Consider the following 144,179-nt stretch of genomic DNA (forward strand, 5'->3'; position numbering starts at 1 on the left):
GCAGAGCTCTCTGTATGATGTAGAGTAGGGCACTAACATGGAAAAGCACAAATTCTAGGTTCAGCTGGGTCAGTGATTAGATGATGGTCACTCACATATTCTCCCAGAGCCTGGGCAGAATGAGGCCACTGGGCTGAATTTGCTCTGATGCCTTTCTGCTCCCTGGCTCCACTGGCTTTAGGCCTCCTTGGATTTGAGTCCATTCACTACTGCTTGCCCTTGAAGTGCAACTGTTGGTCATAGCTCTACCCTTCAGGGAAACCTGTTCCCCATACCAATGCTAATCTGGTTCCACTGGGCAGAACTGAAGCGCTTGTTGGGGGTGGGGCATGTGTGTGGCCATGAACTTACAAGGGAGGTGGGGTAAAGGACAGGCCACCAAAGATTGCTTCTTGGCGTTTCTTTATTTCCTTCATTTAACTTTATTGGGGGAAGGGATCATTGTTTCTTCTCCCTTTGAAACAGAAGACTGCAGAGTAGAATCCAGTATTTGCCTCCAGATTCAGGATAACAATTGTTTTACAATCCCTTGGGGGCGGTGGCAGAAGAAAACTGGGGCCACAGGTCACTGATGGGTTCTAAAGTCAAGGAAAACCATTTAGAAAATTTGCCGTTTATGTGCTAATAATTGAACGCTGACAACTGTGGAGGAAGCTTCCTAATTGTTTCATCTTAAAACTGGATTTTGACTATATATTGAAGAGAGAGGTTCGTGTATTTATAGTATCCCAGGACTTTTCATTGTAGCTGATGACGCAAAGGAATAGCTACCGATAGACTTTACTAAAGAGAGTGGGTAAAACAGACCCAGGACTTCCCTTTAAATTAAATGCATCATGCAAATGTACAGCCCTCTCTAGGGATCCCGTTTGGCCCCAGGGGCTCTGGATTAGCCAGGGGCCTGGGTGTGGTGGGCAGCGCCTGTCCAAAGGGACACTTCAGCCCCACAGCGGGTACCACCAGCTAGTCAAATCCCCGAGCCCAACTCTGTCAGATGGCAGCGCGGTCAAGCCTTTCCAGGACTCATTGACTGATTGGTCCATTCATTCACTCGGCAGGTATTCCTGAGAGCCTACCCTCTACCCAGCGCCGCGTCGGTGTTAGAAACTGAGCAGCGAGCAAATCAGGCAGGGCCCGTGTTTTCCTGAAGCTCTGCGTGCCGGTGGGGGAGGAGAAAATACCTTAACAACAGCAGTCCCCGCCGGCGTTTCTGGGGCACCCACCCTGTGCCAGGCGGTGTTCTAAGTGCTTTTACACGAATTAACTCATCTGACCCCGCGCACCGCCCCGAGGCGGGCGCGCTGTAGTGATCCCGGCAGGCGGGAGGAAACTGAGGCCGAGGGGCAGCCCAGTAGGGCGCAGCTCGCAGTTTAGAGCCGCCCCGGGCGCGGGGCGGCTGGGCGGCGGGGACCGCAGGCCCGGCTGGGACCGCGCTGGGACCGCGGCGCTCCCGCCCTCCGCCGGCGCCGGGCGGCCGCCCCACGTGACGGGAAGCAGCGGCGGCGGCGGCGGCGGCGGGGCCGGGCCAGCCCAGGAGCGGCGGGCCGGGAGCCGGCGGCGGGCGGCGCGGGGCCCCAGGCCGCAGGGTCGGCGCGGGAGCGCGGAGGCCGGCGGGCGCCGCGCAGGTGAGTGCCGAGGGCGGTGGCCCGGCTGGGCCTGGCGCCGGCTGCTGGGGGCTGCGAGCGGAGGGGGTGGGGCGGGGGGCGGTGAGGAGGGGGTGCTTAGGGGGGTGGGGGCGGGGCGCGAGCCGGCAGGTGTGTGTGAGCGGGGAGGGGGACAGGTGTGTAGGCATGGGGGGGCGGGGGCTTGTTGGGGTGAGCCAGGGTGCACGTGCGTGTGGGCTGGGGCAGGTGTGCCGGGGTTTAGGGTCCGCGGGTGTGGATGATGTGGGGGGTGTGTGTCTTTAGGCGGGTTAAGATCCAAGAAGACCCAGTCCGGGGTTTGGGGTAGGCTTTTGGTTTTCTGGCGGGGAGGAGCCGAGGACTCCACCCCTGCGCCCCTAGCCCCGCCACCCCGTGTAAGGAATGGTTTTGTCGCTTTAATTGATGTTTCCTGGAGCTCTTGGGATTTCAGAGTTCAAATTCCGGGTCACGTTCGGGCCTGAATTGTTGCCCCTGAACTGGCAAACTGGGCAGGGGTGTGCCGGGGAGAAGGGAAGAGACCTCAAGGGCTGGAAGCTGCCACCCCTATGGGATTTTTTCCTTTCCATTGCCTTCTGGAGGTGCAGATGGAAGTTGGGTTCTCCGCTTGCCTCTTGTGGGTTATATGGGTACGACTTTAAAGACAGGAGCTGTGGTCTCCATTTGTGTGCCCGTCATTGCTTCTTCCCAGGGGATGTTGGGTGATCCTCGGAAAGTCCCCCCCACCCCCACCGCAGCCTGATTTTCCTGGGGATTCTATCTGGTGCTGGAAATTGGGGTTCACACAGCTTCTTATTGCTAATGGACTGTATCGGGCGGGCACTGGGGTCAAAACCTGTCGGAGCACCCTTGATGAAGTGCTTGTGGTTAGCCTCCTGTTCATCCAGAGTGAGGGCAGGCGGCTGCTGGTGTGATTTTAGTGACCCGTGAAGGAAATGACAGGTGTGTGAGGAGGGTCCTAGGGCGGTGTGAATGGCGACCCGAGTCAGAACTGAGGTCGTGCGTGGGGCTGCCTGTGCCCACTGCTCCCTCCTGATGGGGACTTTCATCCCTCTGTGGGTCAGCAGGAAGCTCACAGAGATATGGTCAGATAGGAACTTCTGGCTGGCTACTTCCCTTGCTTTTTCCTTCAATTTCTGCTAGCCGGGCAGATTCAGCAGTCGTCCAAGTGGCCTCTTTGATGTGTGGCACCGGAAAGAGTACTGACCAGAATCCCTTGGAACTGTCTGCAATGAGCCTTCCTTGGGCTCCAGTTCCTCTACAAAACGGGGACAGTGCTGCTCCACGGTGGTGATGAGCATGGAGCTTTGGGTTCATACCCTGTCCCTGCTGCTTCCTAACTGTGAGCCTTGGGCAATTGACGGAAAGTTCTGCATCTCGATTTCCTCAATCAAAACAGTAGTCATGGGGCGCCTGGGTGGCTCAGTGAGTTAAAGCCTCTGCCTTCGGCTCAGGTCATGATCCCAGGGTCCTGCCTCTCTGCCTGCTTGTGATCTCTGTCAAATAAATAAATCTTAAAAAAAAAAAACACAACAAAAAACCCCCGGTAGTCATATTGGAAAGATGCATGTGCTCTAATAAGAAACTGCATTTGGCACAGGGCCTGGCACTTAGTAGGTGCTCGATAAATTATTAATAAATGTAAATGAGGCTATAAAGCTGTATCCCAGCTCTGAAAATCAGTAGTTTTATGCTCTGAGAAGTTGTTTAAAAGAACATAAAATAAAAGAAGAATAAAAGATATTTTTTAAAGATATTATTTATTTATTTGTCAGAGTGCGATCGGGTGAGCATAGGCAGGGGGAGCGGAAGGTGGAGGGAGAAGCAGACTCCCCGCTGAGCAAGGAACCCAATGTGGAACTCATCCTGGGGTCCTGGGATCATGACCTGAGCCGAAGGCACACCCTTAACCGGCTGAGCCACCTGGGAGTCCCTGCTCTGAGAAATTGTTAACCCAATGAATACTTTAATCTGGAGTTAGACCTGTAGTGGGTTCTGAATTCCAATTTGCTGTACACATTCACAGCATACATTTTACGAAGATTTCAGGTGAAAGGTGTGGCAGTGCCCCCTCACTTTCAGGTCCTCTGCCTTTCCTCCTGCACTCATGCCTGGGAACAGCAGCCCTTGGTCCAAAGGCCTGTGGAGAGCTTATCCACCACCAAGGGGTGGGGAGATGGGGTGGGGGAGCGCTTCCTCCAGCCTCACCCAACCCTCCAACGACAGCAGTTTGTAAGAGGGCCTCTTCCTCTGGTGGACCAGTTTTAAAAGCCCAGAGCTCCCTATTTTAAAAATGCTTTTTCTAGGCCCGATTTGCAGCTAGCATCTCTGTTTAGGGAGGAGGAAAGAAAAAGTAGTTGTTACGGTTTCTTCCTTCACACCAATATTAAAAATGTGCGATCCTTGAAGAAAGCGTGAGGACATTTTTCTTACTGCGTTAAGCCTCTTCATCTTGGTCTGAATCCAGTCCTCATTAGAAATACATTAAAGGAATCCTTTGTGGTGGCCAGATGTTTGGATACTGCTGGAATAATTTGGCCGGGACTCTACAACTCATCTCCTCTGTGGCCCACCTGACCCGTTTGGCTTTATTAAAAAACATGTAACTTCTAAATGAACGCAGAAGTAACAAGTCAGTTCGGGGCCACCCCAAACGAGCTTGAGTGTTTGGTGCAAAAGAACAGGAGCACTCGTGGAGCATGTTGTGCAATCTTGCAGATGATTCAAGAGCCAGATCTTTTCTCTATTCTCGAGAGTCAAGTAACTGACATTTTGCGTAAATGAAAGACTCAAGAAAATACTGAATGTAAAAGAGGACAATGGCCGAGCTTCCAGCAGGCACTCCGCAATTCTCTGTGGCTCTTTGAAGGTCCAGTATTGAGGAGATGCGCTAAAAGAGATGCCCTTGAGACCCAGTCCCCCCACTTCTGTCCTCTCCTTCCCTTCCCAAATCCCTTCAGTTGTAACTGCTGACAGTATATATAGGATGTATATGAAATACACATACATAGACATACTGTGTATATGCATATGGGGTGTGTGTGTGTGTGTGTGTGTTTGTATACGTACATAGTGTATACATACTTGCGGACACCTGCATATTATACGTATGCATATGGAGTGTGTGTATGTATAATATGCATAAATAGTGTATTTGTGTGTGTCCATTTACATATGTATATTTATATGTACTTGCCAAGGAAAATGATACCAGCTATAAATAATTACATAAACGTATGAGCCATGCTACTATCAGGATGACAAAGGGGACGTTAGACATGAGCTGTGTTTTCTTCTTCTTCTTTAAGATGCTCTTTCGGCTCACTGGAGCAGATTCGTTGTGTGATAGCTAGTCTTAACACTATTTCTCTCACATGAGGGCAAAGATAACATGAAGCACTTCTCCAGTCGGGTCCTTATCAAAAGAGGGAAATGTTGTCCGTGGGACAAGTCAATACTTTTGCTGTTGATTCCTGGCAAATTTAAGATTGAGTCACGAAGGAGACGGCTGTGAGAAAGCAGAGAACACGGGACGGGAGCCAGCCTGGGGTACCGTTCCATAAGACTTTAAGTCACACAAGCATATATCCTGTTTTGATAAAATTACTAGGTCAGTGGGGCAAAGTGGGAGCATATATATCATTTCTGTGTCTGAAATTTGGTATGGTGGTGCTGACACTGCACCCCGTTTGGTAAGAGACATTTATTTGTGACTAAAGTAGCTGAGGGGGCCATGGTGCCGGGGGTAAGCTGTTTGGCAGCAAGAGGGTAAACTGAAGGATGATAAGAGGGTTCCTCTTCTGGACTCAGCATGGGAAAGTGAGGGCCCTGCTGGGAACAAGCGTCCCTGAGTGGGAGCTATGACAGGACATCATCTGAAGGCCTCGTACCGTGGTGGCCTCATGCTTAGAATTGCCACTTCCTTCAGGAGGACTGAATTCTCAAAGAGGATCTGAGATCAGCTTTCCCCTTCGGTCCTTAGAGTGGGAAGAATAGGGCCATGAAATCAGAAACAGGAACTGGGGTTGAAGCCGGTTTCCTCCCATTGTAGCTGTGTAACCTTGAACAAGCCACTGAAAAATGTCTTCACATCCATAATAGTATCCACCTCTCAGAGAACTGTGGGAGTGGAAGAAAATCATTTACATCACAGTGTGTGGTATCCAAACCCAGGGCTTTAGGGGCTCTCAGGGGGTGGACGTAGGGGCATCTGCTGGGGCTGTCTTTGGTTGGTGCCCCTCCTCAGTCCACACTTGGAGCAGTCTTTACCCCCAGGCAGGCTGTGTGTGCAGTGCTTAAGGGGGTGGGTGCTTGAGTCAAGCTACCTGGGTGGGAATCCAGCTTTCCATGGTCATTTTGCTTTTCTGATCTGTTTCTTCCTCTGCAGAATGGAATAATGATAGTACTCACCTATAGGCTCCTTGTGAGCCTGGAGATACCACTTAACAGAGAATCTGGCACACAGTGAGTCTTCTAGAAGTCTTTGCTCCCCTATGGTACTGTTATTAACTACCCTTCCTCCAGAGGAGCTAGAGAGGAGTATAGGGGAAGTCTATAGTCCAGTCCAAATTTCTGTTTTACAAGGAGGCAACAGGTGCAGAGGCTTGAAGTGACTTGGCCAAGTTCATGAGCAGGTGTCCAAGCTGTGGAGCGCAGGATCCCCAGACTGATGTTGAGAATGCCTGCTTTGGACCATTCCTGCTTGACCACAGTTCTCTGGGTTAACTCTGGGGCCTGAATCCTTACCTTGGAAGCCTTCATCTCTGTTCTTTTCCAGCTCTGCTGACCCAAAACCCTACTGTTCTCCCTCAGAGCCCTTTGCCTGCCTGCTTCTCCTGAAGCTCATAGTATATCAGATTTTGGACCCAGTGGAATCAGCTCACATTTGCCCCAGTTCAGTCTGAAGTTGTCAGTGGGAAGAAACACCTCAAATGAGCAAAAGTCCTAAGCTCTCCTCTTTGAAATGCATTCTCAGGAGGTAAAAACAAAACAAAACCAACAAACTCAATTTGTAGGTATTACTGATACCTGTCACTTTAAGCTAGGACACCAAACTTGAGAAAAAATCGCCTCCAAAAGTAACTCAATAAAGCAGCAAGTAGAATCGCCTCAGCATAGCCTGAGGCTCTAGGGAGGTTCTCCTGGATGGCTAGTCACTGCGTGCTCTCCTCTGTCCTTGTGGGTTAGTGACACCCAGATCATTCTGAGCGTCTCTTCTCCTGTTAACAAAGGAGATTCTTGGAGCTCCTTTTTCTCTGTCCAATTACTCGAAGGCAAGATAATAAATTGATAAACTGTGATTACAGTTATCTTTTTAACTTTCTATTTTGAAGTGCCTGTGGGCTTACGGAAGAGTTGGGGAAGAGTACAGAGCTCACGTATGTCCTTCCCCAGCTTCCCCTTTTGTGACCAAGTGTGGTACAGTGATCAAAACTAATACATTAACATCAGCGTTATTAACCAAATTTATATACTTTATTCGTTTTCAGCGGGTTTTCCACTGACCTCTGTTTTCTGTTCCCTAATCCTGCTTCTGATCCAGTTTCCCCACATTGCATGGGGTTGTCCTGTGTCCTTGGCCTCTGACCTATGACACTTGCTCAGTCCTCGCTCTTCATGACCTTAGTGACTTGTGAGGAGAGTCAGGGATTTTGTAGTCTGTCCCTCAGCTGGGGTCAGCTGGTGTTTTCTCATGATTAGGTTGCAGTGATCGATTTTTGTCTAAAATACCCCAGCAGCGACATGCCTCAGTTCCATTTTATTTATTTATTTATTTATTTATTTATTTTAAAAGATTTTATTTATATATTAGAGAGAGAGAGAGCACAAGTAGGCAGAGAGGCAGGCAGAGAGAGAGGGGGGAAGCAGGCTCCCCACTGAGCAGAGAGCCCGATGCGGGGCTCTATCCCAGGACCCTGAGATCATGACCTGAGCTGAAGGCAGAGGCTTAACCCACTGAGCCACTCAGGCGCTCCCTCAGTTACATTTTAATTTAAGGTTGGGATGTAGTCCATGGCCGTGCCTTCCACCCCCGAAACAGCAGGGGCAACTGTGCTGAAACTTTGCTGGGTCCCTAGCACTCTGCCTGAGCCCCAGTATTCAATTCCTCTGGCCATGCCTGTGCTGAGCCGGAACAGAACTTTCTTCTTTTTCCGCATCATGTCTCTTCTTGCTTCCATGTGCCCAGTCCCCTAAGTACACTGGTATATTCCCTCGAGAATTTAGGGGAGATCTGTTAGAGGACCCAGTTGCATTTTAAGAAACAAAAATATCAAGCTTTCTTATCATTGGAAAAATTGTGACTACTGAGTCTTTAAATCCTACCAAGTCTCATCTGATTTTTGAGTGGTTACTAAGATAAATTCTCTATTTTTTCCTTTGGATTTTTAAAAAAGATTTTATGTATTTATTTGACACAAAGAGAGAGGGAGAGAGAGTTCTTTCTGCAGACTGAAGGCCATTGTGAGCGCCCATAGGAAGTAGGGATGTTTAGCACTTAGTTTTTTGGTTCTTTTGTTTGTTTGTTTGTTTTGCCAGAACATGTTCTGCCTTTATTATTTTTTTTATTAACATATAATGTATTATTTGCCCCAGGGGTACAGGTCTGTGAATCATCAGGCTTACACATTTCACAACACTCACCATAGCACATACCCTCCCCCATGTACATCACCCAGCCACCCTATCCCTACTTCCCTACCTGCCAGCAGCCCTCAGTTTGTTTCCTGAGATTAAGAGTCTCTTATGGTTTGTCTCCCTCCCTATCTCATCTTGTTTCATTTTTCCCTCCCTAGCCCCAATGACCCCCCCGCCCCACCTCTCAAATTCCTCATATCAGAGAGATCATATGGTAATTTTCTTTCTCTGATTGACTTATTTTGCTCAGCATAATACTCTTTTGTTCTATCCACATCATTGCAAGTGCAAGATTTTGGGGGGTTTTTTAATGGCTGCATAGTATTCCAGCGTGTGTGTGTGTGTGTGTGTGTGTGTGTGTGTGTGTACACACACCACCTCTTATTTATCCATTCATCTGTTGATGGACATTTACGCTCTTTCAATAGTTTGGCTGTTGCGGACATTACTGCTATAAACATTCGGGTGCACGTGCCCCTTCGGATCACTAGACATATCTTTAGGGTAAATACCCAGTAGTAGCACTTTGTTTTTAGTAGGGACTTTGATTACCATTTTATTTTGCTAATTTAGCACAAAGCAAGCATCTGAAGGTAGTTTGCAGTGGAAGAATTTTTGCTAGCAAGATTTTCCTCTTTCCACCCAAGAGCGAGTTTTGAGTCTGTGACTTGGGTGTTCATTCAGTCAAGAACATAGCATAGGAAATAGAGGTTTCCAGATCAAAGGAAAATGAGTGTCCAGTCCCACCTACCTGCTCTGTTGATGCCCACAATGAGCATGTGGTGGGAGGGAGGAGGACAGGCAGGTCAGAACCCAGGACCCCCAGGTACAAAGATGGTGGCTGGACATCGGGTGGTAGCTCATAAGCCACTGCCCACACTGTTTCTGCTTTCTGTAGTAAGCTGACCTGAGCTGGGCTGATACCAACTAGCCAAGCCCATCTCCCGACGTTTCTGGCTGGCCCAGTGCCAGCGTGGGTAAGCCTCCATGGCTAAGATCACAGAAAATGGGCCCCCTCACTGGTTTCTAACTTTTCCCATCCAAAATGTCTCTCAGGACCAGCCTGAACCTGCATGGCAGTCAGCAGAATGTTGTTCTGTGTTGTGGGGCCCTCCTTTCTGGATCCTTCTTCCCCTCAGTGATGTGCTATCAGCTCTGCCCTCTGCATTTCTCCTGCCCCACCTGATCACAGGGGACCATGTAATAACCCGTTGACATGGAGCCAAAAACAGCTGATGGAGCCCAGGAGGCTCTGTGTTCCCTCCCAGCCCTTTCCAAGAGCACGAGGACGGATGACGGCTTTGCTTAACTCCCTTCTAGGTTTGGTTTTTAGAGCTGGTGTTTTCAGTTTTCATGAAGATTTTCCCCTGTAATGGATATTGGTATCTGTTTATGGATTCATAGTAAGTATATTTACCCAGAGTAAGTGAGAAACTCCTTAAGAAACATTTTTTTTCCATAAAAGGCAAGTCCTTTATTGAAATGGCAAAATGCAAACTTTTTAAAAGTCCTTGTTTTGTATAGAAATACTGTAGGTCACAGGAACATTCAGGAAAGCAGGCACATTTCTACCTAATGCCTGATTTCCTGTGATCAGCCAGTGTGGGGTTATGGGTAAAATCTGCAGTCCCCCCATGCCCACCTCCGAGCCCAGCTTTGACCCTCACACATTACCTCTTTCCATATGTACAAATGACTACAGTTGGCAGATGGGAGTGAGGCAGTGTTTTTTACTTTAGGGATTGCTGTGCTGTTAAATTCAAACAAACCATTGTGGTTAATGGTACCTCTTTCCTGACTCATGGTTTCAGACCCTTGAAAAGGTGCTCAGAGAGTGGTTTTGGCTTAGGATCCCTCTTCACAACTGGTCAGTTTGTAGAGTTGCTTGGATACTCGCAGACTTAGATCTTGGCACTTTCCAACTCAAGCAACTAGCAGACTCAAGAATTTGGAATTGAATGTAGCCGGGTAATCAGGAAACAGGGTCCACCGGGGACTGATGTGAAGAAGTCAGTAGCTGTAACTCGTCTTTATACTAGGAGCAGAAAGGTTGCCTGAGGTTGGGTTTTTGAGGGCTGCCTATCTTATGCTGAGTTTGGAGTTTATCTGTGAGGCAGCAGCATACTTTCCGAAACATTTTAAGGACGGTGACAACATGATGCTGTTTTAGGCATGAGGTCCGTGTTCCTGCCCGTCCTCCTGTATGGCTTTGAACCTGGCCTGACTTCGGCCCAGACATTGGGATGACTGTTTGATCTCTGTTCACTTATGATGGATTGTCAAGAAACTCAAAAGAAATTAATGTAAATTGAGAAAAATAGCAAATCTGACTTTTGACAGAGTGTCCTTTTTAAAATGTAGCTGAAGAATGAATCTTTAGCTTGTTACAGGAAGGCACCTGCTGTAATAGGGCTGTCCTACCCATTGGTGAGTTTTTGAGTTTTAACCCTCTGACGTGATCTCTGGCGCACATAGAGCTGACAGGGCTCTGAAGTGGTGGTTTCATTTCATTTTATTTTTTTAAGATTTATTTATTTATTTATTTTACAGAGAGAGAGAGAGAGAGAGAGAGCGAGCACAAGCAGGGGGAACTGCAGAGGGAGGGAGAAGCAGGCTGCCCACTGAGCAGGGAGCCTGATGGGGGGCTGGGTCCCAGGACCCCAGGATCATGACACAAGCTGAAGGCAGACACTTAACCGACTGACACACCCAGGCACCCCGAGTTTGTTTCATTTTCAAGTGTTGCTGTAATTCTCCAGTGGGAGATTTTTTTGCAGACACATGGGACACCTTGTCCATCATGAGGTTGCTTTCATATTCTATGCACGTTCTGTGACAGCAGCTAGCAGAGTGTCATTCTTTTAGTTCAAGAATAATAATGAGTGGTAAAGATCTCATCTTAATCAATGTCACTTTATCATAGCGTTCTTATAGCAGAATGTATTTATTTCTGTCTCAGATCAGGGGTCCATGTATGTGTTTTTTACCTATGTAAACACACACACAACACACACAGATGTATTTTTTTTTCTTTAATCTTATAATGTTGCACTATAAGCCTGTTTCTACATGGAGATAATCTCTTTCAAACATTGTCTTAGTCCATGTTTATTCTTTCTGTGTGACTTTTTTAAATGAGTCCTGGCCTTGGTGGGATTTAGTACAGAGAAAATGAAGAGGGAGCTAGGTACTTTGTAATTCCAATCTTGAACTGGTTGAGATATAAGAATGGAGATACAGTTGACCCTTGAAAAACATGGGTTTGAACTGCATGGGTCCACTTATACTTGGATTTTTTTAATAGAAATACAGTACTGAAATTTTTTTTCTATAAATGCAGTACTATAAATTTTTTCTATATATACAGTATTCTTCCTTATGATTTTCTTAATAATATTTTCTCTAGCCTACTTCATTGTAAGGATACAGTATGTAATACATATAACATACAAATGTGTGTTAATCCACTGCTTATGTTATCAGTAAGGCTTCTGTTTAACAGTAGGCAACTAGAAAGTTAAGCTTTCGGGGGAATCAAAAGCTACACGTGGATTTTGAATTGTGCTGGGGGTTGCTCAAGGGTCAGCTGTGCTTATGTGGAAGGTGAATTGAAGCTGGGGAGAGGTCCAGGGGCGAAGAAGCTGGCCTCCTGGGAGCTGAGACCCCAGAGGATGTGTTTACCTTCTTGGGCATCCCATCATGTGTTAGTATTTTCCTCTGTCTTTAAGAATCTAGGGGGATTTGTGGGAATCACTGATAGACTGACCTATATTGGACTTTGTAAATATGGGTACAATGTAAAGTAAGCACTGGATTTAGATGAACTGAGAAATTAGAAGTAAACCGTTTATGTCTATGATAAATATTTTCATTCGGTGAAATTTTATTTTTTTAAACTATTTTTTTAAAGATTTTATTTATTTATTTATTTGACAGAGAGAGAGAGAGAGATCACAAGTAGGCAGAGAGGTAGGCAGAGAGAGAAGAAGGGAAGCAGGCTCCCTGCTGAGCAGAGAGCCCAATGCAGGGCTCAGTCCCAGGACCCTGAGATCACAACCTGAGCCGAAGGCAGAGGCTTAACCCTCTGAGCCACACAGATGCCCCCATTCAGTGAAATTTTAGACAAGGAATGTGCATTTTGTGAATCTTAGCAAGTTCATTAGGCTGAGCTTCTAGGTCTGTTTCCACAGTAGGCTGGTTTGGGGAAATGAGTAGATTTTTAGTGTGTGTGTATGCACACATATAATTTAATTACTGTTCAGTACACTTAAAGGAGTATTTATAGGAGTATTTATAGTCTGAATTAAGTATTTAAAGGAGTATTTATAGTCTGAATTTAAGATATAAGAAATAATAATAAAAGCAACCTCAGTTTGGGGCACCTGGGTGGCTCAATTAGTCAAGCGTCCAACTCTCAGTTTTGACTCAGATCATGATCTCAGGGTTTGGGATCGAGCCCTGCATTAGGCTCCATGGTGAACAGGGTTTCTGCTTCAGGATTCTCTCTCTCTCCCCCTGCCCCTCTCCTCCAATAAATAAATAAATCTTAAAAAATAAAATAAAGCAACCTCTGCTTAGGAAGCAGAATATTACTAATACTTTTGAAATCTAGCCTATCCTTATTCTCTATCCTGCCTCCCTCAATTTGTGTTTATCATTCCCTTACTTTGCTTTATGATCTTAGTATATATGGCTGAAACCCTAAACAGTGTATTAGAGGGACTGTCATATTTTTGAGTCTTACAGAGCTTTGCATATCATTCAGTGTAGAGTACTCTGCAGTTTACCCCTTAGCTGGAGATCCGTCCTTGTTGGTAGCTGCAGCTCTTTCTCTCCTGCCGTTCAGCGCTGTGTCCTGTCCACGGATCGTGAGCTGCTCCCAGTGTCCCTGTCTCAAACAAGATTGCAGCCAATGATGTTCTTGCTTATCGCCTGGTGAACATAAATTCTGTAGGCCACGGGCCTAGAAGTGGGATCGCTGGCTTACACTTAATGTCAAGGTCTTCTCCATAGTGCCAGAATGGTCTTGCCAGTTTAGAAGATTCTACCAGCTCCGTAGAGAGCTCTCATTGCTCCCATGTTCTTGTAAGCAGCTGATATCATCGGACTTCAAATGTCTTGTCGGTTTCACGGTATAAAATGAAGTCGCATGGTCGTTAAAATTTGCAATTGCAGATGATGAATCAGGTTGAGCATTCTTTCATGTCTGTTGGCTGTTCATGCTTCTTCTGAGAGACACCTGCTCACAGATTTTGCCCATTCATCTATGAGATCGTTGTTACTTTCTTTCTGCAGGAGTTCCCTGTATCATCCAGGGATTTTTTTTTGTTGTTGTTACTTTCTTCACAATGTCTTTTGAAGAACAGAGGTTTTACATTTTAGCATGAACAAAGTTAATCTTTTTTCCTGGTCTTTGTACTTTTTTTTGCACCTTATTTTGGAAATTCTTCCCTACCTGAAGGTCATAAATATATTTTTTCCATATTTTCCTCTCAAAGTTTTAAAGTTATACCTCTCATTCTTAAGGATCTTAATCCATCTGGAGTAATTATGATCCATGGTAGAAAGTAGGAATTGAGTTTCTTTTTTTCCTTCTATGCAGGTATCCAGTTGTCCTGCACTGATGATTGTTGTTTTTTATTAACATATAATATATTATTTGCTTCAGGGGTACAGGTCTGTGATTCATCAGACTTACACAATTCACAACACTCACCATAGCACATACCCTCCCCAGTGTCCATCACCCAGCCACCCTATCCCTCCCCCTTACCCCCAGCAACCTTCAGTTTGTTTCCTGAGATTAAGAGTCTTATAGTTTGTCTCCCTCCCTCGTCTCATCTTATTTCATTTTTTCCCCTCCCTTGTCCCCACCCCCTGCTCTGCGTCTCAAATTCCTCATATCAGAGAGATCATATGATAATTGTCTTTCTCTGATTGACTTATTTCGCTCAGCATAATACCTTCTAGTTCCATCCACGTCGTTGCAAATGGCAAGATTTGGGGGGTGGTTTTGATGGCTGTATAGTATTCCATTGTATATATGTACCACATCTTTATCCATTCATCTGTTGATGGACATCTAGGTTTTTTCCATAGTTTGGCTATTATGGACATTGCTGCTATAAACATTCGGGTGCATGTGCCCCTTTGGATCACTACATTTGTATCTTTGGGGTAAATACCCAGTAGTGCGATTGCTGGGTCGTAGGGTAGCTCTATTTTCAACTTTTTGAGGAACCTCCATGCTGTTTTCCAGAGTGGCTGCACCAGCTTGCATTACCACCAACAGTGTATGAGGGTTCCCCTTTCTCCACATCCTCGCCAACACGTGTCATTTCCTGACTTGTTAATTTTAGCCATTCTGACTGGTGCGAGGTGGTATCTCACTGTGGTTTTGATTTGTATTTCCCTGATGCCAAGTGATGTTGAGCACTTTTTCATGTGTCTGTTGGCCATGTGGATGTCTTCTTTGCAGAAATGTCTGTTCATGTCTTCTGCCCATTTCTTGATTGGATTATTTGTTCTTTGGGTGTTGAGTTTGATAAGTTCTTTCTAGATTTTTGGATACTAGCCCTTTACCTGATATGTCATTTGCAAATATCTTCTCCCATTCTGTCAGTTGTCTTTCAGTTTTGTTGACTGTTTCCTTTGCTGTCCTGCACTGATTATTGAATATGAAAGATTCTGGATACAGCCCATGATATACAGTGCAGCTTTTGTCACAGTGGGAGGTTCCAGGTGCACACATCTGTTCCTGGGAGCCTGGATATGTTTTCTTGGGTTCACTTCGTACCAGTACCCCATTATCGTAATAACCATAGCTTTATGTCACACTTTATCTTTTGAGTCAAGTCTCCTTACCTTATCTTTTCCAGAAGTGTCTTGCTTTCTTTGAAAGGCTCTTCTCTGCCAAATGACTTTTATAATCTGGAAGTTGAGTTACACACACATTTACCAGTGAGGATTTTTACTGAAATTGCGTATATAGACCCTAAGTGCGTAGCCCAGTGAATTTTGACAAATCTATGCACCTGTGTAAGCAATACCGAAAACAAAATCTGGAATATTTCTGTCATCCCAGAAAGTTTCCTTGTGTCCCTTTCCATTTGGTCCCCCTTTGTCTCCAAGGTAAACACTGTTTTGATTTATGTTGCTAGAGAGGAGAGTTGCCTACTTTTGAACTTCATATAAATGAACATATACCGAATGTGTCTCGTTTCTTTCATTTGGTGTTTTTGATTTCATTCATATTGTTGCTTAGCAGTAGTTTATTCCTTTTTACTTCCAAGTTATGTGAATACCCCACTCTGAAATGGATACAAATGAGTAAAACTGAGCTGTTTCCTATTTGGGGCTATTATGAATAAGGCTGCCGTGCATGTTCTGGTAAAAGTCTTTTTGCAGATATTGATTATATACTCAAGAGAACTGGAAACATTCAGAGTGAAATTATGGAATAACAGCATAAATGCATGTTTAACTTTATTAAAAAATCATATTTCTGCAGTGATGACACCATTTTGTTTAATTGAAATGTAGTTGACATACAGTATTATTAGTTTTAGGTAATAACGTAATGATTTCACAATTCTATACATTACTCGTTGCTCACCATGACAGGTGTAGTGACCATTTTTTGCCATACAGTGTTACTACAATATTATTTTTTTTTAAGATTGTATTTATTTATTTGAGTGGGAGAGAGAGAGGAGGAGGAGCAGAAAGGGAAGGAGAGGGACAAGTGACCTCCGTGCTCAGCAAGGAGCCCAGCATGGAGCTCGATCCCAGGACCCTGAGATCATGACTTGAGCTGAAGGTGGACGCTTAACCGACTGAGCCACCTAGGTGCCCCTACAATATTATTGACTATATTCCCTATGTTGTACCTTTCATCCCTGTGACTAGTTTATTTCATAACTGTAGATTTGTACTTCTTAATCCCTTCACCTATTTCACCCGTCATTCCAATCCCTTCCCCCAGGGAAACTCCAGTTTATTTTGTGGTTCTATCTCTCTCTCTTTTTTTTTTTTTTTTGTTTTTGGGGGGTTGTTTTTTGTTCTTAGGTTTTGTTTTTTTGATTCCATGTGTAAGTGAAATCATATGGTATTTGTCTTTCTCTGTCTCGCTTACTTAAATTAGCATAATACTCTCTGGCTCCATCTGTGTTGCCATAAGGTATTTTTTATGGCTGAGTAATATTGTAGTATGTATATTTTATATAGATATATACACACATATATGTAACATATATACATATCATGTCTTCTTTATCCATTCATCTATCAGTGGGTGCTTGATTGCTTCCATATCTTGGCTATTGTACATATGCTGCAGTAAACATAAGGGTGCATATATCTTTTTGAATTAGTGTTTTCATTTTCTTTGGGTAAATACCCAGTAATGGAATTACTAGATTGCATGGCATTTTTATTTTTAATTTTTTGAGGAACCTTCATACTGTTTCTCATAGTAGTTGCATCAGTGTACATTCCTACCAACGATCCATGAGGGTTCCCTTTTCCGCACATCCTCACCAACATTTGTTATTTCTTGTTTTGATACTAGCCGTTCTGACAAGTGTAAGGTGACATCTCATGGCACCATGATTAGTGATGTTGAGCATCTTGTCATGTGTCTGTTAGCCATCTGTACTACTTTGGAAAAATGTCTGTTCAGGTCTTCTCATTTTTCAACCATATTATTTGTTATTTTGGTGTTAAATTGTATAAGTTCTTAATGTATTTTGGATATTAACCCTTTACTGGATATATCATTACAAATATCTTCTCCCATTCAGTAGATTGCCTTTTCATTTTGTTGATGGTTTCCTTCACTGTAAGAGCTTTTTATTTGGCACAGTCCCAATAGCTTATTTTTGCTTTCATTTCTCTTGCCTGAGGAGACCTATCTAGAAAAATGTTGCTAAGGCTGATGTCCAAGAGATTACTATCTATTTTTTCTTATAGGAGTTTTATGGTTTCAGGTCTCACATTTAGGTCCTTAATCCATTTTGAATTAATTTTTTTGTATGGGTATAAGGAAGTGGTCCAATTTCTGTTCTTTTGCATGTAGCTGTCCAGTTTTCCCAACACTATTTATTGAAGAGACTGTCTTTCCCCCATTGTATATTTTGCCTCTTTTGGCCATGTAAGTGTGGTTTTATTTCTGGGGTCTCTGTCCTGTTCTATTGATCTATGTGTCTCTTCTTGTGCCAATGTCATACTGTTTTGATTACTACAGCTTTGTGATATATTTTGAAGTCTGGCATTGTGATATGTCCAGCTTTGTTCTTCTTCCTCAGGATTGCTTTGGCTATTCAAGGTCTTTTGTGGTTCCATACAAATTTTAGGATTATTATAGTTCTATGGAAAATAGTTGGTATTTTGATAGGGATTGCAATGAATCTGTAGATTGCTTAAAAGTATGGACATTTTAACAATATTAATTATTCCAATCCGTGAGCATGGTATGTCTTTCATTTGTGTTATCTTCAGTGTGTTCCATCAGTGTTTTATAGATTTCAGAGTGTAAGTCTTTTACCTCCTTGGTTAAATTTATTTTTCAGTATTTTATTTACAATGCAATTGTAAATTATGTATTTTTAAAAATTTCTCTTTCTGCTACTTCATTATTAATGTATAGAAATACAACAGATTTCTGTGTGTTAATTTTGTACCCTATAACTTTACAGAATTTATTTATCCTAATGTTTTGTTTTGGTGGAGTCTTCAGGGTTTTCTGTTTATAGTATCATGTCATCTGCAAACACTGACAGTTTTACTTCTTCCTTATCAATCTGGATGATTTTTATTTCTTTTTCTTGTCTGATTGCTGCAGCTAGGTCTTCCAATACTGTGTTGAATAGAAGTGGCAAGAGTGGACATCCTTGTTTTAGTCTTAAAGGAAAAGCTTTCAGTTTTTTCACCATTGACTATGATGTCAGCTGTGGGGGTGGTACATTTTATACAGCTTCCAACAATGTATGAAATTTTTAGTTGTTCTGCATTCTCATTATCATGTAGTGTTGCCAGTCTTTTTAATTGTAACCAGTCTAATAGGTGTGAAATGTTATTTTATTATGGCTTAAGATAAATTTTTCTGATGACTAATGGTGGTGAACATCTTTTCATGCTTTTATTGGTCACTCATATACCCTCTTTTTTTCTTTTAAGTTTATTTTAGGTAATCCCTACACTCAACATGGGGCTTGAACTCATAACCCCAAGATCAAGAGTCACATACTCCTCCAACCGAGCCAGCCTAGAGCCCCTCATATACCTTCTTTTTTGAATTAAAAAAAAAAAAAAAGAAGTTTGTCTCTTTATTGATGGTTTGTAGAAGTTTTTATATATTCTAGATATGAGCCCTTTGCTGGCTATATGTATTACAAATTTTCTCCCAGTCTGGGGCTTGCCTGTTCATTTCTTTAATGGCATCTTTTAGTGGACACAAGTTTTTACCTTTTATGAAATCCAGTTTATCAACTTTTTTTTTAATGGTTAGTGCTTTTTACATCCTAAGAAATCTTTATGTACCCCAAGGTCTCAAAGATATTCTTCTGTGTTTTCTTCGAGAAGCCTACAGTTTTAGCTTTTACTTGTAAAAATAATTTGATGCAGCTCAAATTAATTTCTGTATATGGTGTGAGGTAGGAATATTTAAGGTAAATTTTTTCCCTCGTAAGGTTATCCAGTTGTTCCAGCACCATTTATCGAAATGACTTTTGGTATTTGGTACTGGTGCCTTTGTCAAAAGCTAATTGAATGTGTATGTGTAGCTCTAATTTTGGGCTTGATCTTCTGTTCCATTGATCTGTTTGTCTTTCCTAATATCTTAATTAATGCAATTTTATAGCAGTTTCTGAAATCAGTTAATGTAGGTCTTTCAGGTTTCTTCTTCATTTTCAAGATTGTTTTGATGATATGGGTCCTTTAATAGCCATTTCAATTTTTAAAACCAGCTTGTCAATTTTTGCAGAAAAGTCTGCTGCGGTTATTACTTAGTCTTTCTTAACATCGGACAATAAGATTTTGTTTTTCTCCATAAAGATCTTATACATCTATGTTAGATAATTCCCTCATACTTAATTTTTTAATATTATTATAAATATATTTTCTGGAAGATTAAGTTGCCTAATTGTAGATGGAAATGCAGATTAGTTCGATATGTTGATTTTTAAAAATTAAACAAAATTTCTAAAATTTTAGTTATTCTAATAGATTATTTGTGAGTTTCCATATAAACAGTAATAGCATCTGTAAATAATTACAGTTTTATGTCTTTGTTTACAGGTTTTTATAACTGTTCCTTAACTGGCAGAAACTCCCAGTACAATGTTGAATAGAGATGGTACATTAGTTTGCTAGGGCTGCCATAAAAAAATACTATAAACTGAGTGACTTAAACAACATAAATTTAAAAAATAAAAAAATAAATAAATAAACAACATTTAAGTTTATTGCCTCACAGTTCTGAAGGGTAGAAGTCTCAGTTCAGGGTGTCCCCTGAGTTAGCTGCTTCTGAGGGACTCTGAGGGACTCTCTTTTGTAGGTCCCTTGGCCAGCCTTCCTGTAGCCTCAGGAGATCCTTGGTTTGTCAGTGGTTATCTGCCTGTGTTTTGACTTCTTTCTGCTATGTTTGTCTTGCCTTGTAATCAAATTTTCCCTGTTATGTAGTGACACCTGTTATATTGGATTATACCTCTCGCCAATGACCTCATCTTAACTTGATCATCTTCAGTGACCTGGTTTCCCAATAAGGTCCTATTCACAAGTAGTGGAATTTAGGACTTTAATGTATTTGGGGGCTATAATCTACACATAACAGATGGTAATAGTCTTGTTCCTTGTTTTATGCTTTTTCTCTTTTATTTTGTAAATGTGAATTAAACCAACAGATTTTATTACCTTAAGCCAATATCACTTGCCAGCTTATTCATACTGTGTCTGTGTGTGTTCAGTTGTGCTAATAGTTAATCCTTTGCATGTTGATTTATAAGTAAGAATGATTAGGATTTTCTTTTTTCTGTATCCTTATCAGGTTTGGATAGTGAAGTTATACTTTATACTAGCTTTATAAAATGAAGTGGGACATGTGCCTCTCCTATTTTTTTTTTTAAATTCTCCAGAATATTTATTACTTCAAGTTGGTATTATCTGATTCCTAATTGGTAGAACTTATTAGGAGGGCCGTGTGGACATGATACTTGCTTTCTGGGACAGCGTCCACAAAAACAGGATATATAGCTGGTGTTGCATTGCTTATAATCTCATCTGAATCAGCTCTCCTGGGCTTCTGGGAGCCTCTGGAACTGTTGTAACTAATCTTAAGTCAAGAACATGGAAAAACATTTTTGAAGGTCACGGTTAACCTCAAAATTGCTGCTGCCCCACTCGGTGTGTAGCAGAAAGAATGGGACTGCCATTTTTTGAGCTGAGATTTAAGAAACGTAGAGAATAGGAGGGAAGATGCCAGAGCATCAAGAGACTTTCACAGGGGCTGCAGGCGTGGATGGAAAGCTAATGTTTCTGTGTATGCCTGCAAAAGAAAATTCAGATTTTCTCATTAGCATTTTCAAAGACATTCACTTAGATTCTAATGTCACCAGTGGGGGTGTGTAGGCTCTCAAGGTGTTAGAAAGTCATTACTAATATTTTAACTTGGTCCTTAGTACATACTGTTTTACACTGTTACTTGCTTATTTTTCTAGTCCTTCTTCCTTAATGAGATTGGGATACTCCCGGGAAATGGAACAGTGCCCTTTATTTTTCACACATAGAAGTGCTTGTTGCATATGTAACGTCATCCTTATTTAAATTGCTCTCTGTGTACTAATATTTTTCAGTCTCTTTCCCTCACCAGGTCTGTATTTTGCAGTTTTGAGAAAAATACTAAAATGTTGCACTTTCAAATGACCATACTTTTAAGGGGATGTTCTATCAAAAAGTGTAAATTTCAGATCAGTTTGAGATCACATAATAGAGTATGAATTGTACATCTTGGAGAAATTTTCGATTTTATTACCATGTTAAAACCTCTCTGACTTCAGACCCCACTAAGTTGGACTTAATGATAACACAGAGAGGCATGGCCTACAGTCTATCTTTTTATGATTCATATTGTCTCTAAGTGAGTTTATCCTGTGAATTAGATCATGGCGAAAACTTCCCTGCTGCTTAAAGGAATAAACCACTTTGAAGTACCAGAATATTATTTTGTCAGCTTCCAGTTACCCCTGTGTGATTCTGTTTTAGCAACTGTGAAGTTTGTAATACATTGCTGATAATTGGGAGGCTGTGCGTTAGCACCCCAGGACTTATTTATCCCCTAGTTCCAAGTTGGTACCCTACACAACATCTCCCCAGTTGCCCTCTACCCCGCAGCCTCTGCTAAGCACCACTGAACTCTATTTTTATGAGTTTAACTTTTTAAGATACCACATGTAAGTGAGATCATGCTGTGTTTGTCTTCCTCTGTCTGACTTATCTCACTAGCAGAATGCCCTCTAAACCCACCCACGTTGTCGCAAATGGCAGCATTTCTTTCTTTCTCAGAGCTGAATAATATTCCATTGTATATACACACCACACCTTCTTTATCTATTCCTCAGGGGAAAGATTCTCCTGGCCTGTGAGGGAAAAATGCAGAATTTCTGGATAGCCTAATGGGATTCCTTTGAAGTTTACAATGTTCCTCCCTCCCCCACACACCCCGTCTGCTTTTAGAATTCATTCTTTATCCTTGATTTCTAACAGTTTTTTGTTTGTTTGTTTGTTTTTGCATTGAGATAATAGGGTGATCTGTTAGCTTTGTGAACTTGGATGTTCAATTCTCTCCCCAGGTTTGGGAAACTCTCAGCTATTATTTCTTTAGATAATTTTCTGCTCCCTTCTCTCCTTCAGAAACTCCAGGCATTCCAGCATTTGTGCTTTTGATGGAATCCTATTGATCGCTTTGGCTTCCTTCAGTCTTCATTCTCTTCTCTTTGTCCTCCCCAAACTGGGTTGTTTCAAAATGCCCATCCTCTCACCACTTATGCTGTCCTCCAGACACTTTACTCTCCCGCAGATGCTCTATTGCATTTTTCATTTTACTCATTGAGTTCTTCAGCCTCAGAATTTCAGCTGGGTTCTTTTTTTATGATTTCTTTATCTTTGGTAAAAATCTTGTTTGCTCATGTATTTTTTTTTCAAGGTTTCATTGAATTGGCCGAGTTTTCTCGTGGCTCACTGAGTTTCTTCAGAGCAGCTACTTTGAAATTTTTATCAGCTAGATCACACATTTTCATGCCTTTGAACTCAGTTTTAGGGGAGTTCTTACTCTCCTTGTGATGGCACGTTTCCTTAGTTTGTCACGTTCCTTGTAGCTTTGCGTTGCCACGTTCACATTTGTGATAGTGGCAGCTCCTTAAATCTGTACGAGTTGCCTGGAGATGGGTGTTCTGGGCCACCGCGGTGGTACGTGAGTTCTTGGTCTCTTGGCATGGAAGCGTCCACTCTGCTCCCTTGCTCCCTCTTGTGGTGGGATTCTGAAGCTTTTATGTCTCCTCCGGTTCTTACAACTCACCAGCCGGCTCCTGGAAACCTCTCCTTTGTTTTCCTGAAGGTGGCGCTGTGGCTCGTTTGTGGTTTCTCCCTGGCCGGCGATGTAGGCCTGCTGTCTGAGGGGCTCTGGGTCTACTGGGCTCTCTTCCATGCTGCACATGCGCAGGAGCTGCTGCACAGTGGGTGGAGGTGTGGGTCTAGTGCTCAGGCGTTGGGGGAGCCTGGAGACGCACTGGTGAACTCCCTGGGTGTGGTGCTCCCACCGGCTGGTGGTGGACTTTCTGCTGCACACCGTCTCCTTACTGCCCTTGGAAATTCCCATTGGCCTCTCTCCCAATCTCCTTCTTTCCCGCAGTCACAGACATCCAGCCTCAGTACTGTGGGTCCTGCTGGAGAGCAATGGGAGTCCGCCGCCGCATCCCACACCGCTGGGGTGGCCCGCGCTGCCGCACCCCTGTCCTACCCACTGCGGCAGAGACTGCCCCAGTCTGACAGATCAGTCCCCTGCAGTGTTTCCTTGCCAAGCACAGCCCTGGGAAGGTTTCTCTTAATGCCTCCTCTGCTGCGACTGATTGGTCAGTCTGCTCAGATTGTTGTGTGGCGTTGTGTGGTGTTTGCTGCAGTAGCATGCTGGAAGCTTCCCCTGGGGAAGGCTGGACTTGTGCACAGTCTGCCCCTTGTGTGCATAGCCACGCCCATCAGCATTCTGCAGGTTTCTCCCCAGCTGCAGGGACAGGGGTCTGGCAGGGTTGGTGGCCGTTTGGTGGCTCCACTGGTTCCACAGCCCACGCTGAGTTCTGCCTGCCTGTTGCCAGTGTGCGAGTGGGTGAGGCTCCCCTGGGTCCCATGGTGTGCGGTACTAGATCCTAGCACCCAGCCTGGGGCTTTGGTCTGTGGATGGATGTCTAATTCCTTGTGAAAAGGCAGGATAAAAAGGAGGAACATCTTAGCCACCGTGATGCTGACATCAGTCTCCTTCAGTTTCTCATAAACCACATTTTTTTTTCAAGGCCTATAGCGGGGAACTTTAGCAAGACTTGAGTAGTTGTAGTTATCAGAGAGTAAAACATTTCTTCTTAAACACTCATACTACAGAACTTTTAAGGAAACCAGATGCTTGTCTTACAGCTCTAGCTCTCCTCTCCCTCGTCCTCTGTCCACCCCGTCCTTAGACTAAATACGCTGTGTTTGCATATGTTCACCACAAATGTGTCTGGTTCATCTCTTGTGTGAAGCGAAGACACCACACCTCTGAAGAGTTAAGTAGGAATTTGCTTATGAGTGCCCACAGCCTGTCTCTCTGTTCCTTCTGCAAAGGGAAGGGTACAACTGACCCTTTGAACAGCAGAGTCACTCTGTCATGCAATTCTAAAAGACAGCCATTATTGATCGAGCAGGGAAGGCAGCAGTATTTCATAACCCCTTGCTTTCACAGACTTAGGATGTCTCAATGTCTACATCTCAATACCTGTGTTTTACACTTTGGCACTGAAATGGGGGGAAAAAAACATCATCTAGGTTAGGTTTTGTGGTTCTGTTTGGTCATGACAAATAGATGGTAGTCTTTAAAAACATTTGGCATCAGACTCTGAAGCTTACTTTTCCCCCAACCCTGGCTTTCCCCAGGACCCTGCAAGATCCTGTGGCCCCAGATAGATGGACAGGATTCCTTCCTCTGTGATGCCTTCCGAGTCTCATGCCCCACTTTCTTGCCTCTTTTCTATAGTCTCTGTGAGGGCAGCTCATGTAAATGAGTATGACAGTGCCTGGGACAGGGGAGGCTGTGTGTGAGTGCGTATCTGGCTTACATTTCAGTCTGTCCTTCAGCGTCAACAAGGTGGACACTGGTTCCCAACTAAGGGCAGAAGACAGCATTGTTTCATCTCTCAGTACCCAGCTTGGGAAATAAAAACCGAAAGTGGGCTGGGGCTTTGAGTCAGATGTATCGAAGATTATTAGATCATAAACTTTTATTGGGTCCTTGTTATGTCCTCAGATATTAAGTATTTTATGTGAGCTCACTTACTTAACCCTCAAAATATCGTTATGAGGTAGCTGCCCTTATTACACTCACCTTACAAATGAGGAAACTGAGGCATGGAGAACCCAGGTGACTTTCCAAGTCACATAGCCAGTAAGCGACAGGAAGGAACTCTGATGGTGTCCGACAGAAATGCTTCATCCCCAGACCTGAGATACTCTCCTTCCTGGGGATTTTATTGACGGGAGACTGGAGTTCTCCTTGTGTAGCTGTGGCTGCCCCAATAGACAGGGGAATATAAGAAATGATAGCATTCTACATTCTTTCTTGAATATTTCAAAGAGGTCTTCTAGCTTTGACTAGAATGCCTGAAAGGATTAAGGAATTTAGTCTCTCTAGAGGCGACCCTGCTTCTGGACAGCTCAAAGTGACGGAAGAGTCCAGTGGGCCTCCCCTAACTTCCATGAACCTTCTGCAGACCTCTGTGGAGCTCCTTCTCCCTCCTGCTTCCATGGAGCGGAGAGCCTGTGTGATTGCCTTCCTGCGGGCTGAGAAGTCAGGGAAAGGCCATCTTGCTCATTTCTGCTGCCTCTGACTTGGTGGTGTTTGAAACCAGAGTTCTCTTAGAGGTTGGGGCAGTCGGTCTTCTAGTGGGAAGCATCCCTTAACTGACATGTCATTGACCTTCTCACAGGTCTCTAGCTCTCTCCTCCCCTGGCGGACGTAGAGATTTGAGGCACATCTTTACCACTCTGCATGAACACCTCTCCTCGGAGAGCCAAATACGGTGCTGGGAAGAACACCACGTTCCAGGTGCGGCCCCTGCCTCAGTGTTTCTGACAAGATCTGTGGGGCATGGTTTAACCAGCTGAGGCAGCTGCATCCCACTGTTCACTAAAACACTCAGCCAAGTGGCCAGAAAAGCTCAGGGGGAAGATCAGTGAGGACCCTTTTTGCCTTTTTCCAAATAGTTTCTGTTACATTGTCTCAGGGCGGATCTGTGTGCTGGTCTTCTGCAGCACACAGAAGCTCTTGGTCCTCCCCCAAGAGCAACCTAAGGAAACTCCATAGACTTCTTGGCTCCACTGAGAATGGGCAGGATGGCCTTTGTCAGGAGCCCACGCATGTGCTCTCCTGCTGCGGTCTCTCGTTGCCTGGTGGAAGGAGACCCAGAGGGAGAGCTTTTCACCGCGGTACTGTTTCTTAACAGTGTCGAATAGTTTCTTTCCACTGAAATCATAACTGAGGAAGGAGGTATATCCATTGTGACCTGACATGGTTCTGCTTGGTGTTCGTTCCCCTGAATTAACGTCCCGGTCCCTCTCCCCGCAGGTCACCAGCAGACATGATGAGCACCAAGGCCTTCGCGCTGGTCTCTGCCGTGGAATGGGAGCTGCTGGCGGGCGACAAGGAGCGGGTGCACATAGAATGTGTGGAGTGCTGCGGGAAGAACCTTTACGTGGGCACCAGTGACTGTGTCATCTACCACTTCCTATTGGAGGAGCGGGCGCTGCCCACCGGGACGGCCACCTTCTCTGCCACCAAGCAGCTGCACCGACACCTGGGCTTCCGGAAGCCAGTGAATGAGCTGCGAGCGGCCTCGGCCCTCAACAGGCTGCTGGTGCTCTGTGACAACTCCATCACCCTGGTCAACATGATGAGCCTGGAGCCCGTGCCCTCGGGGGCGCGCATCAAAGGGGCCGCGGCGCTGGCCTTGAATGAGAACCCCGTGAGCGGGGACCCATTCTGTGTGGAAGTCTGCATCATCTCGGTCAAGCGCAGGACCATCCAGCTGTTCCTGGTGTACGAGGACCGGGTTCAGATCGTCAGGGAGGTGTCCACGCCGGAGCAGCCCCTGGCCGTGGCCGTGGATGGCCACTTCCTGTGCCTGGCTCTGACCACACAGTACATCATACTGAACTACAACACGGGCTTCTCCCAGGACCTGTTTCCTTACTGCAGCGAGGAGAAGCGCCCCATCGTCAAGAGGATCGGGAGACAGGAGTTCCTCCTGGCAGGTCCCGGAGGACTGGGTGAGCCTTCACCAAACTCTACCTCTCATCTGTCCATTCCTTTTGCCTTACCTCCGTGAGCCTGTGCACAGACCCTAGCTGTGAGAGAACCTAGCTTTGAAAATAGGTACTCGTGAGGAGTATTCGCCAACACTAGGGATGCGTGGCGAAATATAAACAGAATTCCGAACCAGTGTGCACTCTAATGTTTCCTTAGATTGTCCAGGGAACGTAGGGTCCATGGAACAAAACTAGGCCAGTCACAAGGTAGAGCCAGCTTTCTTCTGTGCTAGCAGAGCCTCGAGATGACTTGGGGAGAAAATTTCTTTAAGTAAATGACTACAAAATAAAAATCCGTAAGCCTTCTGTATAAGATTTTTTCCACGTGGGTAGGTTTGTCAGATTGTTTGTATTCTTTGTTATGGAAAGGAGTGGAGCTCACTTAGACATAATTTCAGATGTGACACCCATTACTGAACTGCTGCAGTTTCATCCCATCGCACTGTCTTGTCACCAGGCCCCGAAAGGGCTTTGGCTCTGTCGTTTGGCCTCGCGAATTCCCTGTGCTGCCTTCTCGAAATTCAGGCTCAGAGCTGTTCATGGTGTGGGTGACTTGTATTTTCTTTCAGTCATGGATGGCTCATTTTAGGGCTCGTGTGTGTCTGTGACACACAGTGGGTCCTGGGGAGGGTGAGCATCCCCATCACTCCCGGTGCTCATTAACGGCATCTCATTTCAGGTGAGGGATACAAACATATTTTCTGGTTACAACAAAAGTTGAGTCGCAAACTCTAGTCAGTGAACACTTACAGATTTTTACTTTTTTAAATCAGTTTTATTTTTTTGATCCATTTTGGGTTCACAGCAGGATTGAGTGGAAAGTGCAGATTTCCCCTATACCCGCTACCCCCAGACACGCACATCCTGCTGCACCGTCTGCATCTCCCCACCAGAGGGCCACATTTATGATAATGGACATATCTACAGGGAGACATTATAACCTCCTAAAGTCTGTAGTTTACGTCAGGGTTCACGCTTGGAGTTGTACGTTCTTTGGGTTTGGACAGATGTATAATGACACGTATCCATCATCGTGGTACCATAGAGAGTATGTTCACTGATTCTCGGTGTTCAAAATTCTTGTCTTCTACCTGTTTATCCCCTATAACCCCAACCTCTGGCAACTGCTGATCTTTCCAGAGTGCCGTGTAGTTGAACTCATACAGTACGTTACCTTTTCACATTGATGTCTTTCACTTAGTAATATGCATTTAAGGTTCCTCTGTGTCTCTTCGTGGCTCAATAGCTAAGATTTAAATATATATATATATGTATATATATATATATATAAAATTTGTTTATTTATTTATTTGAGAGAGAGAGCACACAAGCAATCAGAGTGACAGGCAGAGGAAGGAGGTGAAGGAGGCAGAGGGAGGAGCAGGCTTCCCACCGAGCAGGGAGCCTGACATGGGGCTCAATCCCAGGCCCCCGGGATCATGACCTGAGCCAAAGGCAGATGCTTCACCGGCTGAGGCACCCAGGTGCCCCACAATAAGTTCAGATTTTTACTTTTTAGAAAAAATATTCTTTACCCCAGCCACCTTTTTTTCTTAACAAAAATTCCCAATTTTAATAAAAATTTGTGTTATGGAAAACATAAGTAAAGAGGATATTATAAAGAGCTCAAATGTACCCATCACTCAGCTCCAGCTGTTATGAATTCCTTGCCAGTTGTTTGATTAATACACCTCCCCGTTTCCCCTGCTCGATTATCATAGCGTCATGGGCCTGATAGCACTTCTCCTAGAAACCATTCAGTGTGTAGTTCTAAGTTCCTTAAAAAAAAAGAAAGAGAGGGGCGCCTGGGTGGCTCGGTTGGTTGAGCGACTGCCTTCGGCTCAGGTCATGATCCCGGACTTCCAGGATCGAGTCCCACATCGGGCTCCCAGTTCCCTGGGGAGTCTGCTTCTCCCTCTGACCTCTCCTCTCTCATGCTCTCACTCATTCATTCTCTCTCAAAAAAATAAATAAAATCTTTAAAAAAAAAAAAAAAAAAAAAAAAAAAAAAAAAAGAAAGAGAAAAGGAAAGAAAACCACAATACCATTGCATACCTAAAAAAAATTTAACAGCAATTCCTTAATATCCCCAAACATCAAGGCATGCCATGTTTCTCCTACTATCACACATATACAAAGAGACATATGTAAATACTTACCTACATAAATTTGTGTGTAAGGATATGTATGTTTTCCAGTTTGAGTCAGATCCCTCATGAGGCCTGTACATTGATCTGTTAAGCGTCTCTCTGTCTTTTAAGTTCTCTTACGGTTCCTCTCCTTCTCTTTTTATTTTTCCCTAACTTTTTGTTGAAGAGGTTGGATCATTTCACCTGTAGCCTCACACAGCCTGAATTTTGATGATTTTTATCCCCTTGTTATTGTTTACTATGTCAAGTTGACCTTTGCGTTTCCTGCCAGCTGATAATTAGGATGCCAGGTGTTGTCAGATTCAAGTGTGGGATGTTTGGGGATTTTTTATTGTTTTGTTGTTGTTGTTGTTTTTGGTTGTTTCGGGGAGAGGCCAGACTTCGTCATCGTCATCGGGGTGGAGGCCTTGCATCAGGTTGTGTAGTTTCTTTCTCTCTCTGCATTGTCAGTAGCTGTTGATGAGTGATGCGTACAGCCTTTCAGTCTTGGGGCTGCCAAGTGGCACTGTCCTCTTTCTGTCCCTTCCTCCTCCATGTGTTAACTGGACTACTTCAGTGGAGAGGAACTTACTGTATTTGGTTGCCCCCAGGTGCATTGTTAAGAAAGACAGAACGAGGAGGTTCTCAATAAGGTGATCCCTTCTGTCTTCCAGAAGTGACTTTTTAAAAGATATCATGACGCATCATGGATTCAGACACATATGGTGCATTTCCATCTATTTGTGCTTGGGTGGGGCTTGTCCACGTTGACTGCCAAGCGCCTTTCACATGACCCTAGAACTCGGCTGGCTTCCTTGCCTTCTGGTGTGGAAGGTGTTCCAGGTTCATTGTGCGCCTTTCCTGCCCCAGATCTGGTTTCAGCCATTTCTCCAAGGACCCCTGATGCTTAGAGACCACAGGATGGTGCTAGATCTGCTCATTGCACATTGTGTTTAGGCTTCGTCATTGAACAGAGTTGGGAAAGAGGTGTTTCTGTAAAGGTAAAATCCATGGTAAGGCTCTACTGATAGAAACAATTCACGGCTCCCAGGTGTTGACCTCATCTGTCTCTATGTTCTGTCTGCTTTCAGCCACATTGAGGGTCTTAGTAAACCACTGCCAACATCATTGTTCTTTTGATTAGTCCCACAGTACGCAGAACAACAATACTAACACCACTGTTCCCACAATGTAATGACCGAAAACAGTTTGTTTATGGTTCTTTTTGTCTTGAGAGTAGGGTGTATATAAAACCCACCAGGAACTGACCAGTCACATTACTGTGTTCTGAAGTCACTTGGAATTCCGAGTCCCCCTCTGTTTGGTTATGCCACCACCTGGATACATAGTTAATTCGTCTTATTTTACTTTTGATTTTTAGGAATTGCTTTATTTTATTTTATTTTATATTTTCACTGTGTAAGTACGTATGGTGTTCCAAGTCATGTGGGCTGCAGCAAGGTATACCCCAAGAGCTGATTCCTGTCTTCTTCCCCCTTAGGCAACCTTTATTTTTATGGTATTTTATGGTTTATCCTCTCATTTTTGAATAAAAAAATACAAATAAAAATTAAATATTAGCATCTCTTTCTCAGCATTTTTTTTTTTAGCCTAACAATATACTATGGAGACACCTTTGTAATATAATCCAGAGATTTCACAGCGACGTGCTACTCCGTTGTGTGGAGGTGGTGTGGTGTTTTATTGTATTTTTTAATTTTATTTACTTATTTGACAGAGAGAGAGAGAGATCACAAGTAGGCAGAGAGGCAGGCAGAGAGAGGGGGAAGCAGGCTCCCCGCTGAGCAGAGAGCCCGATGCGGGGCTCGATCCCAGGACCCTGGGATCATAACCAGAGCCGAAGGCAGAGGCTTAACCCACTGAGCCACCCAGGTGCCTGTGGTGTGGTGTTTTTAATCAGGCCCCTTTTAGTGGGCAGGTGGGTTTTTCCAGTTTTACTAGGACCTTGTTTTTTTTGTACTTTCCCGGTGGATCTATGGAAAAGCTTTGTAGGTGAGATTGTTGAGTCCAAGTACAAATGCATGTGAGTTTTGCTAGGTATTGCTGTATTCCCTCGATAAAGGTGTGCATTTTCTGTTCTCCCCAGCAACATATGACAATGCCCATTTCCCCTTAGCTTTGCCAAAAGAGTAGAGTATGTTGCTGAGCTTCCTTCTGTTTTGTCCCCAGTCCTGTACATGAGAAGCGGAATCTCAGCGTAGTTAATTGCATTTCTCCTGTGATGAGCAAGAGTGAACATTTTTTAAAAAGATTTATTTATTTATTTCGCGGTGTGGGGGGGAGGGGCGCAGAGGGAGAGGGAGAGAAAATCTTAAGCAGACTCCTCTTAGAGCCCGAAGTGGGGCTCGATCTCACAACCCTGAGATCATGACCTGAGCCAAAACCAAGAGTCGGTTGATTAACCGATTACACCACGCAGGTGCCCCAAGAGGGGACATTTTTTCCATACATTTAGGAGCCATTGCATTTCTTTTGATGAGGATTGCCTTTTCTCTTGCCATTTCTTTTAGTGTCCTTTCTGTGTTTGAGATATCAGTTTGTTGCCTGGTATAGGTTTCAAATATTTATTTCCAGTTTTTACCATGAAAAGCTTTTCTTCAATGTTCCTATATAATCAAATGTATTAACCTTTTTACTTTATTAAGTCTTGATTTTGAATCACAGTTAGGCGAGAAGTCTACCACTGAACCATGCACATGATTTCAAGTCATCATTAGGGTCGTTTCCCTCTCTTCCAGTTATAGACAAAAATCACCCATGTTTTCTGCTGGTACTTTTGTGGTTTCATTTTTCACAATGCGGAGTATAAGGAACAGATTTAGTTTATCCTTTTCTTTATGGCTGTCCATTATCCCAGCCATCCTACTACAGAGCCCATCCTCTGTCACTGATATAGGCAGCCACCTTTAACACACACCGAATTATCTTATGCCTTTGGGTCTATCTCTGGATTTTCTGTTCTGTCCCATCAGTGTGTTCGTCTGCTTATGAGCCCGTACCTTACTGTTTCAGTTATAAAGGCTTTATAGGGAAAACATTTGACCGCAATCACTTGTAAGCTCTCTTATACATTACCTATATACAGGTTCTGTATGCAACATAGTAATCAGCAGCTTTATTACATGGCTTCAGAATTAAGTTCAGATACGGATGCCTGGGTGGCTCAGTCGGTTAGGTGTCCGCCTTCAGCTCGTGATCCTGGGATCCTGGGATGGAGTCCCACCCCCAGCATCCATGTCGCTCAGCAGGGAGTCTGCTTCTCCTTCTGTTCCTCTCCCTCCCCTACTTGTGCTCTTTCTCTCTCCCTCTCTCTCTCAAATACATAAATAAAATCTTTATTTAAAAAGAGTTAAGTTCAAATAAATACTCTAATGAATGCAAATGCACCTTTAAGCATATGAAAGCTATGTATTTTCATTTTGCTTCTCTTTCTCCCTGAAGATTATTTCTCCTGTGTCATGAGAAACCACTCCTAGCCTTTTGCCTTAGTTTAGATTTTCCTGTTCTCAGCAATATTTTGTTGAAATTTTCATAATGTGATTGAGTCTTGTGACTTTAAACTCTGTCCTTTGATACCACTTCTTGAAAAATATAGATAATTAAGCCTCTCCTGACTCCACATGGCCCCCTGGCTGCCTGGCCCCCTCCCCTTCTCCCAGCTCAGATAAGGGGACCTCTGATATTTAAAGGGTTTACCGTTGAAAATAATGCTTTTTAAAAATGTACCATGTACACATTTGTTACATTTGCACGTTGACAGCACTTGACGCCAACAATATGGAAACAATAGTATTTGTCACCTGTTCTGCAGGCATGTAATTAATTGGGGGGTGTTAATAACAGTACCTCCGTGCCTAAGTGGTTCTGGGCACCTTCTAGTGCCCGACCTGGGCCCATTAGCTGCCAGTGACCACTCTGCTCTTTTATTCCAGTGTCATCTTCTGCTTTTTGGGTAAACAGAAGCCTTTGTTCTGGACCTCTGGTTTCTGCCCATTCCGTTACAAGAACATTCATGTCAGAGCCTCTGCACCGCACATCTCCCGGGCTGGGTGGTACCCAGCCTTACATGGGTAAAGGCAGTCACCCGGATTTAATTCCAGGAGGAGGCTGGACAGCATCTTACAGTCCACGCTCCTGGGAGAGTGTGCTATACATGGTTATTTGACCCGAAATTTGGCAGCGTCGTTGGGCTTACGGTTTACGATTTGCCAGGTGCCCTGGGGGAGCGGCGTGCCTTCAGGTTATTCCAGCCGGCTGGCTCTAAACGCACAGAAGGGTCAAGAGAGTGCTAACTGAACTTCCTCCTCCAAAGCTCAGTCCTCCTTCCAGAGTCTTAATGCTTCCCAGAGCCTTGGACCTCACTTTCTCCCCACGTTTTTAATGCTGCCTGAACACCTGGGCAGTGCTGTTGGTAGGCTAGTTCCGATGGTAATGATGTCCTCTCTGGTACGGGAAAACACTGGCAATGCCAAACCCAGGGCCTTGGGTCCCAGGCGTTGTCTGACCTCAGCGACAGAACCAGCCTACCCTCTTTATTTTGCCCCACCAGCCTCGGCAGCAGTCCTCCCTTAGACTCTGCAGATGACGGCCCCTCTCGGGACATCCTGTACTCTGCTGTGGCTTCTGGTGTGCTCTGTGGAAGCATGGTGTGTCCCCCTGCCCCGCCTTCAGGAAGCATGCTACCACCACCCCCTGAGAAAGCCCTGGAACCCCAGGCTTGCGTCTCTCCAAAGTCTGTGACCTCCAGTTCCAGAAAGTGCCAACACTACCTCTCAACCAGCTCTGCATCCTGGGCCCTGTTTCGTTTCCGACTCCGCAGTCTGTTCGATCCCGAGGCTGACTCCCGCATGGTGGCCCTTGACTCACCTTTTCTCTTGCTCCTACTGAGTCTCTGGCCGGGTTCCCCGATTCATCCCCAGAAGTGGCTGCCCCCTCTGTTGTGCCCCAGTCCTGGCCTGGTCCAGCCCGCCTCCGTGGTGGCAGGCAGCCATCCGGCCCTCCCCTGTGTAGCTCCTTGCACACGCCCTTCACACTCCTGCCCAGCTGGCCTTCAGAAGCCCCTGCGATCTGTAACAAGTGCAGGCCGCACTCCTCAGCCCGCCCAGGGGCCAGCGCTGCCCATTCCAATGCCAACTTGACTTTCAAACAGGGTTTGTCTTGTTCTGGGGACACATACCCGCCCCACTGCTGCCCCCTGCATGTGTCCTCTTCCCTGTGCAGGCTGGGGTCTGATCACTCAGCTCTGGACTTGACCTCCAGCGGCACTCCATCTGCACTCGGAAAGTTTTTTGCACCTTTCTGTGCCCTGGTCTCCATCTCTTGTGTGGTCATTGTTTAGGCATTTCCCTTAACCCCTTCACCACCTGGAGCCCTTGAATCCATTGTCCGTCTCTTGGTAGCGAACTCCGTGCTCCACACAGTGAAAGTTCACTGAACTGAAATCACTGCTCAGCACCTCATTTGTTCTTTTTGTCTGTACTCATTTAAGAGAGAGAATTCTTTTCTGTTCGTGGTGCGTTCACCCGAGCCACATCATCTTTTAATGTATTATACTTAATTTTATACTGTTACTAAAAATATCACAGAGACCACCCTTGTACTTATCGGTTGGCAATAGATTTAAAAGTAGAATCAATTAAATTCAGTTTGGGTAGATGATACCCAAATTATTCTTCAAAAAATATTTCCTTACACCATACCAATACTTGTCTTTATCGGTCTATCACATTTGGCCAATCTGCTGAGTAGAAGTTGTTTTTACTGTTTTTCATTTAAACATGTGCCCTTAGTTGTTGATGAATATGAGGCTCTCTTCATATATTTATTAGCCATTTGCATTTTGTCTTTTGTGATTTACTCATTTATAGCCTCTCTTTCTGTATTGAGTTGTTGGTCTTTTTCCTAATGATGTTTGGAGACTCCAAAGGGCCAAAGGGAAATGCTCCAGATCAGAATGGTTTATGTAAGGCAGTCGTGACTCCTTAGTAGACGACATGTACACACACACACACACACACTCTCTCTCTCTCTCTCTCTCTCTCTAGGCTTATTGTGCTGTCATCTTTTTTTTTTTTTTTTTAAATTCAAGGTAGCTAACATATAGTGTGGTTTCAGGAGTAGAATTTGGTGATTTATCAGTTGCATATAACACCCAACGCCCATCACAGCAAGTGCCCTTCTTCATGCCCATCACCCATGTAGCCCATCCCACCCCTCCCCCCAGCAACCCTCAGTTTGGGAGTTCCAGCTGTGGCTCGCACATGCCGAGAACCCATATGTAACTTGTTAAGGAGGGCGTAACAGTGCTCTGAGCACAGCGTTGTTCTTCAGGGAGGGCCTCGCTTGTGTTCTGCAAGAGCAGGGTGAGTACGCATGCATGAGGTCCCACGTGCTACCCAGTTTCAGGAACGGCCTAATTTAGAGGAAAAGAGCTATGTTTGTAATTAATTGATTAACTGTAGTGTATTTTAGTCTTTGTAACTACAGAAAATTTCAGTGCGTTGATGATTTCACAGTTTAGGAATTTTGCTCATATGCTACAGTTGAGATAACCTTCCCTTCTTTAAATCTTGAAGTTCTTTGCGTACCTCTGTGTCTCCCCTCCCTGTTCTCCATCCTGTACAGCAGAGACCAGGTGTCATGATGGTTTGTAGGCAACAACACGCTGTTTCTAAAGGTGTTCTACGTCAACTCATTTGAAAACTAAGTTATAATGGACTGACTTTACTTTGCAAATGTATTAATTTTGGTAAACCCCAGTATCTGCAGACTATGTAGCTCATTGAGAAATGGCTGGTTTGGTGCTTCATGTACAAGACAGATAAGCTGTCATTTGTTATGGAAGTTGACAAACACTCAACAGCAGTGTGTCTTGCAGTGCAAAATTGTTTTTGTCCCTGCGTTCAAGGGTGAGTGTGTCCAGTATTAGACTGCAGCTCCGAGCAGGGGCAGTTCCTGATAGGACGCCTTGCGCAGTGCCTGGCACATTGTAGGAGCTCAGTAAATGTTTGAGGGAATGTATTCAATATTCATTCAACAAGGAAGGGCCATAACTTAGGCACGCTAACCAGCTGGAGGACTGGATGTGGGAAAGACCTTGCAGAGCTGCTTAAATTGCTGGGAAGTAACTTTTTCCACACAGCTGAGGACATGTGCTTTATATACCTTCCGGGGAGTACATGTAAACCTTTTTTTAAGCTCATTTTTAACTGGAAGTAAATGAAAGGTACACATTCAGGGCGAGGTAGTTCTCGTCCTGATAAAGTCATGTAGGCTTCTTCACACCTGCAGCATATTCTTTTTTTTTTTTTTTTAAAGATTTTATTTATTTATTTGACAGACAGAGATCACAAGTAGGCAGAGTGGTAGGCAGAGAGAGAGGAGGAAGCAGGCTTCCTGCTGAGCAGAGAGCCCAATGCGGGGCTCGATCCCAGGACCCTGAGATCATTACCTGAGCCGAAGGCAGAGGCTTTAACCCACTGAGCCACCCAGGCGCCCCTCTGCAGCATATTCTGTCATGTTTCTGATCTTAAAACAGAAGGAAGAAGGGGATGGCATTTTGCCCCCAGACCCATCTACAGGAAGGAAAAATGCCACAGGTCTTCGGAGGCGCACCTGACTCCTCCCGTTTTTACAGGCATGTTCGCCACAGTTGCTGGTATATCTCAGCGGGCCCCTGTGCGCTGGTCGGAGAACGTGATCGGTGCAGCCATTTGCTTCCCGTATGTCATAGCGCTTGATGATGAATTCATCACGGTGCACAGCATGTTGGACCAGCAGCAGAAGCAGACCCTGCCCTTTAAGGAAGGCCACATTCTACAGGATTTTGAAGGTACTACTTTGTACAGAAATCTCAATGAAATTGAGTTATCAATCCGTTTGTGATGTTCAGTAGATGTTAGTAAGGATCCATTCGGAGCTGGACCTCAGGCTAACCTTCAAAGCTACACAGGTGCTGGTAATGCAGTCTCTGGGCTCCAGGGCCTCCAAGGGCAAAGGGGAGATAGACGTTTGGACAGAGAGCTGTAGCAGTGGAAGAGCTTGATAGGCATGAAACAAGGCCAATTGGGAGAGTAGAGGAGGAAGTATTTCTTGGAAATATCAGGGAGGGCTTCCTAAAGGAGATGGTATTTTAGCCAAATCTGTAAGGATGAGTAGGAGTCAGCCAAGCAGATCTGGTGTGAAAGAACGCCAGGTAGAGGGAAGGTGCCTGCAGATCTGCGCAAGAGGGAGCCCTGAGCTTTGGGCCACGTGAGCAATTAAGGATGACTATAGCACGTCATGTGTGAGGGGGGCTGGCCTGAGATGAGGCTGCAGCAGACCGCGGCTGTCCAGACAGACCTCCCCTTGCGTGCACCAGTGAGCCAGGCAAGGGATTTCTTTCACTTTTCCTAAATTTTATTATGAACATTTTCAAATGTACTGAAGTCAAAACGAAAACAAATTGAAGCACCATAGACCGTTCAGCTAGACTCAACACTTGTAAACATTTTGCCAAGCCATTCAAAAGTAAGAAAAAGACATCATGACAGTTAATCTGAAGTACTTCAACATGCATCTCTTAAGAATGAGAGCATTTTCCTATGTAACTGCCAAGCCCTTGCACCCCTTAGAAAATGAACTCTAATATCCTGTCCATGTTCAGGTTTTCCCAGTTGTTCAAAGAAGATCTTTTATGATATTTTCCTCAAACTGGGAACGAATCTAGATTTATACATTGCATTTGCCACTTAAGGATTTTAGCTCACCAAACATTGCCCTTCCTGTTCGAGATGCGACAGATATCACTTACTAAGACTTTCGGCCCCCACATTAAGCGTGTCACACTTCAGTCGGAGGCCCCGACACACACATCAGAAGAGCATGTCTCATAACAATATCCTGGTGCCATGGACGAGTGGTAGAGGTGGGCATGGGGTCATGGGCACATAGAGGCTGCTGATGTAACCTCCCCTGCCCCTGGTGCAAACAAGGGGAGGCTTCCCAGGAAAAGGGACACCCATGTAGAGAAGGGACAGAATTTCATCTGAGTATGAGAAAATGACTTCGCTTGTGATATGGAAGACACGTAATGTGGGCAAGAGAGCAGAGTGGGAAGACTATAAGGAAGATGTCCAGGAAGGAAAGATGAGGCCTTCCGTGACACCAGACAGTGGGGCTGGAGTGGAATGATGGGTTCCTAGGAGAGAAGAGTGGAGGATCTGGGAAGACTTGGCTGACCCTGAGTCATCCTTCAGACAGGAAGGAAGTATCATCTCATTGCTTCCTGTGCACAGGTGATAGTTTTCTTAAGAATGTGTCTGGAAGGGAGCAGAGCCCAAAGCTTCATAGCAGGAGTGTGCCTTGGATTAGAGCTCCAGTTCTGTGGACTATCTGCACAAGGTCTCACAAATCCCATGAGGGTGATGGCCACGGGTCAGGTGACCTCACAGGGCTGTGGGGAAGTGATAAGGTCAGACCAAGTCTTGGTTATTTGGATGGTAGGTGAATATGAAATACCTCATGGTTCAGAGTGTAGTATTATAATCTTAGTTTCCTATAAACTAACATGGAAAGAAAAGAATTCTTAAAAAATTTTACAGGAAGTATAGCATAATTCTCATAGATCGCCATAATTGATCTCTACAACTTCTTTGGACCGTATGTTATGTATCTACTCAACTGATTTTATTTTATTTTATTAAGAATTTAGTTATTTATTTGAGAGAGAGACAGAGCATGAGCAGAGGGAGAGGGAGAAGCAGACTCCCTGCTGAGGGCCAAGCCCAACACGGGCTCAATCCCAGGACCCTGGGATCATGACCTAAGGTGAAGTCAGATGCTTAACCAACTGAGCCAACCAGGTTCCCCACTACTCAGCTGATTTTAAATTAATCAGCACTTTTTTTTTTTTTAAGATTTTATTTATTTGAGAGAGTGAGAGAGCATGAAAAGGGGGCGGGTCAGAGGGAGAAGCAGACTCCCCACAGAGCTGGGAGCCCAATGTGGGACTTGATCCCGGGACTCCAGGATCATGACCTGAGCAGTCGCTTAACCAACTGAGCCACCTAGGCACCCAGCATTTTCAAATAAACGGCAGAAAAGCATATTTTTTACTTTGGAAATGTGGTATATCATCCACCCTTTTCCTGACAGTTAACAATATGGGAGGAAGAAAAGAAAAACATTGCAATGTATAATTTCTTTTGGAATTTTGTGTTGGGAGAATTACAATGAAATCAGCCATCAGATTGGATGACAAGCCCGTTTTGGGCGAGCAGTGTGTGTCTGTGCAATATGTTCTTTCTCTTTCCAACACTGTTGAATTTTTTCCCAGGAAGAGTGATTGTCGCCACCAGTAAAGGAGTTTACATCTTGGTTCCATTACCCCTGGAAAAGCAAATACAGGATCTTCTAGCAAGTCATAGAGTGGAAGAGGCTTTGGTTTTAGCAAAAGGAGCCCGGAGGAACATTCCAAAAGAAAAATTTCAGGTTTGTAATTAAGTTGGTCCCAAGAACGCGTGCCGCCAAGCCACCAGCTAGCGAACATTCAGATCTCACTAACATACGTTGGCCCTTTCTGTGCGCCACGACCTTGCAGATCGCTTTTGGGTCTGGTGTTTTGTTTTCACAGCCTGTCCACGTCACACGGGCACGGAGGCTGTTTGCAGAGCAGTCTGGGACAGCTGGACTGAGGTCTCACTCCCCACCGAGCCCAAGTCAGACTATGAACCTCTGGTTTGATTCCGGGGTCTCATATACATACCAAGTAGTATTTCTAATCGACTCTCTTCTTCAGTGGGCCTTCAGAGAAGAGTCAGGAGCATAGTTCTCATAAACCAACAGAGTAACCGTATCAGCAAATCACAGTTAAATATTCAGAATTGGTAAATACAATAGAGAGGATTACTTTAAAATATCAGGAAGAAGTAAAGACAAATTTAGACCTTGGATCAAAAGAGATAAAGTCTACTTGACTTTCAAATAGGGAGGTGGTAGAAACTCATTCATTCAGTCGTTTTGTTTGTTTGTTTGTTTGTTTGTTTTTAAGATTTTATTTATTTGACAGAGAGAGACACAGAGAGAAGGGGAACACAAGCAGGGGGAGTGGGAGAAGAGGAAGCAGGCTTCCCACCGAGCAGGGAGCCCGACGTGAGCCTCAATCCCAGGACCCTGGGATCATGACCTGAGCCGAAATGCCCTAAAATGGGGCTGGATATCTTTAATTTCTATGATTATATAAAAAAGAGTGGACTTTACAGATAATGCTATAGAAGCCAACATTAGTAAGAAAAAATCCCAGCTGGTTCCTGTGGAATTATAAATATGTGAAACTACAATAAACTTCTTGTTCAAATTAGAAAAAAAATTTTTTTAAATTCTAAATTAGAATTTGTTTCCTGATTTAGAATTTGTATTTGTTGGGATGGGTTTGAGTGTTTAAAGTTTAGACTTCTAGTATCTATAGGAAAAGCTTTGTTAGCCATACTGATAAATGGCCCAATACTGCAGGAATCCATCTAATTATTTCTGGAGGAGAAAACTTTTAATGCACTCGAGACAGCAACTTTAATGTAGTTGGGGTGATAAATAAAACTGATCCCTCTCTCTCTCTCTGCCTGCCTCTCTGCCTGCTTGTGATCGCTATCTGTTAAATAAATAAATAAAATCTTAAAAAAAAAAAACTGATCTAAGAATCACAAGTTATTTTTATGTCCAATGAAATCAGGTTCCCTAAAAATTGCTGCTTGATCGGTTGTTAGTTATATCATGTTACTCTAGTTAGTTATGTTACATTATGTTACTCTATGTATTTGAAAGTAATGAGACATCCTGTGGGTGTGTGTATGCTCTACTGAATATTGAAACTGATCATGCAAAGTTCTGTGATGTAATCATGATCCCTTGACAGTTACCAATCAGTCTGATTTCCACACGACTCACTGATTGTTGTGGAATGAAGTAATGCCTTCTGACCTCAGTTGCTTTCTGCTGCCAAGTGAAAGAAGACCAGACATGTAATTTATGGTTATGGGTATGAAAGTGGGCATCTTTTTTGGTCATTTTTTTCTTTTTTTGTATAGTTGACACACGATGTTACATTAATTTCAGGTGTACAGCATAGGGATTCAATGTCTATACGTTATGCTATGCTCACTGCAAGTGAAGAGGGTGTCTTTTCTGTACTTAAAGATTGATAAAAGTGTTCCTTTTTGTTCTGGATTTTTTAAGATGAGACTTATCTATTTGCGTTCAGCAGGGGGCAGCAGAGGCAAAAAGAAGAGCTGTTCTGGGGCCTTGCTAAGCTGAGCGCACTTCCTCCGCAGCCTGTAGATCAAAGCCAGGTGGGGTGGCCATGCCTTCCATAGGGTCTGAGGTCTGTCATTGCCCTTTTTGCTCTCTACCCCATAAGCCTCCTGTGGACATGTTGGATGTTTAGGTGGGCCACATGTTGGGGCGCCCCCTCCTTGCATACATGCTTTAAGTGTGCAGCGTTTTCTTACAGAAACCTCCAGTGTTCCTTGTCTGATCTTCGCCCCCTCCCCTCTCCTTTTGCTGAGTAGCTATGTGCTGTCAGTATGGGATCTTATTAGTTGTCCTCTTGCTCGGACATCATCTGAGTGTCATCTTGGTATCTTTTCCTTTCCTTCATGCTCCCTGCCTTCTCTCATTTGCTGCAAACTACTATATCCAGACCTGGAAATACACCCTCAGAATGATCTTGAATTCAGCCTTCATTCCCCGTGCCCATTGCTATTGCTGTGCAGACCCTTCTATTTTGCCTGAGTTATTATTTTAACAACCTCCTTGTTTGTGTGTGTGTGTGTGTATGTGTATAGTCCCTCCTCCATGCCACTGTGGGAATGTTCTTTCTGACTTACAGATGGACTCCTTTGCTTAGAGTACTGCGGATTTCCAACCCCCTCGTGGTCTGGCCCCACCCACTTCCATGACCCACCTGCTGCCTCAAAGGCTAGAGGGCAAAGGAGCCAACAACAACTCCTGAGCCTTGCAAGGTGCCTGGGCTCTGCTGGGCCTTTCAAAATAGTTTTAATCCTCAGAACGATTTAGAAGTAACCAGCAATACTGTCCGAAGATGGGAAGGCAGGACAGCTGAGCTGGTTTCATGCATGGACACCTCTCCAGTTGCATGGGTGCCAGCCCTCAGAAGCAACATGTGCCCCACCCCCTGACCCCCCCACCCCCGCCCCCATCCCCGCCCCGTGTCTTGCCTCCCAGTTAGCAGAAGGAGCCCTGGACTTTCACACCCCTCTCCGCCCTCCCCTTTGCCTGAGTCCTAATATATGCAGGTTTCAGTTACTGGGGTGTGCTTCCAGACTGGACAGTGGTTTCCTCTCATCTGAGTCCTCCCCGTCCCCCCAGGCAGAACCGATCCCTTCCCTGCATTTCTGCGGTTTGTGTGTCAATACTCAACACAGGAGTTTGCACTTGGCTCAGGCCTTGCCTGCCCGAGTTCCTAGGTGGACTCTGCCCTCTTTGTCCCCGGGCACCCTGGTCCGGACTGGGCAGAAACTCACTGCTCTAAAAACAGAGCCGGTATATAATGGATTGTGGAGCAGGCGGTTTGTGTTAAAAATAGAACTGTAAGGGAAAAATAATATTGACAGCAAAGGAGAGAATTTTCCTGAACGTGTATGTGTTTTTGAGGATGAGACGTGACTCTTGTGATAATGAGGTGCATTACTTATTTTAGCTTTTGGGTGCTTCTGACCAAATGCTGGACCCTGGCTTAGAGAAGCTCGAAAAGGAGAGGAAAAGGGACCACAGTCCAGTGGACGCCTTGTCCCTCTCCTCCCACCTTCATTTAAAGCAAGTATCTGTTTTGTGTCACTGACTCCTGAACTAGGGAGGGCTTTATCAAGAAGTTTAATTCTGGGACTGGGATTAAAGGACTAGTGCTTCCAGAGATCCCAGAGGGCCAGAGAGTTTAGATCTTTAAGAAAGCTGGGCTTGCATTATGTTAAGGTGTAAGATGTCATAAAGAAAGCCACAGTAAGGAGACCTCTTGCATTAACAAAGACTTGTGTCAGGAAGTTCTCCTGATTTTTGTTGTGTACCATGGGAAGTATTCATATTTAAGCTTGAACTCTGGTACCTGTGGGGTACTTCTTCTATTTCACCTAAAACTATTTGAATATGTATCTTTAAAAGGCAAGATTCCTCTTTTAAATGTAACCACAGTGCCGTCTACAGAGCTCCCCAAAGTCATCATAGAGTCTTTGAAGGAACAGAGTCCCATCAGTGTTCACAACTCCCAGGTGTCCTGCGAATGCTGCGTCTTGCCGTTCTCCCTGTCCTCCAGGGAGGTCCCAGGCAGGCTGTGCAGTCAGGAGACCGTGTGCCCGAGCCACTCGGAAGCATCCTCTGTGCAGACCTGCCACCATGTCTTTGATTTATGTCGTTAGGGTCCTTTGTTTCGTTTGACTTTTGTTTTCTAGAGATCGCTCTTTGGAATTTAATGTTGTTTTCTGATTATGTAAAATATTTACAGAGTTCGAAGGAGCGTTTCCTCCCTTCACCTCTCTTCTCCCCCACCCCCAGTCCCTCTCTCTTCCTTCTTCCCTGTCCCCTGGGTCTTTTTTTGGTGTGAAACTTGTGATTTGTGTTCTAATGGTTACCCTAGTCCTTTGGTTTTCTCCTCTTCTTGCGGGAGGGTGGGGAGAGCTCCTGTTTTCTGTTGTTTCCCTCCTTTGAGCAGCACTTGGAATTAGCTGGTGAGCTCTTCCCCAGCATCTGTATGAAAGTCACATCCCTTTATCCCCAGCATGTCCTCGAGCACATTGTCCTTCTGTGTCATCTCCCCGTGGCCCCCTGGTTTTGATGGTCGCATTGTCTCTGCTGTCGCACTCATACAGCCATCTCCTGTCTCCCTTATATTTGTCCATCTTCGTTCAGGGCAGATGCGTATGGAACGCTCGGGGCACATTTTATGCTGCCGACTCTCCGGGCCTCTGGTTTTCCGCAGCCATCAATCCTCCTGCAGATGTCCCAGCATGGGCGTATGGGAGCACTGTCCCTGCACGTTGGCAGCAGTTCCTCTACAGCCTTTATACTTGAGGGCCCATGTGGCTGGCTGTAAAGTCTTTGACTCATGTTATCTTCCAATGAGAAACTTAAGTAAGTTCCACCATTACGTTTTGCCATCGAGAGCTGACCAGTATTGGGTGACAATCTGAATTCCTTGCACTTCTAGCGACTTGGCTTTTTGCCTTGAATGCCCAAAGGAGTTTTTCCTTGTCTTTCAAGCTCAGTCTCTTCTTGTCACCTGGCAAAGTGGAGCTGGTGAAGACCCCTTCCCCGGCCGTCAGGCTTTCCAGTGATAGTGGTTTGGGAACTCTGGCTTTTGTGGCCTCACAGCCCCCTTTTCCTCTTTCCACAGCCCCATTTTCTAACACCACCTGGTTCCTATAGTTGGTGGTAGGTCCCCAGTGGCTCGTGCTTTTGGGTTTGTGGGCATGCCCAGTCACTTCGTGCCGTTACAAATGTTGGTAGCGGGTTTTTGGTTTCGTTATCCCCGATTGTTTTGTCTGTTTTACTTGTGGCAAAACACACAGTAACATAAAATTTACCATCCTCACCACTTTTAAGTCTACAGTTCAGTGGCGTTGAGCATGTTCCCACTGTTGGTCACCCATCACCACCACGCATCTCCAGAATGTCTTCCTGTCTTGCAGAACTGAAAGTCTGTCCTCACTGAGCACTAGCTCCCCATCCCCCTCCTCATGGCAACGCCATGCTTTCTGTGTCGATGATTTTGACTATCCCAGATATCTCATGTAAGTGGAATCATGCAGGATTTGCCCTTTTGTTCCATGGCTTGCTTTACTTAGCATGATGTCTCAAGCCTCATCCATAGTTATATGTCCGAATGTCCTTCCTCTTTAAGGCTGAGTAGTATACTCCCCTGTACACATGTATGGCATTTTGTTTTTCCGTTCATCCACTGAAGGGCACTTGGGTTGTTTCTACCCTTTGGCTGTTGTGAACTGCTCTGAACTAATTGTTCTGTTTTATGAGAAGGCTGCAAGATTAAAAAGACTGCCCTGCCACAGTCTTCCCAGATACCTTGGTTTTGAAACATTTTAAAGTAATATTTAAAGTTTTAGTAAACTTACACACATATACTCACAAACACATTCTACTTGGCGAGACCTACTCTAAATCAATTAAAAACATAAGTAACAAAAAACTACTTGCAGTTTAAAGCACAGAAGGTAGTCTGATTTCTCTAAAATGTCAGGCCCTCCTTCGAAAAAATTTTTAAAAAAAGAATGGCCCCATAGAAAAATGAATATGAACAGATATTTCATAGAAAGTAAAATCACCTGCCTTATGAATGTATGAAAAGATATTTTGTCTTACTCATACAGAGATGTGCAAACTAAAAGTTCCTGAGTTTATTTTCCGTTCAGATTGTTAAAATCAGAGGGTTTGAGGATACTCTGTTGAGGGTGTGGGGAAATGGACACTTGCAGAAGTCACTTCTAAGAATGTAAATTGCCTGCAGGAGGACGAACTGAGAATCTCTTTCCAAGTTACAGGGTATAGTTCTCCTAAGGGGTATTCTACGGGCCTAAGCACAAAACTGCCAAATAACCAATGGAGAAGACTCCACATGATCAAATTGGTTGTTTAAGAAGAAACCCAGTGACCCAGATGCTGCTGAGGGAGGAGTGGTTAAATGCGCTGTGGTCTAGCGGGCTGTCAGGACACTGTGCAGCCAGGAACAAGAACCAAGGACTTTGTGTGTTGAGGCGGACCTTTCTCTGAAAGACAATGAATTAAAAATGTAGAGAGTGCAGACAGTGGGTATAGTGCTACTAAAATGGGGGACAGAGTTAACTTAAAAATACATCACGTATTTCTGTAGCTGCCCAGAAATTCATAGCATCGATTACCTCTGGAGCGCCACTGGCTGGGACTGCGGTGGGAGGGAGACTCTTCATTAACCCCCTTTGAATGTTTGGAAATTTGAGCTCTATGAATGCATCACTTCCATTATAAATCTGAAAAAATACAGGAGAAAAAAATACATGCACGTGTGTGAAGAAAAAAAATCGAAGAGCAAGGGGCTTTTGTCCTTAGAATGTCATTTTTCTTCTTAAACAGCTATATATTCCTATCTCTTAGTGTATCCTTTGCAAGAGTCAGGATCTGTGCTTTGGGTAGGGTTCCTTACGCATGTTGAGTTCCTTGGGCCTCTTCTCCAGCCCCTGCACCCGCTGGCCCCCACCGTCCCTGTCTGTGGAACTGACCACTTTTCCTGCTTTGCATGCATATCTGTCACACGACTGATTCCGGAGCAGGGCTTCTAGTCTGCATGTCACCAGACCCTGGCTCTGGGATGGGGATGGGTACAGGGTGGAAAGGTTCTGTTTTACACAGTTGGCATCAACTAGGTTTCTTAACTGGTGGATTTCTCAGAGCTTCTAATACACTAATATCTATTGTGATCCCTAAGAGGCCATATAGCATGTATTTTTATTACTATCTTTCTGTGAGTTCCCAAGAAGGGGTATATGTAAAATACATTATTTTATACATTATGGATTTGTATTACATATGTAGGTGTGTGTATATACATGTGTGTGTGTATGTGTGACATGTAAATACTCTTTATGTATATTTTGTATATATCAGTATTTACAATAAACACACATTCGTGTGCATACACATATACATCTGTGTCCAAACTTAATGAGGATGGATTGCCTTTTGAACAAGGAGAGAATGTCATGGCCACTTAGGTGGACAACTGTTTCACCCAGTGTATTTTCAGAAAGGTCTTTCTATTTAGTCAGTAACTAAGTGAGAAGAGTTTTAATATGAGTTTTTTAAAAGCCTAAAACCCACTGCTGCAGTATGTATTACAAGAGAAGGTATGAATACAATTAAAAGTCCAACATTCATACCAATTTTTGTTTAGAGTTGGGTTGTACTCATTTTACGGGAATGATATGTATGTACCAGATAGCCCAAGTCTTCTTGATCTTACAGAGCCTTATAACCTGAATCTTATGCGTAGTCTCATGTCAAGAATAGGCTGTACTCTGGATTTGTAATGGTTTGTACCTGGCGTGTAATGACCACACCTGGTGGTTTCTCTGCACCAGATCTGCGGTCATCCTTGGTAGGAAGCGGGTGTGCCCGTTGGCCCTGCTCTCCTGGAGATGGGCCCACTGGCAAAGCCAAAATGCCGTGCCCTTGAGGCGGGAGGGGGATCCAGGCCTGACCCTAGTGGGCTTTCTGCCCTTTAAAAAGAAGCCTCTCTGTAAATAGAATAGAATAGAATCTTCTGCTTCACAAAATTTCTGGTTACCCAAAGCATGACAGAAATCTCAATTCAGAAACAGATAGAAACAGAGGTTTTGACTTCACTTTGACCTTGCTCCCAGAGTACACGTGACCTCTTCCACCTGGCTGGTGGGGGCCCTGTGCCTCTGCGCAGAGCAGATACCAAGTGGTACTTCTCAGAGCTCTGTTGGGCTAATTTACGCTCTTGGCCTGGGACTTCTGATAGCTGCCTTACGCCAAGGGACAGATCAGAAAGTTGAAAGGACAGCTGAAGACTCCATTGTGTTAGCTCTGCCACTGGTGAGATAAATAGACTCTCTTGTTCTCTCTCCTCACGTGGCCATCTTTCTTGTCCTTCTGCTGGCTGCCCTGACTCCAGGTCTGTAACCCCGCCTCACCTGTGTGGAGGGCCAGAGCATCTGTTAGTCAGAGTGGATGGTCTGGCAAGGAGACAAGTCACTTTCAGAGCACCAGGAATCGGCTGTGCTTGCCGAAGTTTCTGATCAGGTGCTTGCGGGTCTGAGTCAGCGGTGTGTTGTGTAGCTTCTGTGGTTCCACGTCTAGGTGCTTCTATTCAGGATGACGGGTTCTCTGCATGCTTCTTCTAAGTCTGCCTATAGCATTCGCGGACTAGAATACAAAAAATAATCCCATATTCTTGGAGATGGGGAGTGTTCGCAGAAGTGGTTTTTATTTCCCTTTAGAAAGGGAAAGAGTAGATGGCGTTTGAATCCTGCAACCACGTGGAGTAAATCGTGATTCGGCTGATTTCTCATCAGCAGGCCGGAGATCAAGAATTCTTCTACTGCAGTAGATGGCTCCTTCTTATCCTTTCTGCTAGGTGGATGGTCTTCATCGTATCTGCTTCCAGAAATGGAGCTGTCATTCCCATACAACAGAACCTTGACCCACTCCTGTCTGCTTATTGTTGGGGCGTTTAAATTGGCCTGTTTTTAGGACACACATGGTTGATGTCAGGGAAGAAAGGTAAAGGCAGGTGGTAAGGAGATGAAAAAAACAACCTGCCTTTTCTGACTTCTCTCAGGGAATGTCTGTGGGGAGAGGGAGGAAATGCTACACTTTTGAGAACTTTTCAAAACTACAGCGAAAGCCCCTTTAAAAGCTGATGTAAGGGAACGGAACTAATGGTCTATAGGTGCCAACTGTCTCCACTTCCGTCTCTTCTTCAGTGGGTAGCAGTGTTAACTGCCTACTATGTACCTGGGTGACTCAGTGAGTGAAAAAAAATTGGGCTTTAGAATCAGAAAGGTCTGCTTTTTAAATCCCAGCTCTGCCACTTACAACTTCACGAACTTCGGCTAAGATCTTAACTGTCCCTCTGTCTGAGTTCCCGAATACCGAGGAGATAGCTCTTCAGATCCAGAAGGCCTTCCTGAGTGGCCGGTGTCATGCCGGGGTGTGGGGCTACGAAGAGGAATAACGTACGTGCTGTACTGCCAAGGACTTCATGGCTTACGGGACAGCACAGTGGTTGGAGGGTAGAGGAATTGAACTCCCAGGGTTTGAAACATGATTGGAGTCTTTGATCGTGAGGGGGTGACCGCCTGACTGTGGGATGGCACCAGTATAAACAGAGTGAAGAGGCATGTCCAAGAGCTACTTGAAGCGAAGCATGCTTGCAGCTCCAGCACTGACCAAGCTGGACAGCGACAGGAGGGGGCAGGGTTAAGACACTACAGGAGAGCTCTCTAGAGTGCCCTTTGGTCAAGGAAATCTGGACAATCTTGGTTGAAACCGAGATCACTGGCAGCTTGATGGCAGGAATTCTGCCTGGGGAGTGTGACCGTGGGCCGGGCACCTCCAGGAGAGGGACTAGGAAAGCATGTGGATTTATCTGTCTGCTGACTAAATGGCATTGGCCCTGTGCTCTGAGGGATACTCAGAAGTGAAGTGTCAGTTCCAGAGGAGTGGAAGTATGGGGAGCAGCTTCGGGGCCTCCGGAGATGCTGGGGCTGTTGCTCTCTGTCTGAGCCACCAGAAGTAGAAGCTGTCCCCTAGCCCTACGAATTAAGGAGGAGGAGGACAGAAGATAAAAGGACATATTGGGGAAGGGGATGAGATTTATGGGGGAAGATCCTCGGAGAGGGAAGAATAGTCAAATAGAGAAGAACTTTATTTCAGGAATGCGAAGTTAGTTCATTGACATACACATGCACAGAAATATATTTGTATTGGAAATAATTTCATATATGCCATGTTTTTTCTTTGCCTTATAACTTCTGATTTCTGCATAATCCCGAACATTGGGTTTGCGTTCTGACCAGAGAGTTTCTCCGCATTGTGCTGGTTTTACGGGGTCTCTCAGAGATGAATTCAACCTATCTTTCCTTGCAGGTAATGTACAGAAGGATCCTGCAGCAGGCCGGGTTTATACAATTTGCACAACTTCAGTTCCTGGAAGCTAAAGAGCTCTTCAGGTAAATTTGAGGTGTTGATAGCAAGCATTCCCATGTGTCCCTCTGTGGTCAAGACCATCTCAACCGTGATACCGTGAGGGGAATTATTGCCGTGGTTAGATTGTGCTTCAGGGGGAAGTGGGGAGGCTTGTTGACAACAGCACCCACCAACAATGCTCATTTCTCTCCCCCACTCCCTAGCCTCAGTTTACCTTCCCTGTGTCTCGAAGAGGGTGGAGGCTGAGGAGGAGGAGGCACCATAACGGTCCTGTGGAGAGAGAAGAAGGGAGTCCTAGAGTGAACTCAGTAATGCAGAGGATTCCTAGAAAAATGCTGTTCTTGCTCACTTTTCCTTCTCTTCAGAGATTTTATGGGAAATCAGAAGTTTAGGAACAGAGCAGGCGCTCCTGGGAAGACTGGTAGAAACTGTGCTCCTTCCAAGACTTTACAAGGAAACGTTTGTAAGGACAAGCTAGGACCTGAGTTTTCAGGCCATCTAACTAGACTAGATCCTGCACGTTTTAGAGCCATCTCAAGGATAAAGGGTGTATAAAGCGTCGAACAGATCCTTCACATCTGGGGAGCGGCCGGAGCAGAGCACGGCTCAGGAGCACGCTGTCTGCTGCCTGTTCCGCAGGCTCTTAGACTCACCACCGCTCTGGCCTCCTGCTCTGTCATACTGGGGGCTGAGGGAACAGGGTTCTGAGTCAAGAAGGAGTCACTTAGTGAATAGCGATGCCCCCTCTAACTTATACTTAGGTCATATTCTGTGTGGTGTTCTCATCTGTTCTTGGCAGGAGCAGTAACTGGGGGACTCACGTAGGTTCTTTGTCCCTGTGGACTTCGCTGTCTTCTGTCCTGCCTGTTCTGTCCCTGCAGGGTCAAAAGCCTTCTCATTTGGGTCCATCTTCTCATGGGTTAATCTGGAACAGTGGGCGAGTGGTCATAATCTATTCCTAGAACAGTTCACAGATTTTTCTAACAGAATAGCTGTAGGTTCTGTCAGTCATTAATACAAGGCTACCCCGTCTTTCATGCTTCAACCCCTTCATAGCGTAAACTGACGGCTGCTCCATTGTCAAAATGTGATGGAGAGAATTGGTCCTCGAAGCAGGCAGGCCCAAGGCAAGCATTCCCTTCCTGCGCCCACGGCAGACATTGCTAATAACGTGGGATTTTTTTTCTTCTCATTGATGTGGGACTTGTCCTAGCATTCCATCTCAGTTTGTTGGAGAAGCCACAAGTGCCAACACGTTGTGGTCGGCACCCAAGAGAGAACCTCTGTGGGACTCATGCTGTGGGCCCCTCTGCTCTGTGTCTGTCCCCCCGAGACGTGATAGAGCCCATCCTCGTGTCCAGTCAGGTCAGCACTCCTCCTGGGAAGCAGACCTGGCCCAAGAATCAGAGCCAGAGTGTGGGGTGAGACTGCCGCCTGCTTTCCTGGCGTACCTGTGCGTGTGTGGACGGCGGCCGTGGGCCCAGCAGGCAGCAGCACAGGTGTAGAGCACGGGCTCAGATTGGGATTTGGCTGCATACTAAATGATGAGAAGCTTCCCAAATTGAGAATCTTACAGTCTGGACCCCTTGGGCTGGATAATTTGTTAGGGGTGCTCTCTCATGCGTCGGAGGAACCCTGGGCCTCTATCCACTCAGTGCCAATAGCACCTGCCAGTGGTGACCGGAAGTATCCCCAGACATGGCTCGGTGTCCCCCAGGGAGCACAACTGCTGCCATAGAGGGCTGTTGCTTTAGGCAGAAGGAACAAGGCAGCAGAGGCCAGGCATAAATTGTGTAAACCGGAGAGGTGATGGTGGAAGCTGAAGCTGTTAGGGCATTGGGAGCTGCTGGGAAGGCCCCAGAATGCTGTGCTCAGAGATCTGGGGTTTATCCTAAAGAGGCCCAGCACCATGGAAAGTGGCTAGAGGGCAGGAGTGGAAGGAAGGAGAACCAGAGGATGGAAGTCGGGGAGGAGGAGAGACTGTCCAAACTTGAAGGAAGGTGGATGCAGTGAACATTGCCAGGAGTGAAGACCCCAAGCCCAACCTAGGGTTCCCATTCATGTCTGGGAACCCCGCGTCTACTTCCACAAGAGGGACCCCCTGGTGGGGCTGCTCCGGGGCCAGCATTGAGGTCTGCAGCTCCTTGATGCTGCCGCTGTTATCACAGTGGACAGGACGAGCAGGCCGGGGGGCACAGTGGGGGACGGGGCCAACAGGGAAGAAGAGGTGGGATGTCACCAGACGGGCTCCATGGCCTTGCACAGTTAGGGTACCGTTGGAGTTGTGGCCTAACCTTATGCTCTGAGTTGTGGCCTAACCTTATGCTCTAAGAGGCCATTGAGAGTCACCACAGAAACAGCCTCATGAATGCTCTTGCGGCTCCCATCGTAGGATCTTTGATGAGGAAACTGTAAGTCACCTTCTGGCAAAGTCCCTTGTTTATGAACCAGTGAGCAAACCTGTTTATAGTTTGGTGCCAGGAGAAGCGTTGGCTTCAGAAGGATGGTCCTTCACCGTTGACCAGACAGTGCTGTGTTCCTTCCGCGTTCCTTTCTTGGCCTTAGTTTCCAGGGAGTCTGCTGCTCCCTTTGTGTTAGGACCCTCTCAGGGGTCTCGATACTCATGTCAGCACTGGCGGTGCGTGTGTCTTTCTGCGTGGCCCCCTCTGTGCTTCCTTGGAATTGCGTGGGGGCGCACAGTGCGCCGTGCTCTGCCACGCCCGCCTACACATCCAGCTCCCCGTGAGCGGGTGCGGACATGCCCACCCCCCATGTTGTTTTGTGCGCCTATGTGTACTCTTTCTCTCTTTTTGCTTCATTTAGTTTGACACTGTAATTGCAGAAGCGGCCAGCTTGACGTCCGGGAGCTGATCTCTCTCTACCCCTTCCTGTTGCCCACCTCCTCCTCATTCACACGGTCCCACCCTCCTCTCCACGAGTACGCAGACCTGCACCAGCTGACCCAGGGGGACCAGGAGAAGATGGCCAAGTGTAAGCGCTTCCTCATGAGCTACCTGAACGAAGTCCGCAGCACAGAGGTTGCCAATGGCTACAAAGAGGACATTGACACGGCCCTGCTCAAGCTGTACGCGGAGGCTGACCACGACAGCCTGCTGGACCTCCTGGTCACCGAGAACTCCTGTCTCCTCACCGACAGCGCTGCCTGGCTGGAGAAGCACAACAAGTGAGTGTTCCCTTCCCGCATGCGGCCAGGGCCCCGTGAAGGTGCAGCAGCCGCCGTGGCTCTGGCCTCACAAGACTCCTCCTGTGACAGCTGGGCACCCCCCAGCTTGGACACCCACCTTGGCACAGTCTGCAGACCCCCGGAGGGGTCTCGGAAGGCGTGCGCTCTCACAGCCTGTCATAGGCCCAGTCAGTGCATGAAGTGATTCTTAGCATCCCCATCTGTACTGTTCCACGTAGGGCTCACCCGTGGACGTCGCCATGTGGATGTTGGTAAAATTCGCAGCACACTTTAGTCGTTGACGACCAGATTACACAGATAGATAGACAGCTGGGTAAAAAGGTTAAAAGGGAGACTTCTTGATCTTGTTGATAAACGCATATGGCTTAAAACTGCCTTCATCATGAGCATGAGTTGGTAGACAGCCGTCCCCTTGTCGCATGCACAAGGGCAGTCACCCACAGTGCCTGACTGGATAGGAGCCCATTACTGCTTTGTTCTGGGCAGGTATGGGGTTCAGCCAGGGGGGTGAGGGAGTTCTTTAAAAGTGTTGGATGACCCCTAGACTCCTTTAAGCAGTAAGATTCTTCCTCTGTCATTTTTGTTACATATTTGGAATGGTAGAAGGACTGACGAAGGCCACAGGAACCACGGGTGTCACAGACCCAGATCCTGTCTCTGCGTGGGTACTGGCTCTTCCCACACTTTCCCTCAGTTTCCCAGATAGGCTGTGGAAGGGAGTTGCTCTGTTCAGGAACCAGAATATACACTGATGCCTCATGGTCGTGATGTGGCGTGGTGGGGTCTGGAGAGTCAGCCTAACCTCCCGAAAGGCTGAGGAGAAGAGGCGGACTCCAGCAAAGAGTTCGATACCTTGAGAGTTCGCTCTCGGAGTGTGACCCAACATGCCCCTCGGGTCAGCTTGTTCCCGTCACCCGTTGGGGCTGGGGAGGACGGGGAGCAGGGCGCCCGTGTGGACCTGGGGAGGCTGGAACAGCCGTGTCGTGTTATCACCAACATTTTCCATGCGCAAGTGAGAAGACGGAGGGCCGGGAGGCATTCCACTTGCTCAAGACCACACAGTCCCAAAGTAATGGAACCTGAACTGAAACTCAGGGCCTAGAGCCCTGGGTGCCCTCCCCGGACTCCCCCTGACCTGACCCCGCTGGCTGGGTACCGCGGGCCTGTGTTGCTCTTGTTCATGTTCAGACTCCTGACCCCGTCTTTTAGTAATAACTAGGATGACTCACCTTCTGAGTGTTCTTTGAACACTTCATGTTGGGTTAATGGTAATCACCTAAAGAGATACGAAATTATATCAATATTTGAGGAAATTATAAAGCAAATCCAAATAGAATTTTCTGTAGTATAATTATGATTTTATTTTTTAACTTGTCCTAGACTTGAATATGATCCCTTTCGGAAGTTGATAGGGCATACATTTGATTTATTTATTTTTTTAAGATTTTATTTATTTGAGAGAGAGAGGAAGTGAGAGAGTGAACACTAGCAGGGGGACGCAGCAGGCAGAGGGAGACATGGACTCCCTGTGAGCAGAGAGCCCGATGTGGGGCTTGATCCCAGAACCCTGAGACCATGACCTGAGCCGAAGGCAGACACTTAACCAACTGGGCCACCCAGGCGCCCCAGTAGGGCATGTTTTAATACCAGAAGTAAATAAACAGAAATGAGAATCTCTTTGTCATTGAAAATTTGTCTTTGAACTCTGAGTTGAACCAAGTATAGGGGAGCAGAAGGTCATCCAGGGGCCTGGCACTGGGTGGGTGCCAGCCACAGCAGGTGGTTGGGAGAGAGAATACTCACCACCTTGTTTCTTTCAGGTATTTTGCACTTGGACTACTCTATCATTATAATAACCAAGATGCTGCTGCTGTTCAGGTGAGTTCAAAAGCATTTTAGCCTGATTTTTAAACATCACTATCCTTTAACTCCATATTATACTTGGGAAAAAAATTTCCCAAGTTGATAGAGACTACTTTTGCCTGACCTATAACCTTTTCTACAGAAGGAAATTAATATACTGTTTTAGAAAATGAATTCCTTGAGAAATGTCAGCCAGTGGTATTCTTTTCTTTGTCTTTACAATTCTTTCAAAGATGCTATCAGGACTGAGTTTTTGAAAGTTTAAGAAATAAAACGAACTGATTGCTGAGCCCTAAGGCCTGTGACGTCACCCCCTTACTGGGAAATTAAGCCTGGGGACAGCCGTTTGCTTGTAACTTCCACTGTTGATGACAGTAACTGTTGCCAGTGGGCAGGGTACATCATTCTCCCCATGTCACCTGTGACAGAACTGAAGCTGATCGAGGCTGGTCCCTTGTCCGGGGTCCCAGCCCTGCTCAGCAGTAGGACAGGGATTTGAACTGCTGTTTCGCTGTTCCGGGTGGCCCTGGTGGAGATACTGTGCGGGAGATAAAATGCCACACTTATCTCTTGTCTCCTGTCTTGTCTCACCTCTCTTGTGAGGCAGCTTGTGATTGGTCAGAAGACATCCTCTCCTTCTGTCACTTGTTCTCCACTGGAGCCCCTGCTATGGTTTCCTCAGGGGCCTTTTTGTTTTGTTCTGTGAGTGGCCGAAAACATTAGCCACCGTCTCCAACCTAAAGTCAGCCTTGGGCTGTCACTGTCATGGTAACATGATTGCAGATGAGGTTTTAAAAAAAAAACAAAACAAAACTGGTTTCCATCAACACGCACCCCAATGGCTTCGAGTAGATTTGGACGTCAAGGGCAACATTTTTATACTCTAAAATGTGCAGCTGTAGGAATTATGGCCTGATGTAAGTGTAATAGTGACATCAGCAGAGCTGTAGAGAGAGGAGGGATTGGCAAAATCAAAGTGATACAAAAGAAATCTGTATATGTGGCAGAATTCTGCTCTAAAGAATAATGACACTTTTCATGTGTGATTAGCTTATTTGGTGTGAGGAAGTCAGTGTTAAGGATATTGGTACCATAGGAAAGGTTCCCATGCTGATACCAGGATCACAGAGTCGACATTGCCAGCCCTGTTTTTTGGGCTTCTCGAGAGTGGCGTAGTCCTAAAGTGTGGCGCAGTGGACAAGCAGATGGGGTACAGGGGATGTGGTACGCGCTGTGGGGCAGTCTCCGCCTCCCCTGCCCCCCTGGCCCCATTCTGGGTTTCTGAAAGGAAGGTTTCGTTTACACAACAGGGAAGTTTCTGGATGAAATAGCAAGGGACTGTTGTTAGCAGCTCTCATGAGCCCCCATGCACCAGACAGAACACTAGAGGACAGAATGACCAGTATTTTTGAAGGCATGGTGCCTGACTATCGCAGTTCACAAGGGACTTCAAAGTCAAGGATTCCCATGATGGGGGAGGTAGAAACAGCCCTGCGGATGGAGGCAGGTGAATTTCTTGTTCTGTGTTGAGATGCTGTCAGTGATCGTTTATTTCACGAAGAAACATTTGTAATACATCTACCTTTTCCCGTATGATGTGTTTCCTATTTGTATTGCTGCGCTGTCATTAGAAAGGAAAGACAAAGAATCCGCGGCTTTATCTCCTTGATTTCCTGGACCACATCTACTACATACATGGCTTTATTTCTCCGAAAACCTTAAAATTGACTTAGGCATTCAGGATTTGTCCTACCACTTTCAAGTATCAAAAGGCCAAATAAGTAAACATATACCCCTCCTTAGCTAATTGTAAAGGGTATGTAACCTTCCATTTCTTCTTCTTTCCTCCTCTCCAGCTCTGGGTGAACATAGTGAACGGGGACATTCATGACTCCACTCGCTCGGACCTGTATGAATACGTCGTCGACTTCCTTACCTACAGCTTAGACCAGGAACTCGTGTGGAAGTATGCTGATTGGGTCCTGCAGAAAAGCGAAGAGGTTTGTGTGTCATAAATGCTCTTTTATGGGGGGTGGCTGCTAGCAAAAATAGAAGGCTTGATTTTCAGTGAGAAACAAGCCACCAGGATACAAGCCTCACCCTGTCTGTAGTTTGCTCCCTTCTAATACCTCTCCTTGCTCTACCGGAGTCCCGGCTCTTAGGAAAGTTCTGCATCTCCGTCCTGAGATGCACTGGTCTGCCTCTTCGTCTGGGGCAGGCCATGTTTATAGAAAGGGAGAAAGCATAGCCAGGTCAAATTCTTAGCGTCTTCTGAAAAAATGTGTGTGTCTATGTGACTCCCCACGCCTGACCAAAAGTGGCACTTCCGTTTTCGATGCACTGTCGCCTTGCAGGGCATGGGGACCAGGCCACTGCAGGCCCACCCTTGTCCTATCTCTGCGCCACACCCCCTGGTGTGGAAGTTGTGGGTCTGGAGGAAGGAGGGAGCCCTGTGCAGGACTTGCTGTCCAGGAGGCTGAGAAAGGACAGCAGAGAGGAGACACGCCGAGGAAGCGCCTGGCGGCTGCTGTGGCAAAAAAAAGAGGCACAGCGAGCTCAGGACTCCTCAGTGAAGCCCCAAGATGGCGGGAAAACAGATAGTCACAGCATTTTGGTTCTCACTGTTGAAAACAGGCACATTTCTTCAGCTCCCCTTGGAGAGACGGACTTAGCTTCGTGACGTAGGACCTTCATCATAAACGTAGAGTTTTCTCTGTCACATCTGCTGTTCTGAAATCTCCACTGGCGTATGCCCTCCATGGTGCTGTCTGACCTGGAGGTCTGAGCCCGTGTGCTCACGTACTTCTTACTCCATCGTACTTTGCCTGTGTGCATACCCAAAACTGTCAAAAGCGCTGGGCTCTTCCCAGTGCTGATAGATGGCATCAGCAAATCATTCCCAGAATTCTGTCTATTCTGATAGATGGTATCAGCCTGATGATACGCCAGGCACTCAACGTACGTCGTCTCTGTTAAATATCCCAGCAGGGTCACGGGGTAGAGATTACGGGCGAGGAAACCGAAGCTCAGCTCTGGAAACTTCCCTAGGTTGCACCGTTGGTACAGCACAGATCCAGGCTTCCAGAACTCAGAATTCACACTCAGGGGGGCTGTGTGGTGTGACCCATGGGGTACGTGTCTGCGTGAGCTACAGTGAGCACACATCCGTGACTGCCAGGGGAGGAATGGCGTGCGTTTACTCCCCTACTTGACCCATTTGCATTTTCTTGGAAGACGGGTCTGCCACAGTAAGCTCCACTCGACAGGCACGGGAAGGCCGTCTGGAAACTTGCCCCAGTGGATGTGCACAGATGAGCCACATCATGGGGGTGTATGCAGAGCACTGGGTTTACAGGACGTTCAGGACTGTACGCATTCTGTCACTCACTGCTCAGCAAGTGACCCTCCTTGTTCTCAGATGATCTTCATCGTGCAAAGGATGTAGCTTCCTGGGTTGTCAAAATCTGCTATCAACAAATGTTTCTTTCTTTCATTTCTGACTCTTTGAGAATAAAGGAGGAGGTTTCAGAGTTTAGGTCACCTTTCCTGTCTTTGTGTCATGCTCTGGCCTTGTCAATGTCCCACCCTGCCTGTTTTGCCTGTATCCCCATGTTTTTGTTTTCGTTTTTTAGCTTTATTTTAGAAGTGGAGAGAGGCAGGGGGAGAGAATCACAAGCAGACTCCCCACTGAGCATGGAGCCCAATGCAGGGCTCGATCTCATGACCCTGAGGTCAAGACCTGAGCCAAAATCAAGAGCTGGGTGCCTAACCGATTGAGCCACCCAGGCACCCCTGTGTATCCCCATGTTTCTAACAACAATTTTACCCAAACATAAATGGGCAGTGCCCTTGAAAAAAGTAATCGCTAATTGCTGCTCTTCTTCCAGGTTGGAGTTCAGGTTTTCACCAAGAGACCTTTGGATGAGCAGCAGAACAGTTTCAGTCCGGACAGAGTACTCACTTGCCTTAAGAAGTACCCTACAGCCCTTGCCAGATACCTGGAACATCTGGTCATAGACAGGAGGCTGCAGGTGAGCCCATGGGCCTGCCTGGATGAATGTGGGAGGGCTGCCACGCCACAGTTGTGCCTTTGGAAACAGATTGGGACTAGGAAGCCTGTTGGCAGATGGTTCTAATGTAGTATTTTAAATGGAGCTGTTTTAAACGTTCTAATGTATTTTCAGTGCCTTGCGCCCTGGGTGCTCAGCCTGTCCTCGTGGATGAGCTAGGGCACTGGAGGTTTCCAAAGATTACAGGAACATGTGGCCTTTTCTTTACCCTCCTTTAAAAATTATCCTTAAGGGAAATGAGAGAAGCTGCACGTTTTTGGAAAATACCTAAATCCTGGGGCCCTCACTTTGCAAATGAGAAATGATTCTTTTATGTTTTTTCTCACGGATGTGAAGTCTGCCTTCTCTGGATGGCAGTTTCTAGATGTTTTCCATCCGGTGAGCGTGTTCTGTTCACTGCCCCCGAGACCCTGCCCTGGCTCGCCCTGGCGGCGCCGCGGTCCTGGTTGAGGAGCTCCCGTGGGCTGGGGGAGCTTCAGGTTCCCGCCTGTAAACGCCGTTGGCTTGGAATCCCATGTCCCACAGAAGGAAGAGTACCACACGCAATTGGCCCTCCTCTACCTGGACAAGGTGCTGCAGCAGAGGTCCGGCACTGGCAGCGAGGCCGCGGAAGCCACAGACACACAGCTGAAGCTCCAGCACCTGCTCCAGAAGTCCGACTTGTACCGAGTGCATCTGCTGATAGGTGAGGGGAGGTTCACTGGTCTCTCCTCCATCCCGGTCCCCCAGCAAGGAGGGAAGGGAGGGGAGGAGCTGAGGAAGGCTCCAGTGTCGCTCCTTGTCTTGAGTCCAACCTGGGGGAGTCCTTGAGCCTCTTTTGGCCCTAAGTCAGCCTGCCCGCAGGGTGGGGCGAAGCTTCTCAGGCCTCCGCCCTCTAGAAACAGACATGGGCTCTTTAGCTGATGACACAAAGCTGCCCAGGGAGTTTGGAAGTCTGCGTTATCTGTTGAGCGTGCCTTCATTTAAACTGCCTTATTCGGCTTCGGCGCGCTTGAATCCCAGTTCATTCTGATGGCACCAGTGTTTGGGCGAGGCTGTGCCAGCTGGCACTGTCCCCAGCTCAGAGCTGTCACTGAGCCCTGAGCCATAGGAAGGCAGGCAGGTATCTTGGACGGGAGCCTGGTTTTCATTTCCTTGGGTTGCAGAGTCTGTGGTTTTTGTGTTGTATAAAGTGCCACAAGGCAGCACAGTGCATGCACCCAGTAGAATTAGCTAGTTTCTTGATACATTTGACATCATAGAATTTTCAGATTTGTTCTTACTGGGATTAATAATGTATTTCTGTGTCTTTAACGGCACTGACAGTTTTTTGACTATTACCTACAGTCCATTCTCATCATTTGCCATAGTTACATTCTGTAAAGTCTCCATGAACACTGAATTACTGAATCCTGAACGATTGCTCCCAGGGAAGTACAGGGTCAGGTTCCTGCAAACCGCTGATCACAACATTTTCATCAGCCCATCAGTACATTACCTTGTTTTAGGAGTGCTTCTGTTTAAGACACCTTATTTAATAGGTACTGTTGATTGGTTAACATTGAACTCAGAGCCAGCAGAACTCTAGCTCAGGCTGACACACACATTTTCTCCATAAGGCACGTCATAGCCCGCCTGTGCTTGGAAGCACAAGGCCACACCTCAGCACTGTGCTTGGGGCCCATTTTAAATGGCAATGTCACCAAGAGATGACGCACAAAAACTCAAAAATCGTGGCACTGAGTAAACCGTGGAGGGGACTATTTGCAGAATGAGGCCTGCCACAAGAAGGCAGCACCTCGATGGCCTTGCGGGGCCTCATCTGGACCGTGCATGGCCGGTGGCTCCAATTGTGTGCCAGCCTGCACGTGTCCGCGAATAATCCTGAAAGCCATGTGACTGCTTGTTTGGGGATTCCATGGGAATTTGGGCAAGCAAGCCAATTCATGAATATGGAATCTGAATAATGAGGACTGGTGGCTGTGTGTGCCGGGCCCAGGTCAGTATGCTTAGCGTGCATTACGACGCTTTCCACAACAACCCTGTGAAATAAGTCCTATTTTTAAAAATGATGGGTTGGTGTCATTTTTCATACAGCCTAAAAACTCAGATTGCAGAAGAAACAAAAGAAGAGTTTTAGAGTCACATCGATAGGCATTTTTAACAATAGGAACCCACATTCCTTCACATGAAATATAGTTTAAATTGGAATAAAGGGGTTCACAGCACTTTTTTGCCAGGAAGGGTTAGTGTCTGAATTTAAATCAATAAAATGCCTTTTTGCCATAGTTGAAAGATCCTGTACTGGGAAAATAAGAACGATGCTGGATTAACTGGAGGCCTGAGGCCATGATACTCAGGTTTCACCAGGGCCTACCAGGATGACAGGTCATTTGTTCTATTCAGTCGCTAATCATTATTAAAAATGTATATTCTGCCATTAGGCTCTCCCTGTGAGTAGGGACTGGCTTCCCCTTTGGGAACACCCAGCTCTGTGGCACAGAGGTCCAAGCAAGCCTTGTGTGAACTACCTAGGTCATGGGGCGTGCTTTGCCCTTTCTTGAGTGGAGAGCACCGGGTGGGGCAAGCCGGGGCTGGCTCTAACCACAGGCTGCTGCCACGCAGATAGAACCCGGGGTGCTGGGCTCCCCATGGAGAGCGCCATCCTGCACGGGAAGCTGGAGGAGCATGAGGAGGCCCTGCGCATCCTGGTACACGAGCTGCGTGACTTCGCAGCGGCTGAGGACTACTGCCTGTGGCGCTCTGAGGGCAGGGACCCGCCATACCGGCAGCGGCTCTTCCACACGCTGCTGGCCATGTACCTCCAGCCCGGCCCCGCCGCGCCTGAGCTAGCTGTGGCTGCCACGGACCTCCTGAACCACCACGCGGCCGATTTCGACGCTGCCCGGGTCCTACCACTGCTGCCAGGCAGCTGGTCAGTGCAGCTTCTGCGCCCATTCCTTACCGGGGCCGTCCGGAATAGCGTGCACGCCCGCAGGACCACTCAGGTGGCTCTGGGCCTGGCCAAGTCCGAAAACCTGATCTACAAGTATGACAAGGTGAGAGCTGGGCCTGGCCGGCCATGCCGGCTTCTAGACCCCGGCGGGGGGTGGGGGGGAGCACGTTCTATTTCAGGTAGTTCCGGGTGCATCTTCTCTGCACCTTCAGCACCTCAAATACCTGATTCTGCTCACATAGAAGCCCAGGTACGTGGAAGCAGAGGTGGGAGCTGGGCTGGCAGGTGCCGTTCTCCCCGGCTAGACGGCGATGCTTAGATAGTGTTCCAGGCAGCGTCCTACGCCGGGCAGCATGGGTCAGGTCGTCATCTCAGCTGTCTCATGCAGTGTCTCCTGCCATTCTCCCCGTGTCCCAGAAGGGTACCCTGAGGCCCAGGGAAGTCACATAGCACATGAAGAGCCCAGACGTGGATCCCAGGCCAGCGCACACCTCCACATTCTAGGTCCCCGGCTGGTGGGCTGGGCTGCAGGAACCAGTACCACGGACAGCCATCTTTCACTGTGTCCTCACATGGCACAGAGAGGGCAAGTGCTGGTCTCTCTTCCTCTTCTTTTTTTAATATTAGTCCCAGGTATACAGTACAATGATTTGATATTTCTGTGTGTGGTGGTGTGATCATCACACTATGTCTGGTTAACCCCTGTCACTGCACATAATTACAGGTCTTTTTCTTGTCATGAGAATTTTCGAGATCCGTTCTCTTAGCAACTTTTAAATATACAATATGGTAGTATTAACTGTAGATTCCATGGTCTACGTCATATCCCCAGGGCTTACTTATTTTATAACTGGAAGTTGGTACCTTTCAACCCACTTCACCCATTGCCCCCACCTGTGGCAACTGCCAGTCCATTCTGTTTCTGTGAGTTGGGCTTTTTTTTTTTTTTTTTTTACGATTCCACGTATTAGTGAGATCACACAGTATTTGTCTTCTTCTGTCTGACTTATTTCACTTTGCTGATACCTTCTAGGTCCATCCATGTTGTCACAGATGGTGAGCTTTCCCTCCTTTTTATGGCCGAGTAGTATTCCATTATATAAATATACTGCATTTTCTTTATCCATCGAGGAACACCTAAGCTTTTTTATGCCTTGGCTGTTGTGACTTATGCTGTATTGAACTTGGGGGTTAGTGTTTCGAGTTAGCGTTTTAGTTTCCTTCAGATAAATACCCAGAAGTGGAATTGCCTGATCATGAGGTAGTTCTGTTGCTTTTTTGAGGAACCTCCATCCTCTTCTATACGAGCTTGCATTCCCACCAGCAGTGCACAAGTGTTCCTCTTCTCCACATCCTGGCCACTTCTCTTCCTCTCCTTGTAATGGCCCCAGTGCCATCCTGGAAGCCCCACCCAGTTACCTCCCAGAGGCCCCAGATACCCCCATTGAAAATCAGAGCTTCAACATAGGAATTTGGGAGGTGGTGGGGGATATAAACATTCAGTCCACAACAGAACCCCAGTAGAGATCCCCTTCTGGAGACTTCTCTCTTGTGAGGCCCACACTCCATGCAGTCAGCCCAGGGATCTTTCCAAAGTGGGAACCTGATGTGGCCCTCTCACATGGAAGCCTTCATGACTCTCTAGAAGAGGAGTTGAGGCCTGGTACGTCCCATCTCCCCTCCTTTGGCCTGGCCTTCTCCATCTCTCCCTGCTTCCCAGGACACATGGAACCTCCTTGATTTTACTGTTTCACACATATGGCCTTGGTACCTGCAGTTCCCTCTGACACAGTCTTAACCTTTCCTTTGGGGTCTGCTGACCGCCTGCTCACAATGCAGCCTTAGTACTTCTTCCTTTGTGAAACCTTCATGTCCCTTCAAGCAGGAAATCCCCTCCTTTGCCCACCACACATCCTGCGCACATATCCGTCATTGTCTCCCTTTACTGTTAGACTCCGGGTTCTTTGGGGGCAGGGAATTCAGCTGTCTAGCTTGGTATCCCTAGAGCCAAGCCCAGCGTCTCAAAGGTATTAAAGAAATGTTTGTTGAAGGACTGATGAAAACTGAGGAGTACGGGGTGACTTCCCTAAGTTTGGTTTGATCCTGCCAGTAGGCCAGCTTGCCTGCGCAGACACCAGTGAAAAGTGCAAAAAGGCTTCTTCACTTGCAGAACTGTAGTCCTTTTTATCAGACAGGGTCTGGGGAGTTGCAGCCTGGTTTGGTTAGTGACCTTTAAACAAATGGAAGGATGTTTCCCAGAACCAGGCAGGGCAGTACCACCAATTGACCATATATGGCTTTGATGGAGTCCCTTATTTGTGCCTTACTTTTCTTGTTTGCAAATGAGAGGACCCAGGAACTAGATCATCTATATGGGCCTACCCAGCTCGGACGCAATGTCACTTTCCGACAGACCTTGCGCAAACGCAGAGCTCAGGAAATGTTTGAGAGAGGGTCTGCATAGAAATGCCTGGGTGAGGCAAGCAGCAAGTACTTTTCATGAAACAAGAAAGCAGTTCCATAGCATTAAAAAAAAAATTGGGGGGAAGGGGTGCCTGGGTGGCTTAGTCATTAAGCCTCTGCCTTCGGCTCAGGTCATGATCCCAGGGTCCTGGGATTGAGCCCCACATCGGGCTCCCTGCTCAGTGGGAAGCCTGCTTGTGTTCCCTCTCTCGCTGTCCCTGTCTCTGTCAAATTAATAAATAAAATCTTTAAAAAAATTTTTTTATTACTATTATTTTTTACTTCTCCAGTTACTCGGGACGTTTTTGTTTATTTTCACCTCTAATGTTCTGTTTCGAGAGGTCGAGGTGAGAGCCTTCCTCATGAGGAATAATAATCTGTGGGGTGATGCATGTCTGCTCTGGTATAACTTTTTTTTTTTTTTTTTTTTTTTTTCAGATGAAGTTGAAAGGAAGCTCAGTTCAGCTCTCGGACAAAAAGCTCTGCCAGATGTGCCAAAATCCCTTCTGTGAGCCTGTGTTTGTTAGATACCCAAATGGTGGGCTCGTCCACACCCACTGTGCCGCCAGCAGACACACGAACCCCAGCTCCCCTGGCCCCGGTGCTCGGACTTGAAGAGGCCCACGCAAGGGCGCGAGGAGGACCCTGAGTTCTTTACCGAGCCTGCTGGGTGCAGAGAGCGGAAAGCCGCTGCACTGGTGTCAGCCAGGGAGTGACATCTGGGCGCTGGGGAGACTGCAGTCAATGTGAAACAGGGGCTTTTCGCTGCTGACCACTCCACCCTGAATGTTCGTGGGAAATCCTGGAAACAGAGACACATCAGGGTTCGCCCATCCCGGGACACGGTAATCCCAAACAAATGTCTACTTTGAGAGAAAAATGAGCCTTCCCCATGCTGTCCAGACAAGCCGGACGTCCCCGCCCCCGCACCTCGGTCTTCAAAAATGCATTTGCACTGGAAATGTCTGCTTCAGGGTGGCCCAGAGATGGAACTGTCGCCAGGCAGGGTGAGGAGCACGGCCTTAGGGGGCGCGACGGGTGGGGGCTGTTTCCAGGATTACCTCGTGGGCTCTGCCTTTGCCCTTAGAAACGGCTGACTTTGGGGGAGTCTTTGTTCTTGCCTACTTCCCATCCGGCTCTCAACCCCTAAAGGATTCTGCCTTGTTTACCCAAGCACCCCCTCTTGGGGAAGTCGAGGACCCATCGGAAAGTGCTAAAGCCCAGGTGACAAGCTGCCGCCTCCACCACATGAAAGAGGACAGCAGACAGGAGGCCTGCGGCACGTTCCTGTCCTGTCACACTACCTGCTGATTTTGAAACTCCATGATGGCCATGTTTGACTAAAAATTGTTATTTGAAGTTCTGTTATCTCTGCAGTTTTTCTCTTCTTTGGAAACTTATCTGTTGTATCCGTTAGGGACTTCTTTTTTTCCCTGTTAAAATGTACCTCCTACTGACCGCTCGGGAAATGAAAAGGGAAACATTATGAGCACAAGCCACGTGGAGTTTCATGAGAGGCCGATTTGAACCTCACACCCTCAGCAGGGCAGGCAGTGGGTGGCAGCTGCCCTTGCCTGTGACCGAGACGTCTTCTTTCCTGCCGGGCGCTTCTGCACACCCCGATGAGGAAGTCCAGTCAGGCTGCCTTACCTCCCAGCACTTTACACGCCTGCTCTGAGGTTTCCTGCCCACGGGAGGGGTCCCCCTTGTTCACCACAGACTGGGGGACTCACTGTGTTTCTGCCAGACATCGTGGAGAAGCCGAAGCTGTCCTTACTTCACTGCCCTCTTTCGAATTTCTTCACTGGGATGAATGATTCTATCCGGAACTCACACTAGACACTGTACCCCCTGCCACAATGCCGGGAAAGCAAGCATTAGCTTGTGTGTGTCACAAGGGAGGACCCTAGGATACAGCCCCTCGCCGTCACCCCGAGCCTGACAGAGCGGGGGCCAAAGAATTCGTGGTCTGTTCTCGAAACAGTGTGCTCCTGTACTAATCATGGTCAATCTTCTTCTTCCTTCGGTGATTCTCAGTGGCACAAGAAAGCAACAGCGCGCCTGCATTCTTCCCTAGCTGCATCTCCAGCTAAGAATCAACAATGAAGAAGTTCTCCTTGTGACTCAACCACATACGATGTCCGTGGGGGCGAAGTTGAAGCCCAGTCGCGAATCGACCCTGTGGGTGACTGCTACGGAATGGTCCTGTTACCGCGCATGCGACCACGACAACTCACGAGGTCGCGTTTCTGCCTCAGAGAGCAGGTCCCTAGCACGCGCCGTATCACACCGCTGAAAGCACTGTTTCACTGGACACAAAGTGGGTACAGTCTGGAGAGCGCCTTGTGATTGCTCATTCCTAAAATGGGGACACTAGTCTCCGCTCTCTCTCTGCACATGGGTCAGTGTTTTGAAACATTTGTCATCCTTTAGAATGACGGGGATTAAAGTCAAATCGTCTCCTGTGTTCAGAACCGTACCTTGCTCTCCTCTTTGTCTGACTCCCACGGGCCCTTTTCACAAATCAGATTTTTAAAATAAATACATGGTTCTTTCTAAAGGCCTGCTGTTTTGTGACTGTGGCGTTGACTAGAACAATTAGAACATTGCTCAACCCTTTCCTCCCCTCATTAGGTTCTATGTAACCACTCTAGTTAAAACAGCATGAACCGAACCCAGTTGGCATTAATATTCTATGGGCAATAAATACTGTTGAATTTGAGACACTGTTTCTCTGCCGTTGCCTGTCAGGTGTTGACATGGCAGTGCCCCCCACGAGTGTGGTGCAATGGGCCTGAGAGCCGAAGAGTTCATGCCCAGGAGCTTGGTAAATGTGCTTGCTGAGGTCAGGAGTCCAGAGCAGCTTGGGTGGTCATAGGGTCGTGTCGTCAAACGGATGCCCATCACACGGCTAGGGTAGCCCTTGCTTTTTGCTTGCTTTCCCCCTCTGGAAACCTTTGTCCTTGCAACTTTATCCTTCACCCCTGGTCAGGTCCCAAATACACAAGATGTACAAATGTAAACTTGTTGATTTTATTAAAATTCTTTTAATTCTTTGTTCTTCCTGTAATTTTTTATATGTGTTTATAAAAATGATCTTGGTCGGGTGATGGCTTCCACCTGCACAGTACCTAGTCATAGGAGCTTTGGAACCTACTCACCCGGACCCCATGGCTCCTCCTAGCACCTGAAGCCGACGTTCCCTGGCCGCCCCTCAAATTCTTTGTTCCTACTTGACTGAACTTTAAATGCTCTACTTCTGAAGGTACCTCCTGCATGTTCTCAAGGTGCCCCTTGACATTTGTTACCTTCACAGCAGTCATTACCCTAAGGCCTTTAGCAGAGATTTCGGGTCGCTTCTTCCATACCTCACCTTGTAGCCAGACGCCCTTTAAGTAAGCCTGCCGCCCTTGGATTTCTAACTCTGAACAGAGTCAAGGACTAGAATTTTCTTTCACCTTTTACATTTGACTTCTGTAGAATCTTGTTCATAGCAGGTCTGTGAGAAACGCTGTGGAATGAATTTCACAGCACTTTGCCATGTTTCTTATTCCATTCTGGGCGCCGTGGCAGCCCTGAGGAGAGCCCCTGACGGCGGTAACCCTATTGTGCCTGGCAGTCAGGCTGGTAGAGTCCAAATACGTGTGGGTGACAGTAGAGGCGAGGTGTCAGGTGGCATCCATATCTCAAGTTGCAGGAACTGAGGCATAGGTTGGTGAGGTGATTTTCTTGGGAGGACAAGACCAAGAGCTCCAGTCCCCCCCAGCTGAGCTCCCCTCCTGGTGCTTCGCCAAAACCAGCAACCAACCCAGGGTTGACTGGAGTACTCACACAGCGGTGTTGTCGCTCTCCGAAAGTCACAAAGCAATGAGTCGCGTATCCTTTTCTTGTTCTATATTATATCCTGTGGCTCACTGGCATATTAAAGATTGAAAGGGGGCTGGTCAGTCGGCTAAGCATCTGACTTGCTTTCAGCTCAGATCAAAATCTCAGGGTGGTGAGACCGAGCCCCGCATTGGGCTCCATGCTGGATGTGGAACCTGCTTGGGACTCTCTCCTGCTCCCTCCACATCTCCCTACCCTGCTCACACGCTCTCTCTGAATGAATGAATGAATGAATGAATGGGTGCTTAGGCTTCCAAACCTGACTAGAAAGGGAAAAGTGATAGATTCCCACTGCCTACCAGAATATTACAAGGCCAAGCAGCTGCGAGAGAAAAAGAGTGTAAATCGATGTCCTAAATGTGACTTGGTAGAAGCAAAGACTGGCGCCTGACTCCGTGAAATGGGCCGTGGCTTGTGTTAGATTAATTAGGTACTAACATCCCATTTGCTCCTGGCGGATCTGTCAGCCTTAGCATCGGGAATGAAAATGTACAAGAAGCTAGACCATATGGACCAGAGGCCCTTTCACCTCGAAAATGCTAAATGGCTGGAGCGCCATCTAAAAGCTTGTTAATACCTTGTTCAGTTATAAGCACTGGAATTAACGAAGTCTGCTTTTCTTTAGCTCGCAGCTGGGGAAGGGAAACAAATAGCTGTAATTCAGTCTGCGGTCCGGAGCTGTGTGTCAGTTAAACGAGACATGTGGCCGGCAGGTGCTCAGAAGCACCACAGGCCACTCAGCAGGCCAGGTGAGGCTTGGGTAGGAACATGTCACCACTAGACGTCGGGGAGCCTAGGTCTTGTCGGGCTCTGACACACCCAGCTGGAGACTGGGGCCAGTCACATTACCTAGACCTTGGTGGTATGCTCTGTAGATTGGAGTCGAAGCTGTGTGGTATCTGAGGACCCTTCACGAAATCGGGGCAGAGGAATGGAGTCGGTGTGGTCTAGCCTTTGAGACCAAATGCTGCCCCAGAGGATTGTGGGTCTCAGGCTGTGCCCAAGCTCTCCCACAATCCTTCACTGTCAGGGTCATCTTCTTCTAGCGAAGGTTTTCCGTTTGTCTCACTTGACCAGTTTTTCCTTGGTGCCCCCAACTGAGCTGGGGAGACAGATACCCAGCCTCATCTCACTAGGCTTGTGAGCGTCGATACACAGCACATGGCACCATTGGTACCCATCTGACTAACTCATCCTAGCCTCGGCCTCTTTCATCCACACCTGTCAGTGATTTACCTGGAGTACCTAATGTGCACCATAAAATTAGCAGAGTGGGGCTGCCCCTACCTCCTCCTACCTCTGCTCTCAGCTCCGTGTCAACCCCCACAGCTGTTCTAAAGTGTTTTCCAATGCATTGCTGATTCACCGCCAACTGTCGACTTTAGCTTGCGAATAAACCAAAACATGAAAGTTTTGCTTTCTTTAGAATTAGTATTTCCCATTATACATTTCTAAAGGCATTTGAATTTTTTGTGCTTTCACTTAATTTACAAGACTGTGTTCACTTTTTGTTATATGAGGTATAGTAAAAATCGATTTTCGGTCAAAAAAAAGTTACCATAGTACTAATATGACTGTATGAAAATACATTTTCTGTGGGTTAGTCTTCTTGCCATTTTCATGGATTTTTTTAAGTTATAAAATATACATAACAAAATTTGCCATTTTAACTGATTATTTTTCAGTTTCAATTCAGTGGCATTAAGTACCTTCATAGTTCCCTCACCACTCTCTCCAGAACTCTTTCCTCTTCCCAAAGTGCAACTGTGTGCCCAGTAAACACTTACTCCCCACCCTCTTTCCCCCAGTCCCTCCAAACCCCCATTCTACTTTGTGACTCTATGAATTGCATTACTATGGACATCCTATAAGTCACAGTATTTGTTCTTTTGTGACTGGTTTATTGCATTCAGCATAATGTCCTCAAAATTCACCCATGTAGCATATGTCAGTATCTTCTTTCTTTTTAAGGCTGAGCAGTACTCAGTTTCATAGCTTTTATACAGTATACTTAGTTACACAAAGCATGTATACGTAGGCCATCTGCTGATATGTATTTTATATAAAATTGAATTGCTACTGTATATTATCCTTTTTTTAAATTTATTTTCTTAGTGTTCCAAGATTCATTGTTTATGCATCACATTATTCTTATCAACATGTAAGATATAACCCTGTACCAACCATCGAAAAGTTGTCTGTTGTCCTAATCTCTCCCACTGGGTTAAAACAGATCCACACACACAGCTTCCAGATGGCCTTATGGGGGACCTTTGAAGATGAGTTCAAAATCAGCACAGATCTTGTCAACAAGGAAAGACAACGAAGCCCAGTCGAGTGTGTGAGCATCGTCTCTGCTCCCATAAGGGCGGTCTCACATGGTTGAACGTTGGCATCCTGCCGGTGCTATGCCAGATTCCGATTTGTGCACCTACTGATAGAATTTCCAGATACCTTGTGTTGATGGAAATACTGGAAAATGAGCTGCTTCTTCGCAGCTGATGGAAGGTCAGCTATTCCCAACCCAACAGGGGCTGTGCCTGGATGCCATCCAGGGGATGGGGAGGATAGCTGGCTGCGTGGGAGCTGTCTAGCACCGTCCTCCGTGCCAAACGGCTACCATCCCTCCCGGGGCAGCCACTGCCACCGTGACTCGCTCCACATTACTATCCTGTTCAAGCAACTGCAGAACTAGAACCAACCTTGCCGTAGAGAAAAGCAACGGAGGGGGTTGAAAGACTCACGTTACCAGAAATTGTATTTAATGCCAATTTAATGTGGCTTTTCATGTTTCAGTTTATGCTTTCATTTAGTCATATATTCAATCATTCATTCATCCCTCAAGCATAGGCTGGAAGACTGCTATGTGACAGGTATTGTGCTAAGTTCTGTGGATAAAACGGTGAGAAAGGGGCACCTGGGTGGCTTAGTCCATTAAGCCTCTGACTCTCGGTTTCGGCTCAGGTCATGATCTCAGGGTCCTGGGATTGAGCCCCATGTTGGGCTCAGCACTCAGCAGGGAGGCTGCTTGTCTCCCTCTCTCTCTTCCCCCTCCCCTGCTCGCATGCATGTGTGTGCTCTCTCTCTGTTAAATAAATCTTTAAACAAAAAACATTCAAAAAGACACATCTGGTCTGGCCCTGCTAGAGCTCATCTTAGAGATAAGGACAGCACAGTGGGACAAATGCCAAGAAGAGACAATGCGAGTACACCCACAGCATAGACGAGGAGCCCTCGGAAAGGAAGTGCTCCCGGCAGAGGGAAGAGCAGAGGCAAGCCCAGAGGTGAGTAGGGCGGTAGCCCCTTGAAAATAGAGACTCAGTTTGACTGCAGCCTGGAGAGCAGGCAGGGAGGGGGTGGTGATGAATGAGGCCGGGGGAGGGGGCTGAGGCTTCAGCCAGCTTCTCAGCAGAAGGAAAAACACAAGTGCTTGTGCTGTGGAATGACCCACTGTCCCCACCCGCCGTGGCAGCCATGGCCAGCTGCACCTAGGATTTTTGCCTTTTCATCTTTACATAGTTTTTAATAACATGGGCAAGGAAGCCCCCCCCACCCCCGAGGAAGACACAATACAAACTGTGTTAGCCAGTTTATTTGAAGAATCCTTTGCTTTAAAATGTAGTATATTAATAGACACGTCAGGGTATCGAAAAGCCAGCAGACCAGGAGATAATTGTTGAAAAGATAGTTCTTGGGGCGCCTGGGTGGCTCAGTGGGTTAAAGCCTCTGCCTTCAGCATGGGTCATGATCCCAGGGTCCTGGGATTGAGCTCTGCATCAGGGCTCTCTGCTCAGCAGGGAGCCTGCTTCCTGCACTCTCTCTGCCTGCCTCTCTGCCTGCTTGTGATCTCTGTCTGTCAGATAAATAAATAAAATCCTTAAAAAAAAAAAAAAGAAAGAAAGAAAAGATAGTTCTTATGCTCAGATCCCAAGAGGAGGGACCATGCCATAGGACCGGCACAAGGAATCCTGGGGAGGGGGGCAGAATCAGGTAGCATAGGGAAAGGATGGGTAGTGTGTGCAAGAGTCTTTTTCTGTGGTTTCCCAGGGAAGAAATAGGTGTGGCAGGGGAAACAGGCTTAGGGGTGGGTAGTTGGAATGATTTCAACAGGCTCTGGGGTGTGTAGAGGCTGTCCCTGGTTGTCTAGTCCCAAGCCCCGCTCCCCAGCAGGGGAGGTGGATAGTGGCTGGGAGCGTGGGAGCCTCAGACAAGGTGGTGGGGTGTGGGCCCTGGACTGGGGTTTCCTATTTGTGCAATGCGCTGGTAGGCGAGCTATATACTCTCTCTAGGAGTTAGCTGGCCCTGGGAGTGGCATTCTGTCCATGGGTGGCAAGGCCACAACGTCAAAGCATTGCAAGACAGAAAATAAGAGAAATGGCTAATACATCCTTTGCATCAGGCCACCAGCGCAGCCACAATTATATCCTACTCTGCTCCCCAGGTTAGGGAATTGGACTTAAACACTTAATACGTTTTGAACAGCAGGGTAGAAAAGGTTGCCTGAGAGTCGCAGAAGCGGAGACATGGAAAATAGAATGGTCTGGAAATGCTTCCTGGGCCCAGCCCACCAGCCAGACCGCTGCTGTGTTCGAAGGGCTGGCTGACTCCACTTGGCCTGCCATTGCCACAGATAGTCCTCTTAGCCCAGGTTTCTGGGAGGTGTACTGTCTTTAACAGTTATTTCTGGGACTCCATTCTATAGGTAATCCATGAATATGTATTAATTGGCCTTTACTGTGGAGCTCTTGTACAATGCCTCCTCAGTCACGATGGCTGCCTGTTTTCTCCCCCAACAACCTCAATGACCCAATTCATGATCTCACTGAGGCCCAAAGGGGTCTCTGCCTGGCTTGTTGGCAGAGGGCCCACTGGTGGTTAATGGAAGTGCTTCATGACCTGCCCATATACTTTCTCAAGTTGTCGGTAATTCTTTTTTTTTTTTTTTAAGATCTTAATTTATTTATTAGAGAGAGAAAGCGAGAGGCAAAGCACGTGCAGAAGGGGGAGAGGCAGAAGTGGGAGGAGCAGAGGGAGAGGGACAAGCAGACTCCCTGCGGAGCAGGGAACCCGACATGAGGCTCAATCCCAGCACCTTGGGATCATGACCTGAGCCGAAGGCAGATGCTTAACCAACTGGGCCACCCAGGCACCCTCAAGTTGTTGGTAATTCTTAAGCACAACTGATGAAAGAATAAATTTCCACAGACTGTCTTTAAATAAATAAATAAATATATAAAATTTCTCGGCAGAGAAATTTATGCCAAGGTTGTTCATTACAGAGTTTTTTTAAAAGATGATGAAAAGTGCGGGAAAAAAAAACAAAAAACAGAGAGTACTTCAGTTACTTAGCTTGTGGTACATCTACACAACGGAAGACTTCCAGCCACCGGAAATCACTTTGAAAAAACAAAAACAAAGTTAAAAACAACAACAACAAAAAAACTAGGCTATGAAGTTGTGGTGTGGTTTAGCATGATCTGAACTTTGCAAAAGGAAATATACATTTTTAAATGTTTCTTACATACAAATACAATTGTGGTTTTTTATTATGAAAGTTTAGAACACTAATTTTCTTTGTTTTGGGGTTAACAAATTCAATTATTGTTTTCATTTCTATAAGCAGCAAATTATAATTTAAAAAATCTATAATTTAAAAAATTAGTGGATATGATCTTTACAACTTTTTTTTTAGAGAGAGAGAGAGAGAGTGGGAGTGGAGGGGAGGGAGAGAGGGAGGAGAGAGAGAATCTTAAGCAGGTTCCATGCCCAGTGTTAAGCCCGATGTGGGGCTCAGTCTCACAACCTTGAGATCGTGACCTGATCCAAAATCAAGTCAAACGCTTAACTGACTAAGCCACCCAGGCACCCTTCTCTTTACAACTTTTCTGAAGACTAGATATCATTCATTCATGAGGATGGAGAATACACCATTCTTTTACAGAATCTAAATCTAAATTTTAGGGGTGCCTTGGTGGCTCAGTCAGCTAAGCATCTGCCTTCTGCTCAGGTCCTGATTTCAGGGTCCTGGGATCGATCTCCAAGTTGGGCTTCCGGCTCTTCAGGGAATCTGCTTGTCCCTGTCCCTCTGTCTCTGCCCCTTGAGACTCATGCTTACTCTCTTTCCCTCTCTCTCACTTTCAAATAAATAAATAAATAAATAAAATCTTAAAAAAACCCAACAACACCTTAATGAATTAGTGTCCCCTCATATCTAATTAAAAGCTTACCCATGTCTCCTTATGGCATTATCAGAAGGAGAAGGGAAATCCAAGAAAACCAGAGGAGTGGTCCAGGGAATGAAGAGAACCTGTAGGCAAAAGAGGCTTGTACGAAGTGTAACAGAGATCGGACTCCTTGTGACAAAATCTTGTGGGGCATCCTCACCACGCAAGGGGATAGGGGAAATAGCTAGGAGTCTCATCTGGGCTGAGTGAAGTCCAGAAGCACCCACCTCCACAGTGCAGGTCTTAGCTGGATGCATGTCAGAAGCCCCAGGGCTCCCCACAAGGGAGGAAGCACATTCTGAATAGCCTGGACTGACTGCTTCCAGAGAGGCCCAGCAAATTCCAGAAAATAGGGGAAGCCTTGGGAGAGAGCCTCCTCTTTCCCCATAATGTTTGCCCACTGCCTCTGTTCACACTTTGAAAGCAAACTCAGCTTTCCATTTTTCCGTATGCATATTTGAAATTGTTTAGTCTTGTTTGTCTTTTATGGCGAGGTGAGTGACCCTCTCTTCGTGGTTTAATAAAACACTGTAAGACTTCATGACAGTACAGCAAAATACTGTGACCAGGAAATAGGGCAGTGGCACTTTAATGAGGGGAGAAATAAGAAATATAGTCCCCACAAAAGACAGTTAATAAGGAGCAGCAAACCTGTCTTTAAAAAGGCTTCCAGAGGCGCCTGGGTGGCTCACACAGTTAAGTGTCTGCCTTTCATCGGTTCAGGCCCTGATCTCAGATCCCAGAGATCAAGAGCCTGGTGTGTCCGCCTGCTCCTCCCTCTCCCTCTCCCTCTGCCTCTCCCCTCCCTGCTTGTTCTCTCTTTCAAATAAATAAATAAAATCTTCTAAAAAATAAATGCTTCCAAAAGTGAGCTTGGCTATTTTCCCCCTCAACTGCAATGACTGGCAAAAGGATAGCCATTGCCAGAAGCACAGAGCGGGTGCAACGCACAGGTCCCGAGCAAGGGCTCTCTCTGTTCTACCTACCTGGGCCTTGGGGGAACTTCAGGCATTTATCGGAGCACCTCAGAAGGCTGAACTTGCTTATCAGTGTCCTCAGATCTGTGATCGCAAAAAGGTAAAGTTCTGGTCCTACAGGTAAGTTCTTTCGGTTGTTATCAGACTAATGAGAAAAAAGAAAAAAATCTGTGCCGCAGCCCCTCCCGGCTGGCTCTCTGAGTCAGGCAATCTCGGGCATCCCTCTTGTCCCTAGAACACCTTGTCCCCTGCTTCTCCAAGATGAAAGACGAGAGCAGAAGGTAGGCTGGAAGGGTCTGCTAAAGGAACCCTGGACGCCTGCCCGAAATTACGCGGGTGCGCCTGCGCACACACGCAGACACGCGCACAAAATGCCTTTGCCTTCAAACCTCTTTATTCTTGCAGAATCCAGATGTTAACCTCCCAGCTGGGGGCCCCCGCGCCCTCCCTTTTCATGAATAGTTAAATTGCCACAGCCTGGCCTGAGCCCCCTCCCCCACTCCCTGGAGGTCCACCTTGCCATGGGCAACCTGTCTCCACCGTACCATAGGCAAACCCTTGAAATTATACTCTTGCCTTGAACATAATTAAATTCTTGGGTAGAGTTGGTTTCAATCACTGTTAACTGTTGTTTTAAATAGTAATTAAAAAAAAAAAAACCTAGGCCAAATTCATTTCTTTGTGACTGCAAATTTTCAATGGTTAAACTTTGTTTCCTTTCTTCTGCGTCTCAAAAATTGAACGTGGCGGCTTTATCTCTTTAGCCCAGGCATAAATGCGTGTAGTTTTTCTCTGCGGATGTAGGTCCTTGTATGTTGAGGGCTAGAGGTGAAAAGGCACCCCTCTTGCGTTGATGGAATAGAGGTGTGTTTATTTTACAAGGAGCAAGGCTCCCTTATGAAATTTGTGCTTAGGATTTCAGAATTGGTATGTCTGCTAGGATCCCTTGTTTTTCAAAATCGTGGTATTTTGGCAGAAACTGCTGGGAATCCACCAAATCCTCTCCCCTTCCGGGCTAAGAAAGCTGTTAAGTGATCACAGGTTCCCCGGATGGGGACTCCATTTCCCAGCCTCCATTTCCCAGCCTCCTTTGCAGCTGGCTGTGGTCATGTGACTCAGCTCCTGGCTGCGGAAGATCAGGGGGTATGGGTGTGTGTTATCCCACCTTTCCTTTCCTCAGGAGCCAAACACAGCCATGGCCACAGCCAAAGTGCACCACGAAGAGGAAGACAGTGCCCTGGAGAGTTAAGGGGAAACTGGATGAAAGGAACCTGAGTGGAGCAACCCCATGAGTGGAGAGCCCACCTCGTTGACATGGACCTCAACGAGAGGGAAACAAGGTTACTGTTTTAAAGATTTTATTTATTTATTTATTTACTTACTTACTAATTTTATTTTTGAGAAAGAAAAAGAGAGAGCGGTAGGAGCAGAGAGAGAACCTCAAGCAGAGCCCGAGGTGGGACTTGATTTAATGGCTCTAAGATCATCACCTGAGCCAAAGGCAGACACTTAACCCACTGAGCCACCCAGGAGTCCCCAAAGTGGGGTTTTTAGTCCAAGGCATCATGTGCTGTAATTCTTGTTGGGGAAGATAGTCCCAGGGATCAAAATAGCCAAGTAGGAATTGATCTAGAATTTCATTGCTCAGCTTGGTTGTCAGAATGACCTAGAGAAACTTTGCTTTCATTTCGTCCCAGCAACAGGAATCAAGATTCAAGACAAGAAGGCAGTGGATTTTTAGGGGTAGTCAGGATTAGGATAACACGTCTGAGGCTTATTTGTGTCTCATTTCCTGGTGCGAAGCTCTCCCACGTCACTTCTGGAACAGTTATTACCATAGTAGCTGCCCAGGCCCCACAGGAAAAAAAAAATTCAGGTGCCACAGGGCTAAAGAGAAGATGTAAACCAAAAACCAACAAGCTCCACTTTCCCTGCAAACCTCAGGGAAGGAGATGAGAACTTGGTAGCTGTGTGCGGTCTTAGGAAAGCAAAGTTCATTAAAGATTCCGCGAGGCTAGAGAGCGCTCTGAAGGTGGCAGACCAGAAGTCAGAGATGAAGACTAACTGGCTGGAGTTACTTAGTGGGGCCATGATTGTTTTCAAAAGTGGGCACCCCGGTTGTGACCCGCCCCCCCGTTGTTCAAATAGTCTCCCCATTGTCATCTTATATTAACTTCCTGTGGTCATTCCAGCTTGGTTACTAACATCAAGGTTCTAGATTTCCTAAAGTTGTTTTGTCCTAGGAGGTGTTAGGCACCAGATTTGTGGCTTACCCTTCACCGGCTTGGTGCTAATTTTGGTAAGAACATAGTCTTGTACACCGAAAGAACAATAATACTTTATTTAAAATATATACAAAATTATTACTTTAAAACATAATATTACTGTCCAACACACAGCATATAACACTGGTTGACAGAAATTTGGATACCTTCATTCATTCAGCTTGTGATTTCTTTTTTGCTCCTGAAGAACATTCTCTTAAGCTCCCACCAGAGGGGAGGGCCCAGGAGCCTGTTACCTGGGGTGGTCTGGCTGTGCTTCTGCACACCACTGAAGCCAAGCCACTCGTCTTGAGGGAACTGAAGGCAAAACCTGGCCCTGCCTGGTGCACTAGGGACAGGGAGTTGACTGGACCCACATCAATCAGTCACATGCCAACTGCCAGTCTTCATGTGCGTTCTCTCTCTATCTCTATCTCTCTCTCGTGCGCTCTCGTCTGCATATAAATGGATGGGGGAGTTGGTGAGAAAGTGGCAATTATTTCCTTAACAGACCTTCCTCTGAGCTCAGATTAATGTAAATCATGTTCTCTTTCTTTCCCTCTGTCACCCGTACCAGGAAAAGAGCAATAGAATGGGGGAGTTGGCCTCTTAACAGTCTTGGAAAGGAAATGAGAAAAGAGACAAAAAGAGACTTTCTGTACTGTTAGACCAAATTCGAGTTAACGATTATCCTGAAATACGTTGGACAACTGCTTTTTGTCACAACCCATGCATTATTCGTCAGTATTCCCACAGTGCCTTGCATCTACTAGGCACTTAATAAATGCTCATTGCATGGATAAACAAACACACACAGGGAATGTGGTGAGTCCAAGTAGGAAAGGAAACAGACACACTTAGAATCTGAGCATCTGTGAAATGGTAAGGGACATTGGACCTCATCCGGACCTCCATCCTTACTTGGCAATTGGGGAAACTGAGACCCAGCGAAGTGTGGTGAAATGAACAAGTTCACAGGACTAGCTCCTGACAGAGTTAGACTTGCAATCAGATTTTTGGAATCTCGTTGAATTTCCCACTCTCTTCAGATTCGAAACTGTAATGAGAACTCAGTGGCCTCAATGGCATGCCTGAACTTGAAAATCATCCCCTGACATCAGAAGCTCCTCATGGTGATGGGTGGCCCTGGGCACAATGGCCAAGTGGATAGCATAAGCAGAAAGGTCCCCTCCAGGCAGCTTTAGTCCTGGGCTCCTGGTCCCAGCTGGGGTTGGAAGCCCCAGGTTTGGGCAGTGGCCTGGACAGCAGCAGTCAGACTGCGGATCTGAATGAGGTAGGAGGAAGGCAGAGCTCAGTGGGGAATCGCTCAGAGCTCATCGGGTTGGGTGTTTATGATGCCCTCCACTCCAGCCCCTGTGCTGAAGTCCATGCAGCAGCTCACCAAGACAGCAGCCTTGGGCACTTGGGAGAAAACACAAACCAAGCCCATTGACCTCTTCTGAAACTGAGAGCAAGTCACTACGGATACTTACTGAAAAGATGAATTACAGAAAGAATGGGTTTCTTCTGTGTGTGGGATGGATGGCATGAAACAAAGGGAGGCATGGGGAACATTGGAGGGAAAGAGAGAAGGGGCAGGGGGACTGTCATGCCCCACAGGGAGAGCTTCAGGGCCTGGGGACAGGGTTAGGCCAAGTAGGAGTGGTTGAACCACTTGGGTGGGCTTCTCACTTCAGCTGAGCTACCCCTGATCATTCTCTGGGCTTCGAGCCATGGACACCTCCCATGTGTCCCACTGAGCAACTGAAAAGCGCAGGCGCTCACTTTACTTCCTGGTGCGATTTTGGTTTATCGAAAGGAAGATTGTGCATGATCAGAAAGGCACACCCGACCAACATAAAGAGCCTTGTGTGTTTCCCATGCTCCACAAACATAAATACCTATGAAGAAGGCTGGCGTCAAACGAAAGGAGTGGTAACCCATGAGATGATCCTTTCTGGATTTCCCATCTCAGAGCAGTCACCACAGGGCTGCTCGGAAGCAGGTGCCCAAGGAGCTCTTTAGAGCCTTTCTCCAGCCCCACACTCAGTCTCCCTGCCTTCTCCCTAACTTTCTGCCCCCATGTGCCTACCCCATTCCCACTTTATCTCAGCTACCTTCCACTTTCCATCAGACCCCAAAACGGCTCTTCTCCAGTGAGAAACAAAAATAATTCATCTTGCAAACCTGGGAGCTGCAACCCATCCAGGAACAGATGGTACCTTTGTGCTTACAGGGAGGGCTATCAAAAGTGCAGACTACCACCAGTGCCGCCAGGACACAGAGCAGAAGGGCGCATGAGCTCCTTCCAGCCGGGAACTAGCGCATGGGGCTCCTCCTGCGGGCATCCTCCTAAACAGCAGACTGGTTTTCATTGCACACGTAGACTGTGCTGGGCTGGATTCTCCTCCGGATCCGCTCAGGCACTTTGGGGAGGATTTGGACGGTCTGGGGCAGCAGCTCAATGCAGGCCTCGCGGAATTTTTTGATTCTCCAGCAGTAGACGATGGGGTTGAAGACGGACTTGAGGTAGCTGAGCCACAGGACGCAGGAGCTGGTGGTGTAGAAGGAGGAGCTGCAGTAGAAGCCCCGGCTGAACACCGACAGCAGGCTGTAGACCGAGTGCGGCAGCCAGCAGAGCGAGAAGCCCACAAAGAGGATCAGGATGGTGGTGCAGGCTTTGGTCTTGAAGCTCAAGTCCAAGCTGACCTGCTGTTGCCGCTGCAGCCTCCGCAGGCCAGCCCTGGTGAGCTGTCTGAGGTCCAGGCTGTCAGACTCGTTGTGCACGCGGATGGCGTTCTTGCGGACTGTGTGCAGAATGCACAGGTAGGAGCACAGCATGACGCCGAAGGGCACAAAGAACACAGCCACCACCAGCGCCACCACATAGGCGCGCTCCGCCGGGAACTCCGTGTACCCCAGTACGCACTGCGGGGCCCGCGCTGGCACCTCCATGAACGTCCGGCCTGCTAGCGAGGGCGCCGACACGCAGAATGATAGCGCCCAGGAAACGGCAATGATCCTCTTGGCCCGCCGCGGGTTCAGCTTGTCCTGGCGTTGGACGATGATGAGGAAGCGGTCCACACTGATGATGAGCAGGATGGCCACGCCCTCCAGGACAAAAAACCAGTAAAGGGTGGCTGAGAGCCGACAGAAGTAATCCCCAAAGTGCCAGTGGACCGTGATCAGGGTGACGGCCGTGAAGGGCATGCAGCATAAGGACAGCATGATGTCGGAGAAGGCCAGCGTGGCCAGCAGCAGATTGATGGCAGAACGCATGGCTGGCCGCTGGTACACGATGATGCAGACCACAGAATTGCCGAGGAATCCCACCACGATCATTAGCATCATGATTATTGCCAAGGATATCCTTACGGGGGCGGGGGGTGTGGTGACCCCAGAGGCTGACACGTTGCTCCCATTCAGCAGCAAGTACTGGTAAGTCTCAGTGGTGGAGCTGTTGCAGGCCATCATGGAAAAAAACTTGGAGCCCAGATGGAAAGTACTGGAAGGACTCCCCTCAGCGCTTCGGTGGCTGCCATTTTCTGTCTGCCGGTTGCATGTCTGGGATCTCTAGGGCATGGGAATGGTGGTGAGCACAAGTCTTTCTTTGGGAGCGGTAACCAGGATTTGCAATTCATGGATCACAGCCTCATCGTCTGCAGACAACTGACTTGTGTCTGCAGCTTCCCGCTTGGATACTCTCCGTAGCCTAGAGCAGAGAGGAGCAGGGGAGAGAAAGGAGTGAGACTTTCCAAGCATGTTTTGCGCACAGCAGTGTTTAGATTTTACAGGTATTATAAACGTGGTGGTGGAGAGAAGGAATGACTCATTGATTCATTCACCATTTGGGATAAAGCTTGGCAGTCGCAAATACTGTGTGCCTTGTCGAGTAGCCCAGGGAAATCTCATCAGACCTACTTTGTGGTGGGATGAGGAAGGGAATACTCTGTAGTCCATATTTATTTAATGAGCATGCATTTGATACATTTCATTGTAAGGAACCTGACCAAATGAAACTTGGGGTAAGCCAACTTCCTTTAGCATGCCAGCTTCGTGAGGGCAGGGATTTTTGTGTATGTCTTGCTCTCTGCTGTATCCCCAGCATTTAGAACGGTGTCTGGCACAGAGAAGATGCCCAATGTTGAGTTGAAGTTCATAAATACATGGAAGTTGATACTGTTGCTACAATATTTTTAACTTTATTTTTTTTAAAGATTTTATTTATTTAATTGACAGAGAGAAAAAAAGCAGTGGGAGCGACAGGCAGAGGGAGAGGGAGAAGCAGGCTTCCCGCTGAGCGGGGAGCCTGATTCGGGGCTGGATCCCAGGACCCCCGGGATTGTGACCTAAGCTGAAGGCAGACGCTTCACTGACTGAGCCACCAAGGCACCCCGTAATTTATTTTGAGATAAGTGTAGATTCACATGCAGTTGTGAGAAAAAAAAAAAAATTCAGTGAGATCTCATATGCCCTTCACCCACTTTTCCCTAATCGTAAAGTCTTAAGTTAAAGTAGTGTTGCCTTGCCGTAGGATTACTTTTGGAAATGCTGATGGAAAGGAAGAAACTCTATCCCTAAAGATAGGTTCTTTTTTTTTTTTTTTAAGATTTTGTTTATTTATTTGACAGAGAGAGATCACAAGTAGGCAGAGAGAGAGAAGGGGGGAAGCAGACTCCCTGCTGAACAGAGAGCCCAATATGGGACTTGATCCCAGGACCCTGAGATCATGACCTGAGCCGAAGGCAGAGGCTTAACCCACTGAGCCACCCTAAAGATAGGTTCTTTTAAAAGATAATGTTGATTTTTATTTCTTGTCTCATAGGTGGGGTAAGAATGGTGTCCAGTAGCCCACGTGTGGACTCAGATTGCCTGGGCGGGGTAGAATCGACTACTTATCTATCCCTGGGCACCCTCCAGCAGGTGGATGAGCCTCTGCTGATAGGACTACCTCGTCTGTAGTCCATAAGTAATAATTAGGCCTACTACAGAGGAGCTGCAAAGATGAAATGGGAGAATACCCACAGAGCGATTTAACCACACCTAGATCATAGATGGTATTCAATAAATGTTATCTGTTATCATTGGAGCCCCGAGGAAAAGCAATCACAATGTTACAATGGCTGTTGTTTCATTTGTATGTTATACACCTAGAATATTTGCATCTGTTCTAGACCAGCGGCTCTGGGTACCCCAGGGAGAAGGTGTTCATAATACATTTCCCATTCCCCCACCCCTCAGCATTTTCAACACAGTCATACCTTGTTTTACAGCTCTTCCCTTTGCCGTGGCTTGCAGATGATTGCATTTTGTCTGTGTGTGTGTTTACGAATTGAAGGTGTATGGCTACCCTGGGTCAAACAAGCCTATCAGCACCCTTTTTCCAACAGCATTTGCTCTCTTGGTGTCACTGTGTCACATTTTGGTAATTCTTCCGCTATTTCAAATTTTGTCATTATCATTCTATTTGAACTGCTGCAATCTCATGTTAAAACGTTAATGTGTGAGGAGTTGCTTCTTAGAGATGAGTAAAGAAAGTGGTTTCTTGAGATGGAATCTGGTGAAGAGGCTGTGGAGATTGTTGCAATGACAGCAAAGCATTCCGACTATTATGTGAACTCCATCAATAAAGCAGTGGCAGGGTTTGAAGATAGACTCCAGTTCTGGAAGAGGTTCTACTGTGGGTAAACTGCTGCCCAGCAGCTTCGTCTGCTGCAGAGAATCACTCCTGAAAGGAGGAGTCGATCTGTGTGGCAAACGTCATCTTTGTCTCATTTCAAGAAATTGCTAGTGATAGTGGTGGGGGACAAGGAGAGAGAAAGAAAGAAGGAGAGAGGGAGGGAGGGAGGAAAGAAAGGAAGGAAGGAAGAAAGAAAGGAAAGAAGGACATTGCCATGGCCCAGCCCCCTGCCTTCAGCAACCACCACCCTGATCAGCAGCAGCCATCAACACGGAGGCAAGACCCTCTACCAGCAAAAAGATTACAAACTGCTGAAAACTCAGATGATGGATAGCATTTTTTAGCAAAGTATTTTAAAATTAAGGTATGCAAGTGATTTTTTGAAGATAGAATACCATTTGACACTTATAGGCTACAGTTTAGTGTAAGTACAACTTTTTTTTTTTAAAGAATTTATTTATTTTTTCAGAGAAAGAGCAAGCACAAGCAGGGGGAGCGGCAGGAAGAGGGAGAAGGAGGCCCCCCACCAAGAAGGAGCCCGATGAGGGGGACCCGGTCTCAGGAACCCAGGATCACAACCTGAGCTGAAGGCAGACAGCCAACCGACTGAGCCACCCAGGCATCCTGTAAGCACAACTTTTATATGCACCGGGGAACCAAAAAAGTCATTTGACTCACTATATTGCGACATTCACTTTATGGCAGCGGTCTGGAACCGAACCAGCACTATCTCCGAGGTGCGCTTGTATAGCTGATTGGACGGGCAGCTGACCCAACGGCAGCTAATGCATAGCCTGGCCAATGACAGCAGAGCCCAAGTGCTCTCACTCACTCAGCCTAAAATCTGAATTAGGAACTACTAAGCCACTACAGCAGCTGCCTTCAGGGATGTAACAGAAGGGTAAAGAGAGAGAAGTCTCAAGGCCACAAGGGTATGATAGATACTCTGCCTTTGTTTCTCCAGTTCTCCTGGCTACTCTCTCCCTTGCCACTGTGGGAGGGGGGGCAGGGGAGGCTTTTTTGCTCTGGCCCCCTCCCACCTGGTTGTGGTTGGCAGTGGTTTATTCCTCTCCAAAGCTCTCAGCGCCTCCAGGAGGTCTGCCCTACAGCCCAGCACCCTCTGCAGATTCCCTCCTGGCTCCTACCTCAACCTGCAGGCTTAGGGGTGACAGGGCTTCCCGACGCTGCTAGCCCAGGGTGCTTCTCCAGCCCTCCTGGGTCTCCCTTAACCCAGCCTCTCCTTTGACAAGAATCCCTTGTTAATCAGAGGCTGATCTCCTTCCTATCTACACCCTGATTGATACAAGGGGTCCTGGCCGACCAGCGCTATGAGGAGGCAGAAACTAAGAGTAAGTAGCTATGAGGAGGTAGAGGAAAGTGACATGTGTATGGTTATGGAAATAGAAACACAGGGAAACCTACCTCAGTTCATGACAGGTTTCCAATCAGAGTTGCATTTCCAAATGCAAATCAATATTTATGCCTTTGTTTTTAATTGCATTCTTAGCTTTTCGCTTTCATGTAGCTGTTGGCCATTGGGGAAATGTATAATCTTTGGGGAAATGTATAATCAAGTCCTTTGTCTATTTTTTTCATTGGATTGTTTTTTCACTCTTGGGTTGTATTTCTTTATATATTTTGGATATTAACCCCTTATCAGATCCACGGTTTGCAAGTATTCTCCCGTTCTGTAGGCTGCCTTTTCATTTTGCTGATGGTTTCTTTTGCTGTGCAGAAGCTTTTTAACTCGATGTCCTCTAGCTTCTTTATTTTTGCTTTTTGTTGCTTGTTGATGTCACATCCAAGAAATCATTGCCAAGACCAATGTCAAGGAGCCATTTTCCTATGTTTTAATAGTTTTGGGTCTTACATTTAAGCTTTTAATCCATTTCAGGTAAAATTCTTGTGAGTGGTGTGAGATAGGGGTCCAATTTCATTCTTTTGTTTGTGAATATCTGGTTTTCCCACCATCATTATTGGAGACTATCCTTTCCCCATTAAGTATCCCTTGTCCAATATTAGTTGACCATACATGTATGGGTTTATTTCTAGGCTCTCAATTCTGTTCCATTGATGTATGTACCTGTTTTTATGCCAGTACCATATCATTTGGATCACAATATCTTTTAATAACATTTGAAATCAGGAATTGTGGTGTTTTTTAGCTTTGACCTTCTTTCTCAGGATTGCTTTGGCTATTCGAAGTCTTTATGAGGTGGTGTTGTTTTTGTTTTTGTTTTTTTGGCTACTGTCACGTTTCCTTGATTTTTTATGATCCCTGTGGTCATGGACTGGTGTCCGCCCATTTGAGGAAATATGCACTTCTTCTAGTCTTTACAGACTGACTTCAGCAGCTAAGCTGGTCTGGAGATTCTGGGTGGGTCATGTGGTGATGTCTGGGTCAGTAGGTGGGTATCCCTGATGCTTGGGTACAATGGGTCAGGCTTGGGCCTTGAGACTGCAGTTGTAGGCCTGAGACCTGGTCTGTGTGGGTGGGCCTGGATCCTGGGTCCCCAGGGGCCAAGCAGGCTCCAGGGATCACTGAGGTGGGCCCCAAATCTGGATTCACAGGCTTGGTCAAAGGCTGGGGACATGAGGGTGGCCAATGACCTGGGGCTTCAGGGACAGACCTGGAGATGGGTCTGCAGGGCCTGTCTCGTGCTAGCATAAGCCAGGAATCTAAGTCTGTGAGAGCTGGTTTACACTCTGAGTCTATGGGGGCTGGTTGGTCCTGGGATGGGCCAGTGGCCTGGGTCAGTCCATAGTAGTTGGCCTGGAGCTTGAGCTGATTGGGAGCTGGAGGTCACAGGAGTTACTGGGCCAGCAGGAGCCAACTGTCACTGGGGTGAGCAAGTAGCTCACCCAGTGAGCTCCTGAGTTCACAGGAACCTCTAGGAGCTTGGTGCCCTTGGAGCCACCTAGGGCTATAGGAATTCGCATGGTACTGGGGGTCCCTGGTGAAATCAGGTGCTCACTTTTCTCCTTCCATGGAGACAGGGTGTCTCTCTTTGCTGGGCTGCCAGGTTTGGGGTAGGGGATGATGGAGGGAATGTGAATCTGTCTTTCCTTGTCTCCATTGTTATTTCCAGGAGAGAGAATTCATTTAGCTTGGCAAATGTTTCCATAAGATGGAGTACACTTTTGAATTGCTAAACAATGTATCATTCCTTATGTACTTCATTTTAAAATCAGCAAATAGTGATATAAAATAAACCTGCAGAAGTCTTTATTTCAATACATTAGAAAGGAAGCAACAGAAAGAGAAATCAAGGAATTGATCCCATTTATAATTGCACCAAAAACCATAAGATACCTGAAATAAACCTAACCAAGAGGCAAAAGATCTGAACTCTGAAAACTGTAGAACGCTTATGAAAGAAATTGAGGAAGGCAGGAAGAAATGGAAAAACATTCCATGCTCATAGATTAGAAGAATAAATACTGTTAAAATGTCCATGCTATGCAAAACAATCTACACATTCAGTGTAATCAATCCTTATCAAAATGCTATCAGCATTTTTCACAGAGCTCAAACAAATAATCCTAAAATTGGTATGAAACTAGAAAAGATCCCAAATAGCCAAATTAATGTTGAAAAAGAAAACAAAGTTAGAGGCATCTCAATTCCAGACTTCAAGCTGTATCACAAAGCTGTAATCATCAAGACAGTATGATACTGGCACAAAAAGAGACACATAGATCAATGGAACAGAATAAAGAACACAGAAATGGACCCTTAACTCTATGGTCAACTAATCTTCAACAAAGCAGGAAGTAATATCCAATGGCAAAAATACAGTACCTTCAACAAATGGTGTGGGGGAAATTGGACAGCCATATGCAGAAGAATGAAATTAGACCATTTTCTTACACCATACACAAAAACTCAAAATGGATGAAAGACCTAATGGTGAGACAGGAGTCCATCAAAATCCTAGAGGAGAACGTAAGTGGCAAACTCTGTGATCTCGGCCACATCATCTTGCTAGACACGTCTCCAAAGGCAAGGGAAACAAAGGCAAAAATGAGCTATTGGGACTACATCCAGATAAAAACCTTTTGCACAGCAAAGGAAACAGTCAACAAAACTAGAAGACAACCAACAGAATGGAGAAGGTATTTGCAAATGTCTTATCAGATGAAGGGCTAGTATCCAAAATCTATAAAGAACTTATCAAACTTAACACCCCCAAAACAAAAAATCCAGGCAAGAAATGGGCAGAAGACACGAATAGACATTTCTCCAAAGAAGACATACAAATGGCCAATAGACACTTGAAAAACTGCTCAACATCACTCAGTATCAGGGAGATACAAATCAAAACCACAATGAGATACCACCTCACACCTGTGAGATTGGCTAAAATTAACAAGCCAGGAAATAACAGATGTTAGTGAGGATGTGGAGAATGGGGAAAAGTCTTACACTGTTGGTGGCAATGCAGGCTGGTGCAGCCACTCTGGAAAACAGTATAGAGGTTCCTCAAAAAGTTAAATAGAGAACTATCCTATGACTTAGCAATTGCACTACTGAGTATTTATTCCAAAGGATACAAACATAGTGATTTGAAGAGACACATGCTCCTCAGTGTTTATCACAGCAATGTCCATAATAGCCAAATGATGGAAAGAGCCAAGATGTCCATTGGCAGATGAGTAGATAATGAAGATGTGGTCAGTTGGTCTGTCTGTCTATGTATCCATCCAATGGAATTTTACTCATCCATCAAAAAGAATGAAATCTTACCATTTGCAACAACGTGGATGGAACCAGAGGGCATTATGCTAAGCAAAATAAGTCAGCTGGAGAAAGACAAATACTGTATGATTTCACTCATATGTGGAATTTAAGAAACAAAACAGATGAACACAGGGGAAGGGCAAGACAAATATAATAAGACAAAAAGAGAGAGGGAAGCACACCATAAGAGACTCTTAATGGTAGAGAACAAACTGAGGGTTGCTGGAGGGGAGGTGGGTGGGGAAGCTGCAGGGATTTGGGTGATGGGCAAGGGAGGGCACTTGAAGTAATGAGCACAGCTTGTTATATGCAACTGAAGAAACACTAAATTCTACCCCTGAAACTAATAATATAGTATATGTTAATGAATTGAATTTAAATAAAATAAAAAAAAATAAAATCGCCTAACAGTATAATACAATTTTAAAATGTAGGAAGCTAATGAACCAACAATTTGACAAAATGTTCTTTTTCCAGGCCCAGGTTTTTTTTTTTAATTTTGGGAAACAAATGTGTAATAATTTCAATACAAAGAGTGTTGTAGTTATAAATGCAAGGTGAATGGACTGGCGGGAGAACCTGCTGGAGGGGAGGCAGTGGCTTCTGGCCACACCTGGCCTCCTGGAATCTCTGCTGCCGTGGCGAAGGACCACAGGGCAGAACTTCCTGGGGAGAGGGGAGGCTCGTGGAGGCAAGGCCTGAAGATGAGCAGTAGGAGCACGACTGACCCCCTCCAGACTCCCTCCTTCCGTGGTTAAAGGCACCAGAGTGAAAGCAATAAAAGGAAACTAGAATTTTCTTCATTTTTTCACTTTCCACCAGAAACAAAACATGGGAGTCAGACAAGAATTAGACTTGACAGAGACTTCCAGAGACCCCGCAGGGACACACTTTGACCTCCTGCTTTTCTTCTTCTTCAGAAGCCCTCTTCCTGCTTTCCACTTAGCAAGACCCACTTCTTTCTCTGTGCTTGCAAGAAAGCATCTTTCTTCCTAAGCTCCTTGTGGTTGGTATTATAGATAAAGGGATCCCCTGCTTTTTGAAAGTTTTCCATACGCCACTTTGCTTTTAGGTACAACCTACATTTGTCCTGGTTTTCACTAACTGAAAGAAATCCAAAGAGGATTTTTGCTTTTACCAAAAAAAGGGCAAGAAGCGACAATAGCATTCAGCATCAGTTTTGCAAGTCACTGCTAGAGAAACAGTGTGCACCCGAGCTCCTTCTCAGGGATCTATGCTCAGCATCTTGGCATCACACTGCCAGTGCTCTGACCCGTGTCTGTGAGCATCTGGGTTTTATCTTCATTTAGGCTGTGCATCCACTAGCAAGATGTGACTGTGGGTATCATAAAAGCCCAACAGAGCTTATCTTTTAGGTCTGGGAGTCCTGAATTTCTTTTCCCCATATAAATTAATGGCAATTGCTTCTTTGCTGGCTACCATTTCTTTTCTTTTCTTTTTTTTTTATTGTGTTATGTTAATTACCATAATATACATCATACGTTTTTGATGTAGTGTTCCAAGATTCATTGTTTATGTACAACACCCAGCCCTCCATGCAATATGAGCCTTCCTTAATACCCGCCACCAGGCTCACCTATCTCCCCACGCCCCTCCCCTCCAAAACTTTCAGTTTGTTTCTCAGAGTCCACAGTCTCTAATGGTTCATCTCCCGCTGTGATTTGCCCCAATGCACTTTTCCTTTCCTTCTCCTAATGTCCTCCATGCTATTCCTTATGTTTCACAAGTAAGTGAAACCATATGATAATTGACTTTCTCTCCTTGACTTAGTTCACACAGCATAATCTCTTCCAGTCCCATCCATGTTGATGCAAAAGCTGGGTATTCATCTTTTCTGATGGAGGCATAATATCCCATTTTATATATGGACCATATCTTCTTTATGCATTCGTCTGTTGAAGGGTATCTTGGCTCTTTCCACAGTTTGGTGACTGTGGCCATTGCTGCTATGAACATTGGGGTACATCTGGTCCTTCTTTTCACTGCATCTGTATCTTTGGGGTAAATACCCAGTATTGCAATTGCAGGGTCCTAGGGTAGCTCTATCTCCACAGTTTTCCAAAGTGGCTGTACCAACTTACATTCCCACCAACAGTGTAAGAAGTGTTCCCCTTCCTCCACATCCTCCCCAACATTTATTGTTTCCTGTCTTGTTAATCTTTGCCATTCTAACTGGTGTAAAGTGGTATCTCAATGTGGTTTTGATTTGAATTTCCCTGAAGGCTAGTGATGATGAACATTTTTTCATGTGTCTGCTGGCCATTTGTATGCCTTCCTTCGAGAAGTGTCTGTTCATGTCTTCTGCCCATTTGTTGACATGATTATCTGTTTTTTGGGTGTTGAGTTTGAGAAGTTCTTTATAGATCTTGGATATCAGCCCTTTGTCTGTAGTGTCATTTGTGAATATCTTCTCCCGTTCCATGGGTTTGCTGGTTACCATTTCAGCTTGTGAAAGTTTTCATAGGAGCACTCTACCCTCAGATAGTGGGAGACACCTGCATCTCAAATTGAAGGGATTTGGTGAAATAAAAGTTTGGGAGACTGAACACCAGGCCAGCTAGCCTAAAGTTTCTGCAGGTGGCAATATCTTCATGATGTTACCTCGGTTTAGATACAACCAGTCACCAATGTGATAGGCCAAGAACTTGATTTGGCCAAACATGCCCAGAAGGGGTTCGTCTCTCAGTGGTGGGTCCAGTTATCCAAACTCCTGGAGGGCAAGCTATATAATCAGAAGTCTTGTGTGTTATTCTACAAGTGAGTGATATCCCTCATGCAGACCACAAATGCTTGCATTAGCGTGATACAGTACTTTGGTGCTTCAGTCTTCTGATCTGTGAAATGGGGATAATTACCTATGTCTTCCCAGAATTTTAAAATACATGTGCAATGCCTGGTACAAAGAAGGGCATTACTAAATAATTAATAAACTAAGAATTAATCAGCTCCACATTTCTCATTATTTCAAGTTCACGGGTTTGTTTCTTGGGTCAGAGTAGAACTGTGACACGCAGATATGAGGCCCTCATGGAGTAAGCTCCTCCTACAGCATAGAGTAAGGGGCACTGAGTAGAAAACACACCCTTTTGGGTCTGCGTGCCTGTCAGTCCCAGCCAGTAGCCAGTCCTTCACCCACCCCCTTGTGGTGCTCTAAGATTGGACTGTCCCTATGTGATAGTGACAGAGAGCAATTTCATGCTTCACCAAAGGAATGATAATGTGGAGAATTTTTTTTTTTAATGTGTTGTGTCTTGGGGTTGAATCAGATTAAAATTGCTTGGGCTTCTGGGCAACAACTTGTCTTAGATATTTTAATTTAGTGTTTTGGTCACAGTCTTGTTGTTAATATCCAAATCAACCATACTTTTATTACCAGACACTTTGGCAAGCTAAAGATCAAAGTAAAACATAACAAGTGAACCAGGAATGTTGCACTATGATCCTTCAGTTTGAAACAGCACTCACCGTCTCTCTGGTGCTTTTCACTCTGAGGAATGGGAGCCATGAATGATAAGCCAAGGAAGAAGCCATCTGGGAACAGAACAATTTCAAAGTACTTACTATAGTTCTTCCTATCTAAACCATCTCACTCTGGAAAGGGGAGGTTGCAAAGGTGCTGGAAGATAAAGAAGCTAAGGAAAGGACCACCAGCCTGTGCCTTGCCTGTGTGCTCTGGGGTAAGCAGAAGCATGCTGACAATGTCCATGATGAGCTGAATCCATGCAAAGGATATAAGGTGCTTTTGACCTTGAGCAATGAGGAAACACTGCCTCCATACACTGCATTTACTGCAACGCTTCCTAAAGCTTCCTCAACCACCCCACCCCACTGTCCCACCACCTAGCTTCTGCACACGGAGTACTCTTTCCCAAGCCCCCAACCATGCCCTGTCCTGCCATCCTCACAACTGGGAGAGGGAGGCCAGGAAATGAAAGGGACACTCTGATACCATCATGACACCTCCAGGTCATAAAAGCAGGAAGAACATGGAGCCAGGGCTGGAAACCAGGTTTCTGGTACTGAGACCCCAGAAGGGGGACCAATCTGGTTCAGACCATGCAAGAGTGAGGGCAGTTTCGAGTCTATGATGCTCACAATCATGGGGAAGAGGAAAGCAACCCCCCACCCCAAACCATCCAAAAGGAGGTCAGAAAACATTGAGATGAGTTCACACCCTGTTCTCCTTTCCAGAAGGTGAAGAATGGACATTTACAAACGGAGCTTTGGTGGTTGAGAACCATGGGGGTGAGGGAAGGAATCTTCCCCTCTGCTCTTTCTACAGGACAGCTCAGGGTGGGACCACCACCTGGTGCCCTGAGGGATCACCCTGGACACCGACCAGCCACAGGCTGCCAGGAAGCACTGAGGACTTGCCAACATTGTCACTCCTGCTTGCCTGCCTTCTTCCTCCCTCTTCAGTCCTGTCCCCTTCTTTCTTTCTCTTTCCTTGATAACTTTTAAAACCTTTCTATTTTAATACATTTCAAACCTATAGAGACATAGAAAAACTAGTATACCAAACTCCATTTGACCAAGCTTCTGAGATATATTTCTCCCACTTCCCTTCATTTATGTGCACAGCAGCTCTACAATTCCTTGTCCCTGCACACCTGCTCTTTGGGCTTTGTTCCCAATCCACTGAGGAGATTCTGGCAGATTTTCTTGGAGTGAGGAGGCCTGGGTATGAGGTAGAGGAGTGCCCTGATGGACAAGAAGAGGAACATAAGCCAAGGAGAGGGTCCTAGACGACAGGAGGGCTGCAGGGGGAGTAAAGGTTCCAGAAAGTGCCTCTCCAAGCCTTTCCAAGTATTTGACGCAATCTAATAATAGTGGACCTAACCCAGAGATGAGTCGGGTAAGCTGTTTCCTCTATTTTGAAGACCTCTAGTTTCAGGCAGTAAATCTTGTCTTCAGCTGGGGATACGTCTGGTTTTAAATTGATGGGCAGGATGGAGTTCCAAATGTCTTTCTTCTTTCCTCATCCTCGAGGTCAGATATGAAAAGAACAACCAGGCTGTAAACCTGAAACTTGGTGAGCCATACAGCCTGGAGGGAAGAGGGGAAAGCAGTGTGTGGGCAGAATGCGAAAGACTGAGCAGAGGATGGTGGGAGTCAGAGGAAGTTACCACGTGTACTAGGAAGACTTCCTGGAAGCTGGGGTGACCAAGCACCAGTGTGGGTTTTCAATGAAGGACTCACATTTCCTTCTCTGATGCCTCTAAAACAGAATGTGTCACAAAGTGACAGTGAAAAGCATCGAGTCCAATCCTATCCAGAAAGCTCATGTCACTGCCATTAGGGTGTCAGGAAGGTGAGTGAATCTCCCTACACGACAGTGCCTCCAAACTCCGGAGGTGAGCTCCTTCGTGACACGTGCCTGTCCTTCAAGCAGGGCAGTTGTTGGCCCTTCTCTCTCCCCACGTAGCTCTGTACCTGTGCGAAACGGAAAGTCTCCGGCTATAAGCTTCCAACGGCGGGCGCATTCTTGTGCACCTGTGTGCCCGTGAGACTTGACCGCGTGGTTGAGGCCCCACCCAGTGCGTGTTCCTGGAGCGGGGCCACCACCGTCTCAGAAGCAGAAGGCTTCTGGTGCTATGCCAGGGAGTCAGTAGTTTTTTTGCAACTATTTTATGCAAACAGTAAAGAAGTCAGGTACTCACTGTATGCACAGGTACACCTACATTTTAATTCACAGATTTAGAAATAAACTATACACACGAACATATATGTACACATATATACATATGCATATAATATACATTATAGCATGTATATAAGTCGCCAATAGAACTTGCTGGTTTTGCTCGTTCCAGTCAAGCCGAATGGCAGGAAATTGGGTGAGCCCTTTCTCCGGAGTGGTTAGTATTGCTTCAAGTAACCAACTGGTGTTTGTAATATTGGATTTTTAATTCCTACTCCAGAAGAACATATCGGTTCACAAATGCTAAATCTAAGAAATGAAGTCAATTTTGGCAGATGGAACAGTTTGCTGTTGAAACAGCTTGACTCTGTCATTACCTGCAACTCTGTCACCTGTCTTTTTGATACAAACTCTCAGCCAGATGGTATATTTCAATTTCAATAACTTTATTGGCAATGAAAAAATAGGCAAGAGCCGCCAAAAGTAATATGTCAAGTAGCTGTGTTTAGAAACAGGTGTTACCCCACGTGTCTGAATTTCTAAGAAAAGTGAGCTGAAGAAGACCAGATTTTTTATTTCTCAACTCAGGCAGGACTCTTGGGGGGGAAATTTTTTAATAGAACAGAATTGGGAAGCTTTTTAAGGGAGTAAATCTTTATTGATTGTTTTCCTTAGTAATGCCTAAAATGTATGGCACGCTTATTACGTGCCAGCCTAAGCCCTTTTCAGAGTGCAGGGGTTCTCTGGACTTGCATATGCACTCTCCATATCACCAAGGAATTTGTTTCAAATGCACCTTATTGGGGCCAGGCAAGACCTTCTGAATCAGAGCTCCGGGAGCAGGGAGGTGGCCGGCACCACAGTCTGTTTCAACACAATTTGTTCAAGGTCCGGAGAGTTAGACATTCTCATCTGTGGGAACCACAACCATAGCTTATCTCTCTGAACCTGACCATTGATCCGGTTTTACCAATGGGGAAACCGGTGGGCTGTTCTTTACCTAGAAAGGAGATTCATTGCATTAGGAGCCAGGCGTTCTGGTTTAATCCCTGGCCATGCCACTTCCATAATGCTGTAAGGGATAGTTCACTGAAGACTTTTATATTTGCAATGAACCAGTATTGCGGAGCAAGAGCAAGGATGTCTTTGAGCAGGAAGAGAGAAGAAACACAGGGAGCGGATGGAGAGACCCTTGGGAAGACTGGCAAGGGCTGGAGTATAGCAGAGCCACAAGCAGCCATGAACCCCAGGCTGCCCTCGGACCTGGATTACACTTTGTGCCCCAGATGGATGGGCTCTCACAGAGGCTTTTGGGGCCAATGTGGATGGGACCTACTTGTCCCATCCCTTGAAAAATCTGCTGGCTGTAGAGGAGGTGGGATTTAGTGCTAGATCCTTGGGAGACCCAGTGTAACATGAGGATTCGGCCACTAACCTCTGTTCGATGCTTGCTTCTTCCCTGGGACACACACACAAAATATTAAAATGACAGAGGGCTGAGGAGAGGGTTAATTCCTTGGACAGGCCAGTAGCCCATTCACTGCTCCAGAGCCGTGCACGTTTGTTGGGAAACTCTAATCTTTTTTTTTTTTATGATTTTATTTATTTATTTGACACAGAGAGACAGGGATAGAGGGAACACAAGCAGGGGGAGTGGGAGAGGGAGAAGCAGGCTTCCCACCAAGCAGAGAGCCTGATGTGGGGATCGATCCCAGGACCCGGGACCATGACCTGAGCCGAAGGCAGACGCTTAACGACTGAGCCACCTAGTCACCCTGGAAACTCTAATCTTAAGTAGTTGAATTATAGGGCTCCACACATACAGAGTCTAACATAGACTGAATTTTTGATCTGACCAAAGAAACAATAATAATTTCTAATATTTGGAGATTTTTAAATATATAAAATGTTCCCCCCAAAATTGTTCTTCTTTCTTTCTCCTAGCCATCTGTTGATATATTCTTATTACCATTTACAGATGAGGAAACATACATGGATTCGGTGATGTGTTTAAGATGGGACAAGTGAAAGAGGATGTCTTCTACTCATAGGCTCTCATCCCCTTTTCTTTGTCCTGCATAGGGCCCAGGTCAGGAACTCTTACTACCAAACTCAGGATTGTGTTGTGTGTACAAATTCCTTTTCACAGGAACTATGATTATGGTTCAGGTCAACCCACTAACTGGCTACACTTGATCTAGTTATGAGAAAGAACCATTGGTATTTTAAATATTATGGGAAGTCCAAAATAACCCCTACCCCCAACACTCACAAAGTGTCTGTTTTTATGTCTACACATGTTACCACCATCCTTTGGAGGAAACCATAGGACATTACTTACTTAGGATCCTTAGTTTCCAAGTGCATCTTTGAGAATTTTATTTGTGCATTTAACTGTTAGAGCCAACTTTTTTTTTGTTTTCGCTTTCAGAACTACTTTAGAGGTGTTGCGTCTAAGACAGGGTTTTTAATGTCTCTGAACCATGCCTGAAAGATTTTGCTAGAGGCACAAAGCATATGGCGCTTCTTTAAAAATGGATATAGCTTGATATTTTAATGAAATCGGAGACACTTAGCACTTTTTCAAGATGCTATAAGCAAGACCTGTCGATGCCAAGTTCTTCCAGGTAGAATATATGACGTCCCAAGTAGCCTCACCTGGGGGGCTCCCAGGACAGCTGTGTCTTCCTCACATCAGAAAAGAACCTGATGCCACACCTCCAACTTCTCAGGCTGCAGCCCAGCTGCTTTGCAAAAGCTTTTTCCTCCTTGAACATCACATCTACAGGCGCCCTTCCCCCACTTTTATTTGACTTTCTCAAAAACCAATTTTAAACTTCCTTCCGTATCTTTTGCAAATTTTCTAACATTTCATGCCTCTATTTTGGAAAAAGAAAAATGAAAAGCTAAATCTAGTTAAAAATGTGCCTTTTTGTTTGTAATAAAGACTGACACAGCTTATGTATTTGCTTAAAATTATTTTTGATGATATCTTAATGTTTTCAACAGCTTTATTGAAAGAGAATTTGCGTACCATAAAATTTGATCATTGTAAGTTCATAATGCAGTGATTTTTAGTCAGTTTATAATGTTGTGCAACTTTCCCCACGATCAACTTAGAGCATTTCCACCACCTTGAAAAATATCCTTCCTGTCTATTCACTGTCATCTGATTGAATTGTTTAATAGTGATTTCAGTTAATTTTCCAAAAATGAGTTCCCCAGACCACCTAAGAACTTGACAATTCTAATGGGGAGCTGGTCACTCTAGAAGCTCAAGACCTTACGTTCTTGCCCAGGCCCATGACATATGGAAGAACGTAGCATTGAAGATGCTACCTTCCTAATAAAGAGGAAATATCATTGAAATCACTTCAGTCCTTCAGCCTGGCCCATCTTGACATTCATGACCCTAACTTTACAAGTAAGAGCTGGTTAGGGAGCAAGGACGAGCTTAGCTGATTCACCCAGGCCTCCACAAAAATACTAACCAATTCATATAAGATCAAGATGAGGGAATGAAGTAGAGGAGGGAACAGGGCCTGGGTAATTCCCAGGGCAACTCTTATGGTCCAAGCTCTGCTTCTTAGCCTTGTCACCTGGAGAACAATTCCCAAATTTTCAGCCTCTGATTCTTCTTTTGGACCTACTGCACACCGCCCCCACCCCCCAACTCTGGTCCCAGCCCAAGTGCTGTTGTGAATATTAAATATTTATAAAAGCAGCTTGCAAATCACAGGGCACTAGGCAAGGTCAGGGAGGGAACTCTACCAGGGAAGATGGCAACATGCTAGATCTGAGGGATAATCCCAGCCAATCGTGGGTATGTGGGTCCCCAGGAGTGATGTCTTGAGGTTCTCCTGAGGGTTTTGCTTCTAAGTACATTCCATTTCGAATATTTGACATTTATGCTTTGCTAAGAATTTCTTGACCCTGTCACTAGTGCTCTTGGACTCCCCATGAGGTCGCAGAGGGTGTACATAGTAAAGCTGGGACGCACAGCACCTGGGTCTTTCCTTTTAAGTTCCTCCAAAGTTGGACCTCTGTGATCCTTCTCCAGAAGAGGGTGAGAACCCCCATGTGGTAGAAAGGATGACTCTGGAATTTCAACCCTTTCTCTTAGAAGAGCTTAAGCCCACTGGCTTTTAAGGTGCATACTATGACATGAGCCAATTTGTCTGTGACCTTGCTCATTGTTAATGAGCTAAAAGGGTCTATTTAGAAGTAAAAGGACCACAGAAGAGTTTGATTTGGTCCCTTATAAGGAAAACACAAAATCTAAGGGGGAAGTATGCTCACTTTCACTTTTTGGAGTTGCATGTTAAAATCAAAGTCTCAAATCTTTAGAGAAGCATTCATTGAATTCTTGGGTAAAATAATTATTATTAAAACATCTAGGGGCACCCGGTGGCTCAGTCAGTTAAGTATCTTCCTTTAGCTCAGATCATGATCCCGGGGTCTTGGGATCGAGCCCCGGCATTGGGCTTCCTGCTCAGTCGGGGGTCTGCTTCTCTCCCTCTGCTGTTCCTGCCCCCCACCCCGACTCCTGCTCTCGCTCTAACTTGCTCTCTCTCAGTAAATAAATAAAATCTTTTTAAAAAATTATTAGAACATTTAAGAAGGTATTTGTCAACCTGTAAGTTTTTAAGCCCTATATAAATTTCTCGTGGACAATTTCAAATGAGCTGGCTTGCATATGGCTCTCCTGATGTTACACAAACTTAGGCTACCTATACAGTGGCTATGAATACAAAGGTGATGTTTCACGGCTTCCTGGTTTGAATGCATGTAACAGCAAGTGCCAAATTGGAAATGTTCCTGCTTGAGTAACATGTTGGATAGAAACTCATTGTCTCCTGAGAAGCAAAGCCTCTCAGGTCCAAGATGTTGGGGAATGACTTGGAGAGAGGAGGTTTAAGTGGAATCCTCAGAGTGGGTCGGACTCAGCATTCGGTCTTCCTGTGAAGTATTTGTCAGTAGCTCAAAATATTTCCATTTTATGAGTCTCAAAATCCTTATCTGTGAAATGGGCATAATAATGCCTGTCTCTTCAGCTTGTAAGAACTAAATGAGAAAAAGCTTGGAAAACATACACATTTTGTCTTTCACTGACTCTGAGAGCCCCTGAATTTAAGATGCTTCATCACCTTGCATACGCTAAGGAGGTAAAAACACTGCCATGTGAACCCCAACTCAGAGTCAACAGTGGTCCTGCACCAAGCGGGAATGGACACCAGTGCCTCCCCTTGCTTTCTGATTTCTTTCCTCTATCACTCTGGTGTGTAATGGCTTGCTTTTTTTTTTTTTTTTTTTGGTCATATGTCTTCGTAGCAAAGCAACACAGCTTCATATGTATATTACAAATACTTAAAATTTTCTATATATTGTGATGTTTTGACATCTTATTTTTTTTACATAGTGTTGGATTCCCCCCTCCCCAAATTTTTATTTAAATTCTAGTTTGTTCTTTAAAGACCTTCCTGGCTGGGGATATATGCCTCTCTGGGGCCACCCACTTCTTAGAGACAGCGAAGAGCCAGGCAGGTAAGCAAACAGACTGATCCGGTTTAGGGCCTTCTATCTGGCCCTTACAGCCCAGGAGGCAAGATGCCTCTGCTTTAATCATCCCAGGGCCAGGTGCCAGGCAACGAGAGACCACCATTACAGCCCAAAGCCCACTAATATTATTCAAACTAGCCAGTCCTCTGGTGTCTCCCTTGCCCTGCCTTGCCCTTCCTGGGGAACCCCAATAAAGACCATGGTCTAAAATTCCCCCATCTTCTGCCTTCTGACCACCTGCTGTCTTCTCCATGTCACTCCTCACGGCGCGCCTCCTCTGTCTAGGACCTGTGAGTATAATAACCTGTTTCCTGGAGCCTCTCTGTCTCCTTTAGTGGCCACACCTGACTGAACTTTTCGTAAAGAATACAAAGAAATCTGTGTGTAGGTTTCCTCCTTTCGATGGTCCTATAAAGCATTTGGTTTCTATGTGATGAAAAAATGTGGAATTCAAGTAATTCCTGGGATGACCCATCTTCGCTTTACTCGTGTGAAATGTACACCCCGCTGTGCTGTTTTTGTGTGTAACTTAGCATGCGTGCCTGGAACTTTCTATTGTGGCACAGAATTAGGATGTCATCTTTTTGAAAACAGTTTAAACGGGGTAGTAGCAACACTGTTCATTGCAGAACCATACACTGAAGTGACATGAACCACTGTGACCAGCTCCCCCCACCACACACACATCATGGCACGTAGATGACAACTACCCGGCCAAAAGCCGGGTAAGATGCACCCCAGTTTTAGAGATGTTAAAATGTGGGGGGGGGAAGCAAAACAAATCATACAAACAAACAAAAAATGTGTGTCTTAGTACTGACAGATTCTTTATTTGACCAAATTCTAGTCATGTTCCTGAACCTTCTCCAGCACTCATCTGTGTCCTTCATGTCAAATCCAGTTTTAGCAAGAACCTGGCTAAGTCTGTTCAACCAGAAACCCCAGCCTCTATATCTGGTGACCCTCACTGTCTGACCAGGTTCCTCACTCTCCACCCTTCCCCAAGTGATGATGTTTGGTTGTCCCAAACTGCCTTCAGCAGGATTCCTGTTAGGTGGGCTTAGCCAGAACCCCCCTTAGCACTAATGTTTCCTCTCAGTAATTTTTCACCCATTCAACCCACTCTGTTCCCAGACTCTAAGCCCCCACTTCTCCTTGTTGCATGAGAGGCTGAGTGCCCTCTCTCCCCCCATGGCAGACTCCCCCTGCACTGGTTCCTGCACCCAATTCAATGGTCCTCAAGAAAGTCTGGCTGACTGTCTTGAACAAGCACCATTCAATATACCATTGACCCTTGAACAATACAGGTATGAACTGTGAGGGTCTTTGCAGAATTTTTTCCATAAATACAGGATGGTACTGTAAATGTGTTTTCTCTTCCTTATGATTTTCTTAATAACATTTTCTTTCCTCTAGTTTATTTATTTTAAGAATACAGTATATAATACATATATAAAATATGTTAATCGATTCTTTATATTATCAGTAAGGCTTCCGGTCAACTGTAGATTATTGGTAGTCAAGTTTTTGGCCAGAGTCAAAGTTATATGCACATTTTTTACTGCATGATGGGGAGGGGGTCAGCTCCCCCAATCGCCTGGCTCTTCAAGGGTCAAATGTGTGTCATTTTCATCAGTACACATGAGCTATGTTAGTAAGTGCTCTGTACATGTTAGAAAGAGACAAACTTGCATTTTCACTATGCTATTTTCTCTTTTTGTCAGTACACACACACACACACATACACACACAAAAGAACTTGGATGTAAATCCTGCCTTTGGTCAAATTTCTAAAGCCATGGGCAAGAAATTAATATATCCATTTATTTAAGAAATACTTATTGAGCGGTTGCCATGGGCAGGTGTGAGTCATTCAGTGGTGATCTCTGCCTTTTGGGAATTTATAGTCTAGTCTGTTTTTCTCCAGATGTGATCTGCGGATGAGCTGCACAAAGCTGGCACGGGCTATGTGTGAAAAGGGCAGATCCTGGTGCCCAACCTCAGACCCATTCGAGCAACATCTCTGGTTGGGAACCAGGAATCTGCTCCCAGGGGACTTTCAGTGCCCCAATCTTTGAGACTGGCAGTGGATCGTAACAGATAATAATAGAGAAGCAGACGAGGGGCTTGGCTCTGAAGCATTATTGCACCATCTGCCTCCCCTCCCCCACCTCCAGGGCCAAGGGAAACTGTGATCAATGATACAGTCACGTACCTGTGCCAGACTCCCAAGGAAATGAGAAGATTTGAAAGATCATAACTCACAAGGTTATGCTGGGGCATTCATCACCTGCTTCTCCTACACTGAGACAGGCATGCTGAATTCTACTGTGCATACTGTCACTGGTTAAACACAAAATGTTAGCTAGAAAATGCTCACATTAGGCTGACATTTGGGTGTTTGCTGATGGCGGGAAGATCACATCCACTGGAGAGTTCCTCTACCATTTCGACTCTCCAGACACACCCCAGCTAGAGGTGGGATTCCCTGTAGTCTAGTGCATCAGATGGTCATCTGAAATCAACCAGAAGCACCCTAACTACACGGTTTGCTGCTCCAGGGGTTAACAGGTTTTCCAGGGTTTGGAAAACCTCTGGTAGTGTTGCCCAGTGGGCTTTGGAGTCAGTTTTTACAAAGCTGAGTGACTGCCGGAAAGCCCTTGGGTTCCCCAGCCTCATTTCCTGCTGTATAAAATATGGGCAATTAAATTCATTATCCAGAGTGTTATAAGGAATCAGTTAAATAAAGCAGCCTATAAAATGCTTAAAAGAGTGAATAACGCGGTGACTACTATTATGATGATAGAATTTCCTTGTCTCCTCCTGCCTGTTCTCCTCCCCTTCCTGCTTCTCCTCATCCCAGGCTCTGAGGTCCTTAAAGACCTGGTGCTCCCAACCTGCCAGGTGGTGGGGCTGCTTCGCTTGAAGCATAGACTGACTTTGACCTGAGGTCCTGTTGATGCCTCTTTGGCTCTGGAGCATCTATTAGTTACTGTGGCCACTGTAGCAAATTGCCACATGCTCGGGTGGCTTAAAACAATAGAAATTTACCCTCTCACAGTTCTAGAGGCCAGAAGTCCGCAATCAAGTTGTCAGCTGGGCTACGCTCTCCCCCCTGAAGGCTCTAGGGAAGAATCCCTCCTTGCTTCTGCAGTTTCCGGTGGCTTCTGACGATCCTTGGTGTCCCTTAGCCTCATGAGGCTACATCACTCCAGGATCTCCCTGTCTTGAGGCTACGTCTTTAAATGTGTGGTTACTCTGCTCGGGGCTCCAACTTCTGTGATTGCCACAGGTATTAATCAGCATTTATTTTTTGTTTTATCAAGTTTTTAGGAAAACATTTGATGTCCTGTAAGACCTTGATTCAATTAGGAAGAAAGCGGAAAGCGTGAGGGACAGGATGGAACAAGGGGTGTGCTATTTATCTTTTATGTAGTGAGGTATGCTTGGCAAATAACATTGCATTTGTTTCAGGTGTACAAATAATGATTTGATATTTATATATGTTGCTAAATAGTCGCCATGTCTAGTGAATATCCATCAACACACACAGTTGCAATTTTTCTTCTTGTAATGAGAATTTATAGGATCTATTCTCAATAACTTCCAAACACAGGTGTCCCCCGCTATCTGAAAGCAGTGTTAGGATGAAACCTTTCTTAAGCTGAAATAATGTAAAGTTTAGAGGTAATTATTGCTTTATATGAAAAAAAAAGTTCACCATTCCTAGCCCCCCCCCCCATAGCCTCTTTTAGGCTTTTCTGACACGTTAGGAACAGATCTTGCTAATAAAGGCAAAAAATAAATCAAGATAATGCATAGATGCTCATAGACACAGTTCAAAGCTCTGGCCACTTGATGCTGAGATACTGAGTATAGTTCTGGGGAAGGAGGTGGGAGGTGCCACTCTTCCCAAGAGGGCTAAACACTGTCTCTGTAGTGCTGCAAAACAAACACTGTCCACTCTCACCACCTTTATTTACCATAGTACTGGAAGCCCTAGCCACACCAATCAGACAAGAAAAAGAAAGAAATGGCATACAAATTGGTAGGAAGAGGTAAAACTGTCATTATTTGCAGAGGACATGATACTCTATATAGAAAATCATAAAAACTCCACCAAAAAAAAAAACTACTAAAATGAATTCAGTAAAGTCGCAAGATATGAAATCAATTTACAAAAATCTGTTGCATTTCTAGACACTACCAATGAAGCAGCAGAAAGAGAAATTAAGAAGACAATCCCATTGACAATTGCACCAAAAATAATAAGATACCTAGGAATACACCTAATCAAAGAGGTAAATGACCTGGACTCTGAAAAGTATAAAACACTGATGGAAGAAATTGAAGACGACATAAAGAAATGGAAAGATATCCCATGCTCATGGGTTGAAAGAAAAAATATTGTTAAAATGTCTATACTACCCAAAGCAATCTAGAGATTTAATGAATGCTATTTTTGCTTTTCACCTTTATTTTATAAAATGGAAAATCCTCTTCAGATTTCCTTCAGTTAATGAAAACGGACTAATGCCGATCTTTCGTAAAAGTAGAGTGACGTACCACAAACTTGAAAGCAGGGGATTTTCTGTATACGATATGGTATTATTAACTATGGTCACTATGCTGTACATCTTCAGGACTTATTTTGGGTAGTTTTATAAAAGTGCATTCCCGGGCAAGCCCCAACCTCTGGGATCAGCACTTAGGGTGAGGTCTAGGCCCTGTACTTCCAGCCCAACCCAAGTGCCTTGGTGAGATCTCCTGGCCCACATTATTCCTACAGTTCCTGTAGCAGATCTGCAGTTTGCACTGCACTAGAGCTGACCCCCCAGTTCTGGGAAGGAGCAGCCTGAGAGTTATGGGAAGAGGGTGGTTCTGGAAACCAGGAGGAGGTAAAGTTCAATATTGGCTGCACTTTGATGATGGTGCCTCTCCCCAGGAAGACATGATTGGCCAGAGGTGAGGCCTGGACACTGGGGTTTTTAACCCTCCGCCACATGCCCATCCCTCCCGGGGTGATATCTTGGGAGGTGGCCAGGAATGAGAACCCCTGTGATAGCAGATATCAAATAGGGTGAAAGTTTGGAACAAAACAATGGATTTGTCCTTAGGAAGCAGCACAGCCCCATGAGAGAGGGGACTCAGTTCAATGTGGAGAAGGGGGAACATATTAATTAGATTTTCTTATTTTCTATATTCTGATGTTCTGACACCTGGCGCCTTGCCCACTCACCCTGGGGAAGCTGCCCCTCCCAAGGCTGGCCAGTTCCTAGAGATACTAAACAACTCACTGGTAAACACGCTTTTCAAATACAAATCACTCATTCAGAGCCCATGGCCCCTCTTTTATGGGGATCCCACACTCTGGGCTACTGTCCACTTGCTCTGATTACCCCAGCCACGTACTGGACAACCAGGAACAGCCCTTGTGTCCCAGAGCCCAGTCCTAAGCCTGCTCACCCTGTCTTTCCCATGTCTTCCCATGGAAACCACAGTAAAAGCTCTTGCCCACTACTGTGCCCCTCTCCCCTCTACCTCCTAGCTGACCCTGGTACTTTCCTAGGAGGCCTCCCTTGGTGCAGTATGCCCTTCCTGTTGGGAACCGAGAGCAATAAACTATCTTTTCAATGGCAGTCATCTCTTCATCTGTTGGTCTCAACACACCTGATAATAAAAGTACCCCTATATCTTTTTTTTAAAAGATTTTACTTATTTATTTGACAGATCACAAGTAGGCAGAAAGGCAGGCAGAGAGAGAGGGGGAAGCAGGCTCTCTGCTGAGCAGAGAGCCCGATGCGGGGCTCAATCCCAGGATGCTGGGATCATGACCTGAGCCGAAGGCAGGGGCTTTAACCCACTGAGCCACCCAGGTGCCCCCAAAATACCCCTATATCTTAAAACAAGGAGTTGCAAGCTCAGTTCTCAGCATGGCCTTTGCCCCAGATACAAAACAAAGGGAGCATGACATCTGTCTCCTGTGGTTGTTGCGGGACCACTAAGTAGATGGAGCTTTGGAAATGAGAACCAGAAAACATAACGTGCATTCATGACTTGACCATCAAAATTAACGTCACAATGGAAAACATACGATATTAAGCACATCATTTCCTTTAAAAAATATGGTAAAACACACAACACATAAATGTTACCATCTTACACATTTTTAAGTGTATAGTTCAGTATTGTTACCGACAAAACTAACACTCTGTACCCACCTCTCCATTCCCCTCCCTCTTTGACAACCACCTTTGACAACCACCATTCTACTTTGTGTTTCTCTGAATCTGACTAATCTAGGTACTCCGTATAAGAACACTATTTTCTTCCAATGCATATTTATGTTCTCATAGGAGTGGGTTGGGTGGAATAAAACAAGCCTAAGAAGAAGATCGAGGGGCTCAGGATTTATTTATTTATTCTTAAAAATTTTTTTTAATTTCTTTTCAGTGTAACAGAATTCATTGTTTATGCACCACACCCAGTGCTCCATGAAATACGTGCCCTCCATAATACGCACCACCAGGCTCCCCCAACCTCCCACCCCTCACCCCTTTAAAACCCTCAGATTGTATTTCAGAGTCCATAGTCTCTCATGGTTCATCTCCCCCTCCAATTTCCCTCAACTCCCTTCTCCTCTCCATCTCTCCAAGAAGAACTTAAACAATTCATGGAAACCAATGAGAATGAAGACATTTGGGTCCAAAACCTATGGGATACAGCAAAGGCGGCCCTAAGGGGGAAATACATAGCCATCCAAGCCTTCCTCAAAAGAACGGAAAAATCCAGAATACACCAGCTGTCTATACACCTTAAAGAACTGGAGAATCAAGAACAAATTAAGCCAACTCCACACACAAGAAGGGAAAAAATCAAGATTAGAGCAGAGATCAATGAGATAGAAACTAGAGATACAGTAGAACGCATCAATGAAACTAGAAGCTGGTTTTTTGAGAGAATTAATAAGATCAATAAACCATTGGCCAAACTAATCCAAAAGAAAAGAGAGAAGGCCCAAATTAATAAAATTATACATGAAAAGGGAGAGATCACAACTAACACCAAGGAAATAGGAACAATCATCAGAAGTTATTATCAACAGTTATATGCCAATAAGTTAAGCAACCTGGATGAAATGGATGCATTCCTAGAAAACTATAAACTTTCAAAATTGAACCAGGAAGAAATTGACAACCTGAATAGACCGATATCTAATAAAGAGATTGAAGCAGTGATCAAAAACCTCCCAAAAAACAAGAGCCCAGGACCTGATGGATTCCCTGGGGAATTCTACCAAACTTTCAAAGAAGAAATAACACCTATTCTCCTGAAGCTGTTTCAAGAAATTGACGCAGAAGGAAAACTTCCAGACTCTTTTTATGAAGCCAGCATTACCCTGATCCCCAAACCAGGCAAAGACCCCACCGAAAAGGAGAATTTCAAACCAATATCTCTGATGAATATGGATGCTAAGATTCTCAACAAGATCCTAGCAAATATGATCCAACAGCACATTAAAAAGATTATCCACCATGACCAGGTGGGATTCACCCCTGGGTTGCAAGGATGGTTCAGCATTTGCAAATCAATCAATGTGATAGCAAATCAATAAGAGAAGAGAGAAGAACCACATGGTCCTCTCAATTGATGCAGATAAAGCATTTGACAAAATCCAGCATCCGTTCCTTATTAAAATGTTTCAAAGTATAGGGATAGAGGGAACGTTCCTGAACTTCATAAAATCTATCTATGAAAAACCCACAGCAAATATCATCCTCAAAGGGAAAAAGCTCACAGCCTTCCCGTTGAGATCAGGAACACAAGGATGCCCACTCTCACCACTCTTGTTTGACATAGTATTAGAAGTCCTAGCAACAGCCATCAGACAACAAAGAGAAATAAAAGGTATCCAAATTGGCAGTGAAGAAGTCAAACTCTCTCTCTTCACAGATGACATGATACTTTATATGGAAGACCCAAAAGACTCCACCTGCAAACTACTAGAACTCATACAGCAATTCAGTAATGTGGCAGGATACAAAGTCAATGTACAGAAATCAGTTGCTTTCTTATACACTAACAATGAAAACACAGAAAGGGAAATTAGAGAATCGATTCCATTTACTATAGCACCAAGAACCATAAGATACCTGGGGTTCAGGATTTAAATCTGAATGAGGCTGCTGGCACTATTGCCTAGACTTTTCCCCAGAGCCTGGATTGAGCCAGGTATTAGCATAGCTGACTGTCTCGTTTAACCCTTACCACAAACCCCCAGGTGGGAGTCATTTCTACTTAGATTGAATAACTTCCCTGTCCAGGGTGGCAGGGCTGATAAGTGGCTGAGTGGGTCTTTGAATGCCTCTCCAGTTAACATCCTGTTTCATCCCTGGGTGGAGGGACACCTAGGTTGTCATGACCTCTTTCTTGCCAGCTCACAGGCATCGTGCACTGTAGCCACTCAGGAAATGCCTGCCTGCCTGGATCTGCAAGAGTCAGTCCCTGGTGTGAACACTGCCACCAACCTACTGGGGTACCCTTGGAATAAAGAGCTGAATCTGGAGAAATGCCTGCTAATGCTCGTCCAAGTTCTTGTTCTGGAGAAACCATGTATCCAGGGAGTCACACTTCAAAGAAATTGCATCAGAGCAATGGTAATTATTGCTTTGAAATTGACTACCAGCCATTGTGTTCAATATCATACATGGTCCCTCTGAGCATCCGGAACAATTTGCTTGTACTTGTTTAATTTACAGAACAAATATAACCTGTTGTCACCTTAAAAGAATTGACTTAGAAATTACTCCTCTAGGAATTGATTCTTGGGAAACAATTATTGACATTTGCAAAGATTTAGCAACAAGGATGTTTACAGCAATAGTACTCGTAAAGGGCAGACGTGGGTTCTAAGTTCCGTGACAGTAAGGCAGTCAGAGGGGTGGGACCTGGAGTTAACCAGCTCTTGGGTTAAATATTAAATATTAACTCTACCATTCACAACTGTGGTGAAGTTGGATGAGCCCGTGCCTTTGGTTTCCTCATCTGAAAATGGGTACAGTAAGACTCCCTGTCTCCCAGTGCTCTTGGCAGAACACCACAGTGCCTAGAATATGGTGAGTGCAAGTCAGGCCAGTTTTTATTACTTCTGCTCCGCCATATAACATCCCAAAACAGAATTGCATCAGGCATAAAAAATCACACTGGAGACTCATATTCAATGGCATGGAAAGGGAAAGATATTCATTAAATATCATGTGGGAAATGAAGGTTAAAGAATAGTTTATAGAGTTTGATCCTTCATTTATAAATGTGTGCATTAAAAGAAAGACCATTCACAACGGTTCTCTCTGGCCACCTCCCTGCCTCTAGCGCCCACTTTCATAGCAGCCAGGGGCTCCTGGTAAAATGTAAGTCAGAACAAGTCACTTTTGTGCTTCAGTTGTTCCACGGACTACAAACTCACTCAGAAATGAGAGTGAAAGCCAAGCGTGTTACTGACCCTAGAAAGATCAACCTCCATCTCCAGCTTCCCTCTTATGTCAGCATCTCCCTCTTTTCCCTCCTCTGTTCCTCTGCTCCTCCACATTGATTTCCTCATGGTGCTGCCAACAAATGGGGTATCCCCCTGCCTCAGGGCCTTTGCACTTGCCTTTCCTTCTATCTGAAAAACTCCTGCCCCTGCTATCCTCATGTCTCCTTTCCTCACTGTCTTCAAAAGTCACTTTGGTGATGGTTCCTTCCCTGTCCATCATATCTACAATGTTAACAACCATCCCACTGATAGTTCATATCCTGTCTCCCTTCTAAGCACTTACCACAAGAAGACAGGGAACCTGTCAATGTGGGTCACTGTTTTATCTCCAGCACCAACTCCAGTTTTTACAACTTAGTAGTGGTTCAGTAATTGTTCACTGAATTTTCCTTTTCTTCCATTGCTAATCTATATGCGTGATGCTTTCTGTGGGTGACACACCTTGTTTTCTCTAATAAGAAAGGTCAGTTTGAAAAATGAGGAGCATTGTGCCTGTATGTGTCAGATTTGAACTCTAGAGACATAGATGTGTTGGGCAGGGATGGAAGACAAAGACCGTGAGATAGAGGGAGGGAGAGGGAGACCAACCAAACCTGCGATTTCAGGCCACTTCCTAGACGCAGCCAAGTCCTTTGCTAAATCAAGGGGCTGGAATTGAATACCGCTTCTTATTCAAGAAAGCCAGCTCACTGATTTAAACCTAGGGCCAAAAATATTTCAATACCAGCCGCTCCAACTTCTAATAATTTTCAACATATTCTTATTGTTCAGGTTTCTAATAACATCAAACACATGTCTTCTCCAGCATGAGGAATAAATTTAGTTCAAAAGCAGTCAAGATGGAAAACATTTGAAGTTACATGGCCCAGCCACAGGGGTGAGTCAGCCCCCAGGTTAGTAATTCCATGTGGGCTGTCCCCACGTTCAGCCAGAAGAAGAGTTTCATTTGCTATAACAGAGGCTCAGTTCAGATTTCTTGAGATAATGTTTAACAATCAGCTTGAACACACAAAACTTAACCTCATCTGAATAGTATTATCCAAAGGTCTGGAGTGTATGGGAGATGATGGCTTGATTCTTACTTGGAGGCAAGGATTATTCTAGAAAAGAAACAGGGAATGTCCCAGGATCTGTCTTTGCTTTCCTCATATGTCTTCCCTAACAGATTGCCTTTCTTCCAAGATTTCAAACACCCTCAAGATACTATTCAGTCTCAGCCACAAACCCAATCCAGCACCATTCCTTGAGCAACAAAGTCTATGGAAAAATCAACTGTTGGGTGTCTTATATCCAACATACCCAAACCAAAACTTGGTGCCCTCACCCTCAAATGGGACTCTCCCCCATTGCTCTGTATCTCAACAACCAGTGTCATGGTTCCTCCAGTTACCAAACAGAATCCTGGAGTCCTCCTTGACTCCCTATTCCCCACTTCATGCCACCAACTGTTCTCCATCTTAAGAATCTCAAAAATCAGCCCATTTCTCTCAGCTCATGTGGCCACTGCTTGCATTTGGGGCGTCCTCCTCTCTCAACCAGGTCATAACAATCAACCAGCCCTAGGGTGCCCCTACCCTCCTCACTCCCACCACAGCCCACCCTCCGCTGCAGCTAGAGCATCATTCCACAAAGGAAACTAGGCCAGCTTGCTTCTTGGCTTAAAGCTCATGCATGGTTTCCTACTAACCTTGGGATAAAGTCCAAGCTCCCTATGATTATTTACAAGGGTGTGTGGAGACTCTTTAGAAGATTGTAAAATCAATTTTGAGGGTCATAACCAGCACTGAAAAAAACAGAATAGAAATAGAATACTTTGTTCATGGTAAGGATAAGTGTTCTGTGAACATTGTTTCATACACAAATGTGTATGAAACATAAGTGTATACAACTTATGACTTAAGTTGTATTTCTTGCTGTGTGTTGCAGTGAAGAATAGTTTGAAAAACACCAGTAGACAAGACCCGTCATGACCAACTCTCCAGATTTCCCTCTGCCTTCTCCTTCTGCTTGCAACATTCTCTAGGTACACATAGTAGTCTCCCTGAAGTTCTTTGCTTGCCCTGCACCCCCTACTTACCCGAACTTAGCTTTGCATGGCTAGTTATTACTTTTTGGGTCTCAGTTTAAATGTCCCTTATTCATGGAAGGCTTCCTTGATCCCTAGGCAGGGGGATACGTCACGGACCTAGGTCCCCACAAAACCCCATATTTCCCCATTATAGCACATTACACTGTAGTGCAATCCATCCCACTTTGTGTCTGGTTTCCTGCTATTGACTCCATGAAAGTAAGAATTCCAACTATCTTTTCATTTCTGTGTCCCTAGCACACAGCAGAGTGCTCAACATAAAACAGGTTCTCAATGACTATGTGTAGAATAAACACACAAAGGAGCCCATTCATTAATTTCAGGGCCATCTATCAAAGGGGACTTGAGCCCCTCTGATGTCTATGACCCAATGGACATATAGAAACAAGCATGGCAGCATTATTGTCCAGAATTCAAAGATAATACATCCCTGACATCTACAACAGACTGCATCTTCCCTAGAGAATGGCTCACAACCAAGTTCATGAGTAAACCATCCTACAGGGTGCTCCTAGAGGAGGAAGGAAGATTCTTTTGCGCCCCAAGTAAAAAACAAACCCCCTCCAGCTCATGCTTCCAGCATGAAAATAATTTATTTTATATGAAAATTTTCTATGGAAATTATATTTTTATTCCATAAAATATTACATGTGAAATAAAGAGGAAACCCATGGTTTACTCTGAGCCTTAATATTTTGGGGGCAATGACAAGGTGTCATTAGCCCTAAGCCAGACACGGGGGCTTTGCCAATCTTCTAATGCATCTACCCAAGGAAAAAAAATACACTATAAATATCAGTTATTCACAACTCATTAATTCATTAATTTACAGTCATTCCTTATTAATTCTTTCTGAAGTCAAATTGGTATTGAGCAGAAGGGGAAGAGACTACAGAATTCTAGCCCCCAGGACTAGGAGTCTCCGAGCAGAGGCAGAGGAGGAAGAGAGCCTGGAAGGACGTTCTCCAACTTCTGCCTCCATATAGTGGAGACAAAGGGCTTTGGGGTCTGCTGGGCCCAGTCCTGAGCCTCGCCTTGCGCTGCTGCCTAGGTCACCCTGGTCAAGGCACTTAATTTACCGAAGTCACATTTACTTACCAGTAAAGAGGGGCAATAAGGTCTGTGTCCGATTCTGCGGGGACAGTAAAGACAGAACTTTGAGGCTAACTGTAGTGTAGGTTCTCAATATGGTGCCCATAGCAAGCAGGGTGGCTGGGGAAGTACCCTTAATCATGATGAGACATGGCAAGTGGGCTCTCTAAAACAGACAGGGTGGTCTCCCAAATCTCCAGAAAGCTTCACCAAGTGGGGTCATGGTAGGGGTGGGGAACTAGGATCAGGAAACTCTCACAAACCCGGGGAAAGGCATGGGTCAGAGCATCCGCCATTACAACGAAAAGTCACACTGCCCAGGACTAAGGAACTCAAGAGAACTTTTTAAAATCATTAAGCCATATGACATACTTTTTCATTTGTTTCTTTTTCTTTTTCCTTTATGTGTATTGTGAGCTTCTGTGTCTGGGAGTCATCCCCCCCAGCAATAAAAGTTTTCTTCAGTGGCTGCATCAGTTTGAGGAAATAATTATGGAGTGAATAACTCATGCTTTATTATTCCCTGTCAGCCCTCCAGTCAAGTTGCTTATCTGATGTAAATGCACCACGGGAGAGTCCCAGGATGGCGTGTTCTCCATTTCCTGCAGTGCTGGAAGCAGGGAAGGAAATGAGAGGGGAAGGCCGGGCCAGCTGGACCCAGGGAAATCGAATACTCATCGCCTTTGTTCAAAATAATTTTAGTCGATACCTTTGAGAAAGCTAATATAAACCATGCAAGGGAGCCTTTGCATCTCTTCAAACATCTAATATAAAACATGCACAAAATCATCATCGGACTTTGAAAGAAAGGTGGTTTGTTTTCCTCAGCGAAGTCTGGAGGTCATATTTTTAGGGAGTTTCTATAAGAAATTTGTGAAAGTGAGAAAAGTGAGGGACCCACTTGGTCCTTCAAGTTTGAGGTGAGGATTGGTGTAAAGTGGGGCTGATTGTATTGGGGTGGGGGAGTAGAATGAGTGGGTAGGTTTCCCTCCAGTTCACCAAAGTGGGTGTGATAGTAAATTTTGTGTGTCAGCTTGACTAGACCATCCCAGACTAGATATGGGTTGAACACTGTTTTAGATGTCTCTGTGACGGTATTTTTCAGATGAGATTGACATTTAATCCAGTAGGCTTTGAGTAAAGCCAGCTGGGCTCCAAAATGTGGGTGGGCTTTATCTAATCAGTTGAAGGCCATAAGAGTAAAAGACTGACCTTCCTGAAGGAGAATGCATTCTGCCTCCAGGCTGCCTTCAAACTTGAGCTGCAACATCAGCTCTTCCCTGGGTCTCCAGCCTGCCATCATGTCCTGCAGAATTCAGACTTATCAGCCCCAACAACTGTGTTAGCCAATTCCTTACAGCAAATCCACCCCACCCCCACCCATGCATCCTATCAATACTGCTTCTCTGGAGAACCCTGATAAATATGGGCGATGAACAGTTACCCAATCCAGATATGAAGAAGGTAGTCAAAGTGAGGAAGGAGTCATCGAGGGGGCCCTGGTAATTTAGATCTCCCAGAATATTTGTTGATGAGGGCAAGTGGGGTTAGGCTAACTTCTGAGTAGTGAAAGTCAAAAGAGATGCGTGTGTGCCCACGAAGCTGACGGCAGGCTGGTTCTGAAAGGTTCACGGTCTCACTTCTATGCCTTCACCCATTCATTCACATAACAAAATCTGACTACAAGACACTCTCTGGGTGCTTGGGATTCAGCAGTGAACAAAGCAAAGCCTGCCTTCCTCAAGCTTGCAGTCTAGGGGAAAGGAGACCATAAATAGATAATTAAGGATAAGAAGAGAAATAAAGTAGAAGGATGGAGTTTGGTGGATTGCTTATCCTGAGGGCCTTCGATGTAGCAGATCCTGTGCTAGGACAATGAATACTAGCCCTATACTCAGGGAGGCTACAGTGTCCTGCCAGAGGCCAACTACTTAACAGTAGTTTAGAGCATCAGCTCTGTAGGACGCCAGACAGCATCCTGTAGGGCCAAGAACCCTCCAACACTTAAGAATTGTTCCCGGAGGAAGTGGTCTCTGAGCTTCCCCACAGCTGGACTCCTCCTCAGGCCTTCTCTTTAAGGAACATTAGTGCACCTGTGAAGCCCTCCCAGGTGGGCTCTGAGGGGCTCCATCTTGGCTCAGATGCTCTCTGGGCCCTGCTTCCTAAAGTCTTTACCTATTGAGTTACTCTAGACCAGAAAGTGGCCTCCTTCCTGGATGTAGATTCACATAAGTCTGCATTGTTTGTTTCTAGTCAAGGTAAGAAACATGTCTGTCCTGTAAAGAAAAGCCCAGGGAATGGGGAAGAGAGGGGAGTCTAAAACTGGGGTTCCGGCAAGGAGGGAAAATTGGGCTGGGCTTCCACCTGCAGAACCCAAGTACTTCAAGGACGGTGGTCTCTGTGGTCGTCACAGAAGTCACCAGAGGGAAAAGTCTGGAGCTGGTTCTGCAGCGGGGGGACTCCTGAGCTAAACAGAAAGTGTTCTCTATTGCCAATGGCTTAATGGAAATAAGGGCTGCCCACACTGAGTGGAAAGTGATGGCCCTTCTCTGCCATTATTAACTGTTCCTGAAAGGTGAGTCTCCATCCAGCATTACTAACATTTGTAATTGGTGTGTCTTCTTCAGAGTCCTTTCATTTTGCTCAAGTGCCTGATGGAAATGCCCTCTTAATTGCTAGAGTTACAGTGCTAATAAGGCACCTCTGTGTCTCATGCGAAAGGACTGTGGGGGAAGGCCAGCTGGACACATGCTGAGCATTAGCAACACCTGCAAATGGAATTAATGATTGCACCCCGGCAAGAGCAGAGCCGGCAAGTGAGCAAAGAAGTGGCATTGTGAATATTTTATCTTCTGGACTAGACATTATTTGAGAGGAGGGGGTCATGTCTTTCTACATTTATATTCCTGCTACTGTAATTAGTAGAGAGATTTATATGTGAATAAGCAACATCAGTATTTATTAGATTGAAATGCATGATAGTGAGCTCTTAATTTTCTACTTTGATGGCAGGAACATTTGTGGATAACATGAGTAGAAGTAATAACAGTAACATAAACAATAACTATACCCTAAAGACCTAAACAGATGACCCGAAACCATAAAAGTCCTAAAAGAAGACATAGGGGGAAATGTTCATGACATTGGATTGGGTAATGATTTCTTGGATTTGACACCACCAGCAGAGGCAACAAAACCCAAAACAGACAAATAGGACTATATCAAACTTCAAAATCTCTGCACAGCAAAGGCTACAGTCAACAGAGTGACAAGGCAACGAATGGAAAGAGAGAATATTTGCAAATCATTTATCCGACAAGGTTTTAATACCCAGAATATATGGAGAACTCCCACAACTCAACACAAAACAAAAAAAATCAGATTAAAAAATGAGCAAAAGATTTGAATAGACAGTTCTCCAAAGAAATATATAAACAGCCAACAAGCTTATGGAAAAATACATAAGATCACTAATCACCAGGGAAATGAGAATCAAAACTATAATGAGATATCACCTCATACTCATTAGGATGGCTATTATCAAAAACCAAACCCCAAACCAAATATAACAGGAAAAAACAAGTGGTGAGGAGAATATTGAAAAATCCCTTGGACCCTTGAGCACTATTGGTAAATAGTGTGCTTGCAATGGAAATCAGGATGGAGGTGCGTCAAATAATTAAAAACAGAATTACCATGTGACCCAGCAATCCTCTATCTGGATACATATCCAAAAAACTTGAAAGTAAGATCTCATAGAGCTATTTGCACACCCGTGTTCACTGCACCATTATTCACAACAATTGAGAGATAAAAAAACAACCCAAATGCCCTTCGATGGATTAATGGAGAAACAAAATGTGGTAATATACATACAATGGAATATTATTTAGCCTTGAAAGATGAGGAAATCCTTTCATACCTACAACATGGATGAACCTTGAGGGTATCATCCTAACTGAAGTAAGCCAATCATAGTAAGACGAATACTGTATGATCCCACTTATATGAAGTATCTAAAACAAACTCGAAGAAACTAAGCAGAATGGTAGTTGCCAGAGCTAGGGTGGAAAGGGAAATAGAAAGTTGTTTGACGGGTATGGAATTTCAGTTTTACAAGACGAAAGAGTTCTAGAAACCTACTGCACAAAATGTGAATGTACTTATCGTGGTCGAAATGCCAAAAAAAAAAAAAAATGTGTAGGAGGACAAAGTTCAAGTTATGTGGTATTAGCACAATTAAAACTGGAAATATTTTACAACGAAAAAAAAATTACCATTTGTTGATCGCTATGTAGCAGGTGACCAATTAGGCTCCTTACCTACATTATTTCACATTAATCACAGCAGTGTACCCTGCTGAGGTTGGGACTATTAACTCATTTTGCAGAGGAAGTAGGTAAAGCTGAGAGGGTGAGCAAAGTGCCCAATGTCACATGCTTAGACTGAGTAACGGGGTCTACATGATCCCACTAATAAGTGGCTGGGGTGGTTAAGACCTCACCCCAAGCCCATTCCTGTAACTAACGACATCTTGTGTGGCAGTCAGAGAAGCGGAGCTCAGGCACAGCTGTGATGCGCGCTAGGTACCAGGGAAGGAGGCAGGCTTCTTTGTTTGCCAGGGAGGGATGAGTGACGGCTCTTGGGTACTCTGAGCAGTGCACATTAAAAATTTTTGACTTACAGTATCATATTAGTTTTAGATGTACACATAGCGCTTTAACACCTGCGGGAAGTATACATTTCAAAGTCAATACAGCAGGTCTGGGGAAGGCTGGTGGAAACACCCCATTCCCCTGGTCCACTCAGCCTCCTTCTCTCCTACAATCTGTTTCCTCTTCCAATCCCATCACTTCCTGTGACCTCACTTCCTGTTTCCTGCTACCGTTCAGCGGAAGTAAGGGGAACAGAATCTCCCCAGGCCACCTGTCAAACCCACGCTGCTGACTCTCTGTGCACAGACTATCCTCCCCTGACTAGGGCTGACCTGTCCTCGGTTTTGAGGTCAACCTTTCCCTATAAGAGTACTAGGCCCAGTGAGTCTCCTTTCTGTCTCTTGCAATGCCCAGTTTCCTTCACTATTGAATCATTCCCACTTAAGCAAAATTGTTTTTTTTTGTTTTTTTTTGTTTTTTTTTTTTTTTTAGGACACCCAGTGATCTCTGCAGAAGGGTGTTCCTAGTGTGTTCTATGGCCAAATGAATCGTTTTAACAATCCTCCTCTGTACCACACAATTATATTCAGGGATAATGACTGTTTTCTTGATTCATTCTCTAGTTTTAAAGCAATTAACAATTTAGGAAGAAGAAATTTCCATTGTAAAGCTAATCAAATTCAATATATTTGGTGACTGAAATCTGCACTTATCAAACCAAAATGATACACCTTGCAGTTTGTGTGCTATTATACTGTTCTAAATGTTCAACACAAAAACTTCAGTTGGGCTTACAAAAATGACAGAATTGAAGTAATGCAAGGTCTGTTTAGATAAGTATACATTTCTAAGTCAATGCAGATTTGTTTTGACAATCTTCCTGCCACTGTCTGAGCTCAAGGAGAACCCGGAGCCACTGCAGAAAAACTCCTTTTTAAAGCAACAAAAAGTTCCCAAAAGCAGGCGCTTGATTTTGCTCACTTTCATCATGAAAAATGACCAGGAATGTGCCTGATTGCTTGGCTGAGGATGTCCTACAAAGCTTTGGCCTGCAATGGCAAATGCGAGGCACAGACTCTTTCCACTGTGCCCTCCTGAGATCTGGGTAGACGTCACTATACAGTTGTGGCCCCAGGTGTGGTCTCTGAGATGTCCACCATTCACCAGCAACTACCATTGATTACTAGAGTTGGCATGTGAAATGACATTTATTTGCCATCCTTCATTTTAAAATATTCAGTGTACATATGTTGATCCCGTGTTGAATTCTGAAGCTTAGTTTGTAATTTATCTGAAGGATCAAGAGACTTAGATGTGTTGATGGAACGGGAGATGGCAGCTCTGGGGCCCCTAATTGCACGCCCCCCCCCATGGCTTACAGCACTGGGTTCCCCAGAGGCCCTGAGGGCAGCTCGAGACCCCTCATTCATCTCAACTCTGCAGAAGAGTACTCTCCCTGGAGTTCAAAATTCTCTACTTCTTTTAGTTAATTGACTAGTTAATTAATTACTTTTTAAAGTTAATTAATTACTTTTTAAATTAAGAATCATCCAGCTTCAAATATCAACAAAATCTCGACTTCCAATTGTCATCTCTGCTTGGCTCTTTCAGAGGCTTTCCTTACTCAACACGCCTAAACCAAAGCTGTGTTCTTCCCTTCTAAACAAGGGTCTTTGCCTCCGGGTCTCGGCACATGGCCCCACCATCCACCCAATGCATGAGCCAGAGGACCTTGGGGGCAGGCTGGACACCATATTCCCTTCTAATTCATCACCAGTACCTGTTTATTTTATCCCCCAGTCTCATTTTGCTGCCCATTTCTCTCTAGACAATAATCATGGGGTGGATCATAATCTGAATTAGCATATTAAAGACCTGAGGAGTTCTGTACAGAAGAAGCCTTCTAACTTGGTTAACTGAGGCTTTCCAAATCATATTTGACCCTGGAGAACTTGATATCTGCACCCCATCTCCCAAGACTGTTCTTCGGGAGACATCCCTTGACTTCTCTCTGGGGTGGCCCTATAGCATTTCCTCTCTGTCCTGATCAGGAGCGAGGCCACCTACCGAAGCTATGTCGCTGGGCCTCAACATGCTTCCTTGGCTCTCTTTTCCTTCCCTTCCCTCATAGAAGGAATGAGGCCATTGAATCCATTGAGCATGGAGCATACTCTTACCATTCACCATGATGAATGTGAGCAACGTCAAGTGTTTGGAAGCTTCTTATTGTTTTTAACCAACAACATTTCAATAGTGGCACCAGGAAGTTCTCTTTAGGCTCCCAGGGAGCAGGCCCGAGCCCTCTTCTAGACAGTGTGAACAGCACCAACATGTGGCCAAAAAGAGACCACGTGCTATTACAGACTTCAGAATTCACCTATTGGACGATTTACTCAGATGCTTCTGCCTATGTTTCCTTTCCCTTCCTGCCTACATCGCTTTTTCTTATAGGGACGCATTTAATAAGGCCCACACCAACCCCCAGACCAGGGAGGTGGCCCGGCCATCAGCCACATTCTCCCTTATGCTGTGTGAAATTTACGATGCTCTGATCTCCAAAAATCACTCACTTGTTCGGTGATTGTTAAATAGCATGTTCATTTAGGTTTCTATTCACACACAAGTTTGTTTATTCAACTTATTGTGCTAGACACTGTTTTAGATGCTGGGGATTCAGTGGTAAATAACACCATCAAAATCCCTGCATTCAAGGGATTCAAGGGTTTCAAGGGGCAGGGAGATAGACTATAAACAGATAAATAACAAAAATTATGAAAACCAAGTCTGATGGTGGTGAGTGCTATGAAGAAAAATAAAGCAGGGCTGCAGGCTGATGTATGGCCTTTTGAATCAGGTCATTGTCTAGGGAGGCTATATAAACTGGTTGCTTGGGATTGAACATGGTGAGTGTCTCATGAGGGAACGGGAGGCCCCTGTAGGTTGATGGGCCACACGCAGGTACCATGGAAATGCACCACTGTCTAGGATTGGCCTTTTAACAGGTAGTGGGCATTGGTAGTGGCCTCTTCTATCTCTTTTGTAAATAAGCATATGCACAAATGTGGGTCAGGACTCTTCCATGTGCGCAGAAAAAGAATCACGTGCTTTAAAAAAATTCCTGTGTTAGCAGATAAGCTTAAATCATTGCCTGTGCCTAAAAATGTGCACGTTTTCTGAAATAAGCATTTCAAGAAATGTTTACTTCATCTTTGAGTTTAAATATAGAAAGTGATTCTTGGAGACTGACTTTTTTCTAACTTTGGCTACAAGATGGCTTTGAGAGGGACACAGGAATGGAAAAGTGAATGACTCCTTTGCACACCCACTTCCAAGTAGGATCTGAGACTGCTGCGCGGATGTCCTCTATACCAGCAGGGCCGGGAGCCAGGCTCCCTCCTGTCACCTGAGCTGTCTTCACAACCAAGTACTGCTTCCCTATACAGGCACTCGCCACATCATAGATAAAATGTTGAGCTCCAGGAAAACATGATTGGGCCAGTTTATGGAGACCTTAGTAGTTTCTGTGTATGGAGATAGTGGGATGGTCAGACAAGAGGGATGGTTTGGTAAAATTGTTTAAATGCTAATGGATTTGAATCCTAACTATTCTCTATAGGTTCTACCTTCTTAGGGTAGATTTCTCTGACCATCCCAGCCTCAACACCAGCTTCCTTCTCTAGAATCCCAGATGCTCTCTGTCTGGCTTCACTGATTTCACTTCCATAATGCCCTGCAATACACACTTCCCCCACTCAGTGGTGGTTGACCAAGTGGGTGGAGAACAGAACCTCTCCAGCTTCCCTTGGGACCACCTGGGGTCTGGTTACAAGGCAGAATCGAATTTACTAGATCTGGGGTGGGGCCCGAGATTGTGCACCTTGGAGTTACCAAGCTCCCAGGTGAAGCCTGTGTGGCTGGTCTGAGGGGGCCGAGTTTGAGGTCCGCTTGCAGACAGACAAACCTAGGTTCAAATTCTGCTCTTCCCTTATGTGGGCTTAAGCTCTTTATAACTCAGTTTTTTTTTTTGTTTTTTGTTTTTTGTTTTTTGTTTTTGTTTTGTTTTGTTTTGTTTTGTTTTACTTAAAATGGGCATAGGCACCTGGTAAGTTTGTGGATAATGGCTATTACCCATGGTGTTGCGTATTCTTTTATGAGATGTCTGACAGGTGTGGCCACAAGAGAAGACAAAGAAAGGCGCAGGAAAACAGTTACTTCACTCACATGTCCTAGAGACAGAAGGCATGCCAATCAAGGTCACACAGGAAAGGCGCCAGGGGGGTCAGGAGGCAGAAGACAGGAGTGAAGACGCAGTCTTATTGGGGTTTCCACGGGAAGGACAAACAGGGCAGAGCAAATATCCTAGAATAGCTAGTTTGAATAATTTTGGCTGACTTTGGGCTCTGGGGGTTGTCTCTAGTTCCCTGACACCTGGCCCTGGGATGATTAAGGTGGAGACATGTGGCCGCTAGGCTAGGTGGGGCCAGACAAAGGAGGTCTGGCTCCAGATTGGTTAGCTTGCTCAGCAAGGGCTCCCCCCTACCTGGCCTTTTGCGGTCTCTAAGCATTGGCTAGCACTAGGAGATGGCGGCTCTCTCCAGCCAGGAAGATCTTTGAAGATCCCAAAACATCATAATATAAATAGAAAGTAAAATATATACAATACAAACATAAATGGGACTTCTAGATCGTGATTCCTCATAGCTTTCATTGCTTCCTTTCATCATGCTCGTGCTACAGGCCAATCCGCCATCTTCCGACCCTCCACACAGGGCTCATTGGGGTGTCTGGCCATCATGAAGGCCATCCAGGTTGAGCACGCTGCCTGGCACGTAGCGCTCCCTAAATGGTGGCTGCATTGCTCTGATTATTTCCCAAATCCATATGACTAGCAGAAAAGAACCACTGCTACTTACCAGGCAAACTAATGAGGAGCTTTGTGTGCTGACTTTGAGGATGAAGCAGGATGTCCGCCACAATCTGTGTTTATTCTGAGCAGCATGAACTGAACATCAGCATTCTGCCTCCTCACTTGAATCTTAACCCTGAGCCAATCCATCAAGACCCTTCACCGAGAGGAACAAATGATAATGATCTTGGTATGAGGCAGTTTAAACTTGCCTTGCTGTTGCTTATAAACCAACTCGCAACCCAAACTGAGGAGAAATCCCCACCTGTCAAGATATTTTTCTCCTACTTGATAAGAAAGTGCTCAAAAATAGAACCGTCATCTGACAAATTCTGGAACTAATTGCCTTACACATAGCAGGCTGCTAGATGTGACCGGCATTCTCCCCTCTGCTCAGTGGTTCCCAAGGAAACGAGGTTAATACATTCACGACTGACATTTGCCTTATGAATCCCAGTTCACTGCAGTAGGCATATAGTGTGCAGGAAAAGTGCTGAGAACATCGTTTCATGCATGTCCCCACTCTGCCTGAAGTGCAACGCATCACAACCAAAGATTAAACAAATGCTCAGTCAACCATCAAGAATTAATCAGCATCTACACTTGCCCCATACTGTAAATGCCTACCTGGGTGTTCTACTGCTAATAAAATATGGAGGCGTTCAAAATCCCAAAGGGTAGTTAACCCTTTAGTTATGAGGAGTTAAATGTTCTTTTGGTGCATTTTGTAATTTCTTCTTTTTCTTCTACGGATCTGTGTTACTTTATTAAAAAAAAAAACCAAACAAACTATAAAATACCAGTCCCCAGGAAACTGTAAATATTAGTAAGATGAGCACTCATGTACGTTACCTAGCTCTTGTTTCACATTTAGAATCAGGAACAACTGTAGTAATGACAACAAAATCCCTAAATTCATCCACATCTCTTCCAAAATCTGTCCTTCCTCACTTCTGGTTTCTGACATGGACAACACTGTGGTTCAGGCCGTCAACATGAAAACCTCAGAACTCTGGTTGAAGGTTACCTACTCTTTAACCTACAACGCCACTTGAGGGCACCACCAAGTTCCTTGAAAAAAATCCCGTTTGTTCATTCCATTGCTACTTTGTTTCAATAGCCTTAATGACCACCCTCTTCCTCATTCTTGTCATTTCTAGGTCAACAGTTTTAAGACCTTGAAGATAACATTCCATCATCTCCTTGCTTCATTACAATCTGAGAAGTCAACCGAAAGTCTGATTCCTCTGTGTATATTTTTTAAATCTCTTTCACTGGATGATTTTAAGATCTTTTTAATTTATTTTTTTAAGGTAAGCTCTCTGCCCAACAAGGGGCTTATGGCCCCGAGATCAAGAGTCACATGTCCCACCAACTGAGTCAGCCAGGTGCCCCAGTGATGTTAAGATCTTTTATCTTTGGCATTTCTCTGTTATGATAGTTACAGATGTCTCTCTCTTTTTTTTTTTTTTAAGGTTTATTTATTTTAAAGAGAGAGAGAGAGCCCACATGTGAGGTGGGGGAGGGGAGGGAGAAGGAGAGAGAAAGAATCTCAAGTAGACTTCCCACTGAGTGTGGAGCCCTGAGATGACCTGAATCGAAATTGAGTTAGACACTCAACTGACTGAGCTACCCAGGTGCCCCCAGATGTCTTTTTAAATATGCTGCTTGGCATTAGTTGGGCTTCCTGATACCAACAAGGAAGCTTATTTTCTCATCATTTGTAGAAATTCTCAAGCATTATGTCATCCAATGCTCCTTTTCTCTCATCCTTTTTTTCTTCTTTTTGCAAACTTAGTTAGATATTTGAGAGGAGTTTTCTCTCTCCTTCTAAAAAGATTTTATTTATTTATTTGAGAGAGAGAGCACGCTTGAGCAGGGGAAGGGGCAGAGGAACAAGCAGACTCCCACTGATCATAAAGCCTGACACGGGGCTTGATCTCACAACCATGAGATCATGACCTGAGTCAAAATCAAGAGTTGGATGCTTAACCAACTGAGCCACCCAGGCATGCCTTCAAAGCAAGATCCTAAAGCAGAAGCCACACTGAAGTGACCAAAAGCCAACAATGAGACAATGTTTCAATATCTCAGTTCCTCTGCTTTTTCACCATTCGTTCTAAGAAAAAGTTGTAGTACTAGGTTAACTTTACTAAAGCAAAGTACATAAGTGGGCTGAAAACAGAATTAACCAACTTTGACTCAGTAAGTAGAATTCTACACCTGAAACTGGAAATATTAAGCCTGCTCTTATACATACATATGATATATATAGGATATACATATTCTATATATATTACTTTTCTCAAGTAATAACACCATGAATGGCAAGAGCCCTAAAATACCAATTCTCTGCAATTTAGCAAATGCAAGGACAATGCAAAGTCTAATATTAAACTTGAGACAGACTAAATACTGCATAATTAGCACACTTGAACCAAAGGCAGAAGAAAAACATGTAATTAAATCTGAATACTTTAGGAAGAAATAAAGATGGTCCAATAATAGCTAAATCAACCAGAATGAGAGCGATTATAAAAAGCAACCTCCGATTGATTTCCCCAATAAGATTTGAGACCAAATAGACCAAATTGGAAGAAAGAGGGGGGAATACACTTACTGATACAAAAAAATGGAGATGATGTCATTTCAAAGAGCAAATGGTTGCTTTTCCAGCAGCACCCTCGAAGGCCGAGTTCCCTCATGGTTGTTAAGAGCAAATAAACAAAAATGCATGAAGTTCGGCTTACATGTGCTCATTAAATAATTACCGTGAGCAAAACCCAAGGTTAAGAGCTCTGAGGACAAAGGCGTAAGGGGCTTGGTCCCTGCGCTGGCGCACTTAAGAAACGTGGTGGCAGCCCCTTCAGTGAGAGAAAGGAAAGTGGGAACTAGAGCCGAATGTCCGAGTTCCTCTGCATCACACAAGATCAGAGCTGTCTATGCTGTTGCTGAGACCGGGGCTCACCACAAGGACGGCTCAAAGGGCAGTGAAAGGTGCTCCCGGTGGGAAACCTAGCCCAGCTCCTTTTTCAGTCTGCAGTTTCCCCCAAGCCCTTCCTTCCAATTCAGTCACTGTTAGACTAAAGTACAGAACCCTCTCAGCCTAAGACACTTTAATTATGATCTTATTATTATTTTTTATTTTTAGAGAGGGAGTGGCAGAGGCAGAGGGAAAGAGAACCGTAAGCAGGCTCCAAGCCCAGCATGGAGTCTAATGCAGGGCTCGATCCCAGGACACAGATCACAACCTGAGCCAAAATCAAGAGTTGGATGCTTCACCAACTAAGCCACCAAGGCACCCTAATTATAATCTTATTAAAATAGACATAAATAGAGACGATGGAGTGAACGACTTATGTTGTGGCTCTTACACTGCCAGAAAACCCAAGCAAACTACAAATTCAATACAGACCAAATGATAAAATTTTAGGAAATCAAAGGAAGAGCAATAAACCTTCTGCTCATTCCAGTGCCAGGCACAAAGGAGACACACAATGCGAATGTGTGGAATGAATGCTGGAGAGTGATTTTATCATTATAGTGAGGCTTTTGAACGGATGTTATGAAGATGTAGGAAAAGGGGGCAGCTGATGCTGTGATGGAGCATCTCTGAACTCTTGTAGAGACAGCAGAACCTTGCCTTGGGAAGGAAAGGGAAGGTGCTCAGCTGGGGTGAGGAGCAGTCTACCCCTGGCCAAGAGGCACCCCAGAGTCAGGGATGTCTGCCAGTCTAGTTCTGAGGACCCCCTGCCCCGTGGATAGTGTGGCATGGAGTGGAAGCTGAACCCGTGTCTTAGCCCCTATGAGCTGCTATAAAAAATTACCATGGACTGCTAACTTATGAACAACAGAGATTTCTTCCTCATGGTTCTGGAAGCTAGAGGTCTGAGATCAGGTCTCAGCATGGCTGGGCACCGAGAGTCCTCTTCTGGGTTCCAGACTTTTCCTTCATCCTCATATAGTAGAAAGACAGGGAGAAAGCTATTGGGGTCTCTCTTTAGAAGATGACTAATCCCATCTGAGGTGATCCTCCTTCATGACCGAATCACCTCCCCAAGGCACCATCATCTGATACCATCACACGGGGGATTATAGTGTTCAGTGGCTGTCAAAACACAGGGAGAAAGGAGGGGCATCCCTTACCCTGAAGAAGGGAATAGCTTGAAGACTGAGGTCATTTCAACCATTCACTGGTTTAGAAATTCTGCTTCTAACTCTTCTGGCCTTCTTGTCTTTCTTGTAAAAGAGAAAAAGGAAAAGCTAAACTCCCAGCAGTTCACCTGATTGCTGGGAAAAGAATGGTCAGGAGAAAGGAGAGTGTTGGCTGTAGCTTCAGCAAGCTGTCCCAGAACCCGTTCTTAGCATCAGTGAGCCCCACCCTTAAAGCCAGGCCCTACAAGGTTCAGGCAAGTGTTCTTGGAGGTGATGTGCCTTCTGGAGCTGGAGGATGAGAAGAGAATGGGCAGAAGGTTTCTGTGACTGGGGCAGAGCCCTGAAGACCCTCAGTAGAGACCTCTCTAGCAACCTTCCCCCCTCACCTATGCACATGTAATTCACAAAGTGTTATCAGACCTTTTTATCTCTAGCAAATGTGCACTACCTCCACTTCCTTCAAAATCTTCTAAGGCTTCCCATTGTACTTGGAATAAACCTCCAGAGCCCAACTTCCTGCCATATTCAACCCACCTCCCCTCACTTCTCAGCAGCCATATGGCTCTATGTTTCTACCCCAGGGCCTTTGCACTGTGGCTCCATGCCTGGAATACTCTCCAGATGAAACCGTGGTTCATTCATACACAGCTCTGCTCAAATGTCACTTCCACCAAACCCTTGGCAAAAATCACATCCCTGGGCACTCTCTCTCTCCTATTCTGCTTTATTTTCCTCAAAGTACCTCTCCTTAAGCCTCTGTCATACATTTGCTTGTTCTTCGACTTCTTCTCTACACATGCACTGCAAGGGGTGGGCCTTCCTCTTTGAATTCCCACTGTTGTCTCTTGTGCCCAGAACGGTGCCAGCTGGAAGTACGGGAATAAGAACTATGTTATTGACTGACCAGATAAACATAGCTTCCCAGAGGTCAACGCAGTGAATCTACTCCAAAGCATTTACCAAATGCTTCTGCAGAAGTTGTTGTCTTAGCTAAAGGAATACACACATTCCTTCTTCACTATCGTTATTATAAAAATTGGCATTGAATAATAGCAGCCCTCCTTTTGGAGGACTTAGCCCACGCCAGGCACTAGGAATTCTATTTGCATGACATTTGCTTTTCATGAACACCTCACTAAGGAGGTGTACTGTCTCTGGGAGAGAAGGGGACACTGAAGCCTGGGGATCTTAATGACCTGCCATGGCGAAGCAGGTCTGTCTCAGGACTGTCCAGGTGGGCGGCTGGGGGAGCCGGGGATGTGCCGGTAGGCAGCCTGTTTCTTCAAGGAGGCTCTCCGGGAACCAGTAAATCTCGGATTGCCAGAAAGACTCCTGGCATTTTGGCTCTTCTCCAGTGTCTGTGCAGAAAAAAAAAAAGAGCATAATTACTTGCTTCCTCCTCTCTCTGCTAAGAGAGCCCCCAGAGGAGGGATGGCTGGCTTTCCAGGGAACCCACCAGGCTCTGGAAGTCCCTGTGATTCCCAGCCTGGGTGCATCCCAAGATTATCTGGGGAATTTAAACAATACAGATGCTCAGGCCCTGCCACCTGACATTCTGTTCTGGTCAGCTTGGGGGTAGATCAGGGCATTCTCATTTTTTTTTTAATAGAAAGTGCAACAATTATTTCCAATATGCAGGAGGGAACCACCAGAACCCCAGAGGAGGTAGGAGGGAGGGAAGACCGGAGGCAGGGGATGAGGCCTTCATTTTTAACTAAGATGGGATCAGAACTAGGGATTTTTCCTTTTGCCTCAGGCTCCAATGTGACCCAGGACTGTTAATGATGCCATCTTTATTTAAACATTTTGCTATTTTGCTCATTGTGCATTTTTTACATTAATTTGGCTCTTTAAAAAAGTTTTGCCTTAAACTCTTATTTATATTGATTCTTTTTATGGGGAAACCACCTTAAATTTTGCCACCTCACCCATGGGAAAGGAGTGGCCATTTACTGAGAGCCTGCCGTCCCTGGGCACTTGGCAAGGGCTATGTACATTTCCCCTGAACAACTATTCCTTCAGTCATTCATTTGTTCATTTGCAACAACAGGTACTATTTAGTAGGAATTCCTGTGTCAGGTTCACTCTGGATACTTTCGGACCATTTTGTCTAACCTTCTCAAGGGGGATAGCATCAGGCCATTCTGCAGATGCTCAGAGAGATTTGTTGAGTGACCCACCATCCCCAGAAAAGGACATAACTTAGACCTCTCCCTTGCCCTCTCAAGCTAGAAGTGTTTGTTATCTTAGCATAGCCCCTGTCCTTGACTTTAACATTACCTCTAATCATGATAGCCCTCCTTAAAATGGGCCATTAGCTCCATTTTACAGATGAGAAAATCGAGACTCCCCAAATCACACAAGTAATAAATGCCAGAGCAAGGGCCCTTCGTCTCCTTCTCCTGTGTTGGTCCACACAGCAGGCTGCCTTGCCCAGATCCCTTTGCTGGAACTCTACACTTTTTTAATATATTATTTTAATCCCTCCCACTTCTGTTAGCCAGTCTCTGTCTCATCAAACATGATGAAGCACATCACTTTCACTTCCTCCTTCTCGCCTCTATTTCTCACATCACTTGCCTTGGTTCTGGAGTCAGCGCTAGGCCGGTGATGGGGAAATTGTATCACCTGGGAAATCAAGGGCCGTGGAGGCCTTTGGGAGAATTGTTGGAAACCGGAAGAAGCTTTCTGTCAGCAGCCAGGCCCAGGTTGTAGGGGCCACAAGAGAAGCTTTCTGTCCAGGCGGCTGGTGCTCTGAGTCCCTAGAAGTTTCTACGGAGACACCCCTGCTGCCTTCTCTGTCCCGCTCACCTGTGACAAAGCTCGGGACACTGGCTCTCACTAGCTCCACCTTCGAGGTACGATGATGACTATCATCCTGAGCGAAGCCTGGGTTCCATCCGAACGGGGCCACTAACAAAATGCCCCTCTTTTGAAGAGGAAGTAAAACAGAGGCAAGGCCCACATTTTGCCCATGGAATTTGCCAGAAGTGGTTTTGTAAAAGGAGACGATCCTCAGTGAGTTTTATTTTTCCACGGGAAGGATCCTGTTACTAACGCCAATTCTCCCTCAGGGAAGCTGTGGGTGGGATCAGCTTGGCCCAGCGACCTGAAGCCTCCTCACCAATGTCTCTTCTGCTGGCAGCAGACCTCGGGTTTGGTCCAGATGTACCTGGGCATCTGGGCAGGTGAGCTGGGCCCCAGTTTGGGGGGCATGGTCAGTGCGGTGTAAGGGGAGATGGCCGGAGCGCTTGTGGGAAAGAGACGCGCTCCCATATAAATCTCAAGCGCAGGAAGGGCGGGAACAAAACTGTTTTGTGCCCTTGACGCTCCAAGGGACTGAAAAACCAGACAAGCACTGAGGAGAAGAGGAATACGATGTCCTAGGAGACACTCATAAGTGGTCATTCTCGCCCTGGATGGTGGATCTTTTGTTCCCTTAATTAATCAAGCGTCTTGATAGTTAAAACCACCTTTAACTCACTTTTCTCTTCCTTGAAGCCAAACATACAAGTAATGGATGGGCCAGCACCAGCTGAAAAAGCAAGACTAGAGCTCTAGTTAGCGATGTGTAGACGTTACCGCCCGAAGGGGGTCTCTGGTTCATCCAGCCCGACACCCTCATTTAATGCATGAGGGACCTGGGGTCAAGGAGGCCGAATGCCTTGCACCGGTGCCCTGGCTGGGGAGCTGGAGAGCCAGGAGGAAGAACTACACTTTGAAGGGTCAGAGTGCGGGGCACCTGGGTGGCTCAGTGGGTTAAAGCCTCTGCCTTTGGCTCGGGTCATGATCCCAGGGTCCTGGGATCGAACCCCACATCAGGCTCTCTGCTCAGCAGGGAGCCTGCTTCCCCCCCCCCCTCTGCCTCTCTGCCTACTTGTGATCTCTGTCTGTCAAATAAATAAATAAAATCTTAAAAAAAAAAAAAGATTCTCTCTCTGCCTCTGCCCCTCCCTCCTCCTCTCTAAAATAAATAAAATAATAAAATAAATTTCTGAAGGGTCAGAGTGCAGACATCGCCCAAATCCAGTCCTGCAGCCCATTCCATTAGCTTTGTGCGTCAGCCAACCCCAGCACCCTGCACAGGACAGGAAAGACTTTGGGGACGTGTTTGTCCGAACACACCCCTCCTCCAGGCTCCCTTGTGGCCCTTAAACCACCCAGAGCCTTCTAGTCTTAGAGGGGAGCGCTCTAATGAATTAATTTTCCCTAGGCTGGTGGGGGCTGATCGAGTTACCACTTGCATTTTTTAAGATGCAGGTGCAAAGCTCAGGATGAAAGGAGTAACTTTCCTACAGCAGAATTGCAGGAGATTTGTTTAGAATCCCCTCCTAACACGACATCAGGCCCTGCGTATTTGGTCCTCAGCGGCTTAAGGGAGAGCTTCTCAAGCCAGGTCATTTTCTTCCTGAACTTGGAGAAGACAGAATCATCTCCTGCTTTCTGAGCACAGCCTTGGCAGCTGTTGCAATACTTTGAGGAAACCAAGAGGTTCAGCCACCTGGGATCCCCTTCCCACTTTGGTAATTCAAAGCAGAAGCAAGGTGGCTCAGTCAGTTAAGCATCTGCCTTGGGCTCAGGTCATGATCCCAGGGTCATGGGATGGAGCCCTGCTCTCTCTCTTTCTCTCTCAAATAAATAAAATCTTAAAAAAAAAAAAAAGGCAGAAATAAGGCTTCAATGTGCTGGGCACTGGGCCAACATTCTCATAAACCTTTCTATTCATTCCGTGGCAATAGCTTGGAATATAAAGAGTTAATCTTCTTGTACAATTGAGGGGGAAAAGGCTCAGAGGGGAGAACCAGCTCCCCAGAAGCCAAATGCATTGGCTGAAGTGGCCTCACAGGAGAGGGGCTCCACTCCTGGTCTGTCTGGGGCCAAAGCTCTCAAGCTCTTTCCCTTCAACTACAACTTCCTGTTCCAGAACGTGTGACAGGGGTTGAGTTCTCTCAATTGGGCCCAGGCTACTGCTGCTTACAAAGGGCTGTGTAACCTGAGGGCAAAAGGACAAGAGAATGACAGATCCAGTATGATTGACGGTCTTCTATTTTTATGAGGTACCAAATAATATCTCCACATCTGACGAGAAGCGGTTAACAAGTTCAGGAAGGATGAGAGCTAATGTGTGAGGGGAAAAGAAATACCTAATTCTCAACTTAAAATAGAGCATTTCTTGGCTAGTGTGCTCATTTCCTAGGGCTGCCCGAGTAAATTCCCGTAGACTGGGTGTCTCAAAACAACAGAAATTTAGTCTCTCACAATTCTGGAGGCTGGAAATCGGAAATTGAGCTGGCAGCAGGATTGGTTCCTTCTGGAGGCCCGAGGGAGAATCTGTTCTCTGCCTCTTTCCCAGCCTCTGGAGCTTGTCAGGAATCCTTCCTGTTGCTTGGCTTGTCCACACCTCACTCATCTCTGTATCTGCCATCATGTGGCCTTCTCCCTTTGCATCTGTGTGTCTCTGTGTCCAAATCTCTCTCCTCTTCGAAGGACATCTGTCAGTGGGTCAGCCCCACTCTAATCCAGGATGACTTCACATTAACTTGATTATATCCACGGAGACCTTATTTCCAGGTAAGATCATGCTCAAGGGCATCAGGGTTAGGATTTCAACATATCTTTTGGGAGGACACATTTCAACCCACGACTGATGATGTTGTGATTAAAAATATATTTAGAGTCTTTATCTTTTTAAATAAATGCTGGAACATATGTAGATGGAAGATGTGGTGAGACATAGGGGGTTTGCCTCCTAATATTTTGAAGTAGGCAGGGATCTAGACTGGCCAGGAGTTGATCACTGTTGAATGTGAGTGATGTTGTACGTGGGGTTTGTTATACACATAGTGGTTTCCTATCGCTGTGGAAGACGTCACCACAAGACTTAGAGTTTTAGAATAGCAACCTTCATTTTATTATTGTCTTTCAAGGTGCTAGAGGTTGACTGAGCTCAACCAAGATGGCGGTTGCTTTGTGTCTCTCATGCAATTACAGTTGTCAGATGGTGGGTAGACTGGAAACAGCTCAAGGTTCACTCATGCGTGTGCCTGGTCCCTGGGCTGCGAAGACTCCAACATCTGGGGCTCCTTGTACTCTTTTACCTACTCTGTCTGTCTGTCTGTCTCTCTATGTGTAGGATTCTCCTAAGACAGTGAAGTGTAGCAAAATACGCCACGCCAAAATAAGCCACTTCGGCATAAGAATTATTTGAGCTTAAAGCAATGAAAAAAATGCACTTTCCCCTCCACCTAGTTGCCTACAAGCAGGACAGAAATTTTTAAAGGTGTTTACCCTCCCCTCTTTAGCGGGAAGGACAGAAATTAATCACCAGAGATAATTCTCGACTCTTACAGGTCTAAAGCTGGGACAAGAGGAATCGATATAAACTTGGCTAAAACTAGTCTGTATTTACCACCAGTTTACCCAGAAATTTGCTTTCCCACCCTTCGCTGCCCCTAGAAGTTCCAAATCCTTTTCCTTTGTCTTGCCACTTCTCTATAAAATTATTGGTCTTTACTAGGATGCTCTCTAAGCCCAAGTTCAGCCACCCCCTTGAGTGACTCATCCCTGAGTTGTCCTGTCTGTGTGTGTGTGTGTGTGTGTGTGCACTGCACACGTTAGTAAACTTGTTTGTTTCTCTCTTGTTAATCTGTCTTTTGTCAGCCTAATTTATAGGGCACCAGCCAATGAACCAAGGATGGGTATACGGAAAACTAATTTTTTTCCAACCCTACAACAGTTCTTAGTATTCTTTTTACGGGGGCGCCTGGATGGCTCAGTTGGTTGGGCATCTGCTTTCGGCTCAGGTCATGATCCCATGGTCCTGGGATCGTGTCCCGAGTTGGGCTTCCTGCTCAGTGGAGGGTATGCTTCTCCCTCTCCCTTGGCCCTCCCACCACCTGTATGATCTGTCTCACTCAAGTAAATTAAAAAATCTTTTTTTTTTTTTTTTATAAAAAGGGGTTCCTTTTACAGTAGTCAGGGGTCCCAATGTACACATCCCAAGAGAGAAGCCTGGGCAGATTCTGCACTGCCTTCCCTCATCTAGCTTCAGAGTCATGCAGCATTATTTCCATTATACTGCTGGGCAGAGGCAATCACCAATGTCTATGTGGGTATAAGGGGAGAGGGACACAAATAATGAGAGGGATATCAATGACTTGCAGACACGTTTTTAAACAACCGCAATACACTTCTCTCTACTTTTGTCTGTGTTTGACATGTTTCCATAATAACACACACACACACACACACACACACACACACACACACACACACACAGACTTTTAAAATGTTACCTGGGGAGTCCCTTTACTTCTTAAAATTAATTTCAAATTAAAGTAATGTAAAACTTTTACATGCATTTTGGAGGCAGGAAAAAAAAAGAAATAGACTAGAAAAGATTGCTTTTCCACCACCAAATATCATGCAGAAAAATAAACATTAGGGGTGCCTGGGTGGCTCAGTGGGTTAAAGCCTCTGCCTTCGGCTCAGGTCATGATCCCAGGGTCCTGGGATCGAGCCCCGCATTGGGGTCTCTGCTCAGCTCTCCCCCCCCTCTGCCTGCCTCTCTGCCTACTTGTGATTTCTGTCAGATAAATAAAATCTTAAAAAAAATAAAAATAAAAAAAAATAAACATTAATATCAAGATCTGGGGAAACCCAAACACTGTATTCTTTTATCATATAGTCTGTACCTTTAGTTCTTTTCGCATATCACCTTTCAGCGTTGGGGTCCGGCAGTGTTTGCCAGCATAATTATATTCATATAAACTGCCATAGATGAAAGAACAAAAACTTTGCTCTTTCTCAGCCAGGTAGATGGAGGTACCCTGGGGAAGCTGAAAGGGCCGTCTCCTGTGGGTCTCCGGCCACTCTGTAGGGTTGGCCCCTCTGCTCCCTTGAGGTTGGGTAGGACAAGCAACTTGTGTTGGCCAGCAAACTGTGAGTTGTGCACTTCTGGGCTGATTTTAAAGGTGATGTAGGTTGATACCCTCCTCTCTGCTCTTGGCCCTTAACATTAGAGCTGCCCTCAGGCTGGGTCCCTCCTTCTTCCCTGAATGAAGGTGATCAAAGGCCCTGGCCAATCTGTGGCGAACATGGAGCATGAGCAGTAGTCACTGTTTGTTGCTCTATGAGGTTGTTCCAACAGCATGAGCTTGTTCCTCCTGACTGAGGCAGCAGGCAAGGGACTCAGGGTTTGGGTCAGAACTCTACCCCCAACTGGGGGTTTGGGCAAGTGAGTAAGACGTATGTACCAATGCTTCCAACAAGCTACAGAAAATATTTATGAGGCTTCAATGAAGGACATATGGGGGAGCAGATAGCACATGGCTGGGCACATAGTAGGTACTCAGTAAAAGCTCATTCTCTGATGTGCTGGTTCCCTTCAAGGCCTTGATTTCCTAATCATTAAAATGAGGTCATGAGCTTGGATTGGTTGGTTGCCAAGGGCTGTTCCTGTTCCCATTCTATGATAGAGTTAAAGACTTATTCAGTCACATTGTGGAGCCTGACATTGGACTTGTCTTGACAATGATGGATTATTTGGAGGAGGACACCAAGTGCCCAACCGTGCATTTCTCCTTCTTGGAAGAGAGGCAGGATTGCATCTCTGCTCTGAGAATCATTTATTATATTCATAAAACACTTGGCAGTCCCTTGCAAATAAATAAGTGTTGAGAATCATTGGATGTCCCCATGAGGCTTCATGGATGTGTACCCAGAAGGTGACTGGCAGACCTCGAGGGAATCACATACATTCATTTTTTTTCCCAGCTTCTGATTAGCCATTCCAGACATTGGCTGTTTATTTTTCACTTGCTTATGTGATTAGATCTGCTTGGCTGACTGCATTTTAAAGCTTCGTTCTCAGTAAAACCGTTCTGCCATTTAATAAGCCTAAGGGTAGAGGATGGTTGGTGTAAATCGTAAGAAGCCGAGTTAAAGTTGACCCCCCCTCCCTTCAGCCCCTTTCTAGCAAGTTCTTTTCCATCAAGTACTCTTCCATGGCAACAAAAATATTTGCAGACTCCTCCCACAGCAGATCTTACAACCTGACATGATTCCTTTAAACAACAAGTAATTACCGAGCACCTAATTTGCACTGGGCTCAGCGTTAGGTGCTAGGGTTCAGCATTGGGTCTGCCCTCATGGAGTATGATGGGAAACAGACTTTTAATGGAACAATCAGCTAACTAATGAAAAGTGACAAGGCTGGTATGGTCTGAGAAAATGCTGTCTATGGTGCAGAGACCACAGCTGCGCAGCGACAGTGGGTTCAGAGGAGGCCTCCCCTCCCCACGTCTGCACATTCTCCAAGTGTGTGCTTATACTTTCCGGCTTCTCCTTTGGGGATCTTACATGTTCCCACCTTGTTGCAAGGATTCCCAAATCTTTACCCTTAACCCCCACTGGAGCTTTTGGCTTCCATTTTCCAACTGCCAGTTACTTAACTTGTTATCCTTTCTGGTAATAATCACACATATATCAAACACTTACTATGTGCAGGTTTTATACACATTTATGCAATTCTCCCTATGAGCCCTCTTATTATTCCTGTTTTATTTTTGAGGACACCAAAGTGCAAAGTTGTTGTAATACCTGGTCAGGGTATTACAACATGATTTAGAAGTGGCAGAATTCAGGAGCACCTGGGTGGCTCAGTTGGTTGGGCGACTGCCTTTAGCTCAGGTCATGATCCCACAGTCCCGGGATCGAGTCCTGCATCGGGCTCCCAGCTCCATGGGGAGTCTGCTTCTCCCTCTGACCTTCTCCCCTCTCATGCTCTCTCACTCTCTCTCTCAAATAAATAAAATCTTTAAAAAAAAATAGAAGTGGCAGAATTCAGATTTGAGCTTGAGCTCTGATACCAAGCCTGGGTCCTTCACTGCCCATCTCTGTGGATCTTGGCAGCTCATATTAAAATATCTAAAACCAATCTTTTCTTCCTTCTGTGATATGTCCTTCTTTCTGCTTTTCCTGTACATGACATCTTCAGTCTCTCAGGTACTTGCACTTGACACCTTGTGTCATTTTTGACTCTCCCCCTGTCTCCTCCACCCTAATTACTTGCTGAGTTCTGTGCCTACTCCCTTGCAAAGTCTTTTAGATCTCTGCAACAACTCCCATGTAACCCACTTTCAGCCTCATTGCTTTCCAAGTGATCCCACAAATGACTAGCAACATTTGCCCTCCTAAATGCTGGGTCTGTTTGGCTCCTCCCTTGATCAAGTGCCTATGGCTCCCTAATGAAAGTCACAAATCTTAAGTCCAACTTTCCTCAGAGACCCCTCTTCTGAGTTGCCCTAGAATTCACCCATGGGCACTCAATATGCCTCAAACCAAATCACATATTCCACTGCAAAAATTTCCCTCTCACCCCCTCGATTCTCCCTTTTTCTGTCCATAGAGTGTTAGTTGGACACAAGACATTGTTTGCATTTTTCCAGCAATGAGGTATGGCCACGTGACTAAGGTCTAGCCAAAGCGATGTGAGCAAAAGGGATCTGGGAAACTTGTGGGTTGTGACCATAAGGAAAGAAGTATGCTCTACTTCCATTTCACTGGACGAAATGGACTCGGTGGTGAGCCATCATGGATAATGTTAATGACAAAACAAGGTAGAAGGAGACTGTGTCCCAACACCATGGACTACCATATTAGTTCTGAAATGCTTACGCTTGTGCACCTATGTAGAAAATAAATAAGCTTCCCTTTTAAGTCATTGTGTGTGCATCTTGTAGGGGAGGGAAATTTGTTTTTCTTCTATCCTTCTAAGCTCTTGACTGGGACCCCTAAAACAGAGAATTAACAAGAGAAGAGCATACAGATTTATTTAACATAAGTTCTACATGACACAGGAGCCTTCATAAGGAAATGAAGACCAGAAGACATGGTTAAGTCTGAGTGTTTTTTTACTAGCTTGATGAAGAGTGGAAGGTTGTGGGAAAATATGATTGGACAAAGGGTATGAGCCAAGTGTACTAAATTGGAGACTTAGCAAGGCCTATTCATTCAGATTCCTGTGTCTGTCTTTTTATCTTCCAAGATGAAGATGCTCTTTTCCTCTGCGTGTAGGGGGAGCACTTCTCACATAGGGGTTTTATGACCTGTTTTAGGGAAAGGTGGGGAAGTCCTTCTTGTACATGTCATTTCTTAGCTTCTGCTTGAAATATTCAATATGTCAAGGAGCCACAATTTGGAGTAGTGTCCTGAACCCCATCATTGTGTATGTGTGTGTTTCATTTTGGTCTTTATTTAAATATCCAAATCTGTATCCTAATAATACATTGTCCCTTCCCTTCATCCAAATCCCTCCCTCTGATAGTGACTCCCCACACCCCAGGCTGCTTACACCAGAAATCTGAGTGCCACCAGCTGACTCCTTCTTTTCCTCACCCTCTACCTCCAATTCCACTTCTAAATAGTTCTCAGACCTGTGCTTCGTTTTTAGCTTTACTGCCTCAGTAACTTTGACTTAGTTGAATTTTAGGTTTTAACAATGGGGACAACACTGTTTTAAAAAAGACACTAAAATCAGGGCACCTGGGTAGCTCAGCCAGTTAAGCATTCAACTCTCAGTTTCGGCTTTGGTCATGCTCTCTGGCTCCTGAGATCTAGACTGCCATCTGGCTCCCTGCTCAGTAGTGCTCAGCACTCAGTCCACTTGGGATTCTTTCCCTCTTCCTCTCCTTCCCTCTCTGCCCCTCCCCCGTGTACACACCCTCTCTCTCTAAGATAAATAATAAAATATTTTAAAAAGACACTACTCCTGGTTGCCAAACTTCTTTAAAAGGGAGAACAGGGGTGCCTGGGTGGCTCAGAGGGTTAAGCCTCTGCCTTCAGCTCGGGTCGTGATCTCAGGGTCTTGGGATCAAGCCCGGCATCGGGCTCTCTGCTCAGTGGGGAGCCTGCTTCCCCCTCTCTCTTTGCCTGCCTCTCTGCCTACTTGTTATCTCTCTCTCTCTCTCTGTGTCAAATAAATAAAATCTTAAAATAAATAAAAAATAAATAAAAGTGAGAACAGACCACGAAAATGTCTCTGCAGGGAATTTGTTTTTCTAAAATGAAGACTAACAACTTTCCCTCCTCCTGGAAGCCCCCTGGTCACTATGGGCCTTTTAAGAGGCAGGTGGCCTATGTGTCCTCTAACACGAGCCCTCTGGACAGGGTTAGCCCCTCTATTCTGTTCTGTCAGCAGAAGAAAACTTCTGAGGAGCAAGGATGGGAGGCTCCCACCCTCTGGGAGTCTGAACTATAAATATCTGTGGAGACAGATTTCTCCATAGGGAATAAAAGCAGAGAAATTTGTGATTAAAAAATATGGAAAGGCCTCGTATCTCTTTGGTGAACAGGATTCCAATTATCCTCACTTGCCTTTGGGCTCTACAGGGCAGTCTGTTTCTAATCTCCTATAAGTCCTTTAAGTCTGCAGCCAACTTCTCCCCCCAAATGTTGCCACATCCCTCGGAAATGGTACCTAGAGAAAGCCACTCCATTCACTTCCTGTCATACTAAAAGGAAAGAGAAAAATGAAGCGACCAAACATGCCGTGTCTTGCCTCAGTCTCTTCTCGGATTTGGGACTTGAGAATGAGGAGATTATATTGCATTAGATGAGGAAAAAACCGTTATTTCCTGGATGCCGGACGGCGGCCAGTTGTGACTGGTGACGGCTCTCTTGGTGGCGTGCTGGGCGCAGGGATGCAGCCCTGAGTGAAACCCACAGAGCCCACCCCTGGAGCTTACAGTAACGTGGGGGATTCAGACAGTGATCCAGGTGGCAACAGCCGCTCTCCCAAACCAGCCCAACTGTGCGGGGACAATCCGTGAAACCAACACGTTAACACATGCCTGACCGTTCTACCCCAAGAACACTCTGTCCAACCTAATTGACTGATGAGCCTGTTTTGCAGAAAGTTGACCGACTGTCACGAGACCAAATAAGACTGTAACAAACTGGCAAGAAGTCCTACAGCCCCACAGACCGCGAGATCTCCCCACCACGGTCACAGTCGTGCCGCCATCTTTTGCGCATACGGACGTAAGTGCCCGGATGTCACTGGATGGTGCCTTGCGCAGAAGCAGTTGAGATCATCCCTCTTACTTCTCCTTTCCCAACGTCCAATCACCTGCATCCACGTTTCAGATCGCCACCCCCTTGTAAAATCCATAAATGCTCAGCTCCCCTTATCTTCTGGAAGGCTGGTTTTAGAAATTTCCTCCCTACTCCTGTAATAAAACCCTTTATCTCTGCCGCAAGAACCGCTGTCAGTGTTTGGCTTACGGCACATCAAAAAAGAGACCTTTGTCTGGTGACATTTGGAAATAAGTCACGGAAGAAAAAGGGAACTGCAGATCAGGCCACACTTCTAGGGACAAGACCGGTTTTCCATCCTTCTCTGTCGCCAGCTCCTTTTTCAGAGCGCACATGAATGTTTGATGAAGAAATGTGTGGATAAAGGAGAAGACGCCTTGTAAAAAAGGAGAGTCATTTTTCTGTCCACGGGGCCTTGGTCATGGGGTGTACCACTAGTCTGTTATTTAAATTAGGAATCCCCTAACAAGTAAGTCCACCCTTAAATTGCTCCGTCCACAACAAATGTCACCTACAGTGGGAGGGGCATGTAGGGGGCTATTTATGGAGCATATGCTCCATGCTTTACACGTGCTATTTCGTTTAATCTTATAGCAGATCTGTAAAGCATTTTCCATTTGATTCCTCTTCTACAGATGAGCAAATAGAGGCTACAACTGGTTACATAACTCCTGCAAGATTCCCACAGAGAGAAGGGGACAAGTGCTGCAAGGATTCACATCCAGGTCTGAGTTCAAAGCCCTGCTCTTTCTAGAATGTTCATGACTTTCCAAAAACTTGCTGCAGCAGGATGCGAAAGACAAACTTGACTGGGATGTTCCTCTGCTGAAATCAAATAATTTATAATGATAGCCTTTTTCCAATTTGCACAAAAAGTTAATTGGGAGAATTTTCGTAATTTCATGTTTTTCTCCTACTATTATTTTCCTGAGCTTTGGTGCCTGCTACCCCCTTATTGGAGAGTGACATCAGCAATTCTAAAAGGAATGAAAAATTAGAAAAGGATAATTAACAGCTATTCAGGCTTCATTCAGTAGATTTTATTTTAATTTGGAATGAATACTCCCAATTTTGATTTTATATTGAATCTGTGTTCCAAGAGCCTTGGGGGCTCACGAGAGAGTTACGTGCACAAAGTTCATTAAAAAGGTGTTTGGATTGAATGTCCTGAGGAGGGCTGTCCATTTGAGGGAGAACACCAGGATGAGCCCAGCTCCAAATTAGCAAGGACACACCAGGGGCGATGAAATTAATTTCCTATTCAGAAATAGCTGGTCATGTTCCTTCCTCACCTTCAGTAAGTAGCTTATCTACACTGGTTTCTATTAGGAACAGAAAGTCTTTGGTCACTCAATAAATCACTGATTTCCCACAAAAGACATGTCCCTTTCATTACAGAAGGAGGGAAATTAGGCCACTGCTTCAGGGCTATAGAACAGTATTGTTATCCTGCAAACAATTATATAAAAGCCAGGTCCCACTGAGAAGCAACCTCCCAGGACAATAAGAAAGGAAAGAAATAAAGAGCTTTTGAAAACAGTCAAGTCTGAGGCTCTGTTGCCCCACTGAGAAGCCAATTTCTTCCTTCCTACAGCCATTTATTCGGTTACCCTGATATTTACTTATCGAACATTCTTTCAGCCCCTCCCTGTGCTGTGTAGCTCTTTACCTGGCCCCAGGATGAATAGAAACTTCTACCATCGGGAATTTTGTAGTCTGGTGGCATACAAGAATGGTAGAGAGAATGGACACAGCACTGGGCCCGCACAGGCTTTGCTCAGTGGTAGAGGGGTGCTGTGTTGGGGCCCTAAAGGGGTGTGGGTCCCACTGAGAAACTATGTCATATTTCCACGTGTAGTAATGATGCTTCCCCAAATCTCCAGATTTGATACAGCAAAAGAAAAAAACAGACAGATTGGACTTCATCAAAATTTAAACCTTTTGTGCATCAAAGGACAGTAATTAACACAGTGAAAAGACCACCAGTGGAAAACATTTACAAAACGTGTATCAAACAAGGATTTAATATCCTGACTATGTAAAGAACTCCCACAACTCACCAGTAAAAACAACCTGATTCAAAAATGGGCAAAGGACTTGAATAGGCATTTCTCTAAAGAAGATGTGCAGATGGCCAATAAGCATCTGTAAGTGTGCTCAACATCACTAATCATTAGCGAAATGAAAAATCAAAACCACAGTGAGATGCCACTTCACAGCCATTAGGAGGGCTACTATCGAGAGAGAGAGAGTGAGAGCGTGCCAGCCCTTGTGCATGGCTTACGAGATGTAAAATGGTACAGCTGCTGTGGAAAGCAGGGTTGTGGTTCATCAAAAAGAGAAACGTAGAATCATCATATGACCCAGCAATTCCACTTGTAGGTCTAGACGCCCAAAACTTGAGAGCAGAAGTTCCAGCTGATATTTATATACCCACATTGATGGCAACATTATTCACAATAGCCCAAAGATGGCAGAACCCAAGTGTCCATTGGTGGCTGAGCAGATAAACAGAACGTGGCATATCCACACAATGAAATAGTGTTCAGCCTTCCAAAGGAAGGACATTCGGACACATGCTACAACATGGGTGAAACTTGAGGGCATTATGATTAAGTGAAGTCAGGCAGATGAAAGGAAAATGTTATCGTCTGAAAGAAATGCCTTACACACAGTATCTGAAGTAGTCAAGTTCACTGAGGCAAAAAAGTAGAATGATGGTTGCCAAAGGCTGGGGCATGAGGAATTCATGTTTAATGGATACAGGGTTTCAGTCTGTACCTCATGATGGATGCTGATGGTGGCACAGCAATGTCAATGTACTTCATGCCCCACAACTGTGGACTTGGAAATGGTTAGACAGCTATAATTTGAAAGAGAAAAAGGACTCTCCCGGCCCAAGATAATGCCCCTCTCAGGTGTTTTACCCTTTCCCACCTTAAAGAGCACAACATTCTTCTCTCATTCAGATAACAGAGGCAAATACATTCTGTGTGAGACATAGTGTTCATTTTTCTTCATTCGTTCAAGATCCATTGAAATATTTATTGAGCACCTTCTATGGGCTGGGTTCTTTTCTAGGCACTGGGCTTATGGCAGTGAGGTAAACAAAAACAGGCAGAAATCCCTGCACTTTCATGGACCAGTCTGGAATCGAAGGTCTGGTCAGTGAGGGTCCCAGCAGAAAATACAGGACACACTCAAGTTAGGATCATTTGTGGAGAGGTTAATAAAAGGAACTCTTGGGGCGCCTGGGTGGCTCAGTGGGTTAAAGCCTCTGCCTTCAGCTCAGGTCATGATCCCAGAGCCCTGGGATCGAGCCCAACATTGGGCTCAGCGGGGAGCCTGCTTCCCCTCTCTCTCTCTGCCTACTTGTGATCTCTGTCTGTCAAATAAATAAATAAAATCTTAAAAAAAAAAAGGAAACCAACTATATTTAATAAATAAATAAATGAATAAAAGAGACTCTTGATAAAGATATAAACAGATACAGGGAAACCACATGGGGAAAGTTCAGAAACCCAGAAACAGTAGAGTTGTTACTGCCTACAAACTGAATAGTAGAGGGGAGGATGTAGCTACTCTCTAGGGAAAGGAAATGGTAAGAAAAAACTGTCATGAGAGCATCAGTGAAGTTAGTGGAGGGACACAGTCCCCCAAGGTTACCCTACAGTCAGTCCAGAGCTACCCCATAGTTAGGTCAGAGTTATCCCACAGTTACCCAAGGCTACCCCATAGTCAGCCCAAGGCTACCCCACAGTTGGCCCAGGCCCATTTACCCCCACAAGAAGTAAATACCCAACCTCACCCCATCCCTACTCGGATCCCTTGCTAGTTCCTTAGGGCCCAAACCCAAGCAGATAACAGAATGCAAAAGAGCCTTTTGCTACAGAGTCCAAACACAACAGGGTAGGAAATGGGGAGGGGGACTAGAGGGCCGACTAAAAAAGTTTCATACTGTGAAGAAAACGTCAGGTTGGTGACCACCCTGGGGCTCAACTCCAGAAAGCTAACTCAAGGTCAGGAGTTCTCCTAGGAAGCAGGCAAAGCCAGTCCAACAGGAATCTGGGAATTTTCCTGGCTTGAAGCCATGCCAGAAAACCAGGTTCAGTTGAGATTTGATGAAGAGACCAACACAACTGTAGTATCAGTCTGAGCAGGCAGGGTTGGATTGTTCCAAGCAACCTGAAGCCAGGTTTGGCCTAACACAAAGCTCAAACCACATCAAGACCAGACTATTCATTCAGCAAATACTCACTTCTTATCCCCATCCACGAGGAGTGGCACACTCTTTCCCACCCTTCATGTCATTTGTCACGTGTTTTGCAAGAGAAATTTAGTAGACATGAACAAGCAGAGGCTTACAACGAGCTCTGGAGGGGCACCTCAGTGGCTCAGTGGATTGAACCCCTGACTCTGGATTTTGGCTCAGGGCATGATCTCAGGGTCCTGGGGATTGAGCCCTGCACCTGACTCCCCACTCAATGGGGAGTCTGCTTCTCTCCCTCTCCTTCTGCCTTTCCCCCTGCGTGTGCACGCACGCGCGTGCGTGCGCGCACACACACACACACACACACACACACTGAAATAAAGAAATAAATCTTAAAAAAAAAAAGTGCTCTGGAAATCTGCCTTGGGAAGATGTGTCCAGGGTAGCTGTGGCCCTCAATCTGGGCCCCCAGATGAACACAGGTGGGGCAGATCCAAACCCCAAACTACCTGATTAAAAGCACTGACTTAACAGTCACTTGACAGTGACTGACTCACTGTTCTGCTAAAGAAATGAGACTCAGGGGGCGCCTGGGTGGCTCAGTGGGTTAAAGCCTCTGCCTTCGGCCCAGAGTCCTGGGATCGAGCCCCACATCGGGCTCTCTGCTTGGCAGGGAGTCTGTTTCCCTCTCTCTCTCTCTCTCTCTGCCTACTTGTGATCTCTCTCTCTGTGTCAAGTGGATAAATAAAATATAAAAAAAAAAAGAAAAAAAAGAGATAAGACTCAGGAATCGAGTGGTTTATCTAACATGATATATCTAACTAATTTATTGCAGATCTGGTTCTAGAATCCAGTTGTTTTGATGTGCAGTCCAATAGTTTGAAAACCCTTGTTTTCTCTGGTGGAATAAAAGGGCTCCAGGAAGCCACACCTATGTTAATATCAATTCTGCCCCACTAACAACCCAGAGCCCATGTTCTTCCTGCCACCAATTCTTCCTCCTCTTTCCATCTCATAAATACCCTTATTTTCTCTTTTCATTCCCCTCTCTCCCTTAGCAACCACACTACAGGCCTGCAGCTTAATTTAGCCTCATCTTGGGTTCAGATGCTCTCAGAATTCAGACCAGTATTACAAGTTGTCTGTCTATGTCTCCATCCAGTGATCACACCCGCTCCT

General features: G+C 45.5%; 2 protein-coding genes across 2 annotated transcripts; one reads left to right on the forward strand and one right to left on the reverse strand.

Moving 5' to 3' along the window:
• The first annotated feature begins 1,516 nt into the window (after nucleotides 1-1,516).
• On the forward strand, nucleotides 1,517-67,326 carry TGFBRAP1 (transforming growth factor beta receptor associated protein 1). Its single transcript, XM_080813385.1, has 12 exons — nucleotides 1,517-1,625; nucleotides 26,137-26,837; nucleotides 36,663-36,857; nucleotides 39,342-39,496; nucleotides 49,676-49,758; nucleotides 52,578-52,919; nucleotides 54,761-54,818; nucleotides 56,660-56,803; nucleotides 58,691-58,834; nucleotides 59,399-59,558; nucleotides 61,478-61,911; nucleotides 64,710-67,326. The coding sequence occupies exons 2-12, from the start codon at nucleotides 26,150-26,152 to the stop codon at nucleotides 64,884-64,886; spliced, it is 2,580 nt and encodes an 859-aa protein (XP_080669511.1). The 5' UTR covers nucleotides 1,517-1,625; nucleotides 26,137-26,149; the 3' UTR covers nucleotides 64,887-67,326.
• A 12,647-nt stretch (nucleotides 67,327-79,973) lies between these two features.
• Nucleotides 79,974-81,095, reverse strand: GPR45 (G protein-coupled receptor 45; the record flags this gene model as incomplete). Its single annotated transcript, XM_080814882.1, has 1 exon — nucleotides 79,974-81,095. One exon carries the CDS (start codon nucleotides 81,093-81,095, stop codon nucleotides 79,974-79,976), a length of 1,122 nt encoding a protein of 373 aa, XP_080671008.1.
• Nucleotides 81,096-144,179: the final 63,084 nt, after the last annotated feature.

This window comes from Martes martes, assembly GCF_963455335.1.
Source record: "Martes martes genome assembly, chromosome: 9".
In the NCBI taxonomy this organism is placed as follows: domain Eukaryota; kingdom Metazoa; phylum Chordata; class Mammalia; order Carnivora; family Mustelidae; genus Martes; species Martes martes.

Coding starts and splice junctions, on each gene's coding strand:
- TGFBRAP1 (XM_080813385.1), top strand. CDS start 26,150: ATGATGAGCACCAAGGCCTTCGCGCTGGTCTCTGCCGTGGAATGGGAG. Junction 54,819..56,659: donor AAGATGCTGCTGCTGTTCAG/GTGAGTTCAAAA, acceptor CCTCCTCTCCAG/CTCTGGGTGAACATAGTGAA. Junction 61,912..64,709: donor TGATCTACAAGTATGACAAG/GTGAGAGCTGGG, acceptor TTTTTTTTTCAG/ATGAAGTTGAAAGGAAGCTC.